The sequence below is a fragment of the Eleutherodactylus coqui genome, chromosome 7 (genome assembly GCF_035609145.1).
Source record: "Eleutherodactylus coqui strain aEleCoq1 chromosome 7, aEleCoq1.hap1, whole genome shotgun sequence".
In the NCBI taxonomy this organism is placed as follows: domain Eukaryota; kingdom Metazoa; phylum Chordata; class Amphibia; order Anura; family Eleutherodactylidae; genus Eleutherodactylus; species Eleutherodactylus coqui.
This window is the reverse complement of record NC_089843.1, coordinates 70,409,335-70,553,513: the sequence shown is the minus strand read 5'-3', so window position 1 is coordinate 70,553,513 and position 144,179 is coordinate 70,409,335.

Here is a 144,179-nt window from a genome sequence, read left to right as displayed (position 1 = left end):
GGAAAAACTTCCTTCCTGATTCCAATTCTACCAATCAAAATAATTCTTTGGGTCAATAACCCTTCTGAAGTAAATGACTCTCCTTGCTTTATAATGCCAATAAAAAATTGAATGGGAAAAAAAAAGAAAAGCATCCAGGCCCATTTTGCCTGTTATCTGATATCTGAATGGTTTTCCTATGGTGATCATCTAACAGCTCATTTATACAATGTACCTTTTTCAATTTTATTCATACATTACACACTATCTGAAATAATATCAGTGTTAGAACTTCAGAGTTCTTCAATTAGATGTGAATTGGTAATGCAGGAATGGGGTAGACAGTGTTGAAAGGTTACACTTATATGATGGATGTTGACATGTATCTCTTAAATATATGTAGAATAGCTGAGCCATACATACTACCGCTTCACGCATCATGGATAAAATATTCATAAAATTATGCTAACATTCTATTATTTTTTTGCATTTACTCTGCTAAGCGGAATATTTTAAAAATATTCTTTATTTATGTTGTAAACAACCACAGAAATTATTTTACTTTTCTTCAATAGGACTGCAAGCCAATCACAACTCAACGTCAAGCCCTAAAGAATATGCAGATTGTATGGGAAGTATACCGTTCTACACTAATCAGTATCTTCAATAACAGTTTAAACAATCTCATTATAATGCATGAATTGCACAGGTTACAACTGTCTATAAGACAATTTGTATTTTCATACCTAATTAACACATTTCACTGTATTAAAGCTCTTTCTGGGAGTTGTGTTTCCCTTTGCGGAGATCCAGATGGTGTATAGAGTCTTGCAGACAATGCACCCTGGGAGAAGGTATTCCAATTAGCTTTCCTCTAGAAACAAAAAAATTATCTCTCTAATAGCACCGATAGATAGACGTCCTGCAACTAGTCAATGATTTGGCTAAAATCCCTAGTCATATTTGTAGCTCATTTGTGGGTCAGATATTGTCTTATATAGTAGGTATTTATTGGCATCAGAGAGACCATTGTCTACCTTCCAGATTATAGCTAATTTGTGTAACGGAGTAGAAAATGTAACTTTTCAAAATATCATAAATGTATAATTAATAGAGATGAGCGAACGTGTTCTTCCGAGCTTGATATTCGTGCGAATATTAGGGTGTTCGGGATGTTCGTTATTCGTAACGAACACCATGCGGTGTTCTGGTTACTTTCACTTCCTTCCCTGAGACGTTAGCGCGCTTTTTTTGGCCAATTGAAAGACAGGGAAGGCATTACAACTTCCCCCTGTGACGTTCAAGCCCTATACCACCCCCCTGCTGTGAGTGGCTGGGAAGATCAGGTGTCACCCGAACATAAAAGTCGGTCCCTCCCGTGGTTCGGCTCAGATGCCGTGTGAGTTAGATGAGGGACAGTGCTGTTTGTACCGGAGCTGCTGTAGGGAAAGAATTGGTAGTTAGTGTAGGCTTCAAGACCCCCCAAAGGTCCTTATTAGGGCCACTGATAGCTGTGTGTTGGCTGCTGTTAGCAGTGCCATTTTTTTTTTCCTCAAAATCGGCTCTGCAGAGCGTTGCACCCGGCATTAGGGACAGAAGTGCTGCATAGGCAGGGAGAGTGTTAGGAGTGAGTGTAGCCTTCAAGAACCTCAACGGTCCTTTCTAGGGCCATATTTATCCGTGTGCAGTACTGTCCAGGCTGCTGTTAGCTGTGCTGCATTTTTTTTTGCTTCTCAAAATCGCCTCTGCAGAGCATTCCTCCATTGATACTGCAGGGAAAGAATTGTATAGGCAGGGCCACAACACAGTTATTATTCATTGAATATACGCAGTGCTGCCTTTTGCTTGTAAAACAAGTGAAAATAATTCTATTTGTCCTGCCTCTGTCCGTCCTAACGCCGGTGGACAGGTGTCGGCTGCGTGTGCAACCTGTAAAAATCATACGCACCCAGCTACGTTTTACTCCTGGCTTCGCCATTTGCTTTCCTTAATTGGGAAAAAAAATACCTGCTCTGCCACAGTTAATAACTCTGCTACCCTCACGTTCTGTGACACATTAGCAGGAAAACAGCACAGTTATTAAACTTAGATTATTCATTCACTAGAGGCAGTGGGGCCTTTCGTTTTCAAAAAAGGGAAAAAATTATATTTGGCCTGCAGTCTTGCGCCAATTTATTAGCTGCCTGTGAAATCAAATCACTGGTAATACAGCATGCTGAGGGGTAGGGGTAGGCTTAGAGGACGTGGACGCGGCCGAGGACGCGGAGGGCCAAGTCAGGGTGTGGGCACAGGCCAAGCTCCTGATCCAGGTGTGTCGCAGCCGACTGCTGCGCGATTAGGAGAGAGGCACGTTTCTGGTGTCCCCACATTCATCGCCCAATTAATGGGTCCACGCGGGAGACGGTTATTAGAAAATGAGCAGTGTGAGCAGGTCCTGTCCTGGATGGCAGAAAGTGCTTCGAGCAACCTATCGTCTACCCGCAGTTCTGCGCCGTCCACTGCTGCCAATCCGAATCCTCTGTCTGCTGCTCCTCCTTCCTCCCAGCCTCCTCACTCCACTACAATAACACCTGCTCAGGAGCGGGAACACTCCCAGGAACTGTTCTCGGGCCCCTGCTTAGATTGGGCAGCAGCGGTTCCTCTCCCACCAGAGGAGTTTATCGTCACTGATGCCCAACCATTCGAAAGTTCCCGGGGTCCGGGGGAAGAGGCTGGGGACTTCCGCCAACTGTCTCAACAACTTTCTGTGGGTGAGGAGGACGATGACGATCAGACACAGTTGTCTTGCAGTGAGGTAGTAGTAAGGGCAGTAAGTCCGAGGGAGCAGCGCACAGAGGATTCGGAGGAAGAGCAGCAGGACGATGAGGTGACTGACCCCACCTGGTGTGCAACGCTTACTCAGGAGGACAGGTCTTCAGAGGGGGAGTCAAGGGCATCAGCAGGGCAAGTTGCAAGAGGCAGTGCGGTGGCCAGGGGTAGAGGCAGGGCCAGACCGAATAATCCACCAAGTGTTTCCCAAAGCGCCCCCTCGCGCCATGCCACCCTGCAGAGGCCGAGGTGCTCTAAGGTCTGGCAGTTTTTCACAGAGACGCCTGACGACCGACGAACAGTGGTGTGCAACCTTTGTCGCGCAAAGCTCAGCCGGGGAGCCAACACCAACAGCCTCACCACCACCACCATTCGCAGACATATGATGGCCAAGCACCCCGCAAGGTGGGACGAAGGCCGTTCAGCGCCTCCGGTTTGCACCCCTGCCTCTCCCCCTGTGCCCCAACCTGCCACTGAGATGCAACCCCCCTCTCAGGACACAGGCACTACCGTCTCCTGGCCTGCACCCACACCCTCACCTCCGCTGTCCTCGGCCCCATCCAGCAGTGTAGTTCAGCGCACCGTCCAGCCGTCGCTGGCGCAACTGTTGGAGCGCAAGCGCAAGTACGCCGCCACGCACCCGCACGCTCAAACGTTAACCGTCCGCATAGCAAAATTCATCAGCCTTGAGATGCTGCCGTATAGGGTTGTGGAAACGGAGTCCTTCAAAAGTATCATGGAGGCGGCGGCCCCGCGCTACTCAGTTCCCAGTCGCCACTACTTTTCCCGATGTGCCGTCCCAGCCCTGCACGACCACGACTCCCGCAACATTGTACGCGCCCTCACCAACGCGGTTACTGCCACGGTCCACTTAACTACGGACACGTGGACAAGCACAGGCGGGCAGGGCCACTACATCTCCCTGACGGCACATTGGGTGAATTTAGTGGAGGCTGGGACAGAGTCAGAGCCTGGGACCGCTCACGTCCTACCCACCCCCAGAATTGCGGGCCCCAGCTCGGTGGTGGTATCTGCGGAGGTGTATGCTTCCTCCACTAAAGCACCCTCCTCCTCCTCCTCCTCCTCCTCTGTCTCGCAATCAAGATGTGTTAGCAGCAGCATGTCGCCAGCAGTCGGTGTCGCGCGGTGTGGCAGCACAGCGGTGGGCAAGCGTCAGCAGGCCGTGCTGAAACTACTCAGCTTAGGCGATAAGAGGCACACGGCCCACGAACTGCTGCAGGGTCTGACACAGCAGACCGACCGCTGGCTTGCGCCGCGGAGCCTCCAACCGGGCATGGTCGTGTGTGACAACGGCCGTAACCTGGTGGCGGCTCTGCAGCTCGGCAGCCTCACGCACGTGCCATGCCTGGCCCACGTCTTTAATTTGGTGGTTCAGCGCTTTCTGAAAAGCTACCCACGCTTGTCAGACCTGCTCGTAAAGGCGCGCCGGCTCTGCGCACATTTTCGCAAGTCCCACACGGACGCTGCCACCCTGCGCACCCTGCAACATCACTTTAAGCTGCCAGTGCACCGACTGCTGTGCGACGTGCCCACACGGTGGAACTCTACGCTCCACATGTTGGCCAGGCTCTATGAACAACGTAGAGCTATAGTCGAATACCAACTCCAACATGGGCGGCGCAGTGGGAGTCAGCCTCCTCAATTCCTTTCAGAAGAGTGGGCCTGGTTGGCAGACATCTGCCATGTCCTTGGTAATTTTGAGGAGTCTACCCAGGTGGTGAGCGGCGATGCTACAATCATTAGCGTCACCATTCCTCTGCTATGCATCTTGAGAAATTCCCTGCTAACCATAAAGGCAGCTGCTTTGCGCTCGGAAACGGGGGCGGGGGAAGACAGTATGCCGCTGGATAGTCAGGGCACCCTCCTGTCTATTTCTCAGCGCGTACAGGAGGAGGAGGAGGAGCATGAGGAGGATGAGGAGGAGGGGGAAGAGACAGCTTGGGCCGCTGCTGACGGTACACCGGCTGATTGCCTGTCATCCTTTCAGCGTGTATGGCCTGAGGAGGAGGAGGAGGAGGAGGAGGAGGAGGATCCTGAAAGTGATCTTCCTAGTGAAGACAGCCATGTGTTGCGTACAGGTACCCTGGCACACATGGCTGACTTCATGTTAGGATGCCTTTCTCGTGACCCTCGCGTTGCACGCATTCTAGCCACGACGGATTACTGGGTGTACACACTGCTCCATCCACGGTATAAGGAGAACCTGCCCACTCTGATTCCCGAAGAGGAAAGGGGTTCGAGAGTGTTGCTATACCACAGGACCCTTGCGGACAAGCTGATGGTAAAATTCCCAGCCGACAGCGCTAGTGGCAGAAGGCGCAGTACCGAGGGCAAGGTAGCAGGGGATGTGCGTAGATCGAGCAGCATGTACATCCCAGGCAGTGCAACAGTCTTTAAGGGCCTGGCCAGCTTTATGGCTCCCCACCAAGACTGTGTCACCGCTCCCCAGTCACAGCTGAGTCGGCGGGAGCACTGTAAAAGGATGGTGAGGGAGTACGTAGCGGATCGCACGACCATCCTTGGTGACGCCTCTGCCCCCTACAACTACTGGGTGTCGAAGCTGGACACGTGGCCTGAACTAGCGCTGTATGCCCTGGAGGTGCTTGCTTGTCCTGCGGCTAGCGTCTTGTCGGAGAGGGTGTTTAGTGCGGCTGGGGGAATCATCACAGATAAGCGTAGCCGCTTGTCAACCGACAGTGCCGACAGGCTAACACTCATCAAGATGAACAAAGGCTGGATTTCCCCAGACTTCTGTTCTCCACCAGCGGACAGCAGCGATACGTAAGCAATACGTAGGCTGCACCCGCGGATGGAAGCTACGTTCTCTCTCACCATCCAAAACGGGGACATTTCTGCTTCATCAATCTGTGTCTAATATTCCTCCTCCTCCTCCTGCTCCTCCTCCTGAAACCTCACGTAATCACGCTGAACGGGCAATTTTTCTTAGGGCCGCAAGGCTCACTCAAATAATTTTTCTGAACAATTTTTATAAGTTTCAATGCGCTTAAAAGCGTTGGAACTGTAACTTGAACCAATTTTTCGTTACACTGGGCTGCCTCCAGGCCTAGTTACCACTTAAGCCACATTAACCAAAGCGATTAATGGGTTTCACCTGCCCTCTTGGCTGGCCATGGCCAATTTTTGGGATGTACATTAGTACTGTTGATACAGCAATTTTTGTGGGCCCTCGCCTACAGTGTAATCAAATTAATTTTTAGCCCACCTGCATTCCAGCTGACATTACCTCAGCTGTGTTGGGCAATGCAATGGGATATTTTTGTGTACCGCCGGTGGGTTCCAGGGAGCCACCCATGCTGTAGGTGCACACGGAGTTTTTAACACATCTGTACACTTGTAAAGAATCCCAGTCTGACTGGGGCATGCAGTGTGGGCCGAAGCCCACCTGTATTACGCACGACATTACTACCTCAGCTGTGTTGGGCAATGCAATGGGATATTTCTATGTACCGCCGGTGGCTTCCTGGCACCCACCCAGGCAGTGGGTCCACAGGGAGTTTAACCTACATGTGTCCACTTCTAAAGAACCCCAGTCTGACTGGGGCATGCAGTGTGGGCCGAAGCCCACCTGCATTATGCACGACATTACTACCTCAGCTGTGTTGGGCAATGCAATGGGATATTTTTGTGTACCGCCGGTGGGTTCCAGGGAGCCACCCATGCTGTAGGTGCACACAGAGTTTTTAACACATCTGTACACTTGTAAAGAACCCCAGTCTGACTGGGGCATGCAGTGTGGGCCGAAGCCCACCTGTATTACGCACGACATTACTACCTCAGCTGTGTTGGGCAATGCAATGGGATATTTCTATGTACCGCCGGTGGCTTCCTGGCACCCACCCATGCTGTCGGTCCACAGGGACTTCACAATAGGGAGTTGTACCTGCCTGTGTCTATGAATTAAAAAGCCCGGTCTAACTGGGGCATGCAGACACCTTGACAGAATGAATAGTGTGTGGCACATAGGTTCCCCATTGCTATGCCTACGTGTGCAGCTCCTGATGGCGGTGGCACAGGATTCTATTTCTCATTGCTTCTGTACAGCATTGTGGGCTATCGACCCGCCACTTTTAAAGAGGGTCGCTGCCTAGCCGTGCCAACCCTCTGCAGTGTGTGCCTGCGGTTCCTCCTCATGGCAGACGCACTTCTAAATAGACATGAGGGTGGTGTGGCATGAGGGCAGCTGAAGGCTGCGCAGGGACACTTTGGTGTGCGCTGTGGGGGGGAGGGGGGGGGCGGTTGGTCAGCATGTAACCCAGGAGAAGTGGCAGCGGAGTGTCATCCAGGCAGTGATTGTGCTTTGTTGTAGCTAGTGTGGTGCTTAGCAAAGGTATGCCATGCTAATGAGGGCTTTTCAGAAGTAAAAGTTGTTGGGAGGGGGGGGGGCCCACTCTTGCCGGTATTGTGGCTTAATAGTGGGACCTGTGAACTTGAGATGCAGCCCAACATGTAGCCCCTCGCCTGCCCTATCCGTTTCTGTGTCATTCCCATCACTTTCTTGAATTGCCCAGATTTTCACACATGAAAACCTTAGCGAGCATCGGCGAAATACAAAAATGCTCTGGTCGCCCATTGACTTCAATGGGGTTCGTTGTTCGAAACGAACCCTCGAGCATCGCGGGAAGTTCGTTCCGAATAACGAGCACCCGAACATTTTGGTGTTCGCTCATCTCTAATAATTAAGCTTAGTTTTTCAGTTTACAGTTAACAATGTAAGTACCAACATATTACATTTTCAAAATTGTGGTATAGACATTAGAGTATCTATCTACGATGGAGTACCAACCGGTAAGTCATCCTGTGAGGCAGAGTTGGCAACCTAAATTTTTCTTTCTCATCGACAGCCAATATTTTTAATGGCTAAATTGGAAAATCATAATGAATTATAAAGATTATCATTGATACCTGTTTATAGTTCCGATATTGATATGAACTCATTACCACAATTTACTTTTAAGTTGTATGATGATGATAACTATAATCATAATAATCTGCTCAAGTACCACCTGTTTCAAAATTCTCAGATACATCTAATATTTTTCATTGACACAGACAAAAAGTGCTCCATTTTTATGGACTGTCTAGGAATTTCTGGACCGTTTTCAACTGTGCAGTCAATGCCTCTCACCTTGTTTCACTACCGCCAGGCTTTCCCTTGTGCAGCAAACAATTTATTAACATGTTTTTGGTTTGTTGTTGGGAAGTAACAACAAATTCCCCTTGCACACTGGTGCAGAGTTGGCAGCAGGTTTGGAAATGTGAAATTTGTTGGCCTAATACAGATTGGCTCTATGTATACCCACAACATTGGTGGCATTGAGCTTGTGAGGATCCATAAGGAGCATTTCCCATTATACAAAGCTGTTTGCTATATGAAGTGAATGCAACTGTGTACACTCAAGGCTAACCTCAGCTAAATGGACTTCTCCTATAGGCATGGATGTTGTATGTGTCCAAATCACATTTAATGATGTTGAGGTCTGGCTCTAGGGTGACCAGTCCATTTTTCTAAGAATATAAGCAGATTTTTTGTTCAATAAGTGTAACATTAACTTCATATTTTTTTTCCAAATTATTTTCCAGGTGGCATTATATAATTTACTATGAGATGTGTATTTTACAAGGAGCTCGGGTTTAGACTTCATCCCTCAATACAACCTTGGTCAACATTTCTTAGGTCCCAATTTAATGTTCAGGTACAAAATTTTTCCTTTTTTGTCTATTTTATTAGTAATAGCCTCTTGAAAGCTGCACATCTATTCAAACCAATAGTTTTAGGTTGGGATTTTCAATGTAATGGTAGACAGTAATGTGTGTGAATTTTAAGATCCAATGCAATGGTGCATCATGATTTTTTGCTATTTTCTGTTTTTCTGATTATGAGTTATATCTTGCATGGTAGTCTCTTGTTGTCGCTACATCTGTTAATACTTTTTGAACTCAACTTTTAGAAGCTTCAGTTTTTTTTACAATTATTTTCACTTTTTCCTGAGTGGGTTATAGTTACCTCATCAGAAATATCTTTTTTTGTCACATTATATGAGTATAACATGATGTATTTTGTGGCTCTTTCCATTCAGCAGGTTGTACAGTGGATTAGATTAAAGTTATGACTTTTTTTCTATTTTGTGGAATGAGACTATTACATGAAATGGTATTTAATACACATTTTGTAATTGCAAAGCTGTACATCACGAGCTTCTCACAGTTTAGTCTAAATATAGCTAGTTTGGGTCAATATCTAAACAATCCTTAGAATAATAAGGCTTAGCTATTAGAAGGGAATTGGATTCAGACTATTCTTATTGCTTAAAAAAATATGATTATCCTTTTCTGTAGGGAAACTATAAGAATTCAAGAAAACCCACACAACGGAGGCGTTATTGTTTGCAGGCTTTGTTTGGGAAAGCTTAGTATCTTATAAACATTTAGCTTTCTATCATTTTACACTTTTAGGCCTTAGTCAGACGGGCGTTTTTAGCCGCGATTTGCGCATGCGCATGCATCCGGCGATTTTATAGAACCATTGCTTTGCAATGGTATCGGACACATGAGCGCTTTTTATGCGCTCGTCCGATAAATTATAGAACAAAAAATCGCAGATCGCACCTATCTGCGATCTGCGATTCCTGTTCTCTTCTCTATATGCGCTCAATGGGGCCAGCGGCAGCAGCGCCGACCCCATTGAGAACATATAGAAGACAAATCATTCTTCTCTGCCACAGCTGTGGGCTGCCGGCGTGCGCGGGGTGAATTGTCGAGAAGGGCTTAAATATATAAGCCCTTCCCTGCAATTCATCCTAAAATGTGTTAAAATAAAAAAAAAATTGTATACTCACCTTTCCGCTGCAGCCGGAGTCCAGCCGCGGCCGCTGTCAGTTCTCCTGAACTGCTTCTCGGCACTATCAGCCGGCGGGGCTTTAAAATCCCCGCCTGCTGAATGATCTGCCTCTGATTGGTCACAGCCCTGACCAATCAGAGGCAGGTTTCACTCACACACCCATTCATGAATTCATGAATGGGTGAGTGACTGCTGCCTCTCAGCGCTGAGCCAATCAGAGGCAGGTCTGACTCACATCCATTCATGAATTCATGAATGGGTGTGAGTGAGACATGCCTCTGATTGGCTCAGCGCTGAGCCAATCAGGGGGCAGGTCTGACTCACACCCCCTTCACACCCACAGCAGGACGGCCGCGCGGAACTCCGGCTGCCGGGAGCAGGTAAGTATATATATATATATTTTATTTTTACACATTTTAGGATGCATTGCAGGGAAGGGCTTATATATTTAAGCCCTTCCCGACAATTCATCCCGGGCTCGCCCGCAGCGCATTGCTTTAAATGGAGCGGGCTCTATTGCCGTCTCTATTGAATGCAATGCGCTGGACAGCTCCGGCCCGTTTCTAATGAAATGCGGCTAGGAGCAGATTTTCGGGCGATTTGCGGGTGACTTGCGCGCACCGGTCACGCGATTTGCGGATGCGCATCCGTCATGCGATCCGCAAATCGCGCGAAAAAACGCCCGTCTGACTAAGGCCTTATACTGCTTTACATCTTTTATTTGTCTTATAACTGACTTGGCGGGAGGCAGTGATCTGTTCATTAGTATTGTTAGGTCCCCACACAGGGCTACAGATGCAAAAAAGAAAGAAATATGCAAGGTATGTTTGAGTAGCTGTTTGTTAGTATAACTTTGTGCTTGTTTCATTTGGTTAAAAAGTATAATTAAATTCTTGTGTTCATTTCTTAAAAAGTTTGCTTTTATAGATAAGTAGAAGCATTGCAGACCAGTGTATTTTTTTTTTGTGCCTATCCTACTCATATTAGTGAGAGGACACAATCTCTCCATCCCTTATGATTTTGCTCTGTCAATGCTTGCTAACCTAAAGTTTAAAGCCTACCTATCTTTTCAGATGACTTTTCAGATTAAATTGTGGTGTGTGTACATGAGGAATTACACACCATTATATAGCTTGTATACTGCAGTTTCCTCCATTTTTCCCCTCTGCAGGGTATATGTCTGATTTTCAGTTCTCTCAGAACTGGTGGAAGGAGCCTGGCTACTGTACTGTCTTCTATAGACCATGCAGAGAATTGCAAATTAAGTTCCATGTCTGTAATCCATGATTTTGCAGGACAGTCTACAGAAGTACTGAACAGTGGAGATACAAATATACAGCAGCAAATAAATTACCATTAGCTCCATCAAGATATCTGCGTGTGCCTCTCCTTTCTCTTCCTCCTATTGCTCCCACATCCTTCTCCCCATTACCTATTCTGCCACCATGCAGTCTCCAGTAACACACCTGACAGCAAATGGAAAGTTAGGAAAAAAGGGAAACTCCTAGTGAGCACTTTAAAAAGATTTGTCAGCACAAAATGTAAGTTTGAGGTAAATAATGCTTTTTGTAATTATCGCACTGGTTATCATATAAGCACATTTTGTTTGAAAAGTTGAAATTATCTAAATAAGTTTGGCCTTTTGTACTGAGTAATTTCCTAATTTATATTTATAACGATGGGCGCTCCATGTTTCTGATACAGAAATCTCCTCCATATACATAAATGAAAAAAATAACATGCTGCATACCTGTTGCCACCACTTGGAGGAGCTAAAAGTAAAGAGATCACCTACAATTGTTTCTTACTAATTAAAACCATGTAGTGAAACATTTTACCTTTTGAAAATTTGTTTTATTTTGATTGTAGTTTTTTTTTTGTCATCTTTAATGACTATGGGGGCTCCATCTTGCCTGAGCTGTAGTTAACCATATTTAGAGGTATGCTTTAAAGTATCCTCATGGGTCATAGACACCATAAACAGAAAGGCCCCATTTCACTTCTATGATAGAGTGTTATGGGTATGCACAGAATGCATTATGAAGTGAGGAGGAGGTAACCTGTGTCATCACTGATTATATATACTGGATCCTCCGTTATTATGGTTCATTGTAATTACACCTATGATCATAATAACATGACTGCTGAAAAGTTTCCAATACAGAACAAAGTTCCTGTCAGTCTAGTACTAGGCTTAGTGGCCATTTTGAAAATTACAGGAATTTTCTTTTAAATATAGATCATGACACTGAAAATGTAAAAATACAGAAAATTCTTAAAATTTTTTAACAAACTTGAATTATACAATAGGACATTTTCTGATGATACATTCCCTTTAAGATCCAAATGTTTACATTTATACATTAACTTCATGATAACACAGGATGCTATAAACTCCTGTGCTTTCTTTAGTGGCAATTCTAGGCAGTGAGAATCTTATCTTTGAATGCTAAAAAACATATATCAAGAAATTAATCAGTACAGAACTTTGTACCCAAAAGTAGCATAATGATAAAAAGTGATGATTCACTTGAAACATACATATAGTGAAAAATCTGATAACCTTTTTCCATACTTGTAGACAAAGATGATAAATATAAAATTGTGAGTAGGAAAAAGCAGTTCAAAAAGAAAACGCTGCCCTGCTTACATGTTCCAAAGTGTGTCGGCCCAAAGCTGTACCTTCCATGAAAAGAACACTATCTCGCCACGGAGAACCTAACAAAGATTACATGAGTAGCAGGGCTATTATCTTAAAAGTCATCATTTGGTAAGCTAATTTAAAATAAGATTTTAGCTTGGATTAACACGCGCCTCAGTTAACTTTGTTTTAGTCTTGACTTTCTGTTGATCAGCCAACTAGTCAGTACACAGAAAGCCCATCTGGAGTCTAGATACTTCATGAATACACAGCAGTCCCAGCATTTACTTTAATGCTTAGAAACAATGAACACTTTGGACATTTGCCATCTCTCATTAAATGTACTTATTGTTTCGAGCAGACTATTCAAACCCAAGGCAACTTTTTTTTTTCTTATTTACTTAACATGTAAGCTTTTCAAAGCATATAGTCATGGATCAGTGAAAACTGTTCAAAGTGAATATGTAACAGGAGTTTGTTTTAATTGATATGAAGTATACGTCTATAGTATAGCAAACAGTTGGATTAATCATTTGGTGCTTTATCACATTACAAAGGCAAACTCTGAATACAATTGCATTGGATGAAACACAGTGTTGGGCCCAGTGTAAAGGGTTCATGAGTGGGACGCCCATTCTGAAAATTGCTCAATATCTTCTAATATCTTCCCAGTCAATAAAATATTATAAAAACATAGAAACAGGGTAGATTGATGGCAGCAAAAGTGCATGTGATCCATCTAATTGGCCCTTATATATTATTTGCTTTTTTTCTCTCTTAAGGGCTATTTACACGGGACAATTATCAAAATTTGTTTAAACGAATGAAACTTAGTAATAATTGTCCTGTGTAAATACAAAAAAATCATTTAGTATTTGTTCAATTCTTTATTAATATCGCTGTCTTATAGTCAGCATTAAAAAAATTGCTGGATCGTGGGATTCTCGCTCAATGTAAATGTCTCCCGCTCAGAAGGTGAAATGCTGAGCAAGAAAACAGCAAGGAGCTAGCAATCCATCTGTGTTCTTTGCCTGTCTAAACACTCTGCACAAACACTAAAGACCTTAGTGGAGACATGAGCACTCGTGCAGTCATCTAGACAGCTCTCGTCCCATCCAAATGAGACATTATGGTAGACATATACTTATCCTAGGCATGTTTGCATTCCTTTATTGTTGATTTTTACCGTGTCTGCTGAAAATTTGTTTTTAACATCTACTACTCTTTCAGTAAAAACAAAATCTGATATTGCTTCTGATCTTCATCCTAACTAATCTCAGATTGTGCCTCCTTGTTCTACAAAGAGAAAAATCCAGCAGCACTCGATTTCTTCACCCCAAATATGGGGGGAGCTATAGTTAGCGATAATATGCAGAGCCAAAAGCAGGGGCTGTGGACCATCAACCCTGAGTTCAATCAAATATATATTGTAAGGAGCATGGCAGTATCAATGATGTAAACAGCTTTATAAGAAAAAAAGCTTTTATTGTTCCATAAATAGACGAAAAGGCAACGTTTCGACCGTTTAGGTCTTTATCAAGCCTAAAGATAACACCAGACAACACATAATGAGTAAAAAGACATAAACCACAAATAACACAAAAGAAATCAAATGTTTACCATACATCACATATAACACTGAATAAAATAAGGGGGTGCAATACATACCGCTATCTGTAGAACACAGCAGTGGATCCATGCTCCGGATGCCCGCCATCACCAAACTTCAATGTTTATATAGTAAACGCCCAATGGCGTCATGATCACAGAACCTCCCATTCATGGAGCCACTCCCTATACCGGCAAGCAGCTGACAGTCCAACAGATCACATGATAAACTAGTTATTCCGCCCATCATCGGTCCGAGATGGTAATCAACATTCAAGCCCCTTGGTGAGAGAGTATCAAGATTGAAAATCCATTTCAGTTCTTTTTTTTTTCAGCAGTGCCTGACGATCACCACCCCTGATCGATACGGGGACGTGATCGATAACGCGGTATCGTAGTTGGCTAATCTTATGTTCCTGTTCGATAAAGTGTTTGGGTATCGGAAGTTCTACCCTTTTGTTGCGTATTGTACTTTTGTGGTTAGTAATACGTGTCCTTACCTCTAACGTTGTTTCCCCGACGTAGCCAAGGCCACATGGGCACGTAATGAAATACGCAACGTATGCGGATGTACACGAGTACCGATTCCGGATTTTAAATTTTTGGCCCGTGCATAGATAAAAAAAGGTGTCCCCCCTCACCATATTGCCACAACACGCACAGTTGTGGCATGAATGGTTACCTTTCTTGACAGGGGCTAGAACACTCTGTGTGGCAGTCTTCTCCGGACTATACAATGGCCTTACTAATTTGTCCTTTAAATTTGATGCCCTTCTATAGGCCATAATAGGTCTTTCTTTAAATTCAATAATATTACTACAACCGTTAAGTAACACAGGCCAATGCTTGTTAATAATGCCGGTAATACCCTTGCTCGCTGCCCCATAGGAAGAGATAAATGGATTTCTATTGTTGGCCGGTTTCACTACCTTTGGAGTCAACAGGGAGTTGCGCTCAATGCTGCATAGCTTGTTGACAGTCGTATCAATTAGATCTTTAGGATAACCTCTCATTATAAACTTTAGGCTCATCTGCTCAAGTCTCAGATCAACATGAGCCTCATCTGTAACCCTTCGCACTCGTAACAGTTGACTGAATGGTAATGACTCGATCATCTTACCGGGGTGAAAGCTATTATAATGTAGGAGGCTATTCCTATCTGTGTCTTTTACAAAAAGATCAGTAGATAGCTTGTCACACTTCTTGCACACTAATACATCAAGGAACTGGAGCTTTTCAGATGAGGAAACAAGCGTGAACTGTAGTTTTGGATAGACAGAATTCAATTCCAATTGAAAGTTCAACAAATTCGATGTCATGTCATCCCAAACCAGAAAAATATCATCGATGTATCGTAGCCAAAGTTTAACCTTCGGCCAATAACCAGACGGATATACAAACTGCTCCTCAAAGCGACGCATGAAAATATTAGTGTATGTCGGGGCAATGTTAGCGCCCATGGTGGTGCCCTATCGCTGCCCGTAAAATACATCCGTGAAGACAAAATACTTCTTCGTGAGTATGAATTCGAGCAGCGACAGGGTAAAAAGTACACATCTATTGGACAGGCCAGAGTTTCTCACATAGAACTCTACTGCCTCCAGACTGAGATGATGTTCGATAGACGTATACAGTGATGTCACGTCCAAGGAGGCCTCCTTGTTCTAGTGTTTAGCTTCCTAATAACATAGGAATACTTCCCTCTTGAACCTAATTTATAGCTTTACCATATATAAAGGTTTCCATCACGTCCATCCTCTTCCTTCTTTCCTTCTGTAACATATATAAAGGTTTCAATGATGTACCCCCATCTATTCTTCCTCTTTTAATATATATGAAAGTTTTTATCATGAACCCTCTCCCTTTTTCCTCTAGGCTATACAAATTAAGTTCTTTAAGTCTTTCCTAGTAAGTTTATTCTAGAGACCTTCCACCATTTTTTTTGCCCGCCTTTGGACTTGTTAAATTTTATCAATGTTTTTCTCTAGGTGATGTTTCCAGAACTGGTTGCAATGTTTGAGATGTGGTCTCACCAGCGCTCTATAAAGTAGGATCACAATCTCCCCCAATCTACTGGTTATACCTCTAGCTATGCAGCTGAGCATCCTACTTGCTTTCTGACCACACTGTTTGCTCATCTAAAAGCTGTTAAAAATTAGAACCCTTAAATCCTTCTCTTCTAAAGTCCTGGATAACACAAAATAGCCAGTACAATATTTAGTCCAAGGATTTCTTTACTCCAAGTGTATTATTTCATATTTGGAAACATTGAACATCAGTTTTCATTGTTTTGACCATTTATCCCGTAAGGCTAAATTGTTCTCCATGTTAAAGACACCACCAGGAGTATCAATCCTATTGCACACTTTTGTGTCATCATTGTGTGTGGGAGTGTACACCAAGCATCCACCCCCCTCATTATCAGGAGGCAGTGTGAGTGGGTGTCTCATTGGTGCCCTCACAGGTGTTATTGGCTCCTCCATTTGGTAGTCAGCTACCTGCATGGTGAGAGGAGGATGCATCTATATGCACTCCTCAGTCAGTAAGTAACGGCCATTTTCTGTGATTGTTTTTAATTCTTGATTTCCCCTTCTGTGATACCTTTATATTAGTTAAGGGACCCACTACAACGCAAGGAACCGTGAAGTGGTTAGTGGGCTCATGTATCTTGGCCAACATCCAACCAATGCCTTGCATTTATTATCTATCATTCACATGCAGTGTGGCATTAAGACTCCAGGGGGAGCCCAGGGTGGCAGTACCAATGTGGTTTACGGATGGATATGCAGGGCAACCCGCTGAATTATCATGGCATCATTAATAGGTTGCTGGTCTGCATGGTGATCTACATATATCAGAATGGTCTGACACCCTGTATCCACTATGTGTGGGAGTGAACACCAAGCATCCACCCCCCTCATTATCAGGAGGCAGTGTGAGTGGGTGTCTCATCGGTGCCCTCACAGGTGTTATTGGCTCCTCCATTTGGTAGTCAGCTACCTGCATGGTGAGAGGAGGATGCATCTATATGCACTCCTCAGTCAGTAAGTAACGGCCATTTTCTGTGATTGTTTTTAATTCTTGATTTCCCCTTCTGTGATACCTTTTGTGTCATCAGCAAACATATAAACCTTATCTATTAAACCTTCTCCTGTGTCACTCATGAACATACTGTATTAAAAAAATAGGACGCAGAATAGACCCTTATGGTTCCCCCTGGTAACTTGTCTCTGTTTAAAATACACTCTATTACCTAGAGTACTCTGATATCTATTTTTTAACCAACCAAGAATCCACCAGTCAAAGAAATCAATGAGATTAGTTTGACATGATCTACCTTCAATTAAAGCTGTGCTGTTTAGGGCCCAACAGGTTGTTGCTTTTTAAGTGGTCAAGAATCCCACCAAAAAATCAATACTGTATATTAAGTTTTTGACTCATATGTGACATCATCTCTAATTGGAGTTATTCAGATTGGAGTCATTCAATTTTTCTTTTCTCCTCTATCTGGCCCAGGATTTCTGTCAATCAAGTGCTACTCTTAGAGGTCATTGTGAAAATTGCAAGAATTTAAATTATTTTTAAAATATGGATTATGACATTGAACATGTAAAAGATGTAAAAATATAGAAAATTCTTAAACATATTTAACTAAACCTTGAGTTATACAATAGGACATTTTCTTATGATACATTCCCTTTAAGATCCAAACATTTACATTTATAGATTAAACTTAATGATAATACAATATGCTGTAAAATCCTGGGCTTTCTTTGGTGGTAATTTTAGGCAGTCAGAATCTTAGACATGGGCCCTTCACATTCATGCACACAAAAACTAGCAAAAATAACATACCCACATTATTTATGATCAGAACCGACAAGTATTAAATCCTAATTTTCTTGTGCAACAAATATCACAGATTTTCAATTCACGTATCTTGAAGACAACTTTAAATTACTGTACATGAACATCATTTCAATTCAACTTTCTTGTAACCTTCAGCACACAATTGCTATGACACTTTAATTCACCTTACCACTTTTTTTCTTCACAACCTGCTATTGAGCCTCCATATTCACTTTCTCAAACTTGCTTCACTTTTTAATATCCTCCCTTTCTTTACACCTCCACATTCAATTTCTCAATCCACCTATACAGCATACTATAGTCCATCTGATACATTGTGCATATTTCTCTTATGCAGTAGTAACACAAATTCTCATACAGTTCTCTGAAGCGGACAGCCCCTTCGTACCTCCCTATCTTTGCGAAGAAGTGAGAATCTGTTAACTTTTTCTTGCCAAGTAATAGAACTCCACAACAGTTTTCACTGTCAACTTTCAGTATAACGTTTCTTTTCTTCTATGGGCATATAGTTGGGGCAACTGAGTATGCAAGGACTTTAAGTAAGAAAGCTTCCCTGTTTTACAAACTTTAAATCCACACTACAGAAACAGCGGGGTCATCAATTCATTCATACACAGACTGTAAAGCTTAGCTTGGCAAGTAGAAACTGGGACTGTAATGACACAGGATTATCACTTACATATTCCTTATATCGTCCATGCATCATTTCACCTAAAACTCTCCTTTCAACTATTGACAATTTCATCTCTTGACATCCAAACAACCTTCTGGATTCATGGCTATTTTTTCCCCCTCTTTCTACGTCCCTTTACTGCTTCTTTACCTTTTCTTAGTAGTCTACCAGGCATCACCCTGCCTTCCCTCATTTACCTGTGAGTTACCCATGACCCACCTCAGGTTTATCCTGCAAATTATGATGCAGGTCTGTTTCACCCTGTTTACCTTGTTGTAATCGGGAAGACCCCCAAGTGCCTTTTTCCTGCAACTCAAGACTTTGTTGTAATTGGTAAATCTGTAAGAATATTTTGCCTGCAACTAATGACACAGGTCTATTACCTTGTCATAATTGGGTAACACTCCAAGTGCTGACACACTTGTTTCCTACACTGGACCCTTGGTAGTAAAATTACTTATGAGCGGTTGGATAGCTTTTTCTTTGGTCAAAAAAACAACTTTTATCATTAATCACATAAAAAATGTACAAAATGACAGTCCTAATACAATCAAAAGTGCAATTTCACATTCAAGTTTCCATATCATTCTCACTACTTTTCAATCCTACCTCCAATCCAGACAACCAATAAGGACTCATTCTTCCAGTCTGATCAACGGATACAAGATGATCTTATGTTATCAAAGATACAGTTTCTACGTCTAGTAGAACTAGCTATATGCCTCATAGTCAGACAGAGATTACTGCTATCACGCGTACTATGATTATTGTTAGTGGGTTAGAGTGTCTTCCTGTTAAATGAGGAAGCTGTCTGTAGGAGGAAATCACTGTGTAAGCTAATTGACCTTTTTATTTTTATATCTTTACACAAGCTGAAATACAAAATGGAGTTAGTATAGAGCACATGAGGCATTCTCTCACACGCTCTACAACTATTCTCCAACCTCTAAACAAACTCCCCATACTACTGCTACCTTCAATGCTGTGAATTGTTGCAGCTTTATTACTATACCTGCTGTGTTGCAAAGTGCCCCTAAATACTGAACTCTATAAATGATTAATATTTGCACACAGACAGTGATCCCAAAATAATAGTTCTAGATAGTGTGCCCCAAAAATATTATGGCTGTAGGTGAGGTGGCCTGCAGAAGCATTAAGCAGGACATGCTTCCTGCTTGCTCCGACATAACTCAGAAAATCCAAAGCCATCTCTGTTTGGAGATAAATCTACATGCAGTGGTCCCTTTTATTTCTAAAATTGAGGCTGCATTTGCAGCATGGCCTATCTTGATTTGTGAGTCGTGATCTGAGAATTAACTGCAGAAGAGCTCTCATGATCAATGACTACAGCAGTCCCAGAACAGAAAGTTACTGCCAAAGGGTGTGACTTACAGAAGATTGACTTTTTGGAAGCTTCAAGAAGAAAAGTTGCTACCAGAAGTACGACCTAGGGGAGATCTCCAACAGCAGGAAAAATGTTCTGACTGCGTCTCGCCTTCTACCAGCAAGATCATCATTAGAGATGAGCGAACATGTCTGTTACGGACACATCCGCACCCGGACACCGGCTTTGCCGAACACTGCAGTGTTCGCGCGTAAAGGTCCGGGTGCCGCCGGGGGGCGGGGAGATGCGCGGCGGCGCGGGCGGCAGTAGCGGGGAACAGGGGGGAGCCCTCACTCTCCCTCTCCCCCCCACTCCCCGCCGCACCCCCCCCCGCGCTGCCACGGCGGCCCCCGAACTTTTTTCGCCCGAACACTGAAGTGTTCGCAAAGTTCGGTGTTCGGGCGAAAAAGGGGCGGGGCCGAACGTGTTCGCTCATCTCTAATCATCATCCAATGCCAACAAAAATAATATAGTATCTTCCTTAGCCCTCCAATTCAGTGACTGTTTCAGAGGAGAATACACTTTTACAAAGAATTGCTGTTTATTACTTTAAGGATCACTTATAGATTTCTTTGGATGTGTGAGTACATCAGAGGCTAGTGGATAATTGCACACAGTCTATTTGTATAATTCTGCAACTGTAACCTGAGACACTTTCAGAAGCACTGCTCCAGTTTTATGGGCCATATATACAGTATATTACAAAAAGTAATTCTCCCAACTAGAGTTAAATATTTTTATTCACCCAGTGTGAAACTTATCCGTTCACTTCTTGAGACTTTTCTCAAGCAATGAGATAATACTGGTGTACAATGTTTATAGGAACACATCAATCACCTATTATAAGCAATTTACATCCATAAGGCATAAATGTCAATTATACATAAAGGGCAACCACAACATATATTATTAACCAAAAATATACAAAAGTGTCAGTGTAAATTATGTATAAAAACATTTAATTTACATTCTTAAGACACTCATATCTTAATTCTAATCAATCATCAAGTTCATGTCCTATCCCTGCTTTCAATATATTCAAGCTAATACATTTCCAGGTACTGGTCCTTAATTTTTCAGGACTAATCTTTTCAGTCTGCTCCCTGGAACCCACCGGAGGTACATAAATGAATCCCATTGCAGTGCCCATCACAGCTGATGTAATGTCATGTTAAATGCAGGTGGGCTTCGGCCCACACTGCATGCCCCAGTCAGACTGGGGTTCTTTAGAAGTAGACACATGCAGTTACAACTCCCTGTGGACCCACAGCATGGGTGGGTGCCAGGAAGCCAGCGGCGGTACATAAATATATCCCATTGCATTGCCCATCACAGCTGAGGTAATGTCATGTTAAATGCAGGTGGGCTTCGGCCCACACTGCATGCCCCAGTCAGACTGGGGTTCTTTAGAAGTAGACACATGCAGTTACAACTCCCTGTGGACCCACAGCATGGGTGGCTCCCTGGAACCCACCGGCGGTACATAAATGAATCCCATTGCAGTGCCCATCACAGCTGATGTAATGTCATGTTAAATGCAGGTGGGCTTCGGCCCACACTGCATGCCCCAGTCAGACTGGGGTTCTTTAGAAGTAGACACATGCAGTTACAACTTCCTGTGGACCCACAGCATGGGTGGGTGCCAGGAAGCCAGCGGCGGTACATAAATATATCCCATTGCATTGCCCATCACAGCTGAGGTAATGTCATGTTAAATGCAGGTGGGCTTCGGCCCACACTGCATGCCCCAGTCAGACTGGGGTTCATTAGAAGTAGACACATGCAGTTACAACTCCCTGTGGACCCACAGCATGGGTGGCTCCCTGGAACCCACCGGCGGTACATAAATATATCCCATTGCAGTGCCCATCACAGCTGATGTAATGTCATGTTAAATGCAGGTGGGCTTCGGCCCACACTGCATGCCCCAGTCAGACTGGGGTTCATTAGAAGTAGACACATGCAGTTACAACTCCCTGTGGACCCACAGCATGGGTGGCTCCCTGGAACCCACCGGCGGTACATAAATATATCCCATTGCATTGCCCATTATAGCTGAGGTAATGTCATGTTAAATGCAGGTGGGCTTCGGCCCACACTGCATGCCCCAGTCAGACTGGGGTTCTTTAGAAGTAGACACATGCAGTTACAACTCCCTGTGGACCCACAGCATGGGTGGGTGCCAGGAAGCCAGCGGCGGTACATAAATATATCCCATTGCATTGCCCATCACAGCTGAGGTAATGTCATGTTAAATGCAGGTGGGCTTCGGCCCACACTGCATGCCCCAGTCAGACTGGGGTTCTTTAGAAGTAGACACATGCAGTTACAACTCCCTGTGGACCCACAGCATGGGTGGCTCCCTGGAACCCACCGGCGGTACATAAATGAATCCCATTGCAGTGCCCATCACAGCTGATGTAATGTCATGTTAAATGCAGGTGGGCTTCGGCCCACACTGCATGCTCCAGCCAGACTGGGGTTCTTTAGAAGTAGACACATGCAGTTACAACTCCCTGTGGACCCACAGCATGGGTGGGTGCCAGGAAGCCAGCGGCGGTACATAAATATATCCCATTGCATTGCCCATCACAGCTGAGGTAATGTCATGTTAAATGCAGGTGGGCTTCGGCCCACACTGCATGCCCCAGTCAGACTGGGGTTCTATAGAAGTAGACACATGCAGTTACAACTCCCTGTGGACCCACAGCATGGGTGGCTCCCTGGAACCCACCGGCGGTACATAAATATATCCCATTGCAGTGCCCATCACAGCTGATGTAATGTCATGTTAAATGCAGGTGGGCTTCGGCCCACACTGCATGCCCCAGTCAGACTGGGGTTCATTAGAAGTAGACACATGCAGTTACAGCTCCCTGTGGACCCACAGCATGGGTGGCTCCCTGGAACCCACCGGCGGTACATAAATATATCCCATTGCATTGCCCATCATAGCTGAGGTAATGTCATGTTAAATGCAGGTGGGCTTCGGCCCACACTGCATGCCCCAGTCAGACTGGGGTTCTTTAGAAGTGGACACATGCAGTTACAACTCCGTGTGGACCGACAGCATGGGTGGGTCCCAGGAAGCCACCGGCGGTACATAAATATATCCCATTGCATTGCCCATCACAGCTGAGGTAACGTCCGATTAAATGCAGGTGGTCTTCGGCCCACACTGCATGACCCAGTCTGACCGGGGTTTTTAATACAAAGACACTGGCAGCTACAAATCCCTAATGTGAAGTCCCTGTGGACCGACAGCATGGGTGGCTCCCTGGAACCCACCGGCGGTACATAAATATATCCCATTGCAGTTCCCAGCACAGCTGAGGTAACGTCAGCTTTAATGCAGGAGGGCTAAAAATTACTAGGATTACAATGTAGGCGAGGGCCCCAAAAAATTGGTGTACCAACAGTACAAATGTACTTCAGAAAAATTGCCCATGCCCAACCAAGAGGGCAGGTGAAACCCATTAATCGCTTTGGTTAATGTGGCTTAATTTGTAACTAGGCCTGTAGGCAGCCCAGTTAAAATAAAAATTGGTTCAGGTGCAAGTTTCAATGCTTTATTGAATTGAGAATTGAAACGTATAAACATTGTTTACAAAAGTTATATGACTGAGCCTTGTGGGCTTAAGAAAAATTGCCCGTTCGGCGTGATTACGTGAGGTTTCAGGAGGAGGAGCAGGAGGAGGAGGATGAATATAATACACAGATTGATGAAGCTAAAAGGTCCCCGTTTTTGATGGTGATAGAGAACAATGCTTCCATCCGCGGGTGCAGCCTACGTATTGTTTAGGTATCGCTGCTGTCCGCTGGTGGAGAAGAAAAGTCTGGGGAAATCCAGGCTTTGTTCATCTTTATGAGTGTAAGCCTGTCGGCACTGTCGGTTGACAGGCGGGTACGCTTATCCGTGATGATTCCCCCAGCCGCACTAAACACCCTCTCTGACAAGACGCTAGCCGCAGGACAAGCAAGCACCTCCAGGGCATAGAGCGCGAGTTCAGGCCACGTGTCCAGCTTCGACACCCAGTAGTTGTAGGGGGCAGAGGCGTCACGGAGGACGGTCGTGCGATCGGCTACGTACTCCCTCACCATCCTTTTACAGTGCTCCAGCCGACTCAGCTTTGACTGGGGAGCGGTGACACAGTCTTGCTGGGGAGCCAGAAAGCTGTCAAAGGCCTTAGAGAGTGTTCCCCTGCCTGCGCTGTACATGCTGCCTGATCTCCGCGCCTCCCCTGCTACCTGGCCCTCGGAACTGCGCCTTCTGCCACTAGCGCTGTCGGATGGGAAGTTTACCATCAGTTTGTCCGCCAGGGTCCTGTGGTATAGCATCACTCTCGAACCCCTTTCCTCTTCGGGTATGAGAGTGGAAAGGTTCTCCTTATACCGTGGGTCGAGCAGTGTGTACACCCAGTAATCCGTAGTGGCCAGAATGCGTGTAACGCGAGGGTCACGAAAAAAGGCATCCTAACATGAAGTAAGCCATGTGTGCCAGTGTACCTGTACGCAACACATGGCTGTCCTCCTCCTCCCCCTCCTCAGGCCATACACGCTGAAAGGATGACAGGCAAGCAGCATGGGTACCCTCAGCAGTGGGCCAAGCTGTCTCTTCCCCCTTCTCCTCATGCTCCTCCACCTCCTCCTCCTCAACGCGCTGAAAATATAGACAGGAGGGTGCTCTGACTATCCAGCGACATACTGTCTTCCCCCACCTCCGTTTCCGAGCGCAAAGTGTCTGCCTTTATGCTTTGCAGGGAACTTCTCAAGAGGCATAGCAGAGGAATGGTGACGCTAATGATTGCAGCATCGCCGCTCACCATCTGGGTAGAGTTCTCAAAGTTTCCAAGGACCTGGCAGATGTCTGCCAACCAGGCCCACTCTTCTGTAAAGAATTGAGGAGGCTGACTCCCACTGCGCCGCCCATGTTGGAGTTGGTATTCCACTATAGCTCTACGCTGCTCATAGAGCCTGGCCAACATGTGGAGCGTAGAGTTCCACCGTGTGGGCACGACGCACAGCAGTCGGTGCACTGGCAGATTAAACCAATGTTGCAGGGTGGCAGCGTCCGTGTGGGACTTGCGGAAATGTGCGCAGAGCCGGCGCACCTTTCCCAGCAGGTGTGACAAGCGTGGGTAGCTTTTCAGAAAGCACTGAACCACCAAATTAAAGACGTGGACCAGGCATGGCACGTGCGTGAGGCTGCCGAGCTGCAGAGCCGCCACCAGGTTACGGCCGTTGTCACACACGACCATGCCCGGTTGGAGGCTCAGCGGCGCAAGCCAGTGTTCGGTCTGCTCTGTCAGACCCTGCAGCAGTTCGTGGGCCGTGTGCCTCTTCTCTCCTAAGCTGAGTAGTTTCAGCACGGCCTGCTGACGCTTGCCCATCGCTGTGCTGCCACGCCGCGCGACACCAATTGCTGGCGACGTGCTGCTGCTGACACATCTTGATAGCGAGACGGAGGTTGCGTAGGAGGAGGAGGAGGAGGAGGAGGGTGGTTTAGTGGAGGAAGCATACACCGCTGCAGATGCCACCACCGAGCTGGAGCCCGCAATTCTGGGGGTGGGTAGGACGTGAGCGGTCCCAGGCTCTGACTCGGTCCCAGCCTCCACTAAATTCACCCAATGTGTGGTCAGGGAGATATAGTGGCCCTGCCCGCCTGTGCTTGTCCACGTGTCCATTGTTAAGTGGACCTTGGCAGTAACCGCGTTGGTGAGGGCGCGTACAATGTTGCGGGAGACGGGGTCATGCAGGGCTGGGACGGCACATCAGGAAAAGTAGTGGCGACTGGGAACCGAGTAGTGCGGGGCCGCCGCCGCCATCATGCTTTTGAAAGCCTCCATTTCCACAAGCCTATACGGCAGCATCTCCAGGCTGATCAATTTGGCTATGTGCACGTTTAACGCTTGAGCGTGCGGGTGCGTGGCGGCGTACTTGCGCTTGCGCTCAAACACTTGCGCTAGCGACGGCTGGACGGTGCGCTGAGAGACATTGGTGGATGGGGCCGAGGACAGCGGAGGTGAGGGTGTGGGTGCAGGCCAGGAGACAGTAGTGCCTGTGTCCTGAGAGGGGGGTTGGATCTCAGTGGCAGGTTGGGGCACAGGGGGAGAGGCAGTGGTGCAAACCGGAGGCGGTGAACGGCCTTCGTCCCACCTATGGGGTGCTCTGCCATCATATGTCTGCGCATGCTGGTGGTGGTGAGGCTGGTGGTGGTGGCTCCCCAGCTGATCTTGGCGCAACAAAGGTTGCACACCACTGTTCGTCGGTCGTCTGCACTCTCAGTGAAAAACTGCCAGACCTTTGAGCACCTCGGCCTCTGCAGGGTGGCATGGCGCGAGGGGGCGCTTTGGGAAACAGTTGGTGGATTATTCGGTCTGGCCCTGCCTCTACCTCTGGCCACCGCACTGGCTCTTCCAACCTGCCCTGCTGCTGCACTTGCCTCCCCCTCTGAAGACCTGTCCTCAGTAGGCTTAGCAAGCCAGGTGGGGTCAGTCACCTCATCGTCCTGCTGCTCTTCCTCCGAATCCTCTGTGCGCTCCTCCCTCGGACTTACTCCAATTACTACTACCTGAGTGATAGACAACTGTGTCTCATCGTTATCGTCCTCCTCACCCACTGAAAGCTCTTGAGACAGTTGCCGGAAGTCCCCAGCCTCATCCCCCGGACCCCTGGAACTTTCCAAAAGTTGGGCATCGGTCACGACAAACTCCTCCGGTGGGAGAGGAACCATTGCTGCCCATTCTGGGCAGGGGCCCGAGAACAGTTCCTGGGAGTCTGCCTGCTCCTCAGAATGTGTCATTGTAATGGAGTGAGGAGGCTGGGAGGAAGGAGGAGCAGCAGCCAGAGGATTCAGAGTTGCAGCAGTGGACGGCGCAGAACTCTGGGTGGTCGATAGATTGCTGGATGCACTTTCTGCCATCCACGACAGGACCTGCTCACGCTGCTTATTTTCTAATAAAGGTCTACCGCGTGGACCCATTAATTGTGAGATGAATGTGGGGACGCCAGAAACGTCCCTTTCTGCTAATCCTGCAGTAGTCGGCTGCGATACACCTGGATGAGGAGCTCGGCCTGTGCCCACACCCTGACTTGGGCCTCCGCGTCCTCGCCCGCGTCCACGTCCTCTAGGCCTACCCCTACCCCTCAGCATGGTGTATTACCAGTAGTGCAGAAACAGAACGCTGTAATTAAATGTGCCGCTTATTGGCCTGTAGTTGGAGGCTGACTTCACTTACGGAACGCACAGCAGAGCCAGGAAAGAATTTTGCGCAAGCCCGCTGTAACACTTAGCTGGCTGCGTATTAATTAGGACTACTACCCCCAGCAGAGACGCAGTACAGTCAGGACGGTCACAGGCAGCCCAATTATATTTTTTTGTCCCAAATTTTTTTGGAAAAGCCCACTGCCTATATAGACAGTATATGTCTTTCACGTTTTTCACTGTCCCTGCCTCAGCACTACTGGCCCTATACTATGTAAAATTACTGCAGTGCAGACTGTTTCCCTCTGGACAGGATGACAGCAATGATGTAATGGGCAACGCAGAGCCAGTAAAGAATTTTGCGCAAGCCTGCTGTAACACTTAGCTGGCTGCGTATTAATTAGGACTACTACCCCCAGCAGAGACGCAGTACAGTCAGGACGGTCACAGGCAGCCCAATCAGATTTTTTTGTCCCAAATTTTTTTGGAAAAGCCCACTGCCTATATAGACTGTATATGTCTTTCACGTTTTTCACTGTCCCTGCCTCAGCACTACTGGCCCTATACTATGTAAAATAACTGCAGACTGAGGATGCAATGCTCTGCACGGCCGATATACAAAAAAAAAAAAAAAAAGGTGCAACACTGCAAAGAGCAGCCTCAACAGTACTGCACACGGTCAGATGTGGCCCTAAGAAGGACCGTTGGGGTTCTTGAAGCCTAAAATCACTCCTAACACTCTCCCTATAGCAGCTCCAGCATCAGCAGCACTTTCCCTGAGCTATGTCAGAATGCATCTGTGGCGAGTCACAGGAGGGGCCGATTTATATACTCGGGTGACACCTGATCTCGCCAGCCACTCACTGCAGGGGGGTGGTATAGGGCTTGAACGTCGTAGGGGGAAGTTGTAATGCCTTCCCTGTCTTTCTATTGGCCAGAAAAGCGCGCTAACGTCTCAGAGATGAAAGTGAAAGTAACTCGAACATCACGTGGTGCTCGCCTCTAGTAACGAGCATCTCGAACACGCTAATACTCGAACGAGCATCAAGCGTGGACGAGTACGTTCGCTCATCTCTAAAAACGACTCATTAATGATGATATAAAAGGACGCACGCACACAAGTATCAGGAAAGGATACACTTCCTTGCACTGAAGAACCAAATGCTCAAGACACAGATTTGTTTGCTAAGATAAAACAGTCTTTTCTCAAGAAATGCAGCAGGTTGCAGCAGAGTTTACTAAGGAGTTTCAATAACTTTCTTAAAAGATAGGAGCGGTCGGCTGCTAAACATGTTGAAGGAGGACTGCATGAAGCTTTATGACCACAAAACTAAAATAGCTCAATTAAAGCTTAATCAAAAATATTGAAAATAGATCATGGAAATTCAAAGACCTGTCTGAACAAATTATTGTATATATAGAGACAGCTCAGAACCTCTTAAGCTATAGTTTCACAAGCTGATCCAGCTTCAAGATCGATAGAATCCACATAGCTGCCGCTAAACTCTTCAATTACAACTGGCCAGGGAATGTCACACTAAAATTTAACTATCCTACTCCCTCATGTCCATGGGCACACATAGATTTAGCATGGGGAATCCCACATGGAATCCGCCCATGCCCATGGCCAGCAACCCTGCGTACCTGTCCGTGTCTTCTTTCTCCTGTACTGCGGATGTGTGCGGAATTGCCGCCCAGCACGCTGCCAGATTTTTTTTCAAACTCCTGCTTTTCCCGCGGAATCCGCAACCCATCTGCAGTGTTAACTGTGGACGAGCCGCGGATTGGACGGCTTCCATTGACTTCAATGGAAGACATTCATGTGGGAACCGCAGTAAAATGGAGAATGCTGTGATTTGTCATCCGCGAGAGGAAACCCCAATTAGTTTCCGCTCGTGTGCATGAAAAATCATTTCTCCATAACATGCTATGGAGGCTTATTGCTGCAGAATCCTGAGCGGAATGCTCGCTTCAAGATTCCGCAGCAAAAATCTGCCCGTGTGCATGAGGCCTTAGTCACAAAAGATCATACTCTCAACAGCCAGATACCTGGCCAACCTTCTGGGTTTGAGTCATGATGTACAAATCTTTGTAGGTTTAGCCCCAGCAGCCACATTTGACAGAAGACAATTTGTGTCCACTTACGCTTGCTCTTCAAAAAGGTTGTCTTTCTCACCCTTGTTCAAAATCAATATTAAAGATCTGAAGGCCAAGATCTGATTCTAATTATCAAAAGGCCAAACTATTCAAGCAATATTCTACCTCATAAACAGCCATATGAATATAGCCTAAGACATTCTGATGACATGTCTCCTTAAGGGCTTATTCTGACGTGCGTATATCAGCCGGGTTTTCATGCCTGTCCGACATACACTGTCCCTCTCTGCAGGGGGAAGAGGTGCTCCATCCCGCCCCTCCCATTGCAAATAGCGGTGAGGGGCAAAGAGGGGGCGGGAACTCAGTGCACTGTTCCCGGCTCGGCCACCCTCCTCCCCCTATACTATGGGAATGCAGCCATGTGATCTGATGCATTGGAAGCCAATGCATCAGATCATAGCGTATATCAGCCAGCCGTGAAAACGGCGGCCAATATACGCTCGTGTGTGTGTAAAGGTTCTATGGTTGTGGTTTAGCAGGGATGTAGCTACCACATATGTCTATACCTTTGCGTTGCACTCACATACAGCATAAAAAATATGGCGTTCAATTAGCCTGAATATGCACAACAAAATCCACTTTTATTTGGGCAGAGACACACGAGCATTTGCACAAAAATGCTGGCCACAGCACAGCATATTTGCACAATGAATGAGTTTTGTAGAGGGCTTTAATCAGGGTTTTGCATGTATGTCTGTGCATATTACTGTAATTTTTACGCACACAGAGTCAGTTCACACACGCACATGACACACCCTTTCCGTGAAACTGAATGGCTATTAAAGCCTAATAAGGATCAGCTGTCTCCTTTTCCTACATTTTGCACGGTGTTTCACCCTTCCCTTTGCGTATTTACGCACTTACCATAGACTTTTATGTCAGTTTCACTGCCAAAGAAGTCAATGGTAAGTGCGTAGGACCTAGATGGTAATAGAGTAGGACCTATTTTTTGTGCATGCATTAAACGCATGTGCAAAATGCGCTTATGAGAACTAACCCATTGAAATCAATAGGTTCTATTGTCTGTGATAGCATGCGCAGATTTTGTGTGCTCAAAAATGCACACAAACATGGCCATGTGACACCGTCCTAGGGACTTAAACAGATGGGGACGAAATTCAATGGTTTCGTTTCCACCACCTGGATTCTCGGGTGCTAATAGCACTTATGAGAAAAGGTAGCGCTTGACGTAGCATGAGAAAGATAGGTTAGGACTAGAGATGAGCGAGCATACTTGCTAAAGGCAATTACTCAATCGAACATTGCCCTTAGCAAGTACCTGCCCGCTCGGAAGAAAAGATTCGGCTGCCGGCGGCGGGCAGGGAGCGGCGGGGGAGAGCGGGGAGGAACGGAAGGGAGTTCTCTCTCTTCCTCTCTCCCCCAGCTTCCCCCTGCTCACTGCCGCAACTCACCTCTCACCCGCGCCGGCAGCTGAACCTTTTCTTCCGAGCGGGCAGGTACTCGCTAAGGACAATGCTCGATCGAGTAATTGTCCTTAGCGAGTATGCTCGCTCATCTCTAATCAGGACCTATTTTCCGTTTTTTTGTTTTTTTTTCAAACATGCGGAATAGCGCAGAGTTTGAAAGGTTAAAAAAAAGAAAAAAATGTTTGCCTCGTTCCTGCGCAACTAGGCTACCAAAGAGTTAGAATTTGCTTAAAGTACAAAGGAGAAATCAAAAATAAAAAAGGTCCACAACCTCACAGGGGTTGTATCACTTCTAGCTGTTTTGCTGCAGGAAGCAGAAGGCTCCATACATTACACAGTGGACTGGAATGGTATTGCAGGCTGAATCTCATTTAATTCAATAGGACTCAGCCTGTAGTACCAATTGGGCCACTGGACGACGTACAGAACTATCTGCTTCCTGCAACAAAACAGCTAGAAATGAGACAACCCCATTCAAGGGATTAAAGAAAAAGTTTCTCCTTATGGTTTGGTGTAGATGGCAAACTTTTGTAATTCCATGAAATTTATGAGTACAAATTATTAAAACCTTTTTTGTTCTCAGAGGACCTTTGTACTTCTAGTACAATCATGAATAAGTAATAATCAGCAACACAATTATAGAGTATTGATAGGGCTGCGTCCACTAAATTAATTGAACAGCTTGTTTTTGTTGTTAAATAGAAATTACCCAATTAGAAGAGCCCCAAACGTCAGGGTTCATTTGTTTCCAGATTGTGCTGTTCTTTAAAAGGAAAAAGTGTTTTCACCTGGAAGTAGCCTAAAGGGAATATAAAAAATACAAATACATGTACATGAATTTACTTCATGGGGTGCTGAATCAGTAAACACCTGAATAAACTGCTTTATTTTGCATAAAATTTTGTGCAGTTTATTATGGCCATCTATAATTTTTTTTCTTATATACATAAGCAGTATTATTTTTGTTTTAGCTAATATAATATTATCATACTGTAAGTGCAACTCTGAATTTGCAAGTGTTCTAGTATCAGACATTATTTACCACAGTAAACTAACAAAGAATTTGAACAATGTGGAGCATACAATCTATGAGGAAATAGGGGTGACACAAAATGTACAAGGGCTTGTTCTGTACAATGTTTCAGCATATGCAGGGTATATGAACCAGTCACCACCAGCCAATGTCTGTGTAAGCACAGATATGATGAGCAGTCTGCAAGCATACAGTGGTCAATAGTCCTTTTGACAAGTCTCTGTATTCAGATATAGATAGATAGATAGATAGATAGATAGATAGATAGATAGATAGATAGATAGATAGATAGATAGATCCTTTATTTCATATTTCTCTGTAGTTGGCCCTTCTAAGCTGAAAGAGCATTCTGGGCCCTGAAAAAACTACCAACAGGAAAGCTCTCCACTAGAGATGAGCGAGCGTACTCGTCCGAGCTTGATACTCGTTCGAGTATTAGCGTGTTCGAGATGCTCGTTACTCGTAACGAGCACCACGCGGTGTTCTGGTTACTTTCACTTTAATCTCTGAGACGTTAGCACGCTTTTCTGGCCAATAGAAAGACAGGGAAGGCATTACAACTTCCCCCTGTGACGTTCAAGCCCTATACCACCCCCCTGCAGTGAGTGGCTGGGGAGATCAGGTGTCACCGGAGTATATAAATCGGCCCCTCCCGCGGCTCGCCACAGATGCATTCTGACATAGATCAGGGAAAGTGCTGCTGATGCTGCTGCTGCTATAGGGAGAGCGTTAGGAGTTATCTTAGGCTTGAAGAACCCCAACGGTCCTTCTTAGGGCCACATTTGACCGTGTGCAGTACTGTTAAGGCTGCTGTGAGCAGTGTTGCACATTTTTATTTTTGTATATCGGGCGTACAGAGCATTGCGTCCTCAGTCTGCAGTCATTGTACATAGTATAGGGCCAGTACTGGTGAGGCAGGGAAAGAGATATACTGTCTATATAGGCAGTGGGCTTTTTCAAACAAATTTGGGAAAAATACTATCTTTGGGCTGCCTGTGATCGTCTTCAGTGTACTGCGTCTCTGCTGGGGGTAGTAGTCCTAATTATTACGCAGCTAAGTGTTACAGCAGGCTTGGGCAAAATTCTTTCCTGGCTCTGCGTTGCCCGTTACATCACCGCCGTCATCCCGTCCAGAGGGAAACAGTCTGCAGTAATTTTACATAGTATAGGGCCAGTACTGGTGAGGCAGGGAAGGAGATATACTGTCTATATAGGCAGTGGGCTTTTTCAAACAAATTAGGGAAAAATACTATCTTTTGGCTGCCTGTGATCGTCTTCAGTGTACTGCATCTCTGCTGGAGGTAGTAGTCCTAATTATTACGCAGCTAAGTGTTACAGCAGGCTTGCGCAAAATTCTTTTCTGGCTCTGCATTGCCCGTTACATCACCGCCGTCATCCCGTCCAGAGGGAAACAGTATACATATATACGCTGCCTACAGTATCTGTCTGCTGTCTCTGCTAAGCCTTTAAAAAAATAGAAGCAAAATACTTAAGGCCTACTAGGGGCCTTTGAACACTTGACTGCTTCTGCGCTGTGAATTCCACTAGCTCAGTCATACGCACCTACGTCTCACTACAGGCTTGCGCAAAATTCTTTCCTGGCTCTGCTGTGCGTTCCGTAAGCGAAGTCAGCCTCCAACCACAGGCCAATAAGCGGCACATTTAATTACAGCGTTCTGTTTATGCACTACTGGTAATACACCATGCTGAGGGGTAGGGGTAGGCCTAGAGGACGTGGACGCGGGCGAGGACGCAGAGGCCCAAGTCAGGGTGTGGGCGCAGGCCGAGCTCCTGGTCCAGGTGTATCGCAGCCGACTGCTGCGGGATTAGGAGAGAGGCACGTTTCTGGCGTCCCCAGATTAATCTCACAATTAATGGGTCCACGAGGTAGACCTTTATTAGAAAATGAGCAGTGTGAGCAGGTCCTGTCGTGGATGGCAGAAAGTGCATCCAGCAATCTATCGACCACCCAGAGTTCTGCGCCGTCCACTGCTGCAACTCTGAATCCTCTGGCTGCTGCTCCTCCTTCCTCCCAGCCTCCTCACTCCATTACAATGACACATTCTGAGGAGCAGGCAGACTCCCAGGAACTGTTCTCGGGCCCCTGCCCAGAATGGGCAGCAATGGTTCCTCTCCCACCGGAGGAGTTTGTCGTGACCGATGCCCAGCCTTTGGAAAGTTCCTGGGGCCCAGGGGATGAGGCTGGGGACTTCCGGCAACTGTCTCAAGAGCTTTCAGTGGGTGAGGAGGACGACGACGATGAGACACAGTTGTCTGTCACTCAGGTAGTAGTAATTGCAGTAAGTCCAAGGGAGGAGCGCACAGAGGATTCGGAGGAAGAGCAGCAGGACGATGAGGTGACTGACCCCACCTGGTTTGCTAAGCCTACTGAGGACAGGTCTTCAGAGGGGGAGGCAAGTGCAGCAGCAGGGCAGGTTGGAAGAGGCAGTGCGGTGGCCAGGGGTAGAGGCAGGGCCAGACTGAATAATCCACCAACTGTTTCCCAAAGCGCCCCCTCGCGCCATGCCACCCTGCAGAGGCCGAGGTGCTCAAAGGTCTGGCAGTTTTTCACTGAGAGTGCAGACGACCGACGAACTGTGGTGTGCAAGGTTTGTCGCGCCAAGATCAGCCGTGGAGCCACCACCACCAGCCTCACCACCACCAGCATGCGCAGGCATATGATGGCCAAGCACCCCACAAGGTGGGACGAAGGCCGTTCACCGCCTCCGGTTTGCACCACTGCCTTTCCCCCTGTGCCCCAACCTGCCACTGAGATCCAACCCCCCTCTCAGGACACTGGCACGACCGTCTCCCGGCCTGCACCCACACCCTCACCTCCGCTGTCCTCGGCCCCATCCACCAATGTCCCTCAGCGCACTGTCCAGCCGTCGCTAGCGCAAGTGTTTGAGCGCAAGCGCAAGTACGCAGCCACGCACCCACAGACTCAAGCGTTAAACGTGCACATAGCCAAATTGATCAGCCTGGAGATGCTGCCGTATAGGCTTGTGGAAACGGAGGCTTTCAAAAGCATAATGGCGGCGGCGGCGGCCCCGCGCTACTCGGTTCCCAGTCGCCACTACTTTTCCCGATGTGCCGTCCCAGCCCTGCACGACCACGTCTCCCGCAACATTGTACGCGCCCTCACCAACGCGGTTACTGACAAGGTCCACTTAACAACGGACACGTGGACAAGCACAGGCGGGCAAGGCCACTATATCTCCCTGACGGCACATTGGGTGAATTTAGTGGAGGCTGGGACCGAGTCAGAGCCTGGGACTGCTCACGTCCTACCCACCCCCAGAATTGTGGGCCCCAGCTCTGTGCTGGTATCTGCGGCGGTGTATGCTTCCTCCACTAAACCACCCTCCTCCTCCTACACAACCTCTGTCTCGCAATCAAGATGTGTCAGCAGCAGCACGTCGCCAGCAGTCGGTGTCGCGCGGCGTGGCAGCACAGCCGTGGCCAAGCGTCAGCTGGCCATGCTGAATCTACTCAGCTTAGGAGAGAAGAGGCACATGGCCCACGAACTGCTGCAGGGTCTGACAGAGCAGACCGACCACTCGCTTTTGCCGCTGAGCCTCCAACCGGGCATGGTCGTGTGTGACAACGGCCGTAACCTGGTGGCGGCTCTGCAGCTCGGCAGCCTCACGCACGTGCCATGCCTGGCCCACGTCTTTAATTTGGTGGTTCAGCGGTTTCTGAAAAGCTACCCACGCTTGTCAGACCTGCTCGGAAAGGTGCGCCGGCTCAGCGCACATTTCCGCAAGTCCAACACGGACACTGCCACCCTGCGCACCCTGCAACATCGGTTTAATCTGCCAGTACACCGACTGTTGTGCAACGTGCCCACACGGTGGAACTCTACGCTCCACATGTTGGCCAGGCTCTATGAGCAGCGTAGAGCTATAGTGGAATACCAACTCCAACATGGGCGGCGCAGTGGGAGTCAGCCTCCTCAATTCTTTACAGAAGAGTGGGCCTGGTTGGCAGACATCTGCCAGGTCCTTGGAATCTTTGAGGAGTCTACCCAGATGGTGAGCGGCGATGCTGCAATCACCATTAGCGTCACCACTCCTCTGCAATGCCTCTTGAGAAGTTCCCTGCAAAGCATAAAGGCTGACGCTTTGCGCTCGGAAACGGAGGCGGGGGAAGACAGTATGTCGCTGGATAGTCAGAGCACCCTCATGTCTATATCTCAGCGCGTTGAGGAGGAGGAGGAGGAGCATGAGGAGGAGGGGGAAGAGACAGCTTGGCCCACTGCTGAGGGTACCCATGCTGCTTGCCTGTCATCCTTTCAGTGTGTATGGCCTGAGGAGGAGGAGGATCCTGAAAGTGATCTTCCGAGTGAGGACAGCCATGTGTTGCGTACAGGTACCCTGGCACACATGGCTGACTTCATGTTAGGATGCCTTTCTCGTGACCCTCGCGTTACACGCATTCTGGCCACTACGGATTACTGGGTGTACACACTGCTCGACCCACGGTATAAGGAGAACCTTTCCACTCTCATACCCGAAGAGGAAAGGGGTTCGAGAGTGATGCTATACCACAGGACCCTGGCGGACAAACTGATTGTAAAATTCCCATCCGACAGCGATAGTGGCAGAAGGCGCAGTTCCGAGGGCCAGGTAGCAGGGGAGGCGCGGAGATCAGGCAGCATGTACAGCACAGGCAGGGGAACACTGTCCAAGGCCTTTGACAGCTTTATGGCTCCCCAGCAAGACTGTGTCACCGCTCCCCAGTCAAGGCTGAGTTGGCGGGAGCACTGTAAAAGGATGGTGAGGGAGTACGTAGCCGATCGCACGACCGTCCTCCGTGATGCCTCTGCCCCCTACAACTACTGGGTGTCGAAGCTGGACACGTGGCCTGAACTCGCGCTGTATGCCCTGGTGGTGCTTGCTTGTCCTGCGGCTAGCGTCTTGTCAGAGAGGGTGTTTAGTGCGGCTGGGGGAATCATCACGGATAAGCGTACCCGCCTGTTAACCGACAGTGCCGACAGGCTTACAATCATTAAGATGAACAAAGCCTGGATTTCCCCAGAGTTCTCTTCTCCACCAGCGGACAGCAGCGATACATAGGTTGCACCCTAAACAATACATAGGCTGCACCCGCAGATGAAAACATCGTTCTCTATCACCATCAAAAACGGGGACCTTTTAGCTTCATCAATCTGTGTATTATATTCATCCTCCTCCTCCTGCTCCTCCTCCTGAAACCTCACGTAATCACGCCGAATGGGCAATTTTTCTTAGGCCCACAAGGCTCAGTCATATAACTTTTGTAAACAATGTTTATACGTTTCAATTCTCAATTCAATAAAGCGTTGAAACTTGCACCTGAACCAATTTTTATTTGAATTGGGCTGCCTACAGGCCTAGTTACAAATTAAGCCACATTAACCAAAGCGATTAATGGGATTCACCCGCCCTCTTGGTTGGGCATGGGCAATTTTTCTGAAGTACATTTGTATTGTTGGTACACCAATTTTTTGGGCCCTCGCCTACAATGTAATCCTACTAATTTTTAGCCCACCTGCTTTAAAGCTGACGTTACCTCAGCTGTGCTGGGCACTGCAATGGGATATATTTATGTACCGCCGGTGGCTTCCTGGGACCCACCCATGCTGTTGGTCCACACGGAGTCTAACTCCATGTGTCCACTTCTAAAGAACCCCAGTCTGACTGGGGCATGCAGTGTGGCCCGAAGCCCACCTGCATTAAACCTGACGTTACCTCAGCTGTGATGGGCACTGCAATGGGATATATTTATGTACCGCCGGTGGGTTCCAGGGAGCCACCCATGCTGTCGGTCCACACGGAGTTGTAATTCCATGTGTCCACTTCTAAAGAACCCCAGTCTGACTGGGGCATGCAGTGTGGGCCGAAGACCACCTGCATTCAACCTGACATTACCTCAGCTGTGATGGGCAATGCAATGGGATATATTTATGTACCGCTGGTGGCTTCCTGGGACCCACCCATGCTGTCGGTCCACACGGAGTTGTAACTGCATCTGTCCACTTCTAAAGAACCCCAGTCTGACTGGGGCATGCAGTGTGGGCCGAAGCCCATCTGCATTAAACCTGATGTTACCTCAACTGTGATGGGCAATGCAATGGGATATATTTATGTACCGCCGGTGGGTTCCAGGGAGCCACCCATGCTGTGTGTCCACAGGGACTTCACATTAGGGATTTGTACCTGCCAGTGTCTATGTATTAAAAACCCCGGTAAGACTGGGGCATGCAGTGTGGGCCGAAGACCACCTGCATTTAATCGGACATTACCTCAGCTGTGATGGGCACTGCAATGGGATACATTTATGTACAGCCGGTGTGTTCCAGGGAGCCACCCATGCTGTGGGTGCACACGGAATTCCCATTGTGGAGTTGTACCTGCCTGTGACTATTTATAAAAAACCCCGGTCTGACTGGGGCATGCAGACACCTTGACAGAATGAATAGTGTGTGGCACATGGGTTCCCCATTGCTATGCCCACGTTTGCAGCTCCTGATGGAGGTGGCACAGGATTGGATTTCTCATTGCTTCTGTACAGCATTATGGGCTATCGCCCCGCCCCTTTTACAGAGGGTCGCTGCCTGGCCGTGCCAACCCTCTGCAGTGTGTGCCTGCAGTTCCTCCTCATGGCAGACGCACTTATAAACAGACATGAGGATGGTGTGGCTATGAGGTCAGCGTGTGGTATGAGGGCAGCTGAAGGCTGCGCAGGGACACTTTGGTGTGCGCTGTGGACACTGGGTTGTGCGGGGGGTGGGGGGGTTGGGCAGCATGTAACCCAGGAGAAGTGGCAGCGGAGTGTCATGCAGGCAGTGATTGTGCTTTGTTGGAGGCAGTGTGGTGCTTAGCTAAGGTATGCCTTGCTAATGAGGGTTTTTCAGAAGTAAAAATTGTTGTGAGGGGGGGGCACTCTTGCCGCTATTGTGGCTTAATAGTGGGACCTGGGAACTTGAGATGCTGCCCACCATGTAGCCCCTCGCCTGCCCTATCCGTTGCTGTGTCATTCCCATCACTTTCTTGAATTGCCCAGATTTTCACAAATGAAAACCTTAGCGAGCATTGGCGATATACAAAAATGCTCGAGTCGCCCATTGACTTCAATGGGGTTCGTTACTCGAAACGAACCCTCGAGCATCGCGAAAAGTTCGTCTTGAGTAACGAGCACCCAAGCATTTTGATGCTCGCTCATCTCTACTCTCCACATTGATCACATTCCAGCTGAACTGCTCAAACCAGTGTCAGTCAAGATCCTAACTGACCTATGTCAAAAGATTTGGACCTCCAAATCGTAGCCCAAAGACTGGACAAGATCTGTCTTTGTCACACTTCCAAAAAAAGATGATCAAGAATGTTCCAATTCTTGCAACATCACCCTTATAGCTAACACAAATAAGATTCTTTTAAGGATCATACAAAAAAACATTTTGAAAATTGTTGAATGGTAACTTCCAGATGTTGAAGCTAGCTTCCACAAAGGATGTGGCCCCAGAGACCAAATCACAATCATGGATAAGACCCGGGAGTATCAAAAGGATATGTTCAATGCGTTTCATCGACAACAGCAAACATTTGATTGTGTCGAACATGACAAGCTTTGGAAGTGTCTGAAGCAAATGGGCGTCGCAGAACATATTGAACAGCTTATAAGGTCACTTTACAACAACCAAGAAGCAACAGTCAGAACAGCTTATGAAAACACGGATTGGTTCGGAATCGAGAAATGCATAAGGCAAGGCTGCATTCAATTACCAGTCATTTTCAATCTCTATGCAGAAAAGATCACGGACGATGCAATTTGGATGAATTAGAAATCAGAGTCAAAATCAGTGACAGAATTGTCAACAGCCTTCGATATGCAGATGACACTACCCTACTTGAGGAAAGTGAAAGGGACCCGGAATACCTTATCCAATGAGTGCAAAAGGAAAGCTAATACATGGGACTGTACCTCAACAGCATGAAAACAAAAGTCATGACCACAGTAGGCAACAGTATAGTGAACATAAAAATTAACAATGAAGAGACGGTCCAAGATTTCATCTTCCTTGGACCTAAAATCGATTGCAATGGGCAATCTGAGATCAAGAGACAGATTACACTTGGTAGGATTGCAACAAAAAATGTACCGATCAAAGCAATCTTCTTTCCCATAACAACGAAAACACACAGAAGAAAAATTGATACATTCAAACTATGGTGCTGGAGGAGAATACTATAGATACCTTGGACTGCCATGACAACAAACAAGGCAGTGTTAGATTGTGTCAAAACGAAAATATCACTAGAGGGCAAAATTATCAACCATTGGGTCTTTTTTGGCGATGTCATGCACGCTAACTTACTGGAAACAGTACTGATGCTTGTCAAAGTCAGTGGAAAGAGAAGATCAGGAGGACAAAGAACAAGAACAAACTAGATACAGTCAAGGCTACCATGAACATGTCAATCGCTGAACTGAAAAAAGCCGTGAAAGACAGGAATGCGTGGAAAATATCGATCCATAAAGTGTCTTAAGGTCGGGTGCAACTCAATTGATAATCATCATCAAGCTGAATATGCCTAACATCGTCAGACCTAGTTACTAAGCGACCAGGGACCTGGCAAGTATAAGTGTGGGGGATTGGCTTTGAATTCCAGGTCCCATTGACTCTTATTCTTCTGTGTTTAATTTTATTTTTATTACTTCTCACTTTTATCTTTTTTTTTGTAATTGGTCGGATACTCATGCATGTTGTATGTCACTTACATGTTTATTTATGTGAAATACATATCTCCTCTAGGTTAAGCCTTGAGGTATTTTCACTTTACTGGTACATAGTCCATGAGTAATCCTACCTAAAATTCATGTGCAGACCAAAAGAGGAATTGGAAATATTCCTATATTCATAAGCCACTGATGAAGAAGCTGAGATAGCTTGGGAACTCATCTGCAAAAATATTTACTAAGTTAGACCATTCCTCCGAGATTGCAACAATAATTAAGTCATTTATAAGGACATTAAAAAAGTGCTAACAAAATAAGAAAAATGTTAAATAACTTTTAAGGCATAGTAAAAAAACATCTTTGCCCACTTTCCCCTTTTCAAAAAAACAATAAAGAAATGCACATTTGCCATTGCTGCATCCACAATGACTCATACAATAAATTGAACATGCTATTTATTCTGCATGGCAAAAAACATTAAAAAAACAGAACCAAAATGCTTATTTTGTTCATTTACCTACCAAAAATGTAATAAAAGTGATAGAGAAGTTGTACATATCCCTAAATTGTACCAAAAAAAACTACAGCTCATCATACAAAAACAAGCCCTTTCTGTTAATGGAAAAATAAAAAAGTTGTTGGAGTTTGAATGCAGTGATGCAAAAAAATATTTTTTTAAAAAGTTTATTTGTGCAAAAGTAGAAAAGCCTATATACATACACACTTTTGGTATTGTCATAATCTTACCAAGATGAAAAAAAACCTGTAATTCATGCCGCATGATTACGCTGTTAAAAAACTGCGTTCTTTTCTCCCTCCCCTCCCAAAAAAATGGAATTAAAGGTATACAACACTTGTTTTTGTTTTTAAATAGAAATTCTACAATCATAGAATGGTAGAGTTGGAAGAGACCTTCAGGATCATCAGGTCCAACCAACTGCTCAGTGCAGGATTTACTAAATCATCCCAGACAGATATTTATTTAGCCTTTGTTTGAACACTTCCATCGAATGAGAACTAAACATTCCGAGATCCTTTAACCGTTCCTCATAGGACATGATTTGCAGACCGCTCACCATCTTGGTAACTTTTCTCTAAACTTGCTCCAGTTTGTCTATGTCTTTTTTAAAGTGAGGTGCCCAGAACTGGACACAGTATTCCAGATGAGGTAGAGGGGGAAGATTAGAGGGGGATAATTACTAGAGATGAGCGAGCATACTCGTCCGAGCTTGATGCTCGTTCGAGTATTAGGGTGCTCGAGATGCTCGTTACTCGAGACGAGCACCACGCGGTACTCGTCTCAATTAAACGAGCACTGACCATTGAATTCAATGGAGCCGGCAATACAGCCGGCTCTATTGAAAGCAATGGGCTGCCAGCGTACGCGGGATGAATTGTCGGGAAGAGCTTAAATATATAAGCCCTTCCCTGCAATTCATCTAGAAATGTGTAAAAATAAATAATATATATATATACTCACCTAGTCCCGGCAGAACGATGTTAGCCCATTGAATTCAATGGAGCCGGCAATACAGCCGACTCCATTGAAAGCAATGGGCTGCCGGCGATCGCGGGATGAATTGTTGGGAAGGGGTTAAATATATAAGCCCTTCCCTGCAATTCATCCAGAAATGTGTAAAAATAAAAAATATATATATACTTACCGGTCCCGGCAGACGGAGTTCAGGGCGGCAGGCTGCAGTTCTCCTGAACTGCTCTGAACAGCTGTGAGTAGTATTCAGCAGCCGGGGATTTAAAATCCCCGCCTGCTGAATGAGATGCCTCTGATTGGTCACAGCCTGACCAATCAGAGGCATCCCTCACTCACACCCATTCATGAATTCATGAATGGGTAAGTGAGGGCTGCCTCTGATTGGCTCAGGGGCAGCTCTCAGCTGTCCCTGCACTAAGCCAATCAGAGGCAGCCCTCACTCACCCATTCATGAATTCATGAATGGGTGTGAGTGAGGGATGCCTCTGATTGGTCAGGCTGTGACCAATCAGAGGCATCTCATTCAGCAGGCGGGGATTTTAAATCCCCGGCTGCTGAATACTACTCACAGCTGTTCAGAGCAGTTCAGGAGAACTGCAGCCTGCCGCGCTGAACTCCGTCTGCCGGGACCAGGTAAGTATATATATATTTTTTATTTTTACACATTTCTGGATGAATTGCAGGGAAGGGCTTATATATTTAACCCCTTCCCGACAATTCATCCCATGATCGCCGGCATCCCATTGCTTTCAATGGAGTCGGCTGTATTGCCGGCTCCATTGAATTCAATGGGCTAACATCGTTCTGCCGGGACCAGGTAAGTATATATATTTTTTTTATTTTTACACATTTCTGGATGAATTGTAGGAAAGGGCTTATATATTTAAGCTCTTCCCGACAATTCATCCCGCGTACGCTGGCAGCCCATTGCTTTCAATAGAGCCGGCTGTATTGTCGGCTCCATTGAATTCAATGGGCTAACATCGTTCTTCTCTGCCACAGCTGTTACAGCTATGGCAGAGGAGAACGATCTTTACGCTGACAGTGGGGGGGGGGGGTCTCACTCTTGCCGCTATTGTGGCTTAATAGTGGGACCTGGGAACTTGAGATACAGCCCAAAATGTAGCTCTTCGCCTGCCCTATTCGTTTCTATGTCGTTTCCATCACTTTCTTGTGTTTTGCAGATTTTCACAAATGAAAACCTTAGCGAGCATCGGCGATATACAAAAATGCTCGAGTCACCCATTGACTTCAATGGGGTTCGTTACTCGAAACGAACTCTCGAGCATCACTGAAAGTTTAACTCCAGTAACGAGAACCCGAGCATTTTGGTGCTCGCTCATATCTAATAATTACCTCACGTGATCTAGACTCTATGCTTCTCTTAATACATCCCAGAATTGTGTTTATGTTGTTTGCTGCTACATTACCCAATTAAAAGAAAAAAACACTTTAATTCCTCCTCTGAAAATCGTGCGGTACTGGAAAATCTGACTTTTTATAGTCATTTGTGCATGCTCTCCTATGCAAGTATATGGGAAAGAGCATGCACAGGATTCTGAAGAGTCAGATTTTTCAGCGCTGCATGATCTTCAGAGAAGGACAGTGCTGGATTGCGGGAATGGGTGAGTATAAAAAATAACTAGCTCCCTGTCATACACCTAAACCTCACCTCCAGGAAACGCTGGCTGTGATTGGTTTTCAAGTGCTGGCTCTGATTGGCTGAGCCGCGGTGCTCAAGAACCAATCACAGCCAGTGCTTCCTGGGGACAGAGATTTTGAAACTCCAATCCAGGAAGGACTGTCAGAAGACTAAAGGCAAGTGCCAGAGCTGAAGAGGATACACATAGCAGAGCCTGACAGCGCCTCTTAGGTGATCTATTATTATTATTTTTTTTTTAATGCAGTGGGGGCTTATATTTAAAGCCCCTCCCCACTGCCAAAAAAATCCTGGCAAAAGAGCATTAAAAGGTCACGCAACTTTGTAGAGCCCTAAAATTGTGATATCACTGCGAGGAAATGCACCAACGTCGCACATAACATAGATGCAATATCGCTGTGATTTCCTCACAGCAATATCGTGTCGCCTGTGTGAAAGTAGCCTAAAGGTTGGACAGAGAACTAAGTCTAGATGTTGTATTTAAGATAGATTTGAGAGGGGGGACAATGAAGAGGAGACAGTTATATATGGTGTCAAATGCTATGGAGAGATCCAGAAAAATAAGTAAAATATTTTTGCCACTGGATTTAGACATCAGGAGATCATTTGACACTTTAGTAAGGGCAGTTTTTTAGGTATAATGTTAGAGTAGAGCTTCTCCTCTGCATGTATTTTAAGAACTATTGGCTAAAATCTTCTTCAGATCCTGATACATATTGTATTTGTGAAACAGTTTTGGCATGCATTTCTCCATAAAGTCTATGAATAAGCCAGTGTATACAACAAGTTTATGGTGTGAATTTAGGATAACTTTATTTAATGAAGCAATAAATTATATAAATCTCTTCATTTGCCTAAAACAACTACAAATTGTCCAGGAAGACAAAATCAAGGCCTCAGGCTACTTTTACATCTGCGTCTGGAGTTCTGTTTTCCTCCTCTGTTACAGAAGCAGGAAAGACGAATCTCCTGGTAGAACATATCTGTATTATGACGAAACCGAAAATCACCGAATGGACCACATTGACTGTAATAGGGTCCGTTTGGTTTCTGCTCAGCTGTTCGGAACTTTTTCTTATGCTACTTTGTGCCGAATCTGTGACGCAACCTCCAAATGGAGGTTCCAACACAATTGTGGAAGCAGCCTTATATAAATACAGTAAATCAATGTAAATAAAAACATTATGGCCATAAAAAACACAATAGTCAAATAGCCAATTGTTTTAGATGTACCATTATTTTACAAATAGCTGAAGGACTACACAAACTGGAATGTCTTCTATGTGTTCGGCAGTGCCAATACTAGCAAAACATAGCAAAATAATTCAAGCCCAAACAAAAAGTCTTTGTATTGCTTCATTATTGGTATTGATGTACCTTGAAATACTTTTATTTTACGCACAAGTGAAGCATTTCTTTATACATTTTACTATTTTGGCTGGGAAATGTGGCAGAAGTATAGTGAAAAGTCTTCAAAAAACATCTAAACGATACATTTTCTTGGCTTTTTTACAGTACATCCACAATATTCTGTGCAAAGTGATTCATCTTAGTTCAGAGGCAATTAGTATTATTGTTAGTGTTTGCATTACTAATCTACTACCGACATTATTGAGGTCAGGGAGACTTGAGGCATATTATACATGTAACCTTTTGTTGTTCTTTGTGGTATTTCTCTAACCACAACATGCATTACTATTCAAGAGACTGTGAACTTTGCATCTGGAAAGTTTGCGAAAGTGTATAGAGAGAAGATTCATGTTTCATTGTATTTCAACTCTGTCTATGCTTCAACAATACGCTCAAGGCAAGCATGGTTGTAAAACTATAGAGGCTTGTTTATATAGTGAATGTCTGTCTGATGCTCAGGTCTCTGTTTCACATACAAACTTTTATCCTGATATACTATGTATTGTTATCTATGTTTTTTTTTCTTAGTATGGTTGCCTATGGATAAATATATTTATCCATGCCTATTGTGCTTGCACAAGGTTATGTAGAAATTAAAGAATCCATACAACAATGGTTTGACTAAAGTAAGAAAAATATTAGAGCCATATTCATATATGAATTTATTTTTGTGCTCCATTGCTATTAAGTATTTTGAATCCATTTAAGCTGATTACGAATGATGTGAAAATATTCTTCTAAAGGCTTACAAACAGGATAGATGAAAGGAAGGTCAAAAGTCTTTTGTGAGCTTCTAAAAATAATCTGTCAAATGGAATGAGGCCTACTCTACTTACTTGGCTATTGATTTAGGGTGGTTTTACATGAGACAACTATTGGTCAAAAAATCACTCAAACCAGGGATTTACAGTGTTATTGGAACCAAGTGGGTCCCTTTGACTTCACTGCCTGTTCCAAATTGGTTATTGAGAAGTGTGTGCTAGCCAATATAGCTAAAGATACACAGCTGTATCAAAGACAATATGTTTCTGATGTATTAATAACATCATGGTACATATATACTCCAAATGACATAGCAATAGATATACATACCCTTAAAGTCACAAGAACTTATGATAGTCTCTAGATTCTAATGATTCACATATGTTAATGTCTTAAGGTGTGTGTTGCTACTAAAACACATGATTTTTTCAAAGCAAGAAGAAATTAAACTTATACTGTGTTCATTATCCTAAAAATGCAAAGATGGGGGGATGAGTAGCTTCTCTTATCAAAATGTTGGTCTCTGTGAGAAATGCCTGTAGGAGGATGCCCTGAACCTGAGAACCATGCATAGGAGATAGAGGACAGGAATCTAATACTTACTAGTGTATAATATTGAACAAGTTAACCATTTAGCTGCTGTTATTTACTTGCTGCTTATTATGGTTCAAAAAGTACTTTATTTACTGAGACATTAATTTCAAAGCATACAAAATGAAAATATGATTGCAATAGAGAAATATTAACACAATCCCATTTCTGTCTTGCTATACAGCTATCCCACATTTTAAGCAGTAGTTATAATTAGTGATGAGCGAGCATACTCACTAAGGGCAATTGCTCGAGCGAGCATTGCCCTTAGTGAGTACCTGCCTGCTCAAGACAAAAGGTTCGGGTGCCGGCGGCAGGCAGGGAGCTGCGGGGGAGAGCGGGAAGGAATGGAGGGGAGATCCCTCTCTCTCCCTCTCACTCCCTGCCCCCCCTGCTGACTGCCGCTACTCACCGCTCCCCCGCGCCGGCACCCGAACCTTTTGTCTCCATTCAATGAATAACTATCTCTGCCATGTGAAAGCACAAGAATTATAGTCTTTCTTTTGGAGCGTTTGCAGCATGCCTTATTTTGATCTGCATAATGGACCGAAATTGCCCATAGAAGTTAACGAGAGTGTAAAAAAATGTAGTGAATAGGAATGTTACATACATATTCACTGCATTTTTTACGCATGTTGCCAGGGAACAGTGTGCAATTATTTTACCCACAAGAACAGCACAGTGAGTACAGATGCGATAGGCAGGAAAAGAAACCCATATGCATAAAAAAATGCACATATGCAGTGAATACAGCATCTTTTTCAAAGCCCAAAAATCCATACGCCTTTTGTGAATGAGCCCTAATGCTAAAAAATGTTTAGATAACGTAAATATTTTTTTCTATAGTCCACTTCAGTGTCTTTAGCTGTGGTGTGAACGTGTGTTGATCACTCTTTAAAAGGCTCGTGACATTCACACATTGTGCTTCCAGATCCTAATTTTACATAATTATTTTGGCAAAGTGTTTTAGAAGTCACATCTCTAAGGAAAAAAAGTACATTATGTCTGACAAGAATGTACAGAAATGTGATTCGAAGGCATGAAGTGTGGCTTTATTGTACTGACTTTTTGGAACAGTTCATTTCTTATTTCTCCTTCTTAAATGTACAGAATCTTGTCTGACAGATCAGAGAACTGAAAAACTAAGGAATTTACAGGACCAATAAGACTTGTTAAAGGGGTATTACAGCAATGAGACTTTTTTCAGCTTTCATCCTCCCACTGGATGGGTGAAAACTGATAGCTAGCTGAAGATCGGCCCGCTGGCCCCCACTCACCCTAATAATGGGGGACCCATGTCCTCCTTTATTTCACAGTTTAACGTGCATCGTCCCATTTCTGTAGTGCAGTGGGGAATAGAGCTGCTGGCCGCACATGCATAGCAACGGTTCCATTCCTCTCAATGATAGCCAAATGCTGTGCTTGGCTGTCTGCCCCATTGAAATGAATGGAGTGAAACCACTCTTCATTTTAATGGGGCAGACAGATAGCCAAGAAGAACGCTTGGCTATCTGTTTGCGCCTTAAGAGGAATAGTGCCACTACTGTGCACTGGCGTAACTATAGGGGATGCAGGGGATGCGGTTGCACCCGGGCCCAGAAGCCTTAGGGGGCCCATAAGGCCTCTCTTCTCCATATAGGGAGCCCAGTACTATGAATAAAGCATTATAGTTGGGGGCCCTGCTTCAAGTTATGCCTTTGCTACTGCGCATGTATGACCAGCAGCTTCACTCCCCACTGCACTACAGAAATGAGACAAGGTATGTTGAACTGTGCAGATCACCCATTCTTAGAATCAGGGGGGTCCGAACGGTTGGACCCCCACTGATCTATCAGTTTTCACCCATCCAGTTCATGGGCCAAAACTAAAAAAAAGGTCTCATCGCCAGCATACCCATATAATTTTATATAATGTATGCATGCAATTCTCTGGTAGACCCAGAAGTTCAGTGGTGGTATAAAATTGCTATGATTGGCCCCAGTAGTTAGCCAACAGTGCTTTATATTGTGGCCTAGTAAATCTCATCTATGGGGACTGCTGTAGCAAATACACTAATTGGTGGTTTGGTGGGACCTCTCTGCAGTACAGAACAATGTTATATTTGGGACATAAAGAATTATGGATGTCCCATAATTTAGTGAACGCCATGAGTTTAATAGAGCAGAGACGATTGCTTGATAAGACTCTTGAATCTAGCTAATGAGAGTTTAGCCTCATCCACCACCACACGTTCTAAAACACCATTTTAGGCCATTTTGATAGGGAATGTCTTTCTCAATTAGTACATTTCAGTTGCATTGTAACAGGAAGCATTGAATGGATCATTTTAAAGTTCAGCTGTTTTTCTCTCTAGTAATGTTAAATTTTCTCTATACTGATGATTTATGATGTTTGTCTTTGAATTTACTGTAGGCTGCACATATTTATACGCTAAAACAGCAGATTCTACATATTATTTTGTTCTGTGCCTGATCTTGTCATATTAAATTCTCTCTATGTTATACAGTATTTGGCTCCCCACTTTTGATTACCGGAACTACATTTTTGTTATGTTATACATTATACTTTACGTCTACTTTTCAACTAATCACCTGGATATCAGTAAAAGGTAACAAGGCAATATCTCTTCTTAGTGGGGAAATACATTGAAGGTTCGTTATTGAAATATGAAAGGATTTAACCCTTTCCCTGTTTGGGCTTTTGGCATAATGTTGCAAACTGTAATATTTTGTAAAAAATAGAAAACAAAAACATGTATCTAAATATCAGTGAACTCACAAAGTCCCCTACAATAAATAATCTGAGTATGCCTATATGAACATATCTTCACAAAATCATCAAAATTGAACAGATCACGTATCTCCACAAAAGAGATCCAGTAAATATCTGAGCCACTGACTTAAATTTCATGATGCGACTGCAGCATGTAAAGGGCTGTCACCATCGGATCCCTGAAATGTGATCGGGGGGTTCTGATGGCTCTCTGTGGAAGTCCCCTAAAGGGACCAAAAAGTTTTAGAAAGTTTAAAAAAAAAAAGTAAAAAAAAAATAAAATAAAAACTCTTTTCTCCCTTTAACTTTGTAAAAAATGAAAAACAAAATTACACATGTGGTATTCCTGCATCGTAATGACCCAGAAAAAGAAGTTAGTACATTATTTAACCGATTAATGATGCGGCCCCTTATTTTTTTTTCCCCCTTCTCTTTTTTTCCTTTCCCTGTTTAAAAAATCATAACTCCTTTATTTATCCATCGACGTCACTGCATGAGGGCTTGTTTTTTGCGCAACAAGTTGTATTTTTAAATGGTGCTATTTTAAAGTACCATATAATGTACTGAAAAACTTTTGCAAAATTCTAAGTGAAGTAAGATGAAAAAAAATGAAATTCCACCATTTTCAGTGCGCCATGTTTCTACGGCGCACAAACTGCAACAAAAATGACCTGATAACTTTATTCTATGGGTCAGTACTATTACTATGATAACAAACTTGTATAGCTTTTTTTTGTTGTAGTACTTGTATTTTTTTTCAAAGACGTTTAATTTTTTAAAATTATTTTCTGCTGCATCTTCTGCGCTCAATAACTTTATTTTTCCATCGACATAGTTGAGTGAGGGCTCATTTTTTGTGGGATGTCCTGTAGTTTATGTTAGTACTAATTCGGAATACATTCGACTTTTTGATCACTTTTTATTGCATTTTTTCTGGGAGACAAGGTGACTGAAAAAGTACATTTCTGACCTTCTTTCTTTTTTTTTTTTCAGATTATGTTCACCGTGTGGGGCAAATAATGCACTCCTTTATTAGATTGGACTTTTATGGACGTGGCAATACTAAATATGGATTTTTCTTATGATTTAGATTTTTTTATTATAGCTATGGCAAAAGGAGGGTGATTTAAACTTTTATTAAACAGTGAAAAAGTTGCAAAAAAGAAAAAAACTATTTTAATTTGTATTGGCATAATCGTACCGGCCTGTAGAATGACTTTAATATATTATTTATACTGCTTAGAGAATGCAGTGAACAAATAAAAATAAAAACAAGCCAGAATTACAGATTTTGTTAATCTTGCCACTAGAAAAAATGGAATAGAAGCGATTAAAATTTTACATGTTCCTAAAAAATAGATAAATAAGGCCTAGAGTTCATCCTGCAAAAAACAAAGCCTTCTGGGGCTCTGGCAATGGGAATGTGGCAACACAAAAGCAAACCTTTAAAAAAATGTTTTAAATGTACAAAAATAGCAAAACATAAAAAAACTGTATAAACTCAGTATCGCAGGAATCATGTTGACTCAGAGAATAATGTTATCATATTATTTATTCTGCACGCTGAACGACGTAAAAATGAAATAAAAAAAACAAATGGCAAAATTTCTTTTTTTTCCCCAATCTCCCTACAAATTTTTTTACAAAAGTTACGCAATACATTATATATACCCAAAAATGTTGCCATCAAAAAGTACAACTTGTCAAGCAAAAAACAAGCCTAATATGGCTGTGTCAATGGAAAAATGAAAAAGTTATGGCTCTTGGAACACGACTGGAAAATTAGTTGAAATTAAATGATTGGCCCGTTTAAAAAACCTGCCCTGGTGGGTCTGACAGGGTGGTAAGAAACCCATGACTCACGTGGTTAAAGGGACCAATGATCAGCCAGTGAAAGGGCAAACGCTCATTAGTCGTCTGGTTGGCTCATTTCCCAGTTTTCTTTCCATTTTCATTTTTTCCTCCCCCTTTATATAAAGTATAACTCTTTCATTTATTCATCGAAGTAGCTATCTGAGTGCTTGTTTCTTGTGGGATGAGTTGTATTTTTCAATAGTACTATATAATGTACTGAAAAACGTAAAAAAACGAAATTCCGGCATTTTTGCGTGCGTCTTGTCTTTACGATGTACAACTTTTTTTCAGTAAGAATACCACAATATCAAATTTATATAGTTTTTTTTGTTGCTGTACTACTTGTATTTTTTTTCAAAGATTTTTTAAAACTTATTTTCTGCTTCCATTTTCTGACAGCTAAAACGTTTTTATATAATGTTTTATATAACTGAATGTTTCAGCACGAATCTGATGTGCAAGTTTATAGTTTTACCTGTGATATTTGGTCCACCACTATACCCAGCACAATACTGGTTACTAGGGATGAGCGAGTATACTCGCTAAGGCACTACTCGCTCGAGTAATGTGCCTTAGCCGAGTATCTCCCTGCTCGTCCCTAAAGATTCGGGGACCGCCGCAGCTGACAGGTGAGTTGCGGCGGGGAGCGGGGCAGAGCGGGCGGGAGAGAGGGAGAGAGAGATCTCCCCTCCATTCCTCCCTGCTCTCCCCCGCAGCTCCCTGCCCCGCAGCGGCACTCGAATCTTTCGGGACGAGCAGGGAGATACTCGGCTAAGGCACATTACTCGAGCGAGTAGTGCCTTAGCGAGTATACTCGCTCATCCCTACTGGTTACCTAAATTTGAAGGTGTAATGGTGGATACAAATAATAAGACACATAAAATAGACACCTGTGAAAAGACCTTGGATGGTCTAGTTTGTGGTCAGGGGACAGCACAATATGAGCCATGCCTGTTACAACATTCAGTCAGTATATGCGACTGGACCGTGTTGCCAATTACTTATCACATGATGATAAAAATAGGACCACAATATATTTGTATGGTAATGAATCAGAAAAACACCACCTCTATGTACCATTTGACTACACCCTTCTCAGGATCTTTACAGAATGTGTCCCTGTTATACTGGTTTGCAGAAGTATATACTTTCCTTCCTGATGCTGAACTAACGTTAAGATATTATTGGCATCCAGACATATTACCGATGTCTAATATAACAATATCACTTCAGAAGGTAATTAACGTTATGAGAAACGCTGAGCACATGAAAAAGCATTTAGAAGTCATTAATCTTACATTGGTAGATTTGGAGAAACAGACGGTTTGGGTGGCAGATGAATTTATCAGCATAGATACAAAGATACAGGTGGATGCAGGGCACCATTGGTATGATGTATTCACAGGTTGGTCGCACACAGCAGGAAAAGTTATGAATTTTGTATTGCATCCTTTATTATTACTTTTTACTCTGTTTGTTATTTTGAGTGTTTGCAATTTCTGGATGTTCTGCAATATGAGAAGTCAAGCCAATAATTTTGAGATGCTGCCCCTACAATATAGTTAAAATAGCCATCTTAAAGAGCCTTTTTGATGTTAATCCGGCAAGAAGAATTGAAGAATATAATGGATAAGTCTGGCATGGGTGGAATAGAACCCTCGAACGTACCATCATCTTATGGACTCTTTCTCGATGGACAATTTTAAATGGGACATTTGTGAAGGTTTCAGGCCTGAATATGAATTTGTCTTGTATATGTGAAGGTCTCAGACCTAAATATGATTTTGTCTACCACTTCTTGACACAGCTAAACAGGATTTTCTGGGTAAACTGTACAAATCAGTACAACTCAGCAAAATGTACTAATCGCATATCTTGTTTAACTGGAACTGCCAATGGAATGTAATATTGGAATGTGAAAAGTTGTACAATCTAAGATAACATCTCTAAGCAACAATGTATGTGAAAACAAGTTTATCAGGCATAAAGCTTGCCTTGCGTCATGTTACTATATAAGTTGTGACATATGTAATAAAGGTAGATTGCTTTGCACATAGACCTGTCTGTGTCACTGCTTTCTCATGGTGGCTGCCATAACCACCTCTGATTTGGAGCCCCACAGCATATTGACGGAAAGATTGAATTTCCCTATCATAATGTTTCTGGAGTATATAAGACTTTTTGATCACTTTTTATTACCTTTTTCTTGTAGATGAGGTGACCAAAACAGAGCAATTCTGGCACTCTTTATTTATTTTTTCTGACAATATTCACCATGCGGGATAGATAACATCGACTGGGGATTTAAATGCCGCTCTCAGAATTGACTGTGGCATTTAAAGGGTTAACAGCTCCAATGAGGCATGCAGCTTATCTGAGCTGTTGTGGGTGGGTGCTAGCTGTAAGAAACAGATGGCAGCCATGATGTATGGAGGGAGATTACCTTGTGATCTCTCTCCATGCACACCTGAACGTGCAGGATGTAAGCTTACATCCTGTGCCGTAAGAGGTTAAGCAAACATAAAAATGCTTGTTGAACACCTTTACATCTCACCATGTGAACAAAGAGATGTATAGCTGGCCTTACAGCTGAGCACGGCCTCTGATTGGTCACAGTGCTCAGCCAATCACAGGCAGTGCTTTCTGGAGGTGGGGATTTTTAAAACCCCGGCCACCAGCATACAGAAGAATAACTGCCAAGGAGCTGCAGAAAGAAGCTGCTCCAGAGCGCTAGGTGATGTATTTTTTTTTTCTGTCAGCTTGGGCTTATTTTCAGGGAAGGGCTTATAGTTCAACCCCTTCCCCTAAAAACCAGTGCAGGGGTTGCCTGCATCACACTGCTTTCAAGGGTCCAGCTGCAGCAAAGGTCCCATTGATAGCACTGTCACAGTGTTCAATGATGAGGGGACCTACATGGAGCAGCTGCCCTTCTACAAGCACAGCTGCTCCAGGGACCGGAGCATATGCATGGACCTTCGGTCACACGCATTTGGCTCATCTGTGAAGCGCAGTTTTTTAACACACATAGGTGCATGCAAAAAAAAAGCCCTTACTCTGACACATTTTGTATCTTTTTTTGCCATTGCTGAAAAACGTTTTGTTCAATAAAAGCCCAATGTGCCAGTCAAAAAAGTATACTGAAATATGTTCAGTAACTGAACAAGCAGTTTTTAATAAATTTTTATAGTACTTTTTATATGAAACAAAAAAGCTTAGAATGTAAGAAAAAAAATGCCAGAAACTAAGAAAAAAATCGGTTGCAAAAGCACATCTGCTATTCTAGCTTATAACTTGAAATCTTTATTCTTTTCTCTAAAATCTCCCACACTCTTACATCTCCTTCCTGCAAACTGCTGTGAATGCCAATAACACTTTGATGCCAGAGAAGTCTCTTAAATAGATTTTGTGCGCCCAAGGCTCTTTATTGTGCATTGGGAGCGAAGGCTAGCTTGTGTGGTCCGATCCTACAAAAGAGCTACTATAGCATAAAATGCTGAAAAATGTTAATGTAGGCAATGCTAGAAGGGTCAGAACACACAGTGCATTGGAGCTTGCTATGTAGATGCAGAGCTGTCAGTGTGCCCTTTGCTAGTCCCTGTCCAGCCCTGAGCATGCCTAAAATGGGTACATATCAGTAGTTGACCATGGAGTACCTGATGAAAGTGGCCTGGTCTGATGAATCATATTTTATTTTACATCATGTAGACAGCCAGGTGAATTTGCATTGCTTACCTAGGAAAGAGATCTTTCGATTGAAGAAGGAAAGTCGGTGTAGGCAGGGTGATGATCTAGGCAATGTTCTGTTGGGAAACATGTTAATTTACATGTACAGTACCACCTAACTAAACATTGAACATACCAAGTACACCCCATCATGGCAACGGTATTTCTTAATAGCAGTGGTGTCTTCCAGAAAGATAATATACCCTGCCACAGCACAAAGATGTATCAGGAATGGTTTGAGGAACATGACAAAAAGTTCAAAGGGTTGACTTGGCCTCCAATTTCCTCAAGTCCATGTGCTGGAAAAAAAAGTGCAGTCCATGGAGACCTTACTTTGAAACCTACATGACTTGAATTGGTTGGCCCAAGATTAAAACTTATCATCTATCCACAGGAACACCAATTCTCATCATTGGTGTGGGTCTTAGTGTTTGATGGAAAAATAAAAAAGTTATTGTGCGCAGAAGATGCAGCAGAAAATAATTGTAAAAAATGATGTCTTTGTAAAAAAATAAAAGCAGTACAGCAAAAAAACTATACAAGTTTGGTATTGTAGTAATTGAACTGACCCATAGAATAAAGGTATTGCGTCCTTTTTGTCGCAGTTTGTGCGCCGTAGAAACAAAACACACTGAAATATGGCAGAATGTCATTTTTTTTTTCATTTTACTCCACTTAGAATTTTTTAAAAGTTTTTCAGTTCATTATATGGTACTTTAATAGTACAATTGAAAAATACAACTCATCCCACAAAAAAACAAGCCCTCCTACAGCTACATCAATGGATAAATAAAGGAGTTACGATTTTTTAAAGGAGGGGGGAGGAAAAAACGAAAATGGTAAAAAAAGGGCCACATCATTAAGGGGTTAAAACATAATATACTACAATATTGAAGCATTGAAGTTTAGTATAGAAGTGATTGCAAGTTGACGTACCCTAAGGGAACTAAGAAATGTAAAGTTAAGTAAAAATTAAAAAAAATTGTTAAAAATTCACAAAAACTTCTATCCCTATTTTTCCCCAGATAGCCCTCCCATCGCCCCATCGACAGATAAATATAAATGTTATGGAGCTTAGGATATAGCAACAAAAAAAAAAGGTTTCTTAAGTTTTTGCCCCTGAGTACATTAATTTTCACTTATGTTTAAATGAAAGCTATAGTTTACTTACAGACTTAGTAATAATCAATAACATGTCTGACTCATTGTGATAGCTTGATATTTACAGCATTGCAGTACATTGTAATTAGAGTAACTTCCCCTGACACACACAGACACCCAGAACAAATTTTTGTGCTGGGACAAGAGTGGGAGTCACATTACCTTCCACCTTTCATCTGCTTCATTGTCCTTAAGATCAGTCAAATACAGGCCCCATTTTCAGTCTTAGAAATGGCTGTTGGGGTCATTAAACAATTTAATATACACTATGTGTTTTGTCAGTTTGAGCTTGACTATGCATTTGGTCTTCTTTGATTCTAATGGGTGTGTCAGCTTTTGATGTACACCTCGGAGGGTTTTTAGTTCCCTCCTGTTCTGGCTGCTGGTAAATTTTTAGTGCAGTCTCCCTCTGCTGTGGAGTCAGGACATCTCTGGATCTGGTTTCCATGGTTCTTTCAGTGGCTCTGCAGATAAGTTCTGAGATTTATTATTGAGATTTATTCTTTGAGGTTTTGGTTTACTTTAGTTTTTTTCCTTTGTTATGTATCAGAGTTAATGAGTGGCACAGGCAAGAGGGTGGATGCGTCTTTATCAGGGCGGGCCATCCACAAGTATGTAGGGGTTGTCACCCTCTAGTTCTCCTTAGGGAAAGTTTCTGTCCTTTGTTTATTTTTAGGTTTTCCATCTGTTACACGTTTCCCATAAGCATAATCAAGTTAACATTTGCTACATTAGTGTATATATAGGTCAATCCCCTATTTAATATGAGCAGCAAAAAAACATGCCTCGTTCCCCACTGCCACCGCTGTGTTTAATTCGGAAAACCCCTGTAAACTCAACATCTAATTTGTATGTAAATGTTGCAAAATGTCTTGGGTCTTCACTAGAGATGAGCGAGCACCAAAATGCTCGGGTGCTCGTTACTCGGGACGAAATTTTCGCAATGCTCGAGGGTTCGTTTCGAGTAACGAACCCCATTGAAGTCAATGGGTGACCCAAGCATTTTTGTATATCGCCGATGCTCGCTAAGGTTTTCGTTTGTGAAAATCTGGACAATTCAAGAAAGTGATGGGAACGACACAGCAACGGATAGGGCAGGCGAGGGGCTACATGGTGGGCTGCATCTCAAGTTCCCAGGTCCCACTATTAAGCCACAATTAATAGGGATTTAAAGCCCTTCGTAGAGAAATCAATGCTCTGCCGGGAACCAGGAGGGAGCAACAGTCTGCAGGAGCGCCGCAGAACGCCAGGAGAAGTGAGTAATGATTTTTATTCTTTGCTCCACTGTATTGCCGGCGTATAAGGTGACAGTTGGGGGGTCGTCTTATACGCCCCGTCGCCTTATACGCCGGTATATATTTTTATTGTAACACATTTCTGGATGAATTGCAGGGAACGGCTTATATATTTAACCCCTTCCCGACAATTCATCCCCGCGCACGCCGGCAGACCATTGCTTTCAGTGGAACCTGCTGTATTGCTGGCTCCATTGAATTCAATGGGCAAACATCGTTCTTCTCTGCCACAGCTGTTACAGCTGTTACAGCTGTGGAAGAGAAGAAGGATTTGTCTTCTATATGTTCTCAATGGGGTCGGCGCTGCTGCCGCCGGCCCCATTGAGCGCATATAGAGAAGATTTATGGCCTTAAGAAGGACCGTTGGGGTTCTTGAAACCTAAACTACTCCTAACACTCTCCCTATAGCAGCTCCAACACGATACCACTTTCCCTGAACTAATCTCAGAATGCATCTGTGGCGAGCCGCGGGAGGGGCAGATTTCAATACTCGGGTGACACCTAATCTCACCAGCCACTCACTGCAGGGGGGTGGTATAGGGCTTGAACGTTGCAGGGGGAAGTTGTAATGCCTTCCCTGTCTTTCTATTGGCCAGAAAAGCGCACAAATTTCTCAGGGAAGAAAGTGAAAGTAACTCGAACATCACGTGGTACTCGTTACGAGTAACGAGCATCTCGAACACCCTAATACTCGAACGAGTATCAAGCTCGGACGAGTATGCTCGCTCATCTCTAGTCTTCACACTTGTCTAAACCCTCAGCACTAACCACAGTCACAGAATCTGGTACACCACAGCTACAGAAGATTGTTTAATGAGAATTCCCCATAGTTTACTCTTCGTATTATTTACAAAGCACAAATCAAAAATATATTAAAACCATTCATTAAAAAGATCTGGGAAAACAAAATAAGTTCCCTGAAATTGGTTTAATTATATAGAACATGAAACAAAAACTTGACATTTGAATGCCATAGAGTGCCAAAGAGAGGCATATTAGGAAAATATAACCGCATAACGGGAGTCTACAATCAAAATTAATCATTTGCAAGCATTTGCGTGCATGCTTGGGCAATCACTATTAAAGGGAATAAAATGAATATAAATCCAGCATTACACAACAATAGACGTGCACTAACCTCTACTCACCTTTTATGTTAACCTTTGTGGTTTAACCTTTTCTGACCATTTAATAATGTCACTTGGGAAATTACAGCTAATGGTGCATCTTAAGTCATTTACTGCCACATATCACATATTGATTGCTTTTCTAAGAGGACACAGAGCAAACAAATTTGAACACAGAAAGCAAAATATTCTTCACCTTAAATATGCATCTATGGCAAAAGACGTGACCTCAAGCTATCTCTGAGCTTCAACTGAGATAAATTGTCCACTGTACAGAATACGAGCTGACAACCTAAGAAATTGTAAATGCGTATGCAAGTTAAACCAGCAAAGATTATTTCACAAATGTACCGTGAAAATCAGGACTTTCGAAAATGTTCAATATAGCTTCACAATGATCCTTACATGTTGATGTAATGTGGTGTTTAATGCAATTCAAAGATGGGACTCTTAAGGTCAAAGTCTAATTTCTATCCATCTCATCTTTGGGCTGTTTGTGTACAATTGTAGCTCATTATTTTATTTTTAGCTGCATGCTCTGGAGGCAGTGGACTGCTACTTTGCTTGACAATGAATTATTGCTTTTTAGGCAAGTGCTTATTACATGGACAAAATGTCACATTATACAGATCATTACATTTCAAGGTTAAAATCACTAAGGTATGTATATGAAAGAAATTGAAAGTGAAATAAGGCACTCGAGCTGAAATGTATGTTACGTAGCCAAAAAGTACATGGACGCCCATTTTATCTTGCTGGTTTGCTCATTTCTAAGGCCCACCTTACAGTACATAAAACTGGGATACTGCAGTGCAACCTCCATACATGAGCGGAAGTTGAGTAGGTACAGTGGGTCATATGGAAAATCTCATTGAATTCAGTATTGTACTGTCATAGGATGCCACATGAAGTCAGTTTGGCAAATGTGTGTTATAAATTTGAAATGTCTCGAAGCAACAGCAGCTTATCTGAGAAAGTTATCCACATAAGATTTCATTATTAGTTTACTGTTAAAGTGCCTCTGTCAGCACCTTCGGGTCCAGGTAGGTATGTTTTATACTCATCCAGTCCTCTGTTCCCATGCTTTGTTCTCACAAACATAGCGCACGCACACAGTGACTCTGTGCATGCACTCTCCCATAGAGATGAATGGGAGAGTGCATGCACAAAGCCCTCGGAAATGTCAAGACACAGTGCAGGACAAGAGACTCATAGAGTATGAAACATACCTCCCTGGACTCATCATTCCCTTATCTTTGAACATGATGACAAAGTTTATGCTGCTCAAAGGTGCTGACAGAGACCCTTTAAAGCTCTGGATAGATGTTCAGAATGACTAAAAATGGACCAACTAGGGTTATACCACATTCCGGGGTCATTAGTAGTTCTTAGGGCTCAGTCAAAGGGGGCGTTTTTTTGTTGCGCATGTTTTTGCGTTTGCGATTCACATCTATAGGAACCAATGCTTTTTAGTGGTCGCGGTCACATGTCCGATTTTTACATGCATAAAAAATCGCAACGGTAAAGAATAGGGCATGGAATCACAAAACGCAACTAAAATTCACATAGAAAGTGCAGTTCCAGCTGTAGCAGATGATCGTGATGTTCTCCCATTTCTTTCAATTGGGCCAGAACTGCTGCCGCCCCATTATAAGCATTGGTATGAAGGCAAGCCCTGCAGGGATTTTGGGGGAAGGCCTTTAACCCTTTCCAATCCAATTTGTATCCTGGTTTTCCTAGGGGGCTTACTCTTTTTCTGCCATTATACAACGGCGCTATATGCTGGCTAAAGCCAGTACTGCATGAGGTGACACATTGGATAGGCTCTGACAGCAGAGAGGCTGGCAATATACAGTAAGAGAACCTTGACGGACATCTTCCAACATCGGAGCTGTACAGCTTTAAATCATAATGTCTTCAGACGTCAGACAGTGGATTGGAAATGGTTAAATGTAAGCCTTTTAAAAATCTATAAAAATCATTCCTGGCTATAAAAAAAAAGAAAAAAGTTAACTCACCTAGAAGAGCTGTCCGGCTCTTCTCTCCATCCCCAGTACTGTTCTTCCTTCTTCTGGTGGTCGTAAATTGAAAAACCTCACCTCCAGAAAGCACTGCCTCTGATTAGCTGAGAGCAGGGAGCAATCGCAGGCAGCACTCAGTTGTCATTCAATGGCTGAGTGCTGCTTCCATCTTCTAATTTGCAAATTTCCCAGAGGAGCATGGATGGCCTTATAGGTCTTCTCACACACCTTCAAGGTGCTCTCCTTAAGAAGAAATGATACCCTTCCTGACCTACTGTACATCTATAGGCCTCTCATTAGCCAAGCCAGAAACCTACTACATACTGATGAGGGCAATCACCCTGAAACAGCTGTCTGTGTTTGGTTACTCTGGTTTACAATTCCCAGTCATTGTTGAGACTTGCTTAAAAAATTTGACATGGACTTGTAGGAATGCTGCCTTCCAATGGGTGGTGCTGTAGATGTATTGTTGCATCTTACCATTTGCATATTTCCAAAAGGAGCATTGATGGCCTTATAAGTCTTCTCACACACCTTCTAGGTGCGCTCCTTAAGAAAAACAGCACCCTTCCTGATAATGTGTCAAGACATGACAAACTTTTCAAAAGAATATGATTTGGTAATACTCTGTAATGAGATGTCTATCCTATATATATCTGTTGTGGTTACATTGTGCATTTATCAATTTTAAGGGCTACTAGTATGAGAAATTTCAGTCTTTAAAGTGTAACTGTGCTTTTGAAAGACTTTTGACATGTTATAGGACATGTTAAATTTTTAATTGCCGGGGGTTCTGGTGCTGAGACCCCCACCAATCACTAGAAAGAAGAAGCTATAGTGCTTATCTGTGCACTGTCACTGCTTGCTTGTTGAAAGTAGGCCCATCTTCAGCTACTGTGCAGTGAAAGTACTCAGACGATTGCTGTTGTTGCATCATTCACAGTGATTTGTGGGTGTTTCAACACCCAGACCCCAGTGATCAAAACTTTTGTCATTTCTAGCGATGAACAATCAGGGGAATAATCAGTTTGTGTCGAGATCAGGCCGACTTCACCGAAATCATTATGAATCAGAGCTTCTGACTCTGATTAAAGTTAATGGGAGTAAAAATTGGGTTCAGTAATTTGCCCTCTAGAATGTCCCCAATGCAGCCAAAGCCCCCTAAATTGCATGAGAATACAGCCACACATCTGAGAAACACTATGCTTCCCCAAAACTTGGGTTAAAATAATATGCAGTGATGTGAAGGTTAATCGTAGTACAGGGATGTCACTGAAAATAAAGAAGGTCACATAGGGTCTCCTAGATCAAAAAATGTGTTGAGTAATATAGCACGTGTGCTGCTTTTTTAAAAAGCAATGTCTTAAAGGGGTTGTCTCGCGAAAGCAAGTGGGGTTCAGCACTTCTGTATGGCCATATTAATGCACTTTGTAATATACATCGTGCATTAAATATGAGCCATACAGAAGTTATTCACTTACCTTCCCTGCGCTGGCGTCCCCGTCTCCATGGCTCTGTCTAACTTCAGCGTCTAATAGCCCGATTAGACGCGCTTGCGCAGAAGGGTCTTCTGCCTTTGGCTCGGTCCGGCAGCAGCGGCGTTCTGGCTCCGCTCCCTTCTAGGCGTCATCACGTAGCTCCGCCCCATCACGTGTGCCGATTCCAGCCTCCTAATTGGCGGGGACGCCAGCGCAGGGAAGGTAAGTGAATAGCTTCTGTATGGCTTATATTTAATGCACGATGTATATTACAATGTGCATTAATATGGCCATACAGAAGTGCTTAACCCCACTTGCTTTCGCGAGATAACCCCTTTAAATTTTCCAAGACTAATTTTACCAGGAGAACAAAATACCCAAGCACAGGCCTTCTCTAAAACTGTAGAGCTGCAGCTGTTTCTTGTGCTTTACAAAATTTTAGTTTAGGGAGAATAAGTAGGAGGAAGAAAGGCAGCAGCAGCAGGAGAAGGAGGGCAGCAGCAGTTCCACCAGTACCACTAACAGCAATAGCACCTTGAGGGCAGAGTAGCTCTGTATTCCATATTGACATATTTTGTATTTGGGGAGTAAGTAGAAGGAAAAAACATGGTGGAAGCTGGAAGAGAGCAGCAGCACCACAAGCACTACCACCAGCTGCAGCAACAACACCTTGAGGGCACAGTATGGTCTTTGATATAAACCTACGCTCAGTCATATGCAAGTAAAAATTGCCACTATGCTAACTAATCAGTGGAGTCTGACATGGGGGTACAGAAGTCAGGTGAAATCCATGGCCGGTTCATTTTTATAAATGCATGCGGTCCACATTGTCTATAGACTGGCAGGTGCATCTGTCAGTTATTACACCCCTAGCTGTGCTGAACACCCTTTCTAATAGCACACTGACAGTGGGGCACCTCTAAAGCGTGTTGTGCAAGCTCTGGCACTTGTTCAGCTTAAACACGCAGAAGTCAAAGGGGCCAATGACATGTCTGAGTACATTCACACGGGAACTGACATTCTCTTGGACCATCCTAGATAACTGCTGCCTGTTACTAAGTCCTACCTCATGCTATTGCTCCAGGCTGCAACTGGCTGATAAAACTATGCCACACCTCTTTGACTTTACCCTGTGGAAGGATATGCTGTGGCAGCTTCCTTCTCATCTGAAATGATCTGTAGAACTATGATTCATTGCGCATGCATCCATGCGGCCATGTGGAAATGTTGAGCTCAAGTTTCTGCTGGAATGAGTTTTGTTATTTTGACCTTATAGCAGGTATCAAGGAGGATGGCCACCAAGTAATGATTTGATGTTTTGATGTGGGCTATGCGATGTTCCTTCTGCAAGCATTGCAGCATAAAAGCACTCATATGCCTCAGAGTGTCTAAGGGTGATGGTCTACATTACTCAGGCTCATGACTAAGAGTATCCTCTGCCTGGTCCCACATCCACGTAGAATAGTTCAGGCTAGTGATGGATGAATGGAATGTTGTGTTGTCTCCTCCCCTGCATCTGAACCTATATTATCCTCCTCCTCTTCTTCTTCCTCCTCCTGCTCTTCCTGCTCTGTACTTTTCACATGGATGGAAAAATGTGCTTGAGAAAACGCCCCCCTTTCTTGCCCAAAGCCACCTTCCCCTGCTGAGTAATGGTGGACTCGCCAGACAGTTAGGAGATCGGTATCCCTTCTCCTGTGACAACAACACATCATTGTCCCTATGACAGGTAGACAACAGGGATGGGCATACTGATCAGTGCATCATCACAACTGACCATTTTGGTTGCTTCCTTAAAGCAGGTTAAAACGGCACACACATCTTTATTCTGCAGCCATTCCAGAGGCATCAAGTGATTGATCTCCATACAGCACCTGCTAACAGCATACACCATCTGGTACTCCGTGATCTCTCCCTGCTGTTGGTTTAGTGTCTTCAATATATGCAAAGTGGAATTTAACTGTGTAGACACATCTGAGATGATTCGGCGGTAATCCGAACTGTGGCTGTATCTCCACCAGAATAGAGGCGGGTGGGTGTGAATGTCGAAAGTGTGAGTACAGTTTTTCTGCCCTTTTCCAGTAGTGGATGTGAAAAATGGGAGAGACATGGATGAATGTCCTGCACCTCCATTTCCGCATCCCCCTCAGTACACATTGCCTGTGGAGGACTTACTGCAGATGTAAAAAGTGTCAAAACCACTTCTAAGGAAAAGCAGTAGGCTTACCTTGCCTCCTGCAGAACATGGAACTGTTGCTTCAGTGGGAATTGCTGGAAGTGCCACCTTGGCCTGTCCTCTTTTTCCTTTGCCACTATCACTTTTGGGTTAGTTTGTAGTTTTTTTTCCTGTAACTTTTCAACTATCTATGTAGTTTGCAGAAAACAACCGCTAGCTCTGTAAGGCCTGTAAATAATTTGTAGTGTCTGGATTCGCGACTGAACAACTTCTGAGGCTACTGACACACAGTCTGTATAGTTGCTGTTTCCCTGTTTGGGATTCTTTGTGTTGTACATTAAGCATGGCCACAAGAAGGCCGTAGGGTATGTTTTTATTTTGGAGGTCACTATAATTACCAAGTGAGACTTTATTTGTGGAACGCTGAATATAGTATATAGGGATATAATTCTTCAGTGGTATGCAGTTATATCATCCTCACACCCCTTCCTCACTTTGCACATTGCAAGGGAGGGGGTCTTTTCAATGTAACTTTCACATCATATTCATGAGTCATAAAGATTAGGAAGAATAAACTTTTTGTAATAAACGGAAGGAAAAAAAAGAATGTGGAATAAAGTACATTTGCTTCTACTTTAGCAATCAAGTCACTTACACCTTTAAGGCCTTTCCAGTTATATCCCCTACTCTAAAAACTGTTTACTGTTCTTTCTGCATATTTGGCTATTCTGGGTCAGCAGCATTAATTTCAGCATTCTGTTGGTTAGACTATTAATGCAGAGAGAATGTGATTGTCATTGTGGACTTAGGGGGATTAAGAAGGATTTATTTTCCCTTTAGTGGTAAAACTGATAATGACTTCAATACTTTAATTTTCTTCTACTTGATCAACAGAAATGGCATTATTAGAGAAGGGATTTGTGTAAATTATTTATTGACAAAGTCCAGGAGATGAATTAAGTTTGTGTTCGTTTAGACACGAGGAGTGAATTTCAGCAGTACTGCTATGGCACAACAGACTGGGCAGGATCAAGCAGCATGGAGGCCCGTGGGCAAAATTTGTCACATTCCTTTTCAAGAAAGGAAATAGCGAGTTAGGTTGGAATCACACATGCAGCTTTTGTAGAAGTTTCTGAAGCAGTTTTTCGAGTCAAAGCCAGGAGGTCAAACAGAAGCGAAAATAACGATATATACGGTAAATCAGATTGAGATCTGAAGAATTTGGTGGCCTAGTCACCACCTTGAACTCTTTGTCATGTTCCTCAATCCATTCCTGAACAAGTATTGCAGTGTGGCAGGACACATTATCCTGTTGAAAGAGAATACTGCCATTAGGGAATACTGCTGCCATGAATGTGAGTACTTGTTTAGGTAGATGGTATGTATCATTTACATGAATTCTAGGACCTACAGTAAAACACTGCCCAGACCATCACATTGCCTCCACCCTCTTCCCGTAGTGCCTCCTGGTGCCATCTACTGCAATTACTTCCTCCAACCATGTCACCACAAATAAGCTTTACAAAACATTGAGGAGGATTGACAGACTGGTGGTCTGTCACGAGCATCCTTAGCCTTGTTGCCTTGTGTGTGCCCTCACATATCCACTGGTCCCAACACCTCCTCATATTCTGGTCAGGATGGCCCAGTTTGCAGACAGTTCATCAAAATGACCATCCATTCTTGATTTCCAATAATGCGCTCCCTCTCACACTCTGATAACTAAGAAAAAATTCTGTCCTCCTAGCGGCGGCTCTTCCTGTTGACCTCCCTTGCATAACCATGTCCTTATTCCTTGCTTCTGCTTTGGCCCCACCCTGTTTGCTTAATTGGACATTCTACAAAAGCCTGGCCCTTCCTCCAGTTCCTTGTGAGATTATTGTGCCTCCTGCCTGTATTCAAGCTTCTCTACCTGCCTGTGCCTTTAAACTGATACTGCTACTCCTGTGTACTGACCTCAGGCTTTACCTGACTACACTATTGGCCCACATTGGTTGCAACAAGAGGGTCTGAACTAGATCATGACAGCCTTGTGGAGGCATGTCTACTGCTCAATAAACTCTAAACAAGTGGAAACGAGGTCCACTATACACAAGTAGCCTCTGAGTGGTTTTTTTTATATCCCACGGTTGGACCCACTTTTAGGGCCTCAGGTGGCAGGATTGTTCATATAATCATGCCAAAACTCTGATCAGTTGGATCTGTGTTTGAGATATAACTGTGAGCCAAATTTTGCAGCAAAACAATAACTCTTTCTTGCCTCTCCTACTGTTACAACATAATGTGTGCACACATTACACACACACACATTACACACACACACATTACACACACACACATTATAGTGGGTTTTACGAACCACTTGGCCAGAAAGTCTCAAATTTCTGATTGTCCTGAGAAAGCCAGCTACATTTATTAGGGCTTCTTCACACAACCAGGTTTGCGCAGGGATTTGCACACACAAAATCTGCGAGTGCCAAACACAGAAAAAATAATCTATTGATTTCAATGGGTTCGTTCTCATGAGGCGAATTTTGCATGTGTTGAAAAAGTTAGATCCGCTTTATTGTCCTGCATTTTGCGCAGCAAAGGTCCAACAGAAATCAATGGGAGATGTGCAAATACGTAAGGTAAAGCCCAAAAAACACTGGGAGATGAAGACATCTGGACCTCATTAGACTAATTAGTCTTTATTCCATGGAAAGGGAGTGTCGCACGCACATGTGAACTGACCATGCGTGCGCAAAAAGTACAGTAATATGCGCAGACATGTGCGCAAATCTACCTCTTGAAACCTCGTTCATGGACAAATACTCTGCATTGCGGCAAGCATTATAGCATGTAAGCTTGTGTAAAGCCGCCTTTATACGCTAGTCTAATCCATCTATTTTGCTAATACATCCATCTTTTTTCTGTCCTTGATTTTTGATTTTGTTTTTTTCCCCATCCAGATGGGTCCAGGATACAATCTGATTAATTTCATAAAGTAACTTTTGAAGTTCTGTTTTATCAGTCACTGAGCTCCAAAGTTCCTATATAACACAGAGTAGATTTAACTAGCATATTTCATGTGGCAACAGCTAAAGGAGATTGCCAACTGTAATTGGGCCCCTTACTGTGCCAACACTTTTTATATGTATCTCTTGATAAAAATCTCATTTTGATTCTTTTAGTAATGTTTGCCGGTCCTTCTGTACATGATGCTCACAAAGCACCCACTTTCCAGAGTGTTAAATCTTCTTCAAAAGTGCTCTAGCCTTCCTTATGACTAGATAGCGGAATTGCCAGACAACAGTGTCATAGTTAAGTGTCAGATGGATGTAAAAGGGCTGACTCCTAATGCAGACTTGTACATTGAAATAACGTATTTCATAAGCTAGAATAAATCACTAGACTGTGCAATACATAGGAAATATAATCAAACTTCTAGACAAGTTTTATTTGCACATAAAGAACATTTCCGGCATCTGCTGAAACGGAGAACGATATCCATGTTATTTTGAGCATTATGAGCAGCATCATAAACAGAACACTAACCGTACACGGATCACTATTACTGAACGTGTGTGGGATGACTTTTTTTATCTCTATGATACTATGTTTGCATTCAAAGAAGTCTAAAGATGTCATTGCTACCTTCATGCCAGCTTTTCATGCATACCCTTGTTAAAGCAGTAATGAGGAATTTCAGTAACTAGTGTTTTATGGTTGAATGCATTACGCCAGTGACAGCATTCACTTTATAAATAGCTGTGGAAGGAAAATAGATAAGAGTGTTTCACAGATTTCTGGGTCAGGAACGCTATCTTTTCTCCTTAGGGAGAGCACCTACAAGGTGAGTGAGGAGACTTATAGGGCCATTCATGCTCCTCTGGGTAATATGCAAATAAGGGAGATGGAACAATACCTCTGCAGCACCACCTAATGGAAGGCAGCTTCCTACAAGTCAATGTTAAACTCTTTATACAAGCCTTGTAACAGTGACTGGGAATTGAAAATCAAGTCAGAATCCATACACTGCCTAGGTGGCGCTGCAGATGTGTTGCTTCATCTCCCTTATTTGCATATTACCCAGAGGAGCATAAATGGCCTTATGAGTCTCCTCACTCACCTTCTAGATGCTCTCCCTAAGGTGAAAAGGTAGTGTTCTTGACCCACATCACTGGCCTATTGCTAGCTAAGTCAGGGACCTACTACACACTGATGGGGGGGGTGGGCAATCACTCTGAAACAGCTGTCTGTGTTTGGATTCTGGCTTAGCTTTCAATTCCCAGTCATTGTTACAAGGCTTGTATAAAGAGTCTAACATTGACTTGCAGGAAGCTGTTTTCCAATAGGTGGACATCAGCAATAGAAATTCCTTGCTGCACCAATATATAGGCCTTGACCTTTCTTTGGTGCGCGAGGCGCAGGAGTGTCCATAGACTCCTATGGAAGCTGGAAAAAGGGAGGGAGGGAGTTTAGCTGCGTCCAACGCTCTGAAAAGAGTTGTCTGTAATTTAGACATTAGGAGTCATTAGGAGGATTTCTATCATCCAAGGGAATTCCAAATAGTAGCACATTTTTTCTGCAGCTCCAGATGGTGTGAATAGGCGATTTTTATGCAAATGCAGTTTGGGACTCGACCAAGGAAAATCGTCCATGCATGTTTTTGTCCAGTTAGCTGCCATTTTTTGAGCGCAGAATTTTGGCGTGATTAGCTCCCCCGTGTAAATAAGCTCTCAGGGCAGCTTCATATAGGAATTTCAGAGAAAAAAACCCAACAATGTCATTAATTTAAATGGAATCATTCTGAATTGCTGATTTAGCATGCGCATTTCTCATGCATGCCAAAAAAAAACAGACCTGCTCTATATTTCTAAGCAATTGCGCACCAAAGGTCCCATGCACAATACGCTGCACAATTTCGTTTTAAAAAAGAACACATCTGGACCTCAATAATCATTTAAATTGGGACATGTTCACTGGTCACGCACAAATGAACATGCTCTGCATGCGCAAACAAGTATAGTAAAAAACACCGATACGTGCACCAAAAAGCTCCATACATAGATCAAGTACGTTGTGCTGAGGCGTGCGCGAAAATGAATACACCCGTGGGAAGCAGGCCTTATCGTTTAATTCAAATGCCGATAATTTAGTTGTCCTCATTCAGTGTACAGTAAATGGGAATGAACAATTTTACATTTGAATGAGCCAACGATGTATCTGCCTCTATAAACAGGCTGCCCAACTGAACTCTGACATAATTTACTCGGTCAAGCTAGAAATCGGCTTGTCTAAAGAAACCCTTAGAGCCTAAATACACTGCCGCAGGCGTAACTATGCTCAGGGGCATGGAACGTAGTTGCCACTGAATGAGGGAAATTTATTCTCCATCGCCGGCCTTTCAAACTCCACACCGGAGAGCAGGTGTTTGAAAATAACAGCGGGGATTTTGGAGGTTCCTGATCTTCCCCGCACAATGTATTCTCTACGTGTGGGGAAGATAGGGCAGGTTCTGTCTTTTCTCGGCCGTAGTATTCACAGACGCGAAATCCCAGCGGTGAAAATGAAACCACTGAACTCCTACTGAGGTCAGTTGTTTCGTTTTGTCTCCTTATACGGCCGTGATTATCATGGCTGTATAGGGGAAGAAGAACACATCCTGGTGTTTTTGCCCTTGAGCCTCTTTCACATAACCATATGCATTTTTATGTTCAGCCGTACATGCTGAAAAATCGCATGTATGAAGAATAGCCATGATCAAGTCCCGATTTTAATTAGCGTATTATCTGCTATTCACACGGGTGGCAAAAAATACCCTAATGCACGGAAATCCCTCGGTTGGCAGGAATCCTTGAAATGACTACTAATGCTTACATAGAGCCAACTGTCTTTTCTGAGCACCGGATGCAGCTAAACTCCCCCCCCTCCCTTTTTTTTCACCTCCCACAGGAGTCTATGGGAGCTTTCAGCATATCTCAGCAAAAGATAGGGCAAGACCTATCTTTGGACACAGCATATATAGAATCGGCCACTGAAAACGGCCACCAATGTTCTTTTTTTTGCCGGTGCAATTTTTTTATGCCACTAAAAATAGTTCATCTGCATAAATACATTGGAATCCAATGATTCTGATGGTCACAATTTTTGCCCAATTTTTAGATAGCTGAGTATTTACAGTCATGTGAATAAAGCCTTAGTTTGTATTGCTAGACTAAGGACTGCGTCACATGGGCATAAGTACATTTATGCACACATTGCACCATGTATTTGCGCAATGGGTGTTGCATATTTGCATTTTACTGTACTTTTTGCGCCTGCATATCGTGCGCATTTGCACATGCCAAGAAAAACATGCGGCCATGCTCCTATTCATTGAAATGGGCAATTTGTGTGATTAGTTCTCTATGTGGTCTTTTTCTGCGCAAATTCACAGGAAAATAGACCATGCTGCATATTTTATTGTGCAAATGAAACTGTAAATCAATGGGTTCTATTCACTGAATATTGTGTGAACGAAACGCTGCGCAAATACACCCGTGTTACAGAGGCCTTAACCCCTTAACGCTATATGCCATAAGTTTATGACCGGGTGGTACTAAACACACAACTACTGTTCTGTGGATAGCGCAGGATCAGAAGCAGAGAACTGACCATTCTGCAGTGAGAGCCAGCTGTTACTGACGTTATACCAGTCCCAGGTCTCATTTACCATCTTGTCAGAGGAAGTAGCAGAGCCACAGTGACTACTATCTCAGCTTACCCCCATTGCTTAAACCTCTCCTGGGTCTGGGGCTCTGCAAATGCACAAGTTGGGAGATGTGTTTTGGTCTGGCCAGAATCTACTTTGGCAACCAAACCTGGGGCCACGTTGAGGTCAAGTAAAGCAGAGGATCTTTTATAATAAGGCAAGTGTGATAACCATCTGGTCAGTTTGCTGAGTTGAGGCCAGGGAAGTAATTATAGGGGTTGCAGATATTGCGGTTGCATGCAAGTCCTGGAGCCTTAGGAGTCCCATAGGAACTTTGTTTCACATATGAGGAGACTAGTACTATAAATGAAGCTTTATAGTTAGAAGGTTTTGTTCCAGTTTTTGCACTGGATTCCAACAATTGGGAGCATACCATGTGATATTGTTGTTATTATTATAAAAGTGTTCTTCATCTGGCCTGTCCAGCTGCTGTTTAACAGTGGTTAGGATGGAGGGAGAGCCCCTGTCACTGATAGAACTAGGCCGGAGGGGTGCCTCAGCCTTATGTGATGCAAACATCTCATCACTCTTCAATGGAGCTCAGGCAAGCAAGGGCAAGTGTCTTGTGGATGGTTTTGGAGGGCTGTAGAGAGAGCCCAACTCTCAACAGTCTTGACTATATTTCTAGAAAACACGGCTTTAGGCCCCAGGGCTTGGCGTTCTCATGGCGCTGAAACACTCAGGTCCACGCCACATTTTGCCAAAACAACATTTCTCATTTGAACACAGTTTGTTTTGAAGCACAGTTCGTGAACTACTATAGGTAGTGGATTGTGCAGAGGTCAGGATGATGCAGACATATGCCTTTCTCTACTTCCCCTATTGATTCAAGTTAGAACTCCGGTCCTTGTAGCCCCTGGCAGCAATGGGTAACACTCTACCCACTGCCTTTTATACTGGAGTCTCAAGCTTGCTGAAGCACATCAGTTAACTTTGCTTACCTCACTCTGACTGCGCCACCACAAAATAGCACTGACCTATTGCAGCAAGCAGGAGTTGGCAGACATAGCCCAAGTGGTGCATCAACTCTGGCTTGGTCACGGTGGTTGCTACTCTGCCTAAAATGGTGGCTTGTGTAGTAGGTTGGATTGCATTAGGGATTCTTGGTGAGAGTAACTAGTGTAAGTTCGGTATGACGCCAGTGCCTTTGAATGAAGGTGTCGCAATGATGAAATAAAGAGACTAGTCCAATGCGCGTTAGTATAACCGAATGCACACAGTTTACTTGAACTTGGTGGACTAAGTATAGTGGTTACAGTCATCCATTGATAGGCAGTGAAAACTTCAATTACTTCTTGAACAGAGTAAATTGCATACAGTTACTCTCTAAGACTTCCCTTAAGAATGAGAGGGATTGCCAGACTAGGTGAAGCACTTGCTTTACCAGAAGGTTATCTGTGGAGGAATGGAGGGATTTGTGCAGGCTTGCCTGTAGACACTCTGACTTCTGATCATGCAGGGACAAGTTAAACTCACTGCTGCGGTGCCTGACTTCTCTCCAACTGTCATGGGGTCTGCCTTGGCTTAGATTCCTTCTGTCAGGGTCAAAAAAGACACTGCTCTGGCTGAGTCTTCTGCAGACTTCCTTTCTGGCTGTCCTTGCTCACTAGAACTTAGATAGAACTCCCTAACCCCACCCACGTTCTGTCTATACTCTCCCCACTAACCAATCCTGAGCTAAGGGGAATCCTGCTACCCAATCCCAGTCATAGATAGGAGTGATTGACACAGAAGGTTAGAGTGAATTCTGTATAGTCATGCAGTGTTAGTTAGTGAGGACACCAGATTTTAAGTGGAGCTGAAGTTAGTGATGGACAAAAAGTGCACGGTAAGTGCACGATGGGCACACATTTACAAGCAACGGTTATCGCTCAAAAGATGGCTTCTGAGTGAATTTTGAACAATAATCATTGTGTGTAAAAGGGCCTTAACTTTACATAAGGGCGATTATCACCAGAATTATCACAGGGAACAGCAAATTTAGGCAATAATTGTCCTATGTACACAAGGTCTCCGATAGGGCACTGAGCAAGAAACAGCTCACTTGTCGGAGAGCACCGTGTAAACAAGCAGTCATTCATCTATGAATGACTGTTTACTGTTAATGGAGATGGGTGGGCTTAGACGATTTCCATCCTGCTTCACCTCCATTCACATAAAGACTGTTACTTCTGTATGAAGCACAAGAGATATAGTTGGCTGCCAGGTGTTTATGCGCCTGACAGTTATCCTTTGTAAAAGTACTTTCAGTTAAATCTAAAGTCATTGTTTATTCAGTCTGCTTATCCCTTTGTGATGAATGTCATTGATGCCTCTATATGTAGACCAAAATTTCACTTTGGGAAATAAAACATTATAAAATATATATTTAGAAGGACGAACTTTTAAATTACTATTTTGTATCTGTAGAAAGTACATGTAACATCCACTGATTTTCCCTGTGCTATTGAATTAATAAAATAATGCAGTTTATCAATAAGGTGAGAGATGGTGAGGAAATACTTAGCTAACTTAAATGAATTTAAGTCTTCAGGTCCAGATGAATTACATCCTAGGATACTAAAGGAAGCAGCTGAGGTAATTGCTGAACCACTCGCCATAATCTTTGAAAATTCCTGGAGAACAGGAAACATCCCAGAAGATTGGAAAAGGGCAAATGTTGTCCCTATCTTCAAAAAAGGGATGAAGGTGGATCCAGGAAACTACAGGCCTGTGAGCCTGACTTCTACACTGGGAAGGATCTTGAAACAAATTATTAAACAGCATGCATGCAAGTACTTGGATGTGAATAGGTTAATTAACCAGAGCCAGCATGGATTTGTTAAGGCCCATTTAGACACAAAAATTATCGCTCAAAAATCACTCAAAAGCCATCTTTTGAGCAATAATCATTGTGTCTAACTGCACTGACATTGTGCAGTTTTCGTTAAGCAGTTGCTAATCATTGTCTTTCAGCATGCTGTAAGACAAGGATTAGCCTTATCAGGAATTCACAGCAGGATACAGCTGATACTATTGTTTCAGCTGTATCCCACTCCCTGAACACAGGCAGGGTATTATGAACACAGCTGTCCAGCTGTGTTCATAATACCCCGCTCGGAGCGCACGGCTGTATAACAGCCAGGTGCTCCGAGCAGAGAACAGCTGGATGCAGCAGAAAAGCCAGGCCGCTTGTCTTCTGCAATCCCCGCTCGGAGCACTCGGCTGTATAATAGCCTGGTGCTCTGAGCAGAGAACAGCTGGATGCAGAAGACAAGCGGCCCCGCTTGTCTTCTGCATCCCCCACTCAGAGCGCAAGGTGATCGCTCAACATTTGAGCGATCACCTTGCCCTAAATGCACACAGTGATTATCGCTCAAAAGTTGCTCAAAAGACATCTTTTGAGTGATAATCGTTGTGTCAAGGCAACTGTAAGATGGATTCATAACTGGCTGAGTGATCATACTCAAAGACTGGTTATAAATGGCTGCACATTTAATTGGAAGAATATGTGAAGTGGGGTACCACAAGACTCTGTCCTGAGCACTGATCGTTAAAATAGCAAGTCGATTGGAGCACATTTACTACATTTATATGTTGCAATTATTGAGCTTTTTTTGTATGAACTACTGTTTGTATGATTGCCCTTTACTTGCCTTTTCATACACATTCCATCGTTGGCTGCACATTCCCGGTTTAAACAAAGGTGATGTGCTGCTGCTAAACAATTTTTATCCCTGCCTAAAAGCTGTGATGGATGACAAACACTGTTTTACTGTTTGCTGGTTGATCTCTGGACATGTATACACTGGGCAATGAGCAGGAACTAGTGTTCATATGAACGATTGTTCAGGAGATCATCGCCTTGTGTAAAAGGCTCAAAAGTCTACAGGAATTTTTTTTTTCTTTAACATATTAGCAAAACTTTCTTATGGTAACAACATGGAACTAATGTGGTGTCCAAGCTGGAGGCGCGCCGCTGTAGAGGAGCCCACGGGGATGTTCTTGAGATAGTTGTCACAGGTGGCTCTACGATTTCCCCCTGGCAATGGCGGCAAGGGCCTAGCTTGGTCATGTTGCATGTGCAAAAAATAAAACAAACAAAATTTAGATGGTGGCAAAAATATCTATGGTATTGTCACGTGATGCCAGTACCTCTTTTCAGTAGTTAGTCACTCGTCGGTAAATAACAGAGTCCACACAAAGTTAACTTTCGAAACCAGAGATACACGGTTTCTTATACTCACGATATGCAACCTTTATTTTCTAAAGATACAGCAAGATGTCAGTTTAGATACAACACTTCTTACAGACTTTTTTCCTGACTTGCTTCAACTGCATACACTCTCACACATTCATTTAGGAGGCACTTTCCTTCCCGTTACTAGATGTCCTCAGCCCAAGTTATCCAAAGGGACAATCCCTGGGGGTACTCTCTTGATGCAATGCTCCTCTCACTACTCCTGTCTCTTGCCCTTTGGATCTCTGCTGCCACTCTTTCACGCTATTACCTCTTATTGTAGTCTTGTTGTTTGCATGTCTCACAGAATATGAAATGTACCCACGGCTCTGCGGGGGCAGAGGCATGAATCCGCTTCAGCCTCACACTGACATGTCCTCCTCAACCGATTACATATCTACAACCTCTCTCTCTCTTTTTATCTCCGCCTTTCTCCTACCCCCTCCTCGCAAGACTACACACATCTCCAGGCCACTACACTATCATATATAATAATCTTATACATTTTATGGTGGACACAAACTGGAAGAAATAAAATTCTTCTTAAGGCTACAGTGTTTACATGACTGATTTTTTGCAGATTGCGTATCAAATCTGCATCCCATTACTTTTCCGCAAGTGGATCTCAAATACAATGATTTTGCATTAATTTACTAAATTGAGATTTTGCCACTTTGTAAAAACGTTCCCGTGGAACCTCCGCAGATTGATGAAAAAATGTACATTTTACGAAGTAGGCTTGATTGAGAGCAGTAGCTCTGCACTACCTGTGTGGCTGTAGATGATATGAGACATGACATTATAAATCATACAGACTAAATGCCTCATGATAAAAAACATAGCTTATATTAATTAATACGACACATGGACACTAGATATGGGTGGATAAAAATTGGTCACAGCCATCTTTATTAAAGCTCAGTTAAGTAAATAACGTAAACTCAACTTCAAAACTTTGACTAGTAGATAATCAACTTTAACTAGGTAAAAGTTTAACCATAAGTTCAGACAAAGTATAAACATCAAGTAAATGTCCACTCACAGAGTGAGCAACTTCCCCCTTTCCTAATAAAGCAGAAGATATAAACTAGAGCAGAGATAACAAAAATTGAGGAGGGGAGGGTTCGCAGTCCTGACTGAGTTGGGAGTTTGAAGATGAAAAGTTCCGCATGGAGTGTAGTTACATAAGGGCAGAGTTTCTGAGTGATAAGCGTTCCGTGTAAATGGGGCTTACCCATATACCAGGGTGTTAAGCATTGTGGTCGTGTCATAGTTAATGGAACTGTGTGAATTTACTGGGATTTTCCTGAATAGACCTTACAATAGTTGCACAATAGCATTATGCCAGTGGAAAGGACATTGCTTTTTCCCACATTAAGTGCTCAGACATGCAGTTTATAGATTTTAAAACTCTTTTTTTCTTGTTATATTGTACAATTGGAAAAGTAATAGTATAATTAATTTTATCTTTACGGAAGTGGAAATTGAAAAGAACATGAGTGGTGATAAAAATTATTAATTGAAATAGGTAAAAACATATTTGAATTGGATAGTGAACTCTTTTAGCAGACTTCAGTGGAAACAAAAATTGCTGTTTGTGTTTCTTGTATTTAAAAAGGATTTTTCAATTATGGTAAATGCAACCTTAATACGGTAGATAATGTATATGAAGCTGTGATAAAGAATGCAGTTAATAATTCTGTCAATTGTATAACTAGAAAGCAGAGATGTGGCATTCATCGACATGAGAGAAGAAAACTGGAGTGCAGGTCTTAGGAAAATATATCTATTCATTACATATAGAAAATTAAATAAGTCAAAACATATGTGGAAGCTAGGCATAATCAACATTTCTGTTGCTTACATGGCACCAAAATATTCTGTAGCGTTGTACAAATGGTCACCTTTCAAATAAGTTCCTGCCCCTACTCACAATTTAATTTCCCTCATTCACGATTCAATATTGGATTAATACTTTTTTCTGGATTGTTTAAACCAAAATCATATGTATTTAGTCTTTGTTCGCATTACATATTTCTTCTATGTTTGGCATGTACGCCAGAAAAGCTCCTAACTTATATGTTGCGAGTGTTTATAAATTTCCACTGCCTAACAAAGGCCAAAAAGTGTCCTGTGGGCTTCCGTTTGACCAGCATATGTTAGCACAATGTACAAAAGAGGCATAGAATAGTGAATTATTTAGAAGTGTCAGTTTTGTAGTGCGTTTTGCAGTGATTATGCACAAATGCTCTTCTCTTCCTCAAACCTTTGCTAGCATTGCTGGCATTCCTTTTGTGGGACAGCATACTAGAGAAAGAGACTCCAATCCAAATGGGAAGTAATCTGACTGTGTATGCTCTCCTATATTGGTTAATATGTTGTACAAGACATGTCTTAGTATTTCAGCTTCCTTTTTAATACAAAAAAATAAAGCAAGAAGATTGATTATATGGTGATGGACACCAGCTAACAAGCTGCAAATCTAAGTGCATCTAGTTTCACATAGTAATTAGAGATGAGCAAGCGTACTCGGTAAGGACAGATACTCGAGTGAGTATCGTCCTTACTGAGTACCTGCCTGCTTGCCCGCGAAGATTCGGGTATCGTGGGGGGCGGGGAGAGCGGGAGGGAGATCTCTCTCTCTCCACCCCACCCGCCCGCTCCCTCCTGCTCACTCCCACTACACAGCGCTCACCCCGCCGGCACCTGAATCTTTGCGGGCGAGCAGGCAAGTACTCAGTAAGGACGATACTCGCTCGAGTATCTGTCCTTACCGAGTACGCTCGCTCATCTCTAATAGTGATCATCATAAAGATAAGTTTGCATGCAGCAGATTTGCTGCAAACATCCCTGCAACTGAAATCTATATACCTAAATGAAATATTCTGAATTATGTGCATTGATTACTGTGAGCCCCATTCAAAGGTAAGAAAGAGTTGCAGAAATTTCTGCAAAAAATTTGCCACATGGGAAAATTCCCTAATAGATGTCTTCACTGGAAAACAAGTTATGGTTGAAATCCCTGTTAAAAGTACCCCTGTTCGGCCAGTGATAAACAAATGTATTATGGCCACTTTTATTCATTCTTAATGTCAGTGTCAGACTGGGGTACGTAGGACCCACCAGTGGAATTGATTTTGACAGCCCGCCTTCCATCTATACCACACCAAGGCATGTTCAGTTTTTAATGTTGAATTATCATTGAATTTAATTGAGAATTTGGCAATATTCTGAAATACAGCTTTTCTTCCACATTGCTCAAATATTTAATAAATCAATGTAGCTCAAGTTTACTTTATAGATACGGTACCAAAACCAAGCTAACTACATAGATATAGTAATCGAATTGCGCTCACTGCATAGATATGATATCAGAGTTGAGTTTTCAACATAACCATGGTACCAGAACTAAGCTTACTATATAGTTGATACCAGAACCAAGCTTACAAGATAGATATGAGAACAGAACAAGGTTTATGCTGCAGATTTTGCTCTCCAATTGAAATGGAAGAGATGCCCAGCGCGCTTTCACCCCATTAAAAGAGCAATCATCACTCCCATGTGAAAAAAGCGGGAGCGATAATCGCTGGGATGATTATTTGGCTCTTAAACACCTGACAATCGTCCGATTTAAAAGGACCTTTAGGCTCTTCTTCTTTGGAGAGGAGGAGCCACTTTGAACACCCACTTTTGTAACTTATGAACAGACTGCCATGGCTGCTGTCACTGAAATGCAATGTTAGCAGGTGGGAGGTTTTAGCAGCAATGGGCCCCCTCAAGCTGCAGGTCATTGCCTAAACTTCTTGCATGTCAATGTACGCTACATCGCTAGTGACATAGCCTTTACTGCCTAGCAAGGAATGTCGAATCCTCGGCAGCCTGCTTTAGCGTGCTGCCTATTGCCACGACTGTGCCTGCGTATACTATTCATATACTATATGAACACTAGCGGTGAGAGCCTGTGAGCTAAAGTAGGCTGCCAAAGATTCGGCATTCCCTGCAAGGCAGTGAATGCTATGTCACTAGTGACTGTATACATTCACCTGCAGGAAACAGAATGCTAGGAATATACACTACATAACAGGAAGAAGTGTATCCGGCCGGCTGGATGTGAGGGAACTGGAGGAGCCAGAAGATCAGTGAGAAGAGGATGTGGTAAGAAGACTGCCTGGGGAAGAATAGGTAAGTATAGATTTTTTTTTAATGACAAAACCCCTTTAACCACTTTAACGGACTCCGTAATTGCCAAATGTGACCTTACTGACTATTGGAAGCTTGCAACGTCAAACAACCCTTAGACCAGGGCATGTCCTACTGGACCTGGATGCTGCCAAACGCCATCAGCTACCAACTAATTTCTCAATTTCAAGAAACAGTGGCAGTTATAAACATAATAAAATTAAAACTTGAATGAAATGTGAAAAAATAATAATACCCTGTCCTAATCGCCTTACAAGCAGGAAGAAGTCGTCCAAGTCCTTCCTTTATATTTCCCATTCCTTTTGAATGGCACTTCTGTCTTAAGTTCAAAAATGGCATGAAAAACTTCACAAAAGCCACCTTTTTCCAAGTATGTGTCAAACTAACCTTAAGGTATTTGTAGGAGAAGCTGCCTTTTTTTTGTTTTCCTTTTCTGGTTTATTGTGGATCAACAGAATAAAAGAAAAAAGTTGAATTTGCCCTGAAAGTGCCTAAGTTATAGAATTCTTTTTTTTTTATGACTCTTGGGATTTCATCATTCACAAATTACATGCATTATTCACAAATTTAGAGTATGCTAATGCAATTCCATTAAATAGAAGCAAAGGTATAATTTTACATTCATCATAGGAGTAGCATGCTCAGGCAGCAATGTTCTTTAGTGTATATTTACATTTTATATAAATACATTCATGCCGGGAGTCTTCAAACTGACATAGAATAACAGAACTTCAACATAACCTAGAAAAATTCTTGAAATGCCTCTAAAGGTTACAAAAATGCTTTCCAGCAGAATTTCCTGTGGGTTGCCTGACTGGGATGACTGTCAGCAACCTTATTTGATGATCCTTCAGTTACAGACATGCTCAGCGAACTGATGAACAGTTGAAATCACTGGAGTGAGTTTAGTAGCAATTGACATCTCTTGTGGGCATCATTCAAAGTTTTCTGTAAGTATATGTTAAGGAATAAAGGGATTGGGTATCATGAAATGTTGCAGGCATTTCGAGTGCAGACAAACAATTATACTTATCAGATCACTGGATCTTCCTGTAAATAGTGGAAACTGAAGAAAAGAAAATTCTCATAGCCCGGCTGAAAATATAATACAGTAATATTAATACAAGCTCTTATTTCTTATAGTATTACACATCGATGGAAATTGTTCATTGCCATGGTTGTGATGTAAGGAAGTAATAATGATAATGTGTGCTACATAGACACTGATATCTTATTGCAGAAGGGAAACTGCAATTTAATATTTCCAAATGTAAAAAAATGTATTTGGGAAGAAATCCTCAGACTGAGTATTGTATTGACTGTTGCATGTTGGTAGATTTTGGAGAAGAGGGATTTTGGGGGTTCCGATTTTTCACAGATTCAAAGTGAGTCAACAATATGGTCAGGCAGTAAAGAAAGCAAGTAGGATGTTTGGCTGCATAAGTAGAGGTGTAACCAGTAGAAAGAGGGAGATTGTGATCCTGGTGTATAGAGCTCTGTAAGACTACATCTGGAATACTGTGCTCAGTACTGGAGTCCTCAACTACAGAAAGACATTAAAGACATGAATCAAACAGAATGAGTCCAAAGACAGGCTACAAAAATGGTGGAAGATAGACTCTAACCAACTTTTTACACTAATAACTAAATAAAATATTTTATAGAGGTCCTGACCCTGAGTTACAATATGTATTTGTTTTAGGTATATTCTCTGGCTAGCTTGTGCTACAATTGCTTAAACAGGCAGTATAACTGAGCATATTGTCCATACAGTACTATTAGATGTCACTTTTTCTGACAAATAGTAAAATTACATTTTGATGTAATGAAATGCCAGAAAAAAAAGAAATGCTTTTATATACTTGCATGTATTCAAGTGCAGAATTGTTGGCAACACTTAAGAAAGTAGGTAAAAACAGTGCTAAGAAATAAACATTGCATACACTGAGATATATATATATATATATATATATATATATATATATATATATATATATATATATATATATATATTATATTAGAGATGAGCGAGCAACCAAATGCTCGGGTCCGCGTTACTTGAGTTGAGCTTTTCGTAAAATTTGAGAGCTCTATTCGAGTAACGAACCCCATTGACTTCAGTGGGAGACTCAGACATTTTTGTATGTCGCCCGCCGGTTGCCGAACTTTTTTTTTTTGCCTCTGTACAAATTTTTTTTTTCATGTGCAAATGCTTCATGAGTCATCCTTAAGTTTAATGCTGCTCATTCCATAGCATTATGGGAAATATCATTGACTAAAAATATTTCAATGTTGAAAAAAAATTATATTAAAGATATTTTGTACTCCTTTAAAAAAAAAAAAATAAAACTTTTTACAACCAAAAATGTAATAAAAAAAATAGCCGTGCATGCTTTTGGAATTTAAAGCAAAAAAAAAAATTACATAGGTAAAATGGGGACTGCACTCACAGGGCACTTAAGGCTCTGTACTTTTTTCTGAGTGGAACAGCCCAGTTTGTTGGCCATGATAGACCTCAGAATGTGCCCATCCATTAATAAGTCCCAGGGTACTGGGGTCAAACTATCATCAGCTGGGATGGCTGGTCATAGCTGTAGACTTGTAATATGACCTCTGATGTGGAGGAATGGGCATCAGTGGTGGCTTCTTGGTGGTGATGTTCATGCAAATATCACCACCTTTCTGGTACCTCCAGGCATTCCTGGGGATCCTTCAGAGGCGGTCAGGCTTCCAAAACGTTAAAATTACTGATTAAGTTGCAAAAATGCAGTCCTCTGACAGCTGTCACAAGTAATTGGCATTTGTTCGTCCAAATATGCCTGCCAAGATAGATCAAAATAGGACGTGCTATGGTTTCTTTTTTTACATGCACCATCGATGTGTGAAATAAATCACGTGTGTGAATAGCTCAATTTACTTTAATGGGTCCATGTGCCATCCATGTTCAGCCAATTACAAACACTGACAGCATACACATTGTAAATGTGCCTGTATGGATGAACCCTTAGGCCCCCTTCACACGGCTGTATTTGCGCAGAGAATAGAACCCATTGATTTCAATGGGTTGGTTCATATGTGCATATTTTTCTGCATATTTCAGTCGTGCAAAAAAACCCCCCATAGCATGCTTTATTTTCTTGCACCCAAAGTCCCCACAGAAGTCAATGGGGATGCACAAAAGTGTGTGCAACACGCTAGGAGATGAATGAAACTCTGCAAAATTTTGTAGCAAAAAAAGAAGGGGGGGGGGGGACTCATCAGACTAATCAGCCGTCTTTATTTTCCATGTGCAAATAAACATGCCTTATGGGCACAAAAAATACAGTAAAGTATGCTATAAAAAAGCATAGCTTACTCCGCAAATATGAAGCACTCGTGTGAAGGGGCCTTAATGTATCAGTTGTAAATCAGACATCATTCCTACAAGTGTGTTCTTTTATCCTAAGAATAATGCATTCTGCCAAATAATATAGAAGATCGTTTCCACTAATTGCCACAATGAAAAAATTGCTTGCCTGCCAGAAAGGTGCATTTGAAAAATTCATAACTGCGTGCTGTAGTTGTCTTGGATGAACCAATTTCCATATTTAGCCTGATTGCTCTGGCTTTAACTGTATTCTCTTTGAAAGTCTTTATTATGATGTGCTCACAAAGTAGCACCTATTATACCTCTAGTTTTGCAAGTGCTAGATAAAGGACAAATATGGTTATTACAATTGACTGCTCAGGATAGTGTAAAAGCAAGAACAGAGAAGTCTAAAGGTTCCATTATACAGGATGACTGTGGCTCGGTAGCCGTTTCATAGACTATTGCTTCTGTGCTTTCACACAGGATCGATAGTCCTTCGGAGAATGGCCCCTGCCTCCATTCACTGCAAATAGGCAGTTGTTCACAAATGAATGAGATAGGGATGGATCAAGCGATTCCGAGCAAAAACACAACATGCCTGAAATCTGAAGTGGATGACGTAGGTCCCAAGCCTTTTATCAAGATGCGATTCCCAAGAAGGACCAATAAGCTGCCAGCACAAACAGACATGAGGAAACATCTGCAACTTGAACATGCATATCACTGCTAACCTCTGGATGACTTGGTGAGTACATAGAAAAGACAAAGGCATTAAGGCAACAACATCATCAAATACAATTGTGTGAGTCTATGTTCCCATGTCATGCATAGACTATTCGCTGCTGTGTTTGGTTCAAAGGTTTCTTGAACAAGGCAACCACTCCTTCATGAAACTGGTATTTCACGTCTGGGATCTTTTTATTTTCCATCACATGAACAAATGATAGGAGACAATTATGATTTTCATTATGACATACAAGCAACTCTCTCCCCACCAGTTACTGGAATTTAAGATCAGATTAAGTCCTCAATTATATAACTGATATCCTAATAGATAAAACTAAAGTTTAACACCATGTTAGTAGAGAAAAGTGTGATTGTTCCCAGCAAGAGAAACCAAGTAATCTTGTAGATATGATACCTTTCAATGGCTATCAAAAAGACATGATGTTATAGTGAGCTTTCGAGCCTACTCAGTGTTCTTCCTCAGGCATAATGGACATTTTTGTACCCTGAGTAGGTTTGAAAGCTCGCTATAATATCATGTATTTTTGTTAGCTATTAAAAGGTATCATATCTACAAGATGACTTGGTTTCTCTTACTGAGAATCATCACATCGTGTCCTATTAGAAGCATATTTGTCCTCCAGTCTCAAACAAACCATCACTTATGAAAGACATGAGGGCATCCTGTTCCATCTGATTTTTCCAAACATGCCTATTTATCCACCCTTGTGATTGCAGCTGTAACTTGCTAAGCTTGAGGCTTGGCAATCGATATGTGATCCATTGTCTGGCTTGCTGGACCTGGTTCCCAATGTTCAGACTGAAGAAGGGCTGCAGCAGTTTTAGGTAGGGGCAAGGAAGTGATGCATCACCATACTTTTGTACAGGCTTTTATCTACACCAAGCTTCAGTAGCTGGGATACTGCTGCCTTAGGCTGGCTCCACACGGGTGAGAAAATCGCACAATTTTCGCCTGCTGTAGTAGTCAGTAAAAAATCAGAATACAAAACCGATTATTTACAATGGCTTCATTTCCTTCTGCGATGTTTTCACTGATGCGATGTTGAGGGGATAAAGAAAATCGCAGCATGCTCTATCTTTTTGTGATGTGCGATTTTTTTTATCTCCCATGTATTCCTATGGAGGCTTCTTTTTATTGCATCTCAATGCTACAAACGCGCGTTGCGACATGATTTTAACACTACAAAGTCCCATTGACTTATGTGATAAAAAATCGTGCAAATTTGTCGTGCGATTTGATCGTGGGCAGCAGTGATGCAATGCGAGATTATTCTTAAAAAAAAGCATCACTGATGCTCACAAATCGCAGTGAGTAAAGATGCGATTTTCTCGTGGCAAAATCGCGATCGCCCGTGTGGAGCCAGCCTTAAGTGTCCTGAGAGCAATCAATACTTCTCTCTGAAGTATCTTCCACTCTGTCCATTGAGCAACTCCCCGACTCTGATTAACGGTTGTAAGGATTCGAGTTGTGGAGCAGTTCAATGAACAGCAGAGTTAGTGGTCCCCTGGCGATTAAATGGGTTGTACCAAAGTTAATTTTATCACTGTAGATGAGCGAGTATACTCGCTAAAGGCAATTGCTCGAGCGAGCATTGCCTTTAGCGAGTATCTCCCCCGCTCGAGACAGAAGGTTCAGGTGCCGGCAGCGGGTAGGGAGCTGCGGGGGAGAGCGGGGCAGAACGAAGGGGAGATCTCTCTTTCCCTCTCTCCCCCCCCCCCCACTCCCTCCTGCTGACAGACGCTACTCACCGCTCCCCCGCGCCGGCACCCGAACCTTCTGTCTCGAGCGGGGGAGATACTCGCTAAAGGCAATGCTCGCTCGAGCAATTGCCTTTAGCGAGTATACTCGCTCATCTCTATTTATCACCTATCAAAAAAGACTATTGCTTTCTAATAAAACATGTAATAATAATTAGTAATCTATTGCTTACCAATTTTCTGTTTGCACTGGACTCAAAGTCCTCAAAATTAGACACAAGTGGATTGAAAACTTCTAGCTAAAGCCATCTAGTTAGTGACAAATCAGAGTGGAACTGGTCAGTCTGTGAAGTTCCTTTTACAATGTATATGTAAAGATCTGACATGATTTCCCTCTGTTATGACTAATAACTTAATATTCTATAAAAAAAAATAGTTATAAAAGTTACTGGAACACAAGGTCAGAAAAGAAGTCAAAATATATCTTGCTAACAAGTTGAACTTTCACTAATAAGCTAATTCAAGATTGAGCTTTATTTCACATAATGACTCATTCTGTGGCTGAGAAAAAAATAGTCTGACCATGATTAGTTACCGTTTTAGTAAATGTACAGCTTATGTTCTGGATGCCCTGAGATGATGTTCATGTAACTTCATTTGTCCTTTATTAATACATTGGCCTTTTTATTTTCAATGCTTTGTTTCCATAAATATATAAAATATGTTGCCCAACATCTAACTACATGGACATGCTCCTGAAAAGATGAAGTCATGTCTTCAGCATCTTTTGACACAGTTTTTTAGGGCAGGTTGTAGCTCCTGACAAGTTGGACAACATTTTTGTAAGGGCCTGCCACAGTATGTTTAAGCCTCTTTCCCCGAATTGTGTCTGGCTCACCAAAAATGACAGCATTCCATTAAGGGTTTTGTTTTGCTGCGTTTGTCAGTGAGGCAACTGGAATTCTAAGAAGGAAGCCTGAATGTAATGTGAACTGCCCCTGAGAAGGATCTGCCAAAAATAAGCTGATCATTGGGTGTTCCCACAGTTAGCTGTAGTCTGTGGGGAAACATGGCAGGAAATGTTCAGTTCCTCTACATAGGAAAAATGACTGTCAAGTTTGTCCAGTCCTGTAGAGAATACCTAACAACTGTGGAAATAGGGAACTTGGACAGGCTACATGATATAAAAATCCAGAAGTCTAAGTTGTCTAAGACAAGGGATCTGAAAGAGGTGAAAAGGCCTAGGATCTTTTCCCAATCTGCTTCAACTGGCCTTGCCCTTCAAGCACCAGCCCCAAGAAGGTACTGCAACCGGCCCACCGAACAATTCCTGGGCTATGCTTACACATTGTGCACCACTAGTGCACGATAACTCTACCATTTCACTGCTTGTGTGTTACGTGTGCTGCTGAGACATGTTGTACTACTGTGCTTCCAGCAGCACAGCACTCTCAGGGTTAATGATTGAGCTGGCTGAGCGTGGTTCTTCCTGCTAGCCAATCTCCTGGGTCTGTGCTCACATATAAACCCAGCTCCTGGTCTGTCTCTGTCTGGTGTTCAGGGTAAGCAGTCATGAATCCTTGAAGTTTGCTGTGTGATCTGTGTCTTGCTGGTTCATGTCCGTTTGTTCGTTTATATACTGTCAGTTTTGTGTTAGCTTGCTGTGTGACCTGCGATCTGTGTCTTGTCCTGTTGCAGCATGCTGTGTGAACTGTGTCCGGTTCTGCTGGACTCCTGGTTAGTGTAGGGGCTAGCAGGAAGAGCCACACCTAGCCAGCTCAATCATGAACCCTGAGAGTGCTGTGCTGCAGGAAGCACAGTAGTACAACATGTCTCAGCAGCACACGTAACATTGTGTATTTATGTACTATCTTTTTTACATTTCCTTTTGATAGAACATTATCAAATTAAGGAGAGAGAAATATAAAAATGGAAAACCAAAAATCCAAATGGATTTGATTAAAAAGTATTGGAGGATCCTTGAACTGAACAACAAGTAATATCAATTATATCTAATCATGCCTTACAATCAACTTAGGGCGTATGTGTGTTTGGGTCACATAAATACGCTGCATATTTACATGACCAAATATCACAATTCCTTTCATGTTTCGCCCATTTCTGCAGGTTTTTCTGTGTGAAAATAAGCTGCAGATTTACATGTGCAAAAAATATTCAGAGCGCAGAAGGGCCCAGTGGTTGGCGGAGGAAATATACAAAGAATTTGCAGGTGTCCTGCGTATTTACTGCGCATTTGTGCTGGCCCATTCAATTTAATACCCTTTTTCGGTGCATAATATGCACCAAAATAAGACATGCTGCATTTTCCATACAACCGAACATCATGGGAAAAATACGCGCATGTGAATGAGCCTATGAAAATCAATGGGTTCTATCCAGTGCGCTAATATGCTCATGTGAACAAGCCCTTAGTTATTCCATGTGAAGCCATACTATCATCCGAATAATCACTTGAAAGAGCAAATTCAAATGACAGTCGTTCTGTGTAAACAGGGCCACCATCAAGGTGGCGAGTGATCATTCGCTCACTAGCCACTAGTCGTTTTGTTTGAACTCACCTAAAAGAATAGTTGCTAGTTTAGCAAAAGTCTTGCAGTGCAAAGTCACAGTTGTTCGTATTTGAACGAGTTGTGAATAAATTTGCATGGCGCAATCCATATTGGCACTGACTTTTACATATTAGTGTAGGGACTCACAAGAAAATGAGGACTCATGACGCGCTTTTAGGTTTCCGTATTTTGGCCAAAATATTAACAAACTCCTTGTATCTATCAGTGTTTATCAATATATTTGCTATTTGGCAGTTTGCCTTATATGTTGGGGGTGCCTGGAGCGTCCATGCCAATGTGGTTCACCTTTGTGTTATAGGGCAGCCCACTGATATAACAATGGCGTAACTAATAGGCTGTGAGCCTGTATGGTGCACCACACCTATCTACTGGCCTGACTCCTTTTGTACCTTGTATCCATGCGCATTTCGGGGGGTGGGCAGCGCTTCTCCCCTTTAAGGATGTGTGTGAGTGGCTTTTTGTCAGTTGTTTGCACCTTTGCAATGATCCTCCATATTGCACTTTGGATGTTTGCATGTTTGTTTTTATTCATTCTATCAGTTTCAGCATGCGGTTTGGCTTATTGTGCTGGGGGATCCCAGGGTGTATACTGCCATATATAGATTGCTCTTTGTCATGCTTCAGACTGCGTTATCCTGATCTGTGGGCTGTGGATGTGCATTGAGTGGTACATGTTTGGCCTGGCACCCTTATATTCTTTACCTATATGCAGGTGCAGCATTGAGTAGCCGCTCCCCTTTCTTAGGTTAGTCATGTGATCGGTTGTTCATTATTACCTTGCACCTACTTCTAGCTCCTCCATCCCACATATGGGCTTTCTACTTTTACTGGGAGGTTGTATATCCTGCCTTCCTATCTGTATCCTACTACTAATTTTTGTAAGTGAATTCGGACATATTTTTCCGTGATTTTGTAATTTTCTCCCTTTTCCTGTGATTTTTGTGAATTGCTTTCCAATAACTGTTTGCACATTTCAGCGACTTTTCTGAGCAAGCATCTGAATGACAATTCCTTAGTGTAAAGGTGTTTAACTCTTTCACTACCAATGATGTATATAATATGTCATGACTTTAGACATTAGCACCAGCTACAACATTATGGTTGCAGCTTAGATCTTTGTATCATATTAAAGAACTAGTACAATATGTGTTCTAGCACAATGACTGCAACCTATATATAAATGTCCACGCTTGGGAGTCACTTTTGCAGCCTTGCAGCTCGCTGTTCTTCACTTCTGTTGACTCTTTGTCTCATTCTCTCTGTTTGTTCAGCTCGGCGCTCCTCTTTGCTGTTATATATTCAAGGATGTATCATGATTTCACAAGACTTAAGATTGGAATTTGTTAAATGAAGATTTTGCTACTTCGTAAAAGTCATTGTGGAACCTCAGCAGATGACTGATGAAAAACGTTTAACTCTTACAATGTAGGCTCATATGTTTGTATGAGAGAGGTAGCTTTGCACTGCTTGTGTGGATGTAGCTGATATAGGGTATGAAATCTGTTGTACAGGTTGGGCCATGGAAAACTAGCCCTGCACCGCACTCTTGTGAAAGCAGTCTAAAAGAAAATCTTTGTTACTTGTAGCAACCAATCACAGCACAGCTTTCATTTAGTAGGGATACATAATATATACATCTTAGCCTGATGTGGTGTGGTTTGTTATCAAAACAACTCTGCCCTCATGTGGATGCATTATGTAACTGCATGCTATGCCTCATGCTCCCTCATCATCACCATAGCATCTACAGTGTGGGTCATGGAAAAGTAGCCCAGTACCACAATCTTATAAAAGCTGTCTGCAAGAGAATTTGTGGCTGAGATTGTCGAACAGCTTTCGATGTTTAGCAGAGACAAAGGTACGAGTAGCACAATGACATGATAGAGAGAGAGAAAAGAAAGAAGCTGTAAGTGCAGGCTAGGAGAAAAGTTACCTCCGCCATCTGAAAGATTTTACATGGAAACCCTAACAGCTGCAAGGCGTCTGCAGATAGACTTTCAGAAGTACATTAGAAATATTTGGTACTCCGTTGCCCGGACCATCATCTTATCAGGCTGTACTGGAAGTCAATAAAAGCAAACTTTGTTAAAGATTTGGTCTTCTGTTATCGGGTGACCTACTCCTTGACACCCAATTCATAGGAGTTGTAATCAATGGAGATATGTGACATCCAATACCCCTAACCACTCCAAAATAGGTCAACCAATGTCTTCAATTGAAAGGGGGCCTTACCACAGTATGTATGTGAACAGAGCCTAAAGGCCCTTTTACATGGAAAAATAAATGTTCAGTTAATCGCTGTATTGTGTGAAACTAAACGATAATCATTCAGTGTAAATGTTGCCAGCGATTGAAGAAGTAACAATAATTTATTTGTTCATCGTCGATGCTCAGTTAAGGCAGGCAAAAAAATCAAGCGATGAGAAGCATATGCAAACAGGTAGTCATTCATCTAGAAATGACTGCCTGTTTACTCTGAATGGAAAGAGGCGGCTGGAAGAGATCACCAGGAGCTCCAACTCCATTTAGTGAACATTGCGCTCCTCTGCCACAGCTGTGACAGCTGTGCCAGAGGATTTCTTCATCTCTGCATGGAGTCCCATTGTCACTGGAGCGCGGAGATCAATAAATTCTCTGCCACAGCTGTCACAGCTGTAGCAGAGCAGTGTGATGTTCTCTGTATGTCAATGGGGCCGCCACTGCTGCCAGGGGTTTCACATCCAAGGAATCCCCTGCTGCAGCTGTCACAGCCGCACCTGGGGATAGTGGGGAGCACACTTTATGTGCGCATAAACACAGCCAAGTGCGTTATTTTTCAGAGGAATGCCCGCTTCGGTCATGTGAATTCGCATTCTGCGCATAAAAATTTGCACGTTAAAACGCCCATCTGACTGAGGCCTTACAGGGCAGCACTACCCACATATTTACCATTTCCTGAGAATCAAGTCAGAATTGTATGCAGGAAATATTAATAAAATTGAGCTACAGTTTAGGAAAAACAAATCTGACATTTTTTCAGCAATATGCACAGCAATCAAAAATTAATTTATTATGCATAGTAGTCTCCTGGACTTAAATATAAAACTTCAAAAGAAACAGCTCTGCAAGTGATAATTGGTTAGGAATAAAGGGGAAGCTAAATGTATTATATACTTATTGCACCTTCCTTTTTATCATCAGCAAAGTCAAAATCACAAGCAGCGTAGGGTCCAAGGACAAACTATTGTTGGTTCAAGTTACGTCAAATCCAGCATTCAAAGGGAACATGAAACAAGACAGGTTAACTCTGAAAATTACATGGAAAGTGCTAAGGATCAGGACATAGACAGAGGAGCAAGAGAATCACATAATCAAAGGTATTACTTACAGCCGTACTGGTATACAGTATGCTCTGACCGGGTGTTAGTTGAAACACAATTTCGGGTACTGACTGCATAATTTGGAGAAAACACGTAAACTTTAGCCTTTAGCGTCAGCAAAGGGGATCCCAAGCTAATACTTTTACTATATATATATATATATGTTATAACTTTTTTTACAACCTCATAGTCCTGTATCCTAATTTGATAAACTTTTACCTAAAGCTGAGAATTTAATTGTTAGTTCGATATTTTTTTCAGAAACGGTCACCCCGAAGTCATATCATTGGATGTATGGATATATCCCAATAATATTTTCAGGGTGATCTTTTCTGAAAAAAAAAAAATCAAACTAACAATTAAATTATTTGTTTTAGGTAAAAGTTTATCAAATTAGGATACAGGAATATGAGGTTGCAAAAAAATAATATATATAAAGAAAAAAAAATATTGCAAGTAGGAATGCTTTAAAAAATAGAAGTCTGAATACTTTTTTGGTTAATAATTAACAAAATGCTAAGTGAATGAACAAAAAAGATATGTAAATCTTTGCCTTTGCCTTAGCCCATCAGCAACACAGGACATTCAGAGTTTGTATGGAGGGGAAATGGGAGCCAAGCCCACACTATAAAATATAGGTGTCGGCTGTTTTTTACTGTACTTTGAGGGCTCAGTCACACGGGCACATCCGGGCACCGATGCACCCGTGCTACTTCAGGATAAGACGGACGCACTGCAGGTGCAGACGACTCTCCGCACTGCCAGAAGAAAGAAAGGCTATGGAGCCGGTCATGTGTTCTTTCTTCCGTCGGTGCGGAGAGTCATCCGCACCTGCAGTGTGGCCGTCTTCTTCGTGCAGTAACACGGGCGCCGGTGTGACTGAGCCCTAACGCTGATTGCGGCTGTTAATCCTTTTAACTTCAGACAGTGGAATTTAAATGCCCCGATCAGAATTCAAGGGTCTTGAATGGCCCCCCCACGATAGGATCTTGTTTCTTGCGGGGCAAATTGTATTTTTCAATGGTACTATTTAGTAGGTCGGCTGACCTACTTAAAAAAAAAAAAATAATCTTTTGAAAAATACAACTATTTTCTGTTGCCATCTTCTGAAAGCCGGAACTTTTTTATTTTCTCCTTCACATGGTTGTATGAAGGCTCCTTTTTTGCAGGACGTAGTGTTGTTTCTATTGGTAGCATGTTGGAGTACATATGACTCACTTTTGATCACTCTTTATTAAATGTTTTCTTGGATACCAAAAAAAGGGGAAATTCCGATGTGTATTTTTTCTGACGACATTTACCAGGATAAATAATGCAATACTTTCATAGATTGGACTTTAACAGATGCAGCAATACCAAATATGTTTGTTTGTTTTTCTGATTTTTTTTCAATTATAAATATGAAAAAAAGGTTTTTTCAAACTTTTATTATTATCTTTTTTACAATTCTTACAATTGTTTTCAGTTCCCATAGGAACTTGTGATCCTTTGATTGATCATTGAGTATACCAATCAATCAATGGAGTCAATCATACAAAAATTAATCTGCATCATACTTTCCATACCTCCCTAAAATTTTTACATAGTACTGTTTATACCGTATTTTTCGCTCTATAAGACGCACCAGATAATAAGACACACCTAGGTTTTACATAGGGAAAAATATTTTCAACTCCCATAGACCAAGCAGTGAGGGGGGATATTACAGGAGCAATAAAGAGCAGTAGTGCTGCCTCAGAATGAAGTATATACCACTCGTCAACCTGCCATTCAGGATCCAGGGGCAGCTGAGTGTAAATGTAATGGTGGTCTTATTACTAGTCATCCAGATTTCCAGGAGCCCTGAATGTCATGTTTGACTAGTTATAGCAATGCATGTGGTATAAATCCTTTCATAACTCTGCAGTTGGCATTCTGGATCCTGGAAGAGCTGAATGACAATGTAATGATGATTCCATTAGTAGTCACCCAACTTTTCAGGAACCCTGCATGGCATGTCTCATTATGGTGATGTGTGGTGTATACATTTGTGCACAACTAGGCACAAATGTGTACTCCATACGGGCAGCTCTCTCTCCCCCCCCCCCTGCTATGTATCCGGCAGATGTGAGAACCATCTGTATACCTACTGCAAATTGATGAGGCAGAGGGGGGAGCAACAGTTCCCTCTCACTAATCAGCTGTTTATATGGGTGCTAGGCGCTGCTATGGAGCTGATTTGTGATCTATATTACACTGTGGACTCCATAGCAGGAGCCACATGCCCGCCCATACAACAGCTGATTACTGAGACCACTGCTGCTCCCCTGCCTCCAGCAATCAGCTTTTGCAAGGCCACTCTGCTCTCCTGCTGTGTATGCAAATGGCCGGCATCTCTGTTAGAAGAATTTGCAATCCTTTTCAGCTGCCAGCCGGGTCTGATTTCACTACATTCGCTCTATAGGATGCACTGACCTTTTCTCCCCACTTTGAAGGGAAAAAGTGCATCTTATAGAGCAAAATATACAGTATAGATGCAAATGAGACTGATGAGAAATTACAACATTACCTTACAATTACTGTTTGCTGATACAATAAAACACTGAAGGTCAAATTATCTAAAACATTTTCTATTGCTATATGTTGTAAAGCAAGTCACCAGCAGCACAAGAAAAATCCCTTAAGGGCAGGATTCAGTCAATGATGTACCAGCCACTGGGATCCAGACCACGTCCCTCGCAACAAGTAGAATGAAGATAAAGTGGCAGCATTAATTGGTGCAGAATTTAGCTTGTTTTTATTCTCCCATACAAATAAAAGTAGCAACGTTTGGACCTACTGCTAGGACTTTGTCAAGCTTCTGTATACGTGTGTATCTAGGTAAAGAATTGGCTCAGAGAAAGAAAGCAGAGGGTGGTGATAAATGGTTCATACTCTGATTGGGCCACCGTTGCTAGCGGGGTGCCACAAGGTTCAGTATTAGGCCCCATTCTGTTCAATATATTTATCAACGACCTGATAGAGGGGCTGCGCAGCAAAATATCAATATTTGCAGATGAAACAAAATTATAGAATATAATCAATGCAACGGAAGACAAGATACGGCTACAAACGGACCTAGATAAGCTGGGGGCTTGGGCAGAAAAATGGCAAATGAAGTTCAATGTTGAAAAATGTAAGGTTATGTGCATGGGCAGGAGAAACGGAAGACCTGGGGGTACTAGTGGATTGTAGACTAAACTGGAGTAACCAATTGCAGTCAGCTACTGCAAAAGCTAATAAAGTCTTGGGGTGCATTAAAAGAGGTATAGGGGTGAGAGACGAGAACATTATCCTCCCACTTTATAAGGCACTTGTCAGACCCCATATGGAATACTGCGCACAGTTCTGGTCACCGGTGCTCAGGAAAGATGTTACAGTGCTGGAGGGGGTTCAAAGAAGGGCAACTAAACTAATAGATGGAATGAAGGGACTGGAATACCCAGAGAGGCTATCCAAATTGAGATTATTTACCCTGGAAAAACGACAGCTAAGGGGTGATCAAATAACTATGTGTAAATACATGAGGGGACAATACAAGGATCTCTCCCATGATCTGTTTATACACAGGACTGCGACGGTAATGAGAGTGCATCCGCTACGTCTAGAAGAAAGCAGGTTTCATCACCAACACAGAAAAGTGTTCTTTACTGTAAGAGCAGTGAGACTGTGGAACTCTCTGCCTGAGGATGTGGTGATGGCAAAATCCATAGAGGAGTTTAAAAGGGGACTTGATGTCTTTCTAGAGCGGAAGGATATTACAGGATACAAATCTTAGGTTAATTGTTAATCCGGGTATACAGGCAGGTAGGAACTATTAGGGGTTGATCCAGGGATTAGTCTGATTGCCATTAGGAAGGAATTTTGCCCCAAAAGGGCTAATTGGCTCCCGCTTCTTAGGGTTTTTTGCCATCCTCTGGATCAACAACATAGGAGGATAAACAGGCTGGACTAGATGGACATTGTCTTTAATCGGCCTCACATACTATGTTACTATGTTACTCCATTCAGTTTAAAGGGGTTACTAGAAACGAGATCATGCTCATATGATATAATATTTAAAAAAAGGAATATTTACAGAAATGATGTAGAGGGAAGGAAAAATACTACACTGCACTACTGCACATCTAATATACATCTTCAGTAGAGATGAGCGAGCGTACTCGGAAAAGCACTACTCGCTCGAGTAATGTGCTTTATCTGAGTATCGCTGTGCTCGGGTCTGAAGATTCGGGTGCCGCTGCGGCTGACAGGTGAGTCGCAGCGGGGAGCAGGGGAGAGCGGGCGGGAGAGAGGGAGAGAAAGATCTTACCTCTGTTCCTCCCCGCTCTCCCCTGCAGCTCCCCGCTCCGTGCCGGCACCCGAATCTTCAGACCCGAGCACAGCGATACTCGGATAAAGCAAATTACTCGAGCGAATAGTGCTTTTCCGAGTACGCTCGCTCATCTCTAATCTTCAGCTATAACACCACAAGTAGTAAAATAAATCCTTAGGAACCCACAAATAATATGCATTTCAACCAGATGAAGCATTCTTGCAAATTGTATTTTTGGTGGGTCTCCAGGTGGTCCTGTGAGATCATTTTTTTGTGGTATACAATGCTATTATCTAGTCACTGGGGGGTATACCTTGGTTTGCGCCTTTATAGCCAGGATGTGATTAGTACATGTCTTGGCACCAATGGCTATGAAAAAAATCAACATTTCTAGATACACTTCTGATAAACATTGTCTCTTTATTTGTGCTCTTACCAGAATACCCAACTTCTGTATTTTCATATCGACACAGTTTTAATCGCACATTTTTACTTTTAAAAGTTTTTTTTTTTTCATATATTCATCTTATTTAAGTGCATTTTGAACCCTTTAAATATTTGGGAAAATTGATTGTTTTTATATTACACCTTTTCAAGGAATGTTCCATCAATCACTAACATTTTCTACTAATATTTGTATGGTTTAGTATGTTCCTCTGCCTTATTCAGCCATTAAATTGTAACAATCCCATGTTAGTTATTAGTTCTTCATTGTTCATATTTTTAAGAAATTTCTTAACCAAATGTCTTAGGCACTCAATTCATCTTTCGATGTTGTGTGATTTTACCTTATTTGCTCTTTTATCAATAGGAAGTTTTATTAACACCATACAATTAGTTTAAGACTACATTTATTGTGAACAAACAAAATAAGTCACGGAGAGAACCTTGAACCTTATAGAATCAATGTCACGCTACTGTATGCTCAGTATATTACTGTTTAGCATGAATGTAATTTATTGTTAAGTGGAAATTAGAGATGAGCGAACGTGTTCGTCCGAACTTGATATCCGTGCGGATATTAGGGTGTTCGGGATGTTCGTTATTCGTAACGAACACCATGCGGTGTTCGGGTTACTTTCACTTCCTTCCCTGAGACGTTAGCGCGCTTTTCTGGCCAATTGAAAGACAGGGAAGGCATTACAACTTCCTCCTGTGTTGTTCCAGCCCTATACCACCCCCCTGCTGTGAGTGGCTGGCGAGATCAGGTGTCCGCCGAATATAAAAGTCGGTCCCTCCCGCGGCTCGCCTCAGATGCCTTGTGAGTTAGATGAGGGACAGTGCTGTTTGTACCGGAGCTGCTGTAGGGAAAGAATTGGTAGTTAGTGTAGGCTTCAAGACCCCCAAAGGTCCTTATTAGGGCCACTGATAGCTGTGTGTTGGCTGCTGTTAGCAGTGGCATTTTTTTTTCTTCTCAAAATCGCCTCTGCAGAGCGTTGCACCTGGCATTAGGGACAGAAGTGCTGCATAGGCAGGGAGAGTGTTAGGAGTGAGTGTAGCCTTCAAGAACCTCAACGGTCCTTTCTAGGGCCATATTTATCCGTGTGCAGTACTGTCCAGGCTGCTGTTAGCTGTGCTGCATTTTTTTTTGCTTCTCAAAATCGCCTCTGCAGAGCATTCCTCCATTGATACTGCAGGGAAAGAATTGTGTAGGCAGGGCCACAACACAGTTATTATTCATTGAATATACGCAGTGCGGCCTTTTGCTTGTAAAACAAGTGAAAAAAATTCTATTTGACCTGCCTCTGTCCGTCCTAAGGGCTGTGGACACGTGTCGGCTGCGTGTGCAACGTTTAAAAATCAGACGCACCCAGCTACGTTTTACTCCTGGCTTCGCCATTTGCTTTCCTTAATTTGGAAAAAAAATACCTGCTCTGCCAGAGTTATAATAACTCTGCTACCCTCAAGTTCTGTGCCACATTAGCAGGGCCACAGCACAGTTATTAAACTTCTCATGTTCATTGAATATACGCAGTGCTGCCTTTTGGTGGAAAAAAACTGAAAATAATTCTATTTGTCCTGCCTCTGTCCGTCCTAAGGGCGGTGGACACGTGTCGGCTGCGTGTGCAACGTTTAAAAATCAGACGCACCCAGCTACGTTTTACTCCTGGCTTCGCCATTTGCTTTCCTTAATTTGGAAAAAAAATACCTGCTCTGCCAGAGTTATAATAACTCTGCTACCCTCAAGTTCTGTGCCACATTAGCAGGGCCACAGCACAATTATTAAACTTCTCATGTTCATTGAATATACGCAGTGCTGCCTTTTGATGGAAAAAAACTGAAAAAAATTGTATTTGTCCTGCCTCTGTCCGTCCTAAGGGCGGTGGACACGTGTCGGCTGCGTGTGCAACGTTTAAAAATCAGACGCACCCAGCTACGTTTTACTCCTGGCTTTGCCATTTGCTTTCCTTAATTGGGAAAAAAATACCTGCTCTGCCAGAGTTATAATAACTCTGCTACCCTCAAGTTCTGTGCCACATTAGCAGGGCCACAGCACAGTTATTAAACTTCTCATGTTCATTGAATATACGCAGTGCTGCCTTTTGGTGGAAAAAAACTGAAAATAATTCTATTTGTCCTGCCTCTGTCCGTCCTAAGGGCGGTGGACACGTGTCGGCTGCGTGTGCAACGTTTAAAAATCAGACGCACCCAGCTACGTTTTACTCCTGGCTTCGCCATTTGCTTTCCTTAATTGGGAAAAAAATACCTGCTCTGCCAGAGTTATAATAACTCTGCTACCCTCAAGTTCTGTGACACATTAGCAGGGCCACAGCACAGTTATTAAACTTCTCATGTTCATTGAATATACGCAGTGCTGCCTTTTGGTGGAAAAAAACTGAAAAAAATTGTATTTGTCCTGCCTCTGTCCGTCCTAAGGGCGGTGGACACGTGTCGGCTGCATGTGCAACGTTTAAAAATCAGACGCACCCAGCTACGTTTTACTCCTGGCTTCGCCATTTGCTTTCCTTAATTGGGAAAAAAATACCTGCTCTGCCAGAGTTATAATAGCTCAGTTATTAAACTTAGATTATTCATTCACTAGAGGCAGTGGGGCCTTTCGTTTTCAAAAAAGGGAAAAAATTATATTTGGCCTGCAGTCTTGCGCCAATTTATTTCCTGCCTGTGAAATCAAATCACTGGTAATACAGCATGCTGAGGGGTAGGGGTAGGCCTGGAGGACGTGGACGCGGCCGAGGACGCGGAGGGCCATGTCAGGGTGTGGGCACAGGCCTAACTTCTGATCCAGGTGTATCGCAGCCGACTGCGGCGCGATTAGTAGAGAGGCACGTTTCTGGCGTCCCGACAGTCATCGCACAATTCATGGGTCCACGCGGGAGACGGTTATTAGAAAATGAGCAGTGTGAGCATGTCCTGTCCTGGATGGCAGAAAGTGCTTCGAGCAACCTATCGTCCAACCGCAGTTCTGCGCCGTCCACTGCTGCAAATCAGAATCCTCTGTCTGCTGCTCCTCCTTCCTCCCAGCCTCCTCACTCCACTACAATGACACCTGCTCAGCTGCGTGAAGACTCCCAGGAACTGTTCTCTGGCCCCTGCTCAGATTGGGCAGCAGTGGTTCCTCTCCCACCAGAGGAGTTTATCGTCACTGATGCCCAACCATTGCAAAGTTCCCGGGGTCCGGGGGATGAGGCTGGGGACTTCCGCAAACTGTCTCAAGAACTTTCTGTGGGTGAGCAGGACGATGACGATGAGACACAGTTGTCTTGCAGTCAGGTAGTAGTGAGGGCAGTAAGTGCGAGGGAGGAGCGCACAGAGGATTCTGAGGAAGAGCAGCAGGACGATGAGGTGACTGACCCCACCTGGTTTGCAACGCCTACTCAGGACAGGTCTTCAGAGGGGGAGGCAGGGGCAGCAGCAGGGCAGGTTGCAAGAGGCAGTGCGGTGTCCAGGGGTAGAGGCAGGGCCAGACTGAATAATCCACCAACTGTTTCCCAAAGCGCACCCTCGCGCCATGCCACCCTGCAGAGGCCGAGGTGCTCTAAGGTCTGGGAGTTTTTCACAGAGACGCCTGACGACCGACGAGCAGTGGTGTGCAACCTTTGTCGCGCAAAGCTCAGCCGGGGAGCCAACACCAACAGCCTCAGCACCACCAGCATGCGCAGACATATGATGGCCGTTCACCACCTCCGGTTTGCACCGCTGCCTCTCCCCCTGTGCCCCAACCTGACACTGCTATCCAACCCCCCTCTCAGGACACAGGCACTACCGCCTCATGGCCTGCACCCACACCCTCACCTCCGCTGTCCTCGGACCCATCCACCAGTGTAGTTCAGCGCACCGTCCAGCCGTCGCTTGCGCAAGTGTTTGAGCGCAAGCGCAAGTACGCCGCCACGCACCCGCACGCTCAAGCGTTAACCGTCCGCATAGCAAAATTCATCAGCCTTGAGATGCTGCCGTATAGGGTTGTGGAAACGGAGTCCTTCAAAAGTATCATGGAGGCGGCGGCCCCGCGCTACTCAGTTCCCAGTCGCCACTACTTTTCCCGATGTGCCGTCCCAGCCCTGCACGACCACATCTCCCGCAACATTGTATGCGCCCTCACCAACGCGGTTACTGCCACGGTCCACTTAACAACGGACACGTGGACAAGCACAGGCGGGCAGGGGCACTACATCTCCCTGACGGCACACTGGGTGAATTTAGTGGAGGCTGGGACAGAGTCAGAGCCTGGGACCGCTCACGTCCTACCCACCCCCAGAATTGCGGGCACCAGCTCGGTGGTTGTATCTGCGGAGGTGTATGCTTCCTCCACTAAAGCACCCTCCTCCTCCTCCTCCTCTGTCTCGCAATCAAGATGTGTTAGCAGCAGCATGTCGCCAGCAGTCGGTGTCGCGCGGTGTGGCAGCACAGCGGTGGGCAAGCGTCAGCAGGCCGTGCTGAAACTACTCAGCTTAGGCGATAAGAGGCACACGGCCCACGAACTGCTGCAGAGTCTGACCCAGCAGACCGACCGCTGGCTTGCGCCGCTGAGCCTCCAACCGGGCATGGTCGTGTGTGACAACGGCCGTAACCTGGTGGCGGCTCTGCAGCTCGGCAGCCTCACGCACGTGCCATGCCTGGCCCATGTCTTTAATTTGGTGGTTCAGCGCTTTCTGAAAAGCTACCCACGCTTGTCAGACCTGCTCGTAAAGGCGCGCCGCCTCTGCACACATTTCCGCAAGTCCCACACGGACGCTGCCACCCTGCGCACCCTGCAACATCACTTTAAGCTGCCAGTGCACCGACTGCTGTGCGACGTGCCCACACGGTGGAACTCTACGCTCCACATGTTGGCCAGGCTCTATGAACAGCGTAGAGCTATAGTGGAATACCAACTCCAACATGGGCGGCGCAGTGGGAGTCAGCCTCCTCAATTCCTTTCAGAAGAGTGGGCCTGGTTGGCAGACATCTGCCATGTCCTTGGTAATTTTGAGCAGTCTACCCAGGTGGTGAGCGGCGATGCTACAATCATTAGCGTCACCATTCCTCTGCTATGCATCTTGAGAAATTCCCTGCAAAGCATAAAGGCAGCTGCTTTGCGCTCGGAAACGGGGGCGGGGGAAGACAGTATGCCGCTGGATAGTCAGGGCACCCTCCTGTCTATTTCTCAGCGCGTACAGGAGGAGGAGGAGGAGCATGAGGAGGATGAGGAGGAGGGGGAAGAGACAGCTTGGCCCGCTGCTGACGGTACACCGGCTGATTGCCTGTCATCCTTTCAGCGTGTATGGCCTGAGGAGGAGGAGGAGGATCCTGAAAGTGATCTTCCTAGTGAAGACAGCCATGTGTTGCGTACTGGTACCCTGGCACACATGGCTGACTTCATGTTAGGATGCCTTTCTCGTGACCCTCGCGTTGCACGCATTCTGGCCACAACGGATTACTGGGTGTACACACTGCTCGACCCACGCTATAAGGAGAACCTGCCCACTCTCATTCCCGAAGAGGAAAGGGGTTCGAGAGTGTTGCTATACCACAGGACCCTTGCGGACAAGCTGATGGTAAAATTCCCATCCGACAGCGCTAGTGGCAGAAGGCGCAGTACCGAGGGCAAGGTAGCAGGGGAGGTGCGGAGATCGAGCAGCATGTACATCCCAGGCAGTGCAACAGTCTTTAAGGGCCTGGACAGCTTTATGGCTCCCCACCAAGACTGTGTCACCGCTCCCCAGTCAAGGCTGAGTCGGCGGGAGCACTGTAAAAGGATGGTGAGGGAGTACGTAGCCGATCGCACGACCGTCCTCCGTGACGCCTCTGCCACCTACAACTACTGGGTGTCGAAGCTGGACACATGGCCTGAACTAGCGCTGTATGCCCTAGAGGTGCTTGCTTGTCCTGCGGCTAGCGTCTTGTCGGAGAGGGTGTTTAGTGCGGCTGGGGGAATCATCACAGATAAGCGTACCCGCCTGTCAACCGACAGTGCCGACAGGCTAACACTCATCAAGATGAACAAAGGCTGGATTTCGCCAGACTTCTCTTCTCCACCAGCGGACAGCAGCGATACGTAAGCAATACGTAGGCTGCACCCGTGGATGGAAGCTACGTTCTCTCTCACCATCCAAAACGGGGACATTTCTGCTTCATCAATCTGTGTCTAATATTCCTCCTCCTCCTCCTCCTCCTGCTACTCCTCCTGAAACCTCACGTAATCACGCTGAACGGGCAATTTTTCTTAGGGCCACAAGGCTCACTCAAATAATTTTTCTAAACAATTTTTAAAAGTTTCAATGCGCTTAAAAGCGTTGGAACTGTAACTTGAACCAATTTTTCGTTACACTGGGCTGCCTCCAGGCCTAGTTACCACTTAAGCCACATTAACCAAAGCGATTAATGGGTTTCACCTGCCCTCTTGGCTGGCCATGGCCAATTTTTGGGATGTACATTAGTACTGTTGATACAGCAATTTTTGTGGGCCCTCGCCTACAGTGTAATCAAATACATTTTTAGCCCACCTGCATTAAGCACGACATTACTACCTCAGCTGTGTTGGGCAATGCAATGGGATTTTTTTGTGTACCGCCGGTGGGTTCCAGGGAGCCACCCATGCTGTAGGTGCACACGGAGTGTAACCTACATGTGTCCACTTGTAAAGAACCCCAGTCTGACTGGGGCATGCAGTGTGGGCCGAAGCCCACCTGTATTACGCACGACATTACTACCTCAGCTGTGTTGGGCAATGCAATGGGATATTTTTGTGTACCGCCGGTGGGTTCCAGGGACCCACCCATGCTGTCAGTCGACAGGGACTTCACAATAGGGAGTTGTACCTGCCTGTGTCTATGAATTAAAAAGCCCGGTCTAACTGGGGCATGCAGACACCTTGACAGAATGAATAGTGTGTGGCACATAGGTTCCCCATTGCTATGCCCACGTGTGCAGCTCCTGATGGCGGTGGCACAGGATTCTATTTCTCATTGCTTCTGTACAGCATTGTGGGCTATCGCCCCGCCCCTTTTAAAGAGGGTCGCTGCCTAGCCGTGCCAACCCTGTGCAGTGTGTGCCTGCGGTCCCTCGTCATGGCAGATGCACTTCTAAATAGACATGAGGGTGGTGTGGCATGAGGGCAGCTGAAGGCTGCGCAGGGACACTTTGGTGTGCGCTGTGGGGGGGAGGGGGGGCGGTTGGGCAGCATGTAACCCAGTAGAAGTGGCAGTGGAGTGTCATGCAGGCGGTGATTGTGCTTTGTTGGAGGTAGTGTGGTGCTTAGCAAAGGTATGCCATGCTAATGATGGTTTTTTTAGAAGTAAAAGTTGTTGGGAGGGGGGGGGGGGCCCACTCTTGCCGGTATTCTGGCTTAATAGTGGGACCTGTGAACTTGAGATGCAGCCCAACATGTAGCCCCTCGCCTGCCCTATCCGTTGCTGTGTCGTTCCCATCACTTTCTTGAATTGCCCAGATTTTCACACATGAAAACCTTAGCGAGCATCGGCGAAATACAAAAATGTTCTGGTCGCCCATTGACTTCAATGGGGTTCGTTATTCAAAACGAACCCTCGAACATTGCGGGAAGTTCGTTTCGAATAACGAACACCTGAACATTTTGGTGTTCGCTCATCTCTAGTGGAAATACTTTATGACTTATATAGCACAGAGGAAAGCAAAAACATTAAATCATATTTTATTGTGTATAAATAAAATTCTATAGGAGCACTAAATTTAATTTGACTTTCAAACTGTAGTTGAATAGCAGTATATGAATTTGCCTAGATCTCCTGTCTTTCAATTAACCCCTTAATGATGTGGCTTTTTTTTAACTTTTCCTCCCCACTTTACCATGCAGGATAAATAATATGTTACTCTGATAGATCAGATTTTTACAGATGCAGAAATACCAAATTATATACATATATATTTTTTTTTTTACTATAAATATGTGGAAAGGGTTTTTCTTCTACTTTTATTTTTTCTAATAATTAATTCAACTTTTTCAAACTCATTTTCACATTTTTTAGTTCCCTAGGGGACTTGGGCGCATAATTGTTTAATCACTTATAGAGTATAATGCAATAACATATTATTACTGTCATGTTCAAGCAGGACACGCTGGATCCGTAAACCTGAAATACTACACAACTGCACACCAAACTGTGGTAAATAATAAAGAAAACCACCACAAGGAAAACAATGTCCCTAGAGACCCTTACCCAGGGAAGAGACCTGCCTAAGCGCAGATAACCCACCCTGACAAGGGCAAACCTGACCATGTACCTGGGCCACTACGTGGATAGGAGAAAACCGCAGAAAACAAGATGAAAGGATAATAACTGCAGTACTAAACTTAAATTAAACACCCCTGAGCTAAGCACAAGCCCAAATTAAATAGTCCTGACAAATTACAAAATGCCACTCTTCTGCATAAAAAGGTAGTAGAATTTAAATGGCACACACTAGCAGGGGTCCTCTTACACATTTTGCATTGAAGTTGAGGACCTTCAACTTATGTCTCTATCTTTTTGTGCTTTCATATAGGTTGTCCTATACGAATGATGAATTTTCAAACAATTTATGCAATAAATTAAGGTAGCTTACATGGAGAAATCTACATAGAGGAACTGTATACACATAAGCAATGGTCAACTAAGGGCCTGCTCACATCACGTTTCACAAATCGGCCAAGAGTTCCATCCTGGTTTATATCTAAATTCCTGAAAAAGGAATTGAGAGGGAATCCTGGATGAAGCTTTCACTGCCATGCTGAAACAGAGACTAATAGTAAATGATGCCCTATATTAGTTGCCAGCAGTCTATTTCCAAAGGAATAACAGAAACTTTCTGAAACAAAGATCTGTAGGTTTCTGTATCAGGAGATTTCTACAATGGCAGAGATGACTTCCATTCCAATCCCATTTTTTTGGTTCTTTAGATGTAAACCAGGATGGAATCCTTGAACTGAAGGTGAAACGTGAGGTGGGAAAACCATAATTTTAAGACACCAAATATTAATATGTCAAAGCTTTAAACATATTCACACCTACATTTTAACATTCATATTAAACGGGAACCTGTCATGCATTCACAGCAATTTAACTCTGGGGACTTAGGGGACATGACAGGGAACTGGGTGGTGTATTTTTTATACTCATCCAATTCCACGATCTAATGGTATATCCCCTCTAAAGACAACATGCAGCATGAAAATCTAACTGTTACTGAGTCCGATGCACATGCTTTCCCATAAACTTGCATAGTAGAGAGCGCACAGGACTCTGAAAAGATTCAGATTTTCATGCAGTGCGCTGACTTTAGAAGTGGCCACCGCAGAAACCAGGGAGTGGGTGAGCATAAAAAATACATCACCTGGATCCCTGTCTCTGGCTCACCATCCTGGTAACTCTTATCTAAACTTGCTCCACTTTGTCAATATCTTTTTTAAAAACTGAATTGGACACAATATTCCAGATGATGTCTGACCAAGTAAGAGTAGAGGGGAATCACATGATCTAGACTATATGCTTCTTTTAATACATCCCAGAATTGTGTTTGCCTTGTTTGTTAATACATCACACTGTTGACTCATGTTCAGTCTATGATCTATTAGTATACCCAAGTCTTTTTCACTTGTGCGACTGCTTAGCTTACTTCCACCCATTTTGTATGTGTTTTTTTCATTTTTCTTTCCCAGATGTAGGACTTTGCATTTTTCCTTGTTAAATAACATTTTCTTAGTCGCGGCTCACTTTTCAAGTTTGTCCAGATCTTTTTAAATCCTCTCTTTTCTCCAGTGTCAGACACGCCTCCTAGCTTTGTGTCATTGGCACACTTGATCAGTTTACCCTTATTTCCCTCCTCCAAATCATTTATAAAACTATTGAACAACACTGGGGCCAGGACAGAGCTCTGCGGTACCCCACTTGAGACATTCTTCCACTTGGATATGCAGCCATTTATGACCACTCTTTGACTATGATCACTCAGCCAGTTCTGAATCCATCTAACATTTGCCTTGTCAATCCCATATTTGGTCATTTTTTTCAATAAGTATGGTATGGGATTCTTTGTCAAATGCTTTACTAAAGTCAAGATATACTATATCTATTGCATTTACCTAATCAACCCAGGCCTTGATTCTGTCATAAGAGTAAATTAGACTTCTCTGGCATGTTACAAACCCATGATGGATATGATTAATTACTCCATTCTCATTCAAGCACTTGTATACACACTGTTTAATAATTTGTTCAACGATCTTTTCCGGTATAGAAGTTAGGCTCACAGTCCTCTAGTTTCCTGGGCCCACCTCCTTCCAATTTTTGAAGATAGGGACTACATTTGCCCTTCTCCAATCTTCTGGGATCATGAGTATCATCCCACCAAGTTTCTGTGATGTCTGTGACATCATATTTATCTTCCTGCGTTAGGAGCTGCAATTCTCCTTGCTTGTTTCCCATGCTCTGTGCATTCGTGTAAAAACATTTTAGTTTGTGATCTATGTCTCTTGCTCCCCTACTGTCCTTCTGCATTTTTTGTCCCTGTTCTTTCTTTTCACTTCTAATAGCAAGATTCTCAATTGCATTCACTAGCTGTATGTTTTTGCCTAGCCTTTTACTTCCCTTCCCATATTGTTCTAGTTTAAAGCTCTCCTAGTGAGTGTAGCAAGGCTCCTGCCAAATATATGCGTATCTTTCTTTGTAAGGTGCAACCGATTTTTAGCAAGCAGTCCATTGTATAGGTAATTCACTCCATGGTCTAGAAATCTAAATCTTTACTGATGGCAACATCAACGCAGCCAGTTTTTGATTTCTAGAATCTTTTTCCATCTCATTATTTCATGGCCATCCACTGGGAGGATGGATGAGAAGATTACGTGTACTCCTAGTTTCTTCACTTCCCTGCCTAGGTCTTCAAAGTCACTGCAGATAGTTGCAAGGTAGTTTTTTGCAGTGTCATTTGACCCTACATGAATCAGTAGGAATGAGCAGTGGTCTATAGTACTGAAGAATCTTGACAACCTATCAGACACATCTTGATTTGTGCACCCGGAAGACAGCACACTAGAGGTGAGCGAGCACCAAAATACTCGGGTGCTCGTTACTCGGGACAAAAATTTCGCGATGCTCGAGGGTTCGTTTCGAATAACGAACCCCATTGAAGTCAATGGGCGACCCGAGCATTTTTGTATATCGCCGATGCTCGCTAAGGTTTCCATTTGTGAAAATCTGGGCAATTCAAGAAAGTGATGGGAACGACACAGCAACGGATAGGGCAGGCGGGAGGCTACATGTTCGGCTGCATCTCAAGTTCCCAGGTCCCACTATTAAGCCACAATAGCGGCAAGAGTGGGCCCCCCCCCCCCCCAACAATTTTTACTTCTGAAAAGCCCTCATTAGCAATGCATACCTTAGCTAAGCACCACACTACCTACAACAAAGCACAATCACTGCCTGCATGACACTCCGCTGCCACTTCTCCTGGGTTACATGCTGTCATGTTTAATGCAGGTGGGCTTCGGCCCATACTGCATGCCCCAGTCAGACTGGGGTTCTTTAGAAGTGGACACATGCAGTTACAACTCTGTGTGGACCGACAGCATGGGTGGGTGCCAGGAAGCCACCGGCGGTACATAAATATATCCCATTGCATTGCCCTGCACAGCTGAGGTAACATCAGATAAAATACAGGTGGGCTTCGGCCCACACTGCATGCACCAGTCAGACCGGGGTTTTTAATACATAGACACAGGCAGGTACAACTCCCTAATGTGAGGTCCGTGTGGACCGACAACATGGGTGGCTCCCTGGAACCCACGGGCGGTACAAAAATATATTCCATAGCAGTGCCCTGGACAGCAGAGCTAACGTCTGATTAAATACAGGTGGGCTTCGGCCCAAACTGCATGCCCCAGTCAGGCACAAGTTTTTTATAAGTATACACAGGCACGTGCGTACATCTTCCTAATGGGAAGTCCATGTGGACCGACAGCATGGGTGGGTCCCAGGAAGCCACCGGCGGTACATAAATATCTCCCATTGCAGTGCCCAGCACAGCTGATGTAATGTCAGCTTTAATGCAGGTGGGCAAAAAATTAATTGGATTACACTGCAGGCGAGGGCCCAAAAAAATTGGTGTACCAACAGTACTAATGTACCTCAGAAAAATTGCCCATGCCCAACCAAGAGGGCAGGTGAAACCCATTAATCGTTTTGGTTAATGTGGCTTAATTTGTAACTAGGCCTGGAGGCAGCCCAGTTAAAATTAAAATTGGTTCAGGTGCAAGTTTCAACGCTTTAATGAGCATTGAAACGTATAAAAATTGTTTAGAAAAATTATATGACTGACCTTGTGGGTCTAAGAAAAATTGCCCGTTCGGCATGATTACGTGAGGTTTCAGGAGGAGGAGCAGGAGGATGAATAGAATACACAGATTGATGAAGCTAAAAGGTCCCCGTTTTTGATGGTGATAAAGAACGATGCTTCCATCCGCGGGTGCAGCCTACGTATTGTTTAAGTATCGCTGCTGTCTGCTGGTGGAGAAGAGAAGTCTGGGGAAATCCAGGCTTTGTTCATCTTGATGAGTGTAAGCCTGTCGGCATTGTCGGTTGACAGACGGGTACGCTTATCTGTGATGATTCCCCCAGCCGCACTAAACACCCTCTCTGACAAGACGCTAGCCGCAGGACAAGCAAGCACCTCCAGGGCATACAGCGCGAGTTCAGGCCACGTGTCCAGCTTCGACACCCAGTAGTTGTAGGGGGCAGAGGCGTCACGGAGGACGGTCGTGCGATCAGCTACGTACTCCCTCACCATCCTTTTACAGTGCTCCCGCCGACTCAGCCTTGACTGGGGTGCGGTGACACAGTCTTGCTGGGGAGCCAGAAAGCTGTCAAAGGCCTTAGAGAGCGTTGCCCTGCCTGTGCTGTACATGCTGCCTGATCTCCGCGCCTCCCCTGCTACCTTGCCCTCGGAACTGCGCCTTCGGGCACTAGCGCTGTCGGATGGGAATTTTACCATCAGTTTGTCTGCCAGGGTCCTATGGTATAGCATCACTCTCGAACCCCTTTCCTCTTCGGGTATGAGAGTGGAAAGGTTCTCCTTATACCGTGGGTCGAGCAGTGTGTACACCCAGTAATCCGTAGTGGCCAGAATGCGTGTAACGCGAGGGTCACGAGAAAGGCATCCTAACATGAAGTCAGCCATGTGTGCCAGGGTACCTGTACGCAACACATGGCTGTCCTCACTAGGAAGATCACTTTAAGGATCCTCCTCCTCCTCCTCCGGCCATACACGCTGAAAGGATGACAGGCAAGCAGCATGGGTACCCTCAGCAAGGGGCCGAGCTGTCTCATCCCCCTCCTCCTTATGCTCCTCCTCCTCCTCCTCAACGCGCTGAGATATAGACAGGAGGGTGTTCTGACTATCCAACGACATACTGTCTTCCCCTGCCTCCGTTTCCGAGCGCAAAGTGTCTGCCTTTATGCTTTGCAGGGAACGTCTCAAGAGGCCTAGCAGAGGAATGGTGACGCTAATGATTGCAGCATCGCCGCTCACCATCTGGGTAGACTCCTCAAAGTTTCCAAGGACCTGGCAGATGACTGCCAACCAGGCCCACTCTTCTGTAAAGAATTGAGGAGGCTGACTCCCACTGCGCCGCCCATGTTGGAGTTGGTATTCCACTATAGCTCTACGCTGCTCATAGAGCCTGGCCAACATGTGGAGCGTAGAGTTCCACCGTGTGGGCACGTCGCACAGCAGTCGGTGCACTGGCAGATTAAACCGATGTTGCAGGGTGCGCAGGGTGGCAGCGTCCGTGTGGGACTTGCGGAAATGTGCACAGAGCCGGCGCACCTTTCCGAGCAGGTCTGACAAGCGTGGGTAGCTTTTCAGAAAGCGCTGAACCACCAAATTAAAGACGTGGGCCAGGCATGGCACGTGCGTGAGGCTGCCGAGCTGCAGAGCCGCCACCAGGTTACGGCCATTGTCACACACGACCATGCCCGGTTGGAGGCTCAGCGGCGCAAGCCAGCGGTCGGTCTGCTCTGTCAGACCCTGCAGCAATTCGTGGGCCGTGTGCCTCTTCTCTCCTAAGCTGAGTAGTTTCAGCACGGCCTGCTGACGCTTGCCCACCGCTGTGCTGCCGTGCCGCGCGACACCGACTGCTGGCGACGTGCTGCTGCTGACACATCTTGATTGCGAAACAGAGGTTGCGTAGGAGGAGGAGGAGGAGGAGGAGGAGGGTGGTTTAGTGGAGGAAGCATACACCGCCGCAGATACCACCACCGAGCTGGGGCCCGCAATTCTGGGGGTGGGTAGGACGTGAGCGGTCCCAGGCTCTGACTTTGTCCCAGCCTCCACTAAATTCACCCAATGTGCCGTCAGGGAGATATAGTGGCCCTGCCCGCCTGTGCTTGTCTACGTGTCCGTTGTTAAGTGGACCTTGGCAGTAACCGCGTTAGTGAGGGCGCGTACAATGTTGCGGGAGACGTGGTCATGCAGGGCTGGGACGACACATCGGGAAAAGTAGTGGCGACTGGGAACTGAGTAGCGCGGGGCCGCCACCGCCATCATACCTTTGAAGGCCTCCGTTTCCACAACCCTATACGGCAGCATCTCCAGGCTGATAAATTTGGCTATGTGCACGTTTAACGCTTGAGCGTGCGAGTGCGTGGCGGCGTAGTTGCACTTGCGCTCCAACACTTGCGCTAGCGACGGCTGGACGGTGCGCTGAGAGACATTGCTGGATGGGGCCGAGAACAGCGGAGGTGAGGGTGTGGGTGCAGGCCAGGAGACGGTAGTGCCTGTGTCCTGAGAGGGGGGTTGGATCTCAGTGGCAGGTTGGGGCACAGGGGGAGAGACAGCGGTGCAAACCGGAGGCGGTGAACGGCCTTCGTCCCACCTTGTGGGGTGCTTGACCATCATATGTCTGCGCCTGCTGGTGGTGGTGAGGCTGGTGGTGCTGGCTCCCCGGCTGATCTTGGCGTGACAAAGGTTGCACACCACTGTTCGTCGGTCGTCTGCACTCTCAGTGAAAAACTGCCAGACCTTTGAGCACCTCGGCCTCTGCAGGGTGGCATGGCGCGAGGGGGCGCTTTGGGAAACAGTTGGTGGATTATTCGGTCTGGCCCTGCCTCTACCCCTGACCACCGCACTGCCTCTTCCAACCTGCCCTGCTGCTGCACTTGCCTCCCCCTCTGAAGACCTGTCCTCAGTAGGCGTAGCAAACCAGGTGGGGTCAGTCACCTCATCATCCTGCTGCTCTTCCTCCGAATCCTCTGTACGCTCCTCCCTCGGACTTACTCCAATTACTACTACCTGAGTGATAGACAACTGTGTCTCATCGTCATCGTCCTTCTCACCCACTGAAAGCTCTTGAGACAGTTGCCGGAAGTCCCCAGCCTCATCCCCCGGACCCCGGGAACTTTCCAAAGGTTGGGCATCGGTCACGACAAACTCCTCCAGTGGGAGAGGATTCGGAACCATTGCTGCCCATTCTGGGCAGGGGCCCGAGAACAGTTCCTGGGAGTCTGCCTGCTCCTCAGAATGTGTCATTGTAATGGAGTGAGGAGGCTGGGAGGAAGGAGGAGCAGCAGCCAGAGGATTCTGAGTTGCAGCAGTGGACGGTGCAGAATTCTGGGTGGTCGACAGATGCACTTTCTGCCATCCACGACAGGACCTGCTCACACTGCTCATTTTCTAATAAAGGTCTACCGTGTGGACCCATTAATTGTGAGATGAATGTGGGGACACCAGAAACGTGCCTCTCTCCTAATCCCGCAGCAGCCGGCTGCGATACACCTGGATCAGGAGCTCGGCCTGTGCCCACACCCTGACTTGGGCCTCCGCGTCCTCGCCCGCACCCACGTCCACGTCCTCTATGCCTACCCCTACCCCTCAGCATGGTGTATTACCAGTAGTGCAGAAACAGAACGCTGTAATTAAATGTGCCGCTTATTGGCCTGTGGTTGGAGGCTGACTTCGCTTACGGAACGCACAGCAGAGCCAGGAAAGAATTTTGCACAAGCCTGCTGTAACACTTAGCTGGCTGCGTATGAATTAGGACAACTACCCCCAGCAAAGACGCATTACACTCAGGACGGTCACAGGCAGCCCAAATAGATTTTTTTTTCCCCAAATTGTTTTGGAAAAGCTCACTGCCTATATAGACAGTATATCTCTTTCACTGTCCCTGCCTCACCACTACTGGCCCTGGACTATGTAAAATTACTGCAGACTGTTTCCCTCTGGACAGGATGACAGCGGTGATGTAACGGCCAACGCAGAGCCAGGAAAGAATTTTGCGCAAGCCTGCTGTAACACTTAGCTGGCTGCGTATTAATTAGGACAACTACCCCCAGCAGAGACGCAGTACACTGAGGACGGTCAGTAAAATTGTAAAATTACTGCAGACTGATGACGCAATGCTCTGCATGGCCGATATACAAAAAAAAAAAAAAAAGTGCAACACTGCAAAAAGCAGCCTCAACAGTACTGCACACAGTCAGATGTGGCCCTAAGAAGGACCGTTGGGGTTCTTGAAGCCTAAAATCACTCCTAACACTCTCCCTATAGCAGCTCCACCATCAGCAGCACTTTCCCTAATCTCTGTCAGAACGCATCTGTGGCGAGCCGCGGGAGGGGCCGATTTATATACTCGGGTGACACCTGATCTCATCAGCCACTCACTGCAGGGGTGTGGTATAGGGCTTGAACGTCGCACGGGGAAGTTGTAATGCCTTCCCTGTCTTTCTATTGGCCAGAAAAGCGCGCTAACGTCTCAGAGATGAAAGTGAAAGTAAGGGTGCCCACCCACTGGCGATTTTTCTTTCTTTGCGTTTTGCGTTTTTTCTCAAGAGCAATTAGAATTGAATGTACTCCTGTCCACTGGCGTTTTTTTTTGCGTTGCGTTGCAATTTTTAACATAGGAACTGTCAGTTGCATATGTGTCCTTATTTTTCTCCTAATGCACCCATGAAAGTCAATGGAAATTAATGGAAAAGCCGCGAAAACGCCGCGAAAACGCGGCAAAAAACGCGCGGAAAACGCTGCGGTTTTCACGCACGAAAATCGCAAACGCCAGTGGGTGGGCGCCCTAACTCGAACATCGCGTGGTGCTCGGCTCTAGTAACGAGCATCTCGAACACGCTAATACTCGAACGAGTATCAAGCTCGGACGAGTACGTTCGCTCATCTCTACAGCACACCTCTCGTGAGGTTATGTCAGGTCTGCAGACAGCGGCCTCTGTTCCTCTCAATAGTTCAACAACCACAACCACCACTCTCCTTTTCTTCTTCACAACACTACTTCTTTTTCTCCAGCCAAGAGTGCTTACTATACTGTTCTTTGTGGGCAAAGTCATTTCATAATGTATCTCTTTGTTGTTCTGCTGTGTGAGAATAAGAAAATCACCTTCCGGGAACTCCAATCTCTGGTCTGACTCTGGTTTAACCGACAGAATAACGGCATTATGTCAGTTTAGCTACAGAATAGATGGCATAAAAACAATACCCTCAAAATATGAAGCAATTGTGTGTTTTTTCCTTTTGCACTCCACTTGGAAATTTAATTTGCTAAATTATAAACAAGCCCTCAGACAGTTATGTTGACGGAAAAATAAAAAAGTTATGATTTCTTTGAAAGTGGGGAGAAGAAAAAAAAATGAAAAGAAAAACGATATAGCTGTGCTCGCAAGGTGTTAAGAATTCATAAAAATAGTTTTGCACCCAGGATTACTGACCATTCATATATTGCTCGTAGTCCATAAAAACAGGGACATTTTTTTCTCTGTCAAAAAAAGAAATTGCTGCGTGATTTTTTTTCTTTATGAAGCTGGAAGAACTTGTACAGCTTATTGTGATTGTAATTATCATCATTTTGCAGTTCACAGTAATTACTGCTAATGTCTTCACATCAGTATTCTACTCTGTAGACGTGTATCGTTTATAACGTTTATGATTTAATATGGTTTTCCATTGTGTCCGTGATTTCTGGATAAGTTGTCCAGAAAAAAAACAGCTTATCAACACTGATTGTACCTGAAATATTTCCTCTTACTTTCAGAGGGATGGCTTTTTAAAAGGGAGCCTGTCAGCAGAAAATAGGTATATAATCTGGTCCCATGGTGTATAAGTAATGCTTTAACCCCTTAATGATGCGGCCCTTTTTTCCCCCCATTTTCATTTTTTCCTCCCCCTTTTAAAAAAATCCTAACTCATTTATTTATCCATTGACATCACTGTATGAAGGCTTGTTTTTTTGTGGGACGAGTTGTAGTTTTTAATGGTGCTATTTAAAGTACCATATAATACTGAAAACCTTTTAAAAAATTCTAAGTGGAGTAAAATGAAAAAAAAAAAAACGACATTCTGCCATCTTTCAGTGCGTCTTGTTTCTACGGTTCACAAACTGCCACAAAAACAACATGATAACTTTATTCTATGGGTCAATACGAATGCTACGATACTGAACTTGGATAGTTTTTTTTTTTTACTATACTACTCTTTTTTTTTTCAAAGACATTTCATTTTTTTCAATTATTTTCTGCCGTCATCATGTGCACGCAATAACATTTTTATTTTTCCGTCGACTTAGTTCATCGAGGACTCATTTTTTACAGAATGTCCTGTATTTTCCGTTAGTACTAATTCGGAATACATACGACTTTTTGATCGCTTTTTATTGCATTTTTTCTGGGAGACAGGGTGACTGAAAAAGTGCATTTTTGACGTTCTTTATTTTTTTTTTTTAGTTAACGTTTACCTTGCGGGGTAAATAATGGCTACTTTGATAGATCGGACTTTTACGGATGCGGCAATACCAAATATGTATTTTTATTTTATGATTTAGATTTTTTAATTACAGATATGGCAAAAGGGGGGGGGGGAATTAAACTTTTATTGCTTTTCTTTTTAACGATTAATAAAACTTTATTGATCTTTTTTTTACTTTACTTTTAAGTCCCCCTGGGGGACTACAATATGCGATGCTTTGATCGCTCCTGCAGTATGACGTAATGCTATAACATTTCGTCATACTGCATTTTGACAGGCAACCTATCAAGCCAAAAGGGTTAATAGCCGCAATCGGCCGAACAGCCGATTTCAGCTATTGCCTGTGGGTGTCAGCTGTAGTAAACAGCTGACGCCCACGCTGTATAGGGAGAGGTCACTGACGCTCCAGAACTTAAATGTACGTCCTGGAGCGGGAAGAGGTTAAGCAGAACTGAGTTATTTGCCAAAAAGCCAAACTCTTACTTTTATTGCAGTGCTCCCATTATGTAAATGCACTCCCTCAAATCAAAGAGGTACACAGTGTAGAAAAAAATAGCTCTCTCTATGCGAGTTTGGATTTGAACTCCCCTCTGGCTGTTACATCCTGTGGCCCAACCTAGTTTTTATTCTCAAGTCAAAGAGGTGGTGCCATCACAGTTCAATGTAAAACTCAGCCCGTTCAGCTTCTTGCCGCCACCCCCTTTCCTTCTAATATCACATCTGTCATATCTTCTGGTGCATATGTAGTGCACCAGTTAAGTTTAGGCATCTACACCCCACAGCGCATGTGCCGAAAGACGAAACAGCAAAGTCGGTGTCGGGACTTGAATCTAGGAAGAAGCTCTACTGGCTGACTTTGGCTAGTGCTACTGCATGACGTGGTCCTGGTTCCCTGCTCCTGCTTCCCTGAGTGGCCCCACCCTGTCCTTTGATTAGCTACACCATATAAACCCGGCCTAGCATCTCCCATTCTTGCAAGATTATTGTGCTCCCAGCCAGTATTTAAGCTCTTCCCACCTGCAGTTCTTCGATACTGCTACCTGATATACCTACCTATATTTTGACCTCTGGCTTCCCTGACTATGCTACCCGCCTGCTCCTCTATACTGTGAACTGATACTTACCTGTGTTCCAACCTCTGGCTTCCCTGACCACGCTACCAATCCTCACCGGTTACAACAAAAGACTCCAAACCTGAACCGGATTGTTACAGATTAAGCTGACATCGAAAGGAAAGGGGTTCCAGAGAAAGGTTAAAAAGGCTGGGTTTAACCAGTGACTTCTTAACTTGCAGCTGAAGTGGCACATTTGTATAACAAAAGCACTGCAATAAAGGTAAGTACTTGACTTTTAGACAAATCACTCAGTTCTACATAAAACATGTATGTTATGCTGCTGCTAAGCTGATTTACACTACAGTATGGGGCCCAGTTATATGCTTATTTTCTGCTGACAGGCTCGCTTTAACTCTTATTTTTCCTATTCTCTCTGGAAATCCTTTAGCATTTTGAAAAAAAAAAGTTCTTGTATTTCTATTAGCCCTTCTTTGTAATAATTCGACTGTCTTTTTTATAGCAATAATGCACATGTGAATCTTAAATTGCTTTAAGCCCCCTTCACATTGGTGAGTATTGTCATATACTGACAGATAATAACTCATGCTTACAGTATAACTGGCAACTGGCTGGCAGATGATATGGTTTGACTTTATTTCACAGTGTTCTCCAGTGATCTGCAGTTAAACATTGAACTTTCGATGGCTGGAATCACTGTTGACAGGTCATGTGGAGAATTGCTACAGCCCATTGACTCAAGATTTATTTTGTTGAATGCTGCCCTAAAGACTTTGATGCATGATAAATCTGTTTTTGTTTCACAGTGTTTACTACTGCATGTGGCCACAATGCTTTGTGTGTACCGTATATGTTCAGAGAAGAAATAAGGGCACAGTGGCCTGGTTAGCTAAATGACAATAAATACAATAAAATGAATAAAAACAAGTATATAGGTGATAATTCATGAGTAAATTGATAAGTTGCTATGTTTTACAAATATCAGTAGATCTAAGTGGAGATCAAAAACAATCTTAAACGGGTTTCCTGAGGTTTAAAAAAAAGAGAGAAAAGATGACTGTAAAACAATGGACAAAAGTATTACTCACCTTTTTAAATGTCTCACCTATTGCAAGCTTCTATAGAGGTCATGTGCCATTCATGCACACATGACCACTGAGACCAGTGATTGGCTATAGCAGTCATCAGAATGATGAATATCACACAGGTACTGATGCATCTTGTCTCCACCGGAAGTATGGGTGGAGACATGGGATAGCCGACCTGACATAGTGGGGAGGGCCAGGTGACGCCCACAGGTGGTGATTGGCTGATGCTGCCTGTCACTTCCCCGCTGGGCTCCTATCCCTGCTCTTGACAGATCCCATGTTGACAAACGCTACTGTAGCCGAAACGCGTTCAGCGTGGACCTGTGAAATGTATGCTTTTTATTCAATAAAGTAGGAAAAAATTTTTTTAATGGTAACAGCTCCTCTCCACCTCTATTTTTCTTCATATGGAATTTAGCCGTCTTCCGCCGGCTGTTTGAGGACGGAGCTCCCATTGAAATTCAGATCTCCCTGCAACATTGGAAGATACTGCTGGTGAGGTGAGCCCATATTTCTCTTTTTTGCTTATTCAGATCCCATGTCCACTGCTTGACACCCAACTGCTGTGAGTATCTAGCTCTCATGGCTACCCTTCAGCTGTGACTATGGCCCCGCTCTTAGTGTCCCCGCTAGGCCAGGCATCTGCGGCTGTGAGGCATCAGCAGCGGCTGTGGTCGGGGGCCCCGCTCTGTCTCACCCTGCAGCTGTGACTATGGCGCCACTCTGTGTCCCTGCTGGGCCAGGCATCTGTGGCTGTGAGGAATCAGCGGCGGCTGTGGTCAGGGCCCGCTCTAACTCTTCCACTGCCAGCACCCCCGCTTGCCAGTCAGTGTCCTTCTCCTATCCGCCATCCTGTCATTATAGGTAATTGGCCCACATTTACAGTCCCTGCCACCCTCCAATCTCCCCTTCCGCTACCCTGCGATGTCTGTGCTCATGGCCAAGTGGTCATTGTCCATGGTACCCTCGCCACTGTGCTTCTGGCTGCACTGTCACTCTGCTCCCCACTCGACGTCCAATGCATGGGATGGAGGAGCGGCATCCATGGGGGCAGACAAGCCTCTTCCCTACAAGATGCTGACCCTACCACGTAATCAGGACCACGGAGGTAAAGGAGGCACGTCAGCGCCAAAAGCAAGCAGTGGTTTCGGTTAGCAGAGCGGCATGCGGCGCATGGTGATTCGGACAGCGGAGAACACAATGCGCCACAGAACCACAATCCCTAGCCGTGGCCCAGGAGGTAGTAGAACAGGCCTTCTACAGTTAATACAAGCCAATCCACAGTTGGAAGTGTGAGCAGGGCATTCCCTAACACTGATACTGTCTCCACCCATACTTCCGGTGGATACAAGATGCACCAATACCCAACACATGACCACTGCAGGAGCTTCTAGGAAATCATATATTTTTAAAGGGGCTTTCAATGATCTAAACTATTGATGAACTATCACTAGGATAAGACACCAATAGCAGATTGTCAGGGTCCACCGCTAAAAACACCAGATGATCAGCTGATGAAAGGCTGCTGGGGATGGCCAGAACTGTCAATGCATTATTCATATAAGGGAGATGGAACAATACCTCTGCAGCATCACCTATTGGAAGGCAGCATTCCAGTAAGTCAATGTAAGACTCTTTATACCCAGTCTTGCAGCAATGACTGGGAATTGAAAGCAAAGCCAGAATACCCTACACAGACAGCTGTTTCGGGGTGTTTGCCCCTCATCAGTGTGCAGTAAGTTTCTGACTTGGCTACCAAGAGGTCTTTGATGTGGGTCAGAAACCTCTGCAGTGGTATTGTTCCATCTCCCTTATTTACATATTACCCAGAGGAGCATGAATGGCCTTTTAAGTCTCCTCACTCACTGACCTTCTAGGTGCTCTCCCTAAGAAGAAAATATAGCATAATCCATATCGCAGTGGTCTGGTTTGGTATTGCAGCTCTCTCCCAGAGCTGTGATGCCAAACTTGACCACTGCACTATGGACGGCTATCCATAGCACTTTCTTAGCTTTTCCCAAGTCATGGATCCCCTGCCGATCTCCTTTGGTGATCTATCCTGAGTATATATCACCAACAGTTATGATTTTGGCAAACTCCTTTAATTCCAGTAACCCTGTATTTCAAAGTATCTCAATAAATATTTCTAATCCCTTCTTAAATGGTCACTGCACTTTGAGACAACTTGTGTTGCTTAATACTTAACAGCAAAAGTGCAAATCTCTTTATTTAGCTAAAATGTCATTTTCATGCTGAAAACTTTACTTACTATAAAAAGCTAGCAATTAGGGGGTTCCTTTTCTTTTAATTTGCTGTCCACCTTGTATCTAGTAACAGAGATAACAAGACTGAAAAAAGAAAAGGAGGAGAGTGATGACTCATGCTCCACATACAAGTCTATTGAGAGCAAAAGGGAGGAGCAGTAAGAGAGTGACTCATTCAGACTTGCTGCTAGAGATAACTGATACTAAGGCTAGGGTCACACAGGGCGGATTTGCCGCGGTTTTGCTGCAGCAGATCCGCCCGCGGCAAAACCGCCCGCGGCCGCTAATCCCGGGATTAGCCAGCGATGTGGATGAGATTTCTCAGAAATCTCGTCCACACGGGACGGCTAATCCGCTGCGGTAAATCCGGTTGAAACCGCGGCTGCGGCGGCCGCATGTCCATTCTTCGCTGCGGCCGCGCTCTCCTCTATGGGAGCGCCGGCCACAGCGCGGCCGGGCCGCTTCAAAGCCGCCGCGGCTTAAACCGTGGCGGTTCTCCCGGCGGAAATCTCGCGGTTTTTGCTGCGGCCAAACCGCGAGATTTCCGACGAAAATCCGCCCCGCAGACATACAGCCTGCTGAGGGGGAAATTGCTGATAAATGCAGGGTGCAAACCATATAATGGTCATAAATAGTGTTGTTCTTCATGTACACATACAAAAGCTTATTTAGAAAAAGTGCAGGTTCACTTTAAACATATCTGCACTTTCATTCATCACCAACTTCTTGTGAGCAAGTTGTAAAAAGCTGTTCATACAATATAATGTACATGAGGACCTCCAGGCACTTTCCCCATGGTAGATATTGGATCGAGAAAAGAGGATTGGCATGTTGAATTTCAATGAGTCAGATCCTTTTGTACTGTAAGAATATAAATTATATATAAGGAGGTCCACAGGTGGCATTATACGGTTTATTTAGAAAGTCTTTAGACTCTTTCACTTTTTTACATTCTGTTATGCTGTGGCCTTGTTTAAATAAAAGAAAAATGATGTTTTTCCCCATCATTCTGCACTCAGCAGCCCATCTAATATAAAAAAAAGCCTACAGGCTTTTTCTTGCACCACCCTTTAGCCCCTTTGTGTGACCTTTGGTGGATGATTTTGGTGTCATTAGATTTGTGACATCCTCACCACCACCGTAAAATCATAAAATTTGAGTTTGATACATTGAGTGACCTGTCAGGCGAGGTCAAAGTTCCTATATTAAGTCTAGTGGCGCTGTTGTGCTAATTTAGCCAACTGCGCCGCTGGGGAGAGTCAAGCATTGCTGAGCAACGTTCATATCAAGTGCTTACCAGTTTGACTGTTGCCATGTCCCGAAGACGTGGAAGACCAAGGTGGGGACAGCGAACAGTTCAAGATGAATCCTTGGCTTGACAGTTCCTAAAACATTTACAACCATTTTGCAAACATTTTATGTTCACGTAGCGAACATTGGGCCAATCTAGTAATAAAGTAAAAACAGAATGTTGGAAAAATTTATAAATTTGAAAAAATGAAAAACTAACATTTTGCATTGACTTAAATATTCACACTCTGTACAAAATACTTAGTTGAAGCACCTTTGGCAGTCATTACAGCCTTCAGTCTTCTTTGGGTATGATGCCACAAGATTTGAACACCTGGATTTGGGGATTTTCTGCTATTCTTTTTCTCTGCAAATCCTCTCAATCTCTGTTACATTGGATGGGGATGGTCTGTGGACAGCCATTTTCAGGTCTCTCTAGAAAAGTTCAATTGGGTTCAAGTTAGGATTCTGGCTGGGACACTCAAGGACATTCACAGAAATGTGCCTAAACCACTCTTATGCTGTCTTGGCTGTATACTTAAAGTCATTGTTTTGTTGGAAGGTCAACCTTCTTCCCAGTCTGAGGTCCCTTGGGAATTGTCATAACAATTCTTTACATCCTCCTCTGATCCATTTTGCCAAACAATTCTTTACATCCTCCTCTGATCCATTTTGTTGAAGAGTTGTTTACCTCCACATGACACCCTATTGCTGTATGTTTTTCCCCAATCACTCCATACCAACTATGCTTACAACACTATTGTGCAAGAAAGTTTAGTAGGGTGTGAAATACTGGTGCCGGCTAGTCTAGCCTCGATGACTAGATCTCTCTCAAAGTTGTTCAAATCACTCGATTTTCTCATTCTAATGTGAACTCACACAAAACTATTTATATACTATGTGCAGGAAAGATAAAACAGGACCTCTCTTCCTGCTGTTGTTTTCCAACTTGCACACCCAGCTTTAGAAAAAGGTAAACCCAGTTCATGTGCAACTACACTCTGTAGCGGCGAGTGTAGTCACACATACAGCCATGTGCTTTTGCGCACAAATGCTTGCCGCTACATAGAGAAGTTGCGCATAAATTTTTTAAAACTTCTCGGGCTCTTCCAACTCCATGCTAGTGCGTGAGAGTTTGAAAAAACTACAGGAAGATAGGTCATCCCCTGTCTTTCCTGCACTTAGTATTAACTACGTGTGGGAAAGATAGGGTGAGTCCTATCTTTTCTCACCGCACTATTAACACTTTGCAATCCAATTTTGGATTCAGGGTTTCGTAAAGGACTTTTCTGCCAGTACTGCAGTATGTGACATGCCGGAGAGGCCCCGATAGCAAAGCGGCAGGCAATATATCATAAGAATACCCTGCGGGACATCTTCCGACAGCTGCACAGGCTTCAATCAGAACGTAGGAAGACGTCAGACAGTGGATTGGAAAGGGTTAATGGGCGAGAATACCACTAGTGAAAATGAAACCATTGAAATTAATGGTCTTATTTCGTCCGTCATAATCAGGGTTGCCTAACAGGACAAAATCATGCCCAAGTGAAGAAGCCCTAAGGGCTACTTCACACTTTCACACTTGTGAGGGTGATATCAGCCAATGATTCATAGCCTGATATTGCAATTTCCACCATGTGAAAGTCCCATGGGTGCAAGGCGTTTTCATGTAAAAACATCCTTGCATCACTACGGGGAATCACTTCATCCCTGCCAGTGATGAAGGGATTCCCCCGATGGCAATGAAGGCATTTCCCTGCCGCAGCTGTCACAGCCATGGCTGAAGATCGCAGAGTTCTCCCATTGCTTTCAATGGACGATATCACGTGAGTGAAAACATTGCAAATGGGAATGAAACCATTGAAAATCATTGGTTTCACAACTCTCGTATCGTGAGAAAATCACACACTTGTATCACCATTGTGAAGGCCCTCTAAGTGTTTAACTTCTATAAGGGAAGCTCTAATCCTGAAAGAAAAGGTGTTTCTAATAAAGTCACTATTCAGCGTAGGCTTATTGCACAAAACACAACTGTGTGCACAGAATCTGTATGGGAGTACAGGACTGGGGTCTCTAATAAAGTGGCCATTGTGTATATGGACAACATGCAAAAATACAATACTAAGCTATGCATGTATCTCAGAAAGAATATCATCTGCAAAAAAAAAGCATATTGTAGCAATTCTGAGCACACTAGCCATGTTTTTGGAGAACAAAAGCCCTTAAAACAATAACATACATTAAAGTGTGGTCCATTACATTATTATATTGGGGCATGGAATCACTACAAGGTTGCCGGAGGCTCTCGTTGACCAAAGGTGCGGTGTTCAATAGATGTAATATCAATGTTCAGGTCAAGAGTAAATTTACGCATTTCTTATTTTCTATTTACAGGAATAGGACAATGAAGAGTATTTAACCCCCTAGTGACGAAGTCTGTGTGCTGCTTAATGACCAACTTTTCTTTTTCTATCCTTGAATTTCTTGAGCTTTAGCTCTTTAATTTTTTCATCAATACAGCCATGCGAGGGCTTGTTTTTTGCTAAACATTGTATTTTTTTTAATAGTTCCATTTTTGGGTACATATAATGTATTGTATAATTATTATTCATTTTTTGGGGGGAGTTGGGAGAAAAAAAGGTCCGTTGTTGTTTTTTTTGGATCTCACTTTTATGACATTTTGCCTGCAGAAATAAAAATATGATAATTATTCTCTTTATCACCACAATTCTGGAAACACCAAGTTTATAAAGTTTTTTAATGCTGTGCCATTTTTGTACACAAAAACACTCGGACTCGGGTGCACATTACACACCATGCACTGTGTTTTCTGTCCCCATTGAAAACAATGGGTAATGCATTGTGAGGGAACTCCCAAAGATAGCACATGCCGCAATCAATTTCCTGACCGCAATGCGGGAACAAAATCGCTCATGTGTATGACCCCTAAAGAGTGGGTTAAATAATGTACTAACTTTTTTGCTTTAGGTCATTACGGACACAGTGATTCCAGTTTTGTGCTGGTTGTTTGTTTATTTTTTACATAGTAAAAGGTGAAAAGCGGGGTTTTGACCTTTTTGTTATTTCCCTTTTTTAAATAATTTTTATTTACTTTTTATTATTTTTATTTAACTTTTCGTTTTTGTGCCCCTAGGGGACTTGAATATCACCATTTTCTATCAGTGCTATGCTTCTGTATAGCAGTGTATTATATGGCCTATGAAACTCAGCTAGAGGTTAAGCCTCTTAGACTGTCATAGCTGGCAGACTCGGAGGCCATACTCAAACCTTTGGATACTATAGAAACCCATCTGGACCCCATGCCCTCTGTCAGCCCTTTACATGCCACAGCTGGATTGACCGCGGCATGTAAAGGGATAAATAGTAAGGGTGAGCAGTTTCTCCAGTCCCAACTGTTTGAGCCGATCACCTGCGCTTTTGTAAAAAAGTGCAAGCATCAGAATAAGGCCCCTTAACAGCCACTGTAAAAAGGCATGTGGGTGGCCGTTAAGGAGATAAAGAGACTCTGTCAGCTTTTTTTTTTTTTTGCATCGCTCTCTGAGTAGTCCTGGATATTAATGAGCTGCAGGCTAGCTACACCCATCCCGTCCTCTAGAGAATGATTGACTGCTGCTTGCCTATTACTGTGCATGGAGTGTGATCTGCCAATCATTGGCTGGAGGGTGGAGTGGGTGTGGCTAGCCTAAAGCTCATGAATATACAGGACTAGTTCTGTGTCTATGTGCTACTAATGAAATGCAAGTCTCTCCAACACTACTGCACAGATCCATACAGCAGCCATGTTCCTGTAATCAGTGTGACACTATGTTGTGGTGCTCTCAGTGAGCGCTGTAAAAATATGGTGGCGGATTATCTTTGATTTAACATTAATATGAACCTTATATGACCTGTGATTGATATACAATACTGAACATGCAATTATTCAATTTACCTAGAGGTTCAAATATATATTAAATATACATTACAACACCAGTTGGAAACTGTTCATTCGTTTTTTTTTCTTTCTAACAAGTTAGTAAATGAAAGGAAATTTCAGACTTTTTAATTCTATGTATATGCAGGAGATCTGGAGCTTAGTAGTAGGAGAGTGGATCTATACAATTAATCAACACATATTAGGCTAAAGATGGTTTGGTATAAAAGTTAGTTGCCCTTGAAATCCATGCAAATGACTGATGGAATGTCTCCAACTTCTTTCCCATGGAGAACTGCAAGGCCTATAAGACTCCCTACACCCTTGTAGTGCTCTCCACAATGCGAAACACTGACACCCACTTCTATCTTGTGGATATGCCATAAATGTATAAGTAAGGGACGATCTTTTACCAGTTTTGTTTTCTTTTGTTCAAAAAAGTAGCTGTATGAGGGGTTATTTTTTGTAGGAGAGGTTATGATATTTAATTATGGGGTACATACAGTACTGTGCAAATGTTTTAGGCAGGGGTGGAAAAATGCTGCAAAGTAAGATTTTTTCTTTTTCAAAAATAGGTGTGAAATGTATTCTACAGCAGGAACACGGCCCAGACATACAGTTATCATCATTAACAACTATCTTCAGTGTAAAGAGGAACAAGGAGTCCTGGAAGTGCTGATATGGCCCCACAGAGCCCTGATCTCAGCATCATCCAGTCTGTCTGGGATTACATGGAGAGACAGAAGGATATGAATAAGCTACATCTACAGAAGATCTGTGCTTAGTTCTCCAAGATGTGTGGAACAACCTTCCCGTCGAGTTACTTCAAATACTGATACAATAGCTGGTCCGTCGATCTCGCCAAAATCGGTGAGTTCAACCAATATACATCAGTGGTTTATACAGAGCTTTAGACTTGGCATCTTGTTATGCTTTTCTTAGTTATTACAGTCTAAAGTAAAGTTCTGTAATTACTACGAGATAAGAAAATGGAGTTCTACAACTCTAACTAAAACAATATCTCAAACCTCAGTGGACAAACAATTTAGGAAGCATATGTTTTAGGACTGTTTCAGTGAATCATCACCATTAAGTAAGCACAAAAAAGGATTGCATTGTAGACAACAGACTCATTTCAAAAATGCCTCTGTCTGACATTTTAACAGGTTTATACAATTCCGAATAAATTGTTCCCGTTTGCAGAATGGATGTCAATGATTATATGTCTGAATGTTGCAAAACAAAGAAAACAAATGCTCAACTATAGATTTATCTTTACGTGGATATTAGTGATTGGAATTACAGAATTAAATTTAAATCTTCACTTTAGAACCCATATACTGTATATGTAATGATCTGATTCTTGCAATACCGCGAAAAGAACCACTCAGACAACGCATTTTCACCTGTAGCACCTCCCTTTCACTTAACTTCGATTTTGGTCAAGGTGCCCAATTGACGCAAGGACTTAGGTGCCTCCAACTGAATCAGTGATTAAAGAGATTTTTAGCGGTAAAAAGATGATGACCGCAATAATGGGTCATCAATTTTTTTAGACGTGGAAAACCTCTTAAATTACCTGAATAATTTATAATGGCTTGGAGTCTTAGGCATGGGGGCCGGTTGGTAGAAATAATCTTAGTATATCACCAACATATTCTGCAGAACTCTACAAATCAGAGAAAACATAGACAAAATACAAGATAACACACAGTATTAAACCGATAGACAAGTTGAACAAGAGTTACCGTATTTTTCGCTCTATAAGACGCACCTGATGATTAGACGCACCTAGGTTTTAGAGAAGGAAAGTGGGGAAAAAATTATTTTGAACTCCCTCAGACCAGGCAGTGAGGGAGGTATTACATTAGGAATAAAGAGCAGTAGTACGGCCTCAGAATGAAGTGTATACCACCAGATCAACCTGCCATTAAGGATCCAGGAAAGCTGAGTGTAAATGTAATGGTTATCTTTCTACTTGTCACCCAGCTTTTCAGGAGCCCTGAATGCCATATTTGACAAGTTATGCATGTGCTATAAATGCTTGCATAACTCTGCAGTTGGCATTCAGGATCCGGGAAGAGCTGGGTGACAATGTAATAAGGATTCCATTAGTTGTCACCCAACTTTCCAGGAGCTCTGCATGGCATGTCTCATTATGGTTATGTATGGAGTATACATCTGTGCATAACTAAGCAGAAATGTTTATAACATACAGGCAGCTCTTTCTCCCCTTCCCCCTGCTATGTAGCCAGCAGATGTGAGAGAGGTCTTTAACTACAGCTGATTGATAAGTCAGAGGGGGGGCAGCTGTTCCTCTTACTAATCTGCTGTTTTATGGGCGCTGGGCTCTGCTATTATCACACTGTCTGTGGGCTTCATAGCAGGAGCCGCTGGCTGCCTGACCAAGTGTTGAGCTCCCTGCTGCTCCCCCGCCCCCACCAGTCAGCTGTTTTATGAGCTCCGGGCTCTGCTATGGAGCAATCATTATCACACTGTCTGTGAGCTTCATAGCAGGAGCCGCCAGCCGCCCGTAAAACAGCTGAGCTCCCTGCTACTCCCCCGCCCCCACCAATCAGCTGTTGGGCGGGCTACTCTGCTCTCCTGCTGTGTTGGATTTGTACGCCGGCTGCACATTTGCTCTATAGGACGCACTGACTTTTTCCCCCCACTTTGGAGGGAAAAAAGTGCGTCTTATAGAGCGAAAAATACGGTAGGCCCTTAAGGACATGGACTATTTTGGCACTAAGGGCGTGAGGATTGTTAGGGATATTGGATTCCAGAGAACTGGTGCAGTGTGGAAACAATCTAACTATGAGAGTGAGAGGTTCGGTTCATGGAGGAACTTATGGTGCTTTTATAATAGGTCATATTTTCTGCCTGATGTAAAGAACACCCTTTGATGTATATGTCGATAAGTGTTTGTTTCATTTTCTTTTTACATGGGTCAAGAGTTGACTTATAGGGACGAACAATCACCAATACAATTGTTTATGCCCATAGCCAGGCTCTACATTTCCCTGTACACACAGTGAGATGTACCACCAGTGTACATTTTTATGCTTAAATAAACTAGCTGATCAGCAAAAGCATGAGCATTTTCTTGCTTGTTGGTCCCTATAATCTGCCCATGTAAAAGGACTATAGGTCTAAGGTCATTAACAGAGGGGAGAGCACATGTAGGGTGGTAGACAGAGATGAGGGAAGAGATACACAGTGGTGCAGCACAGTGGAGAGCTTTATGGATGAGTGTGAGGAGTTTCAAATTTAATATAAAGACACTCTGAACATATCCATAGAAAAAGGGAACCATAGCAAAGTCAGGCACTTTAAAAGTAGTCTATGGGAGTCAGAAAGAGATAGATAGTGTTCTAAGGGTGAAGTGTTGATCATAGTTGAATAGCTGGTTTGGTAAAAGTAATACTGCAGAGGCAGATATCGCTGGGTTAAGAAAGGGTGATTATGTAACAATTGCAGGGGTTTTGTGGTGCATCCAATTTTCATATGTAAAGGTACATTCAATGGGATGGTACTCATGATAATAGGGAAAATGTATTTCATACGGACCAATATTTTCAGAAACAGCGGCATTTTTCCAGCACTCTGTCTGAAGTGAGTACACATGAGTGGCGTATGATGGAGATCTATTTGTTCCAGTCCTAAATGTCCATGCTCTTTACTCTTATATCTGAACTAATTCAAATATGTCAAAGGGGTGTTATTATGCCTTAGTACATACAGAATAAGAGTAAGTGCTTTTTTCAATTTATGAAATGGAACCAAAGCTATTTCGGCTGGCTCCAGTACAGTGGTACTAAAGAGAAAATTATACGGATAGGTAAATGTTATTTAGCCATCTGTTTGATTAGCTGCAAATTTTTTACTGGGATGAAAATTTTAATTTCCTTGTTTTAAAGGCTAAGAATGGATTACTCATTGACTCACATGGTCAGCACTGCATTCATTTGTCAATTAAATAGAAAGCTTAACTAAGACTAAGATCAAATCACCATTATGGTTTCCAGTTTTCTGTTTCATAATAGGAATAGAAAAACAGAAAGACGGATCTGTCCTATGATGGAACTAAACAGCAGCAAACAGAAACCATTGACTATAATGGGGTCTGTCCAGAATCCGTTATGTCGTATGGCATTTTCTCAGATTGAGGGTGCGTTCACACGAGCGCATAAACAGCGCGTTTTTGCGCCCAATCGTATAAACGTGACCATCTGAGGCATTGGTTTCCGATGTATTCATTCGCACGGGCGATTTTACGGCGCGTAAAAACGGCAACCCGAAAAAAAGATGGAACATACGCGACCGAAATACGCGCCAACGCATATTCGATGGCCGAAAAGATAGTTTGCAAAGTAGGAACAAACGATAATACGCTTTCTAGCTCTGGTCATGATTGACGAAAAACGTTCTTTCCGGCGATTAAACGCTGCACACGTGCGAACGTAAATACGCCTACGCTCGTGTGACCGCGCCCTAAATCTCATGTGAACAGGACCTTAGTTTGCCAATTCATCCGATATACAAATGACAGTTTAGAACACAAGTTGATTTAGGAATTGACTAATCCTAAAATTAAGTTCAGAGCAGCTGTTAGTTAAAGGGGTTGTCCTGCGAAAGCAAGTGGGGTTATACACTTCTGTATGGCCATATTAATGCACTTTGTAATGTACATCGTGCATTAATTATGAGCCATACAGAAGTTATTCACTTACCTGTTCCGTTGCTAGCGTCCTCGTCTCCATGGTGCCGTCTAATTTCAGCGTCCAATTGCCCGATTAGACGCGCTTGCGCAGTCCGGTCTTCTCCCTGGTGAATGGGGCCGCTCGTGCCGGAGAGCTGGTCCTCGTAGCTCCGCCCCATCACGTGTGCTGATTCCAGCCAATCAGGAGGCTGGAATCAGCAATGGACCGCACAGAGCCCACGGTGCACCATGGGAGAAGACCCGCGGTGCATCGTGGGTGAAGATCCCGGCAGCCATCTTAGTAAGGTAAGGAAGAAGTCGCCGCAGCGCGGGGATTCGGGTAAGTACTAAACGTTTTTTTTTTTTAACACATCCATTGGGTTTGTCTCGCACCGAACGGGGGGCCTATTGAATAAAAAAAAAAACCCGTTTCGGCGCGGGACAACCCCTTTAAGACCAAAAATTACGGCACAATTTGGAAAGATTTAGGCCACACCCTTTTCCCAGACAAGTAATAAAAACTGTCCCAAAGTGTCTAAAAACCCATAGCAAATATGTCGCAAAACATGCAAAAAAGTGTTCTTGCATAATTTGTGCCTGAACCAGTTTTTTTTTCAATAGTAAATAAGCCCCAAAGACGGAGAGTTAACTTGGGACTTTTGCCACTTCTCTGGTGGAAAGAGATAATTGACTTTTGTGTATGGCTGTTTTGCAACTTTTTTATTTTTATGCCAGTCCAACAATTTTTTTAAAAGTGTGGCTACTCATGGCCTGTCAGATTTACTATATTGTTTAAGGCAGAATCAGTTATAAATTATAGTTGAAATCTACTCTGGTTCATAGTTAGCATAGACTTCAGATTGTGGCACACAGCTGGCTCGAAGATGTGCCAAAGTATTAAGAGGCTAATACATTTGTCATACTTCATGTCAGTGCAATATTAACTTAGATTAGTTTATAAAGCAGCGACTTAATTAAATCCCTCCCATTTTGGAGGCAAGGAAAGGAAAAATAGCAATTCTGGTGTTAGTTTTTTAAGTTATTTTTATGGCGTTCACCATGTGCGATAAATAAAATATTTCCCTTCTACTGTGTTGTTACAAACGCAGTAATACCTATTATGTGCTGCTTTTTTATAAAACATATTTTATTTTTTTATTCATTGAAAAAGTGTTTTTGTTGGGAAAATTGCAAACTTTCTTTAACCCATTAACGACCAGCCCATAGTGTTTTTACGTCCTCCCGAAGTGGGCTTTATTCTCTGAGGACGTAAAAACACGTATCCTGCAGAGAATAAAGCCCCTCGGGCTGTGGACGTGACAGCTCCATGCTGTCGGTGTCCGCAGGTACCCGACAGCATGGAGCTGTCATCCCGGGCTGTTCGGGCCCCCCCCCCTGGCATTGCGATCAGCGCTATCCAATAAATAGCGCCGATCGCAAAAAAGTAAACAAAAGTACAAAAAAAGTTAAAGATTCAGCTGCCCTGATGGATCGGATCCATCGGAGCAGCTGAAATTACTCACCCGGGTCCGGCACGCTGCTCCCCGCTCTCCTGCCACTCCGGGCCCCGAAGCCGGTCTTCTGCGCATGCGCGCCAGGCGGCATTACGTCAGCCGCATGCGCAGAAGGCCCGGCGGCGCGGGAGATTTAAAATCTCCTGGATCCCGGCACCTGTAGGTAGCCGGGAGGCAGGAGATGTCAGCGGGGACTGCGGTGAGCGGTCCCCGGGCACGTGATCGCCGCTATCCAATGGATAGCGGCGATCGTGAAAAAGTTTTTAAAAAAGTCAGTTTCACCTCCCCTCATGGATCGGATCCATGAGGGGAGGTGAAAATACTCACCCCCAGTCCTCAGCGGTGTCCCGATGTCCCGGGACCCGAAACCCCGTCTGTGCATGCGCGCCGATGTGCACAGAGGGGCTCGAGCCCCGGGAAATTTAAAATCCCACTGCTCCTGGCTGCCAAGTGTAGCCAAGAGCAGAGGGATGTCACAGTGATCATGTAAAGTTAAAAAAAAGGGTAAAAAAGTAAAAAAAAAAATAAAGTAAAAAAAAGTTTTAAAAAGTTAAAAAAAAGTTTAAAAAGCGTACGTTTCATCTCCCCTCACGGATCATATCTGTAAGGGAGGATGAAAGTACGCATATAAGGCCCGCAGATTTATCCGCGGACCTTACCACAGCTTCTGCGCACACGCCCGTCGCCAAAATGGCGGACACATGCGCAAAAGCTGTGGATTGCCAGGATAATTGAAATTCTCCCTGCTCCTGGCTACAAAACGTAGCCAAGAGCATGGAGATTTCACAGGGGGCCGCGGTGAGCGGTTCCTGGTCATTTGTTCGCCATTATCCAATAATGGCGATCACGTAAAAGTAAAAAAAAATTTGAAGTTTCATCTCCCCTCACTTTTTACCGGAGGCCTGCGTATTTGAACCCCGATGCGATCCTCCTCCGTGGACCTTCCCGAATTCTGCACATGCGATTGCCGGCAAAAAGCCGGACACATGCGCAGGAGTCGGGGAGCCCAGGAAACTTAAAATCTCCTTGCTCCCAGCGACCAACAGTCGCCGAGAGTCTGGAGCTGTCACGGGTAGGGGCCTCGTTGAGCGTTCCCCAGTCACGTGATAAAAAGGTAGCGATCTACCTTAGGCCGGTCTCACATGACCGGCTGGGAATGACGGATTCCGCATGCGTCTGATCCGCGGTATTACGCAGATCAATCGCATTGGATTACACAATTCCGCTCACATTAGCGGGTTGAAATTGTGTAATCCACTCGCAGAAAAGAGAACACAACAGGTTCTATTTTACCGCGGATATCCGCAACATAGAGCCTATTGTGCTCCATGGTCGTGGATATACCCGCAGCCCATACGCAACTACATTGTGTACGGGCTGCGGGTACCCGGGTCATCGCTAAGCGGGAAATGCAAACAACAAAAAAGGTGTACTGCGCATGACCGCCTGTGTGAGTACGCAGTTATGCGCAGTACATTACGTGGCCGTACGCAGGGTCACAGCCGGCTCACAGCTGGGATCCGCTGCGGGCCTCCGCAAGCGGATTCCGCCTGCACCCGCGTGAGCCCGGCGTTATTCAGACCACTACCTGTAATACGCAATTTACAAGAAGCCCCGGGAACGCTCGCCTTCCTGCAGTTCCAGGAGCACCTTGTTGAGCGCCTTCTGTGTGAGACCGCCGCACCTCAGCAAGCTTACGAAGACTCACGGAACGCCACTTTTTACACCCCATACCCGCCACTGAGGTCAAGAAAAGCCCCTCAAAATACATGAGAGGAGAGGGGATACCGGTTTTATTGCCCATGGGCCCATTCCAACCAGCCTCCGTAATTACCCCTGTCTTCGGAAATACTACACAGTTCACATTATTACTTTTATCTAAGATTTGCGAACGCCAAAAAGGGCGCGGAGTGTGTGTGTGTGTGGGGGGGGGGATTTTTAGGGAGTCAATTTTTATTCCGTACAAATAAGCAATGGGGCCTGGAATTTATTCAGTTGTGCCCTAAAATCCAACGGGTGTTCCGTCCTTTATAGGCCTTGCCATGCGTTCTGTAAGTAGATTAGGGCCACAATGGGTATGTTTCTGAGCTCGGGACAAACGGGGGTATCCATTTGGGGGTGAATGTCTTCATTCCTATGTACACTGTACAAAAAAACTGTTTTTAAATTGAAAAAATTGCTAAAAAAATTGAAAATCGTAACTTTTTCCTTCTGCTTTGCTTAGATTCATTCAAATACTGTGGGGTCAAAATACGCAGTACACCCCTAGATAAATTTGTTAAGGGGTCTAGTTTTCAAAATGGGGTCATTTGTGGCGGTTCTTCATAGTTTTGGCCGCTCAATGGCTCTGTAAGTGGGCAATGGGGCCTGAAATTTATTCAGTGGTACCCTGAAATCCAACGGGTATTCCCTTCATTGTAGGCCTAGCCATGTGTCCTGTAAGTCTATTAGGGCCACAATGGGTATGTTTTTGAACACGGGACAAACAGGGGTATCCATTTTGGGGTGAAAATCTTCATTTATATGTGTGCTGTACAAAAAAACCTGTTTTTAAATTGACACAATAGCCCAAAAAATGAAAATCGTAATTTTTTCCTACTGCTTTGCTTAGATCTATTCAAATATTGTAGGGTTAAAATACACAGTACACCCCTAAATAAATTCGATAAGGGGTCTAGTTTTCAAAATGGGGTCATTTGTGGGGGTTCTCTATGGTTTTGGCCGCTCAAGAACTCTACAAGCGGGCAATGGCGCCTAAAAGGACTTCAAGCAAAATCTATGTTCTGAAAGCCACTGATTACTTCTTTCATTTTGGGCCCCGTTGTGCATGTGGACATAATATTAGGGCCACAATGGGTATGTTTCTGAAAACAGTACAAACAGGGGTATCCATTTTGGGGTGTAAATCTTCATTCATGTGTACGCTGTACAAAAAAAGCTGTTTTTAAAATGACAGAATTGCCGAAAAAACAAAAATCCTAATTTTTTCCTTTTGCTTTGCTTGAATTTATTCAAAAACTGTGGGGTCAAAATACGCAGTGCACCCCTAGATAAATTCGTTAAGGAGTCTAGTTTTCAAAATGGGGTCATTTGTGGGGGTTCTCTATGGTTTTGGGCGCTCAAGAACTCTACAAGTGGGCAATGGGGCCTAAAAGGACTTCAAGCAAAATCTATGTTCTGAAAGCTACCGCTTACTCCTTTCATTTTGGGCCCCGTTGTGGACTCAGATATAACAATAGGGCCACAATGGGTATATTTCTGAACATGGGAGAAATAGGGGTATCCATTTTGGGGTGTAAATCCTGATTTACATGTAAACTATAGGAAAAAAATATGTCTTTAAAATGACAGATTTGCAAAAATATGAAATTTTACTTTTTCTCCTCTAAATTGAATTAATTCCTGAAAAAAAACTGTTGGGTCAAAATAAATGGGGTCATTTGGGGGGGGGGGGTATCTATTATTCTGACACTCATGAGCCTTTCCAATCTTGGCCTGGTATAGGAAAACAAAGTGTTCCTCAAAATGCTAAACAGTAATGTTAAATTTGTACGTCTCCTAAATGGTTAAAATGCACCCAAAATAAAGTAAACGGGTGGAAATATAAATCTTAGCAAAAATTTCTATATTATGTTTGCACATATTTAAGATATTGCAGTTGGAAATGTGAAAAAATGACGATTTTTTCAAAATTTTCCCAATTTTGGCGCTTTTAATAAATAAACACAAATTCTATCGGTCTATTTTTTCCGCCTTAATGAAGTACAACATGTGGCAAAAAAAACAATGTCAGAATTGCTTGGATATGCAAAACCTTTCTGGTGTTTTTCCATGTTAAAGTGACACATGTCAGATTTGCAAAATTTGGCCTGGTCATTAAGGCGCAAACAGGCTTGGTCACTAAGGGGTTAAATTAATTTTTTTTTTTAAATCTTAAAATCACGTTTTATTGACCTTTTTATGCTATTTTTTAGTCCTTTAGGGAGACATGAAGTTGCTATAGTTCGATCACTAGGATAGTACACTGCATTACTTATGTAGTACATTCTACTAAGCCTATGTGAGCAGCCTATCACAGTCTGTTGGAGGTGGGGCCTAATAGACAGAGTTATATGGCAGACATGTAGGCCTTTATCAGGCTTTCAGCTGTCATGGGAACCTATTGTTACCTTACAATTACACCGTTGGATGCCAAAAGGTGACAGAAAGAATGCCTTCTCTTTGTCATCAGCTTAAATGCTGTAATTACTATTGATTGTGGCATGTTAAGGGTTAAACTGCCAGAATCTGAGGTTTATCCGCACTTGGCAGTTAGAGCAGGAGTCTCTGCCTCTGTGGTATGTATGCCCTTGGTCCCAAGCAATGGTTCCTCGTCTATGGTACCCATATGCTTCAACAGAGTATATGAATAAAGATTGCCATCAGGAGGTACCCCGTTAAATAATACTTTCATGCAGTGATCAAATAAACACATACAAATATATCATGCCATATAAACCATATAAAATGTATATCTTATACATGCCTAATAGTCAAACAGGTTCAATGTACATAAGTATCGAAGCAAAGGTTCATTTTGGAAGAACCAAAATTGAGCCTATACTCGAAACAATATGCATTTATGACAACTCCTAATACATGATTAGCACATATGCAAAAATACCAAGAGTGGTAATGAGCACATGAGGCTGGGAAGTGGAATAGGTAAGTTAAAAGGTGTTGTGCCATCAAAGACAACCCCTTTCAACCCCCGGGGGAAGAGTTAATCACCCCAAAACCCACTCCGGACAGCCAAGGATTTTGCACAAGGGAATTCTCTAGTGTTACATGACAATCATTAGGATAAATAGCTGTCCTTGTATGGTACCCAGAAACAAGCACCTAGTACCATCAAGTTATGCCTATTTAATGTCATGTGAAATGATGATGCTTCAATGAGTTACTGAAGTCTAGAGACCAAACCAACTTGGAGGAAACACAGCCACCAACAGCCAACAAGCCTTTTTTAACTATTTATGAAAGGACCATACCTCCAGTTTTTGGATGGTGTAGCCATTACGCCTTTATGACAAGTGTTCCCTGGACTATTTATTTATTGGGGTTCACACTGCACCAACACCTTGCTGGAGAACAGAACCAGCCCAGTATACTACACCATCACCCTATTAAACAACTATGTGACTTACCAATTGGGGAGCAACACTGTCATTGGCCACTATGGGACAGAAGGACAGCTACGTGGAATATTGTCCCTATCACACTTGTAATATAATGATGGCTCAAGGTCCAGCATTATAGGCGCCACTCTTACCGATCAACTCTGCATTCTGGAGGGGCCCCAAATCTATTGCATCCTAATAGAGCATATGAACAGGAGTTGTATTCCTGGCACAACCTCATTAAATATAATATACACTGTTTTGCATTTTTAGATATTTGGATACTTTTAAATCCCCCCAAGAGATTTAACTTAAATTTCACTGTGAACAAAATTGAGATAAAAGTATAAGTGGTAAAATAAAGTGCTGATAGGCAAAGAGTAAAGCTGCTTTCACATCTGCGGTGGGGGTTCCGTTTTGCTACTCGTTTTGGGGAGCAGGAAAGGGGAATACCCCGGCCGAACGGATCAGTCTTATGACGGAACGAACAGTGTCAATCAAATACCATTAACTAGAACGGGGTCAGTTCAGTTTCCGCTCAGCTGCCTGCCATCTTACCGGTGAAGAATGGCAGACCTTTATCTAATTGCCTCCATGTTATAAGCCATGACGGTACATGTCATTCATGACTTGGTCATACTTTGTGATATGCTTTCTGATGGCTGAAGTTGAGTTCCTTTCTAATAAGTCTTATGCTGAGCCTGTTCATTATTTTATTCATTTTGTCTCGGTTCGTGTTCATTAATCTGTTTTTTTGGATAGGGTCACAGCTGGAAAAAAGTCTACTTATCAATGCATCCCAGCATAATTAACTTTAATGAGTCACATTTTATTTCACTTTCCAGACAGATAGAGTTACATTTTGCATGACAGTACGTCGCGCTGACAGTATTCCTACCAGGTATCAGTCTTCTCGTTGCTCCTACGTTTCTCCCTTTTTATATCTGATGTGACATTTATTAAAATTAAGATTATCACAAATAGAGTAAATGTAAAAGACCTTCTATACCCAAGGTGAGAACACAAAGAACATGCAAGGTTAATCAGCCTATTATCAGAGGTTGCCAGAACAATAATTACAGAATTAACCCCTTATATTTTTTTTTTATGAAATAGAGCAAGAAGTACGAGCACGGCATAAAAATTCTGCACTCTGTCTTTAAATTATGCATATAAATCTGTAAGAGTAACATCGGGATTTACATGCAAAGTTTGCAGCTTTTCCTTCCAATTTCTCCAGTCTCTAAAAAGTAATATTTTTGTCAAAATTCTCCAAGCATTAGGTTAGCTTCACATGCATGTATGCATAATTGCACACGCTTAAGTGCAATGTACCTTTGCTACGAACAAGGTAGATTTGCGTGCACTTAACTGTACTCTGTGCACATGCAGAGCAGTTTTTTTGCACATGTGACACTACCACAGCTCAATTTAAAAGGTTATTTAGCCTGATGAGGTCCAGGTGTGTTCTTTTATTCACAGAGTAATGCGGCATATTGGGCATTTGCGCACCTCCGATAGACTGCACGAAACTAGAGAATGCCGTGTTCTTTTCCATGTGCAAAATGAGGAAATGAGAACAATCCTATTGAAATCGATGGGTTCTATTCCCTGTGTATTAGCATGCAAATACATCCGTGAGAAGGCACTCTTTGGGTGCACTCACATGGGCATATGGTGATACGCCGCGTAAAGTAGGCAGTTTAGCTGCACATTGATTTGCATTCTGCTACATTTTTACTGCACGTGTGTTTTTGTGCGCATATTGCATGTTTGTACTGCACATTTTATGCATGCAAAAGCAAATACAAGTAGGCAAAATGATGTCAGAGGCTGCTCAACTGCCCGAAAACACCCTTCCAGCGGTCACATGGATGCACAGGCATCATTTTTTTGTGCTTTTTTGTGTTTTGGTGAGAGTTGTGAGTTAGCTATGCTCTGAGAAGCATGTCTTCGCAAGAAGATGATGCTCTCTTGGCTCGGCTGCTTTCTTCAACTTTTGGACAGCTATGTCTGATGCCGGAGGAAGAGCCCAGAAGAAAGAAGTGGAGGTTCTGGGGTCACCTCTGGTGTCACAGTGAGGATGTGAGGGCAACTTTGTACTTGTTTCTAAAGGACTATTTTCAAAGGATAATTGCCGTATATGAAAATGCCCTAAGTTAATAAGGTTTAAAGTAATTGTTTTATCTCAACTGTTGAAGAAAATGAGCAGCAGGTGGATCATTGGAGTGTTAAAATGTTTAAAATGAGTCGTAAAATTGTCTAAGTTTCCTTACATATAGAGAGAAGAGGAAAGCTGAAGTTATAAATGAGGTTCTCTATAAAATCCTATGCCAATTGTCACCAATGCAAATTCCAATGTCAGCTTGTGCAATTTCAATAGGATCCATTCCTTATTCACATCCCCTTGTTTGTCTATAGTGTTGAGGGTTCTAACTGCAGAACTCTGGAAAGGGTGTAGAGTATTCCACTCTTTTGAGGGAGGGGCAGTTGAGGAACTCCTCTGTAATGTTGCTGCAATTTGCCTGAATTGTCTAGTCTGGAAGATTGTATGAAAAGTTCCGCCTTCCTAGGCGAGGGGGGAGTATCCTTTATTGGCATCTTCCTGATCTAAATGTACCTATCTAGACACCCCTTTTCTATCTGTGTGTCAGTCCCAGTGTGTGCGTTTCTCTATTTCAGGCTTTTGGGGAGAAGTAAGGGCCCCATAGCATATGCTGATGCCTCCCAGGTTCCGCCTCGCTCAGCAGAGTTTTCAAAGGTACTAATCAGCCTTTTATTCTACATGCTGTTGTATTCTGATACTGACACTGGAAGTGAGAATTCAAAAGTCATGCCGAAGTGGGTAGTTCTGCTCAAAAGCGCCAAGGGAGGAGAGTGGCATGGAAACCTATGCCCTCACCAGTATTGTAGAGGATTTTTGTTTTCTGTCCAACACCCTTTTACAGTGGTTGGTAAATTAACTCTTTACTATGGATGTTAGGATATACTTCAAATGGGTTAGAACACTGAGGAATACCCATCTAGGATTAACCTCTGGTTTATAGAGTGTGCCGAGGTCGGCTTCCTTTGAGTAAGGAGGAAATGTAGTACCCCAGAGTTGGGGTACCCCAGCACTTCTATAGCTACCTTGTGTGTTATGAGTATGTGTACTAACATTTAGTTATGTGTATTGGCCCTAAACGGTCATGAAGTAGTTAATGTCTGGTCTCTTTACTAACTAACTCTGCATGACTATGCAGAATTCAACCTAGCCCACAAATTTGGCCATAATATTAACAAATACCTCATTACCCTTTTTTTCCCCTCAAAAAATGTTTATTAAAAAAAAAAAAAAACAGTGTCTTTTTTAAAATGTTACATAAAAACCATTGCATGGAAACATAGAAGCAGTGTATATGGGTGAGCAGAGATGTTGCATAAAAGGGTTTGGTTTTTTGGGGGGGTGATAGCTGACCACATAAAAGTGCTTTTCTATGGAATTATTGTGGATGTACTGGCTCTTCCGTCACTGGTGGATCTCCATTCACTGCTAAACTACACTTCCAGGAGACCGTTGTTGATGACAAAACAAAGGATCACACAAACCCTGCAGCTATTTATCAGCTGAAGATAGCTGTTGATTTGCTACACTATTCACATGTGTCTTTTGTTGGGGACTCCCAACACACAGCAGTAACAGCCAGCATGGAATGGGGACCCTGCAAAAAAGCAGAGGTGGTGGATATGGGCAGGGGGGTATGTATTCTGTCATTTTAAACATATAGGCTGACCAAGTTGGTCAGCAGTACTAGCCCCCCATTAAATATGGGTTTTGTAGAGAACACCAGAAATTTTCACAGGACAGTCAGTCCATGTGAAAAGTCCAGATGTAAGACCTTAACCACTAATGAAGCACAAGGTTTCAATACAGAAATTTTAAATATACACTTTTTTTTAAACAACAATGTACAAAAACTAAAGTAACATATGCCTCCACAAGCATTATTCATCTGTGAAATGTGGTGCAGACTCACAGCTCTGGGAAGTAGAAGGCCCAAACTCTGTGCCGCTGTGACTTGAAGGCCATGATGGCATTTCTAAATAGCGGTCACTGGTACCACTGTATATGGCCTTTGAAAATTAGGGCCAGCAACTGAAAAGCTACATCTGTCACCATAGTGCCCCATAGTGGGCTGGTCTGGAAACCCATGATGGAACATGGGTCTGCAAATACGGCTTCTTTGGGTTGGGAGTGGGGTGGTAGTGACTGGTGGTGAAAGTATCACCATTGGTCTATTAATGCATATAAATCATGTGTCTCTGTTCCAAGACTTCCAGCTTACGTCTCTGCAGCTGTGTACTAGCATGTGTTGCTTGTTTGGTTGCAGATGAAATTTCAGCAGTTGCTGCCCTGCCTCTTATCTTGGGTGGTGGGGCTGCAGTGTCCATCTGCTAAGTCCCTTGCGCAGCGGCCTGACTAGGGCCAGGGCCTTCATCGATCATCTCTGAATGGATAGTACAAAGAGTTGATGGTGAGCTTGGGAGATTTCCTGCAGAGACTTCTTTCTCTCCATCCTCCTCCTGCTGCTATAAATTGCCCATGTTGTCACAAGTCCTGTTTATATTTAACAGTATCTACATTGTAGACTGTAGACATGTCATACAGACCTGACAAAAGTTTTAAACAGTGGTGGTCTTACGATCGTGTGGGCAAACTAGGCACGGGGCCCACACGATCGTGACCAAAGAGGGACTGCATACGCATACAGGTTATATGCAACTAACCCTGTGCTACCGGGGGATGACAGTGCCCTACCTAAGCAGGGACATTGCCCCAATAAGGGCAGCCCTGCGGTCTACGGATCAGGGCCCTAGCTGATCCTAGGAGCTACACACCAGAACAGGACACATTGACATGACATTTACATGCCAAATGACAGGGACTGAACAACAGGACACAGAGCCAGAATACACAGCATACAGCAGCATCAATGCAAACACTAATAGCAGATGATAAGCTGAATATAAATTTGAGGTGTTAGTTTGTACATTGGCCAATGAACTTAAGCTGCAAGGCCCCCGTATCTTGCAGTCCCTACACTAGCAAGACACATCTACTAGAGGGCCCTAGGGGCCAACCTAGCACAGACATAGCAAACAAACTCAGCAGACCAAACTGACACAAAATAAACATACAAACGGACATGAACCACAAGGCACAGATCACACAGCAAGCTGCAACAAAACACAGATAGCAGGTCACACAGCAAGCTTCAACAGACAAGGATTCATGATTGCTCACCCTGAACACCATACAGAGACTGACCAGGATCTGGGTTTATATGTGAGCACAGACCCAGGAGATTGGCTAGCAGGAAGTACCACACCCAGCCAGCTCAATCAATTTACCCTGTGAGGGCTGTGCTGCTAGGAAGCTTAGAACTACAGATCCCAGCAGCACACGTAACAGGTGGTGCCACTGTTGAGAAACACGCTGTTACTGGAATATGTAGGCAGCACAGACCCAAGCAGTGTTCCCCTGCAACCATCTTTTAGCTGGTTATCGGCTTATTTTTTTCTACTGGAACCATTGAGTTGCGTCAAAACATGTTCGATACCGTCAAATCTGATGGAAACATCTTAAAAACCGGCTAGAGGGAACAACGCAGCAGCCTCATTATTGTATTGAACAGCTTTTGACATGCCTCTATGACAGGTGTAAATTTCTATAAAGTACAGGTAGTTATATTTTCTAGCACATTTGTTATGTAAAATCATTAGAGATGAGCGAGTATACTCGCTAAAGGCAATTGCTCGAGCGAGCATTGCCTTTAGCGAGTACCTGCCCGCTCGAGACAGAAGATTCTGGTGCGAGGGAGCGGTGAGTAGTGACAGTCAGCAGGAGGGAGCAGGGGGGGGGGGGGGAGAGAGGGAGAGAGAGATCTCCCCTCTGTTCCTCCCCGCTCTCCCCCACAGCTCCCGGCACCTGAACCTTCAGTCTCGAGCGGGCAGGTACTCGCTAAAGGCAATGCTCGCTCGAGCAATTGCCTTTAGCGAGTATACTCACTCATCTGTAAAAATCATACATACATACGCAGATCCATGGTTTGTGCTAGGTCCATCATCTGCTGTAAATATACAGTATTTTTTTCCCTCCAGCTCCACTCTTGATCTTTGCAGTGTATTCGCTAATAAACTGGTTCCATGCGCTGCGCCATTTTGTTTGTAGTTCATCCACTGCAACATAACAAAAGCAAAAAATTTTCTATCTTGTGGGGTGAGCAATGTCCGGATGTGGGTAGGTGTCGGTCGTGGTAATCACAGCAGCAGTGGCTCCGCGACTTTCCTCACAAAACTGGTGGCAGCGACTGAAAGTGTAAAAAAAAATCTACTTTAGGCGCTTTGGGCTTTGCTACTTGTAAGTGTGGGCAGGGTATGATGGTAAAAATGTCAAACTCGTGACGCCAGCCCGTATTCAGGCAAAACCTGTTCTGGGCAAAATAAAAAGTAAAAATGGATAAATTAAAATAAAAAGGGAAAACGGTCCTTTCCCCTAGAGTGTGGTGTGGTACGCTTCAGTGCAGATGGGGAGGTGGTGAGAAGGGAACCCCAGGAGTCAGGATTAACGTTTAAAACCAGTAAACAATTTATTTTCATACAGCAGTTTTTCAGGTAATTTTATTAGTTGGCATTGCCTTTCTCTGAGGCAAGTACCGTGTTTCCCTGAAAATAAGACACCCCCTGAAAATAAGGCACCCCCTGAAATTTGCAGAAGTCCCAAATATAAGGCACCCCCCGATAGTAAGGCATAGTAAAGTGTGCAGGCAAGTCAAGAGGCCTGTCCCCTGCTGCCATCCCCGTTGTCTCCTACCTCCAGATGTATAGGTAGATCTGCAGACAGTCTGCTGTTATCCTGTCCCTGCTGTGCTGTACGAGTGTGCTGTTGTGAGCTCCCCTTGCTGGCTGGAAAAGTCCATACTGTATGCTCTGTTCCTGCTGTACATGTCTGCTTCCCCCTGGTGGCCGGAAGCTGCAATACCATCCCTGCTTACAAGTGGTCCAGGACCTTCTGTCTGCAGAGAGGTACATTACTTTACAGCCCTTATTTTTTGATGGCTCTGTGTGTGAGTCAGGCAACCTGTGTGTGATTCTTAAGGCTGGGTTCTCACAGAGCGTATTTCCAGCGGAAATCTCGCAGTTTGGCAACAGTGATAAACAGCGAGATTTCCGCCGGGAAAGCGCTGCTTCAAAACCCACGGCACTCAGCCGCTTGTTTTGAAGCGACCTGGCTGCACGCTTCTCCGTTTCTGTGGCCGGTGAATCCGCACCACAACACCGGCTTCTCCCAGCTTTGCCGTGACAGATTTGCTGTCCCATGTGGACGAGATTTCTGAGAAATTTCGTCCACAAAGCTGGCCAATTGAGGGATTAGCGGCCACAGACGGATTTGCCGCAGTGAAATAAGACACCCCCTGAAAATAAAACGTAGCGCATATTTGGGAGCAAAAATTAATATAAGATGCGTTTTACAGGGTATTACAGTTGAGTACAGGAAACACGTCTGTATGCATTTATGAGGTAGGTACAGGAACACACATCTGTACACATTACTTTATCCATCCACTTTACTCTCTGGTTGTTGCTATAAAGATCTCCTTTTCCTTCCTTGAATCAATTTCCTTCTGACTGTCAATTCTCATTTTCTCTATCCTCCCTTCTACATGCAATATCTCTATTGCTTTCTATCTTTTTTTCACAATAGAATCCTCCTTTTTTGTACTCACTCTTCTTCCTTCTCACCGCACTGTCTATCACTCTAGCTCTGGTCCTGTTCTTGCTTGTCTTCAATGGCTCAGCTCTCTCTAACCTCTATTCTGACTGGATTTTCTAGCCAACCTGTGTGGAGAGTTGCTCCACCAATCACAGGCTCTCAATATCCTAACTGTCCTGCCCTCCAATCACTAAACTGCTACAAGGTGTTACTCAGCCCAAGAGAATGAGGGAATTGACAGCCAATCAGGAACCTGCAGGTTGTCACGCAGATTAAGTAATGAGTGACAATCTTGAAATACACATTTTAAAGGCATATACACATCTCACATGAAAGTGCCCACATTAGTTATGTAGTGTACAACCCTGGGACACTACAGTTGCTTCTTATTTTTGTGCATAAAATATCATATGTAGGCTCTGTTCACAGTAGAGTTACGGCTTACAACCTGTCTGTTTGGTTTTGGTAGTGGAAAATTGAAAATGAAAGCTGTGGAAAAAGTTTATAGGTTGTAACAACAGAGAAAAGTTTTAATCTGCTTCCATTCTGTTTCTGTTCTATGAAAGGAACAAATAGTGCAGCATTGTGCAATATTTGTGCCGTTGAAGAAAAGATAGAAGATCAAAACAAAAACATACGTATACTTTTCTGTTATTTCCAAAACTATTAAAATAGTATAAAGGAAAAAAAAAGTTTTTCTCCTTTTATTTCCATTTCTCTGCCCCAAAAACCCTATACACAGATACAACGCAGCAGCAGTACTTTCAACACAGCTTGCATAAAATATTTTATGCACAAAAATAAGAAGCAGACCCCCCCCCCCCAAAAAAAAAACCAAATATATAAAAAATAAAAAATTAAAACAACGCTCTTACAAATCTTTTTTCTGCAAAGTGGAGGCAGCCTCCATTGCTCCATGTACATTTGGTATGCCAGGTCATTCCAAGCCCTGTCTTTGGTAGTTTGTTCCTGATAATTGGAACCATTTGTATCCCGCATTACTAGGGGGTCCTGTATAAGTGCAATTAGTTGTCATTTTAAGGGGGTTTATAATTATCACACTTTTCTGCCC